Here is a 103,172-nt window from a genome sequence, read left to right as displayed (position 1 = left end):
CCCCCCCCCCCCCCATGGCCATCACCACCGCACTGGTCTCCATCGTAGTCTAACCTACTGTGGCTTCTCATATAGAATACTGCAGCCGGCTCTTCCCTGGTCTCTGCCTCCTCACCCTCCTCCTGTGACTGAATTCATCTGGAGGACTCTTCCTATGACACAGGCTGGTGATTCATTCTTCGCCAGTCCATACTGAATTCCTTTTAGGTTCTGCACATGTCACTCTCTCTCTAGTCTCTGAATCTTTGCCTATGCTGTTCTCTCTGCCTAGAAGAGCTTAATTGTGCACTCCTGTCTCCTCACCTTGCTGAGGACACCTACCTTTCCCTTCAGGCTTTAATAGAGATCTTACTTTATCTGGGAAACCTTCCCAGAAACTCATAATCTGGGACAGGTTTTGTGTGTGTGTGTGTGTGTGTTTTCTTTTTTCTGGGCTGCCAGAGTAAACCAGTAGCATTTACCACACCATTGGGTAATTATCTGTTAACTGGCCTCTATCTCCTTTTAAGTATCTAAGAGGGTAGGGACCCAAGGGCGCCTAGGTGGCTCAGTGGGTTAAGAGTCTGCCTTCAGCTTAGGTCATGATATCAGGGTCCTAAATCAGGCTCCCTGCTCAGCGGGGAGTCTGCTTCTCCTTCTGCCCCTCCTCCTTGCTAATGCTCACTCTGTCTCTCTCAAATAAATAAAATATTATAAAATAAAGAGGGAAGGGATCCTACCTTTCTTATCTAATATTTAATCCCTGGGACCCAGTACAGTGACTGGCACATAGTAGGTGCTCAATAAATATGTGTTGAATGAATGCATAATCGGATGAGTATAAGATATGGAATCCGAAAAGCCTGGCCCTGAATCCCCATGGGAAATTCAGAAAGTCTTTTTTGAGTCTGTACCTCAATTTCCTCACTTGTAATGTGAAAATATACAGTTGATCCTTGAACAAGGCAGGTATTATGGGTATTGACCATCCCCCACAATTGAAAATCCTTATATAACTTTTGACTCCCCCCAAACTGAACTACTAATAGCCTACGGTTGACTGGAAGGCTTACTGATAACATAAACAGTCAATTAACACATATTTTGTATTAAATATGTATTATACACTGTATTCTTACAACAAAGTAAAAGAAAATGTTATTAAGAAAGTCATAAGGGGGGCGCCTGGCTGGCTCAGTCGTTAAGCGTCTGCCTTTGGTTCAGGTCGTGATCCCAGGATCCTGTCTGCCTTCAGTTCAGGTCGTGATCCCAGGATCCTTGGATCGAGCCCCACATTGGGCTCCCTGCTCTGCGGGGAGCCTGCTTCTCTCTCTCCCACTCCCTCTGCTTGTGTTCCCTCTCTCGCTGTGTCTCTCTCTGTCAAATAAATAAAATCTTTAAAAAAAAAGTCATAAGGAAGAGAAAAATACATTTATAGTACTTTACTGTATTTATTGAAAAAAAATTCATGGGTTTGAACAGAGAAGGTCCACTTATAATACTGTAAATGATATTTTCTCTTATGATTTTAATAACATTTTTTTAAGATTTTATTTATTTATTTGACAGAGAGAGACACAGCGAGAGAGGGAACACAAGCAGGGGGAGTGGGAGAGGGAGAAGCAGGCTTCCCGCCAAGCAGGGAGCCTGATGCGGGGCTTGATCCCAGGACCCTGGGATCATGATCTGATCCGAAGGCAGACGCTTAACGACTGAGCCACCCAGGCGCCCCTTAATAACATTTTCTAATAAATCTGGCTTCCTTTAATTGTAAGAATTCATTATATATCCCTTCCCCTAGAATCTGGGCTCTGTGATTTCTTGACTAAAAGATCATGACAGAAGTGATGCTGTGATAATTTGGGGGGTTCAGGTCTTAAGAAACCAGTGACTTCCATTTTGTTTCTCTTGGGATGCTTGCTGGTGGAACCCAGACACTTTGCCATGGGGAAGCTGCTTCTGGAGAGGCCCACATGGAGAAGACTCAGGCCTGCAGGACTGCAGCCCACAGCTAAGGCTGAGCTCCCAGCCAGCAATCATCACCAACTAGCCAGCCTTATGAATGAGCCATCTTGGCAGTGGATCTTCCAGCCCTGTTTGAAAGTCCATCCCCATGCTGGGGAGACCCTTCCTCTCTGAGCCTGGCCTAAGCAGCAGATTCTGGGGCTAAATAATTGAATGTGGTTGTTTTATGATCTAAGTTCAGGGGTGGTTTGCTATGCAACAAGTGATAACCAGAACAGATTCTGCTACCCGCAAGTGGGATGTTGCTGCCACCCTAGCGTGCAGCATTGGCTTTGGCTTTGGGACCTGGCAGCTGGCGGAAGTCAGAAAGGCCTCTGGGAGGGTAAGAGGTTTGTGGGGAGGGCTTAACGGGGCGGGGAAAAATGTTATCGGGAGCTAGAGGAAAGGAGAGTCTAGTTACATAGGGAAGTTTGGCATCTCTGTTACCATTGCCTCCTGTAATGCAGAAAATAGAAAGTATACTTCATGAACTCAGGGACCTAGCTAAGGAGTTTTCTGAGCTGAGTCTCCAAAGTGCTGCCTGGCTTCTAGCTGCGCAGCCAGTTTTTACCACGATACACGTGTACGCTAGTCATGTCGTCAGAGACACTGTGCCCAGGCACCGAGTCACATACACCCTATGGCTTCTCCAGGTCCTCGAAGGGTCAGCCCTGGCACAGTGAGACTGGCTAACTCCTCCTCCTGGCTGCTCCCCCCTCTCGGGGAAGGTGACACACAGAAGGCCGACGATGTCAGCTTTGCCATCTTAGATGACCAGAAGCGGGTCAGAAGACCAGCTCCCTCAAAATCGGCTTTTCTCACTCTTCTGTACTATCACTTCTCCTCGCTCCCATGATTTTCATTACATACATAGTAAAACATGCTTATAATATATGCAAACGTTACGAAGAATAACCTCCCCTCCCCTCCACCATAACCACAATCCTGAAATTTGTTTATCTTTCCCTTGTTTTCCTTTACAGTTTTACTACACGTGTGTGTATCCCTACTGGTATATTTACTTTTGCTTGTTTCTGTAGTAACAGACATAGAATCATAAAGCATGCCATCTCTTCTGTCTTGCTTTATTCTCTCAACATTATGTTCATGGGTTTCACCTACTTAGTTTTTGTCTTGATCTTTGTAACCAAGCTATAAAATAATTGATAACTTACTCTGTTCTGGCACAATGTGTTGTGCATATCGGGTGATCAGTAAAGACTGTGTGATAATGTTTTGTAGGGTGTGTCCACAGAATAGCCAGCAGCTCATTATCATGCAGGTGTCCTTGCCACACTGGTGAAGAGGAATTTCCAGATGAGGTATAAAATTTTCAGGCAAAGGCGAAAACTGGATCACTTGGTATAAATCTTTGCAATGCCTGGATACTCCCCAAGTCCATAAATTCATTATTTAATTTGACAACTTCATTTTCTAAGAAAAGTAATTTTCTTGGTGCCTGGGTGGCTCAGTCATTAAGCGTCTGCCTTCGGCTCAGGTCATGATCCCAGGGTCCTGGGATCGAGCCCCGCATTGGGCTCCTGGCTCAACACGGAGTCTGCTTCTCCCTCTACCCCTCACCCCATTCTCGTGCTCTCTCTCTCTCACTCTCTCTCTCTCAAATAAATAAAGAAATAAATAAAATCTTAAAAAAAAATTTCTAGCAAGAAAAAAACTAATAAAGCTTTTAAAGTCCATCTTTCACATCATCCCTGCCTAGATGTCTTTCATTAATGCAAAGAAGTGAGAGCAAACCATCAGTGAAGGAATGGAGAAAATTCGCCCCACCCACTCCTTTAAGTATTTAGCATAAGTAATATTGATAAATCTTTCCCACAATGCAAAGATGAAAACAAAAATAGTTGTTAATCCTCTGAACATCAGACTAATAGTATTTCTCTAGGGATTAGAGCATTTGTTTCTCCGGCCAGTCACCACTGGTGTTTTAGCTTTTTGGCGCTCATCTTTACTGCCTTTGGCAATCATCTTTTGAACTTTAAAAAATTCTGATGTCTGTGTCCTGGGAGATTCTGACGATCCAGGGTGGTGCCGGGGCCTGGGTTATTTTTAAAAAGCTCCAAAGACTCTTATATGCAGCAGAGTTTGAGAGCCTGTCGTAAGCCACTTTGTCCTCCTCCCACAGTGTCTAGCACGGTGGCCTGGTGGAAAGTGACACTCAGAATGAATAAATAATGTTCTATTTGTCAGGAAGGAGAAGCATAGTTTCTAGTGTCCGAACCACAAGCTCTCTAGGCGCCCTGGGCAAAGACAATGAGGAGGCACGTCCTGCCAAGCAAGTGGGGGAGTGCGATGCCGCCGGCGTCCAGGTCTCTCTCTTGACTAACTAGAAAGTGTCCATCCTGAAGCTCAGGTCCAGCTACGTCCAGAAGGCCTCAGAAATTCACTAAGAAGTTCAGGGGGTGCCAGACTGTTTCCTGTTTCCACAAATGAGGCAGAGGCTGAAAAGGCAGGTGTGGGTACTTTGAACTTCGCCCCCAGTCGAGTCGACTCCAGAGTCAACCCGGGATCCTCTCTCGGCTCCAAACTCTGGTGTGGCAGCGCTTCCCGCGTGGGGAGAAGGGCGCGAGCGGGGGGTGGGCACCACGACGAGCCCGGGTAGGCCCGCTCTGCAGGAACAGCGGTGCAGCCCCGGGCGCTGCGAGAGAGCAGCTGCGCAACCACCCGCGGTTGCACGTGGCGCGGCGGCTGCCGCAGTCCAGGGGCGCGCGGCGGCGGGGGTGGCGGGGGCGGCGGGGGCGCGGACTACAAGTCCCGGCATGCCTCGGGCAGGGGCGGGTCGGCGCCGGAGCCGGGCCCGGAGGCCAGCCAGGCTCAGGCGTGCGCAGTGGTTCTCGGGAGTGGCGGGGCGGGTCCTCCCAGGCTGTCAGCTGTGGCCCGGGGCGCCCGGGCGGCGGTGGTCGCGGCCATTGGCGGAGAGGCGGGAGGGGCGGGGCCCCCGCGAGCCGCTGCGGGTAAAGCCGTGCGCGCGGAGGCCGGCAGGCTGCCGGCTGGGGAGGCACGGGTCGGGCTGCTGCGTTCCATCCTGGCCATGGCAGCGGCGCCACTGAAAGTGTGCATCGTGGGCTCAGGGAACTGGTGAGCGGCGGCGGGCCGGTGGCGCGGGCTCCGCCTCCAGGAAGCCCCTCTCCCGGGCGGGCTAGGGCCGCGCGTCCCCGCCGCAGCGTGGGCACCGGGCACCGCGCGCAGGGAGGCGGGGCGGGCGGCCTCGCGGCGGGGCTGGGCACCGCGCACCCGGGGAGGCCGCGCCGAGACACTGGCCCGGGAGGCCCTGGGCCCGCGTGCCCGCGGAGGGCAGCACGGCGAGAGGGTACTGCGCGTCCGCGGGCACCTGTCTGCGCTCTCGTCACCGCGCGGCGGGCGCACGGAGGCCACCTGCTCGCCACGCCCGGGTGTTTTTGCGCACCAGTCTAAGAGCATTCTCCATTCTCCTGGGCGGATCGCCTGGGTCGAGGAATCGGTGGAGACTCGAGCATTTTGGCCGTAGTTTCGGTATTAGGAACCCGAAGCAGAGAGGGGCTAAAGGGCTCTTGCCACCCAGGTGATGGACGGGACCGGCTCTGCCTTTCCAAGTGCGGGTCTCGCCCACCGCTTCTGATACGTCCAGTATCTTCGGAAGGTTATGTAGATAAGAAAATCCAAGTTCCAACAGGCCCGGCTCCCGGAGTAGTCCAGGGGCGTTGGGAATTCTCTGGAGGGGTATTTGCGAAGCTTCGCATCTCCGCTAGGCTTTATTTGACTTTTAACATTTATACAAGCACTTTGTGACAGGCGCTCTTCTAAGCACTTTGTAAACGTCAGCTCTTTTAGTTCCCTTTATCAAACTTTGCTACTCTGGTGTGTTGGGTGAGTGTAGTGGAAAGTGAGGCCAGGTGGGTGGAAGGAAGCAGAATATAATAGCCTCTGATATTTGCAGTCATTTTTCCATTGTTATGCCCTTTTTTTTCGCACATCAGAGGGACTGGTATAGAATAGTTCAGAGTTGGGTCCTTTTCGGTGCTTGTGTTTTTCTGTGGCCGGACACTCATCACAGTTCAGGCTTCTAGGAGAGCTACAGCATTAGAAGTGGTCCTAATTATTTGTCTTACTCTTTGACTTGGCCCAGAAAGTTCTTGGAGGAAATCTTAGCTGGTTCTCCACTTTTCCATCCCAGCGAGGCCACTGGCCTCTCCCTGTGCCACACCCCTGTCCCCATCAGGCAAGGTAATGATTTATTTCATTATCTGTTTCCTCTCCTCCCTATCCAGTTCTTGAGAACAGCCATCTACCCTAGTGCTGGGCATATGCTAAATAAAAATTTTAAAACTAATTTTAAAAATGTAATTATATTTGATGAGGTAATATATGCACATTCAAAAACCAGAAGGTACAAAAAACCAATGAAATATCTGACACTCACACTTGCCCCCCAGGATATCTCCTGGAAGAACACCAGTAATTAATCAGTTTCTTCTGGCCTTTCTGAAGGATATTCCATCAGATGCCAGCAAATGCTTACATATATTCCTTTCCCTCTCTGCCCTGCAAATACTAGGATATTATGCATTTTACTGTAAACTTCTTTTTTTCGGCCAGCAACAGAATGTTCTGCACACTTAGTGGAGTTGGTACCTATCTGCTGCAAAGCTTCATTTGGACTTCCAGATTGGTTTTGCCAGTTTTGATCCCAAGGTCACTTTGAATGAGATTACAGTGGCCTGTTGGCCATGGGACTGGAAAGGTTCTCCTTTAGCACGTGTTCTTTTAACATTAGTTTCCTCTTCTGTAAGAGGACACAGAACCACAGATGACAGAGCCTTTTCCTAATTTGCAAGGTGCAGAAGGAGCATGGCGTGCCATGCTGGATTTGGGCCTGGAGCGGGAGTAGTGAAGTAAACTCCTACCCCCTCCAGTGGGATTTGGCTGCCTTCCCACGGCTTCACTCTGCTGTACTTGACTCTTTTCTTGGCCCGCTCCAGCCCAAGGAAATGGAGTAGAACTTGGCTAGTGACCTTAGAGCGCAGCAATTGAGAATGTGCCATCTTCATCCTTTGGGCTGGCTGCCCAGCTCCATTAATTATGGGAGCAGACAGGAACATTGTTGCTTGCACTCGAGTCCTAGAGAGAGGATCATGACCTCCCCAGAGAGATTTCAGAAATTTGGGAACTGAAAACAGCATGGAGAGGCTTCCTAGGGCCTGGGGGGTATTCAGCTCTGGTCAGCAGGTATTTCCAGCAACGCAGGCACAATGGTACAGAATCCCTGCCTATAAGGAATTTACCTTCCGGGCTGAGATAAATTGGAAGATAAATTCAGAAGAAATGGAAAGTGGAATGAAATATCTGTCACAAGGTTAGTTAGACATTACATTTTTAAATAGTGTTGCTTAAAAGTGTGATCCGAAGCCCACCTGCATCAGAATGACCACTGAGGCTACACTTGCTGACTCATCTGCCGAGGGTGGGACAGATTTTTCCTTACAGGACTTTGGCCTTCTGCTGATTTTGAAATACTATCTAGAGATGGACCTGCCCTTGCAGATTTGGTCCTTAATTCAAGAATGTGAAGTTGCTTAAGCAATGTTTAAACTTGGGACTTGGAAGTAGCTGAGCGTGGCTGTGTAAATAAAGCTGTTGTCACATCTAAACACATAGCTAAAAGGTGGCTATAGTGCTCACATTTGAGTGCCCTCCCCTATGTAAATGACCATTAATTGCAATACAGATAATGAATCTGGCTGACTTGGCCAGGAGCTTCAGCCTGGAATGACATGGGAGCAAAGTCAAGGGGTTGTGCAAAGCGCCCTTGTCATGTCCTTTGGCACCTCCTTTCCTATAGACAGGTCAGAGAGAGGAGGCCAGAGGGGGCTCTCATGCATCCAGCTGAGCCCCAAGAAGCTGCCCACCACCTGGGGTGCAGGGAGGTGTTTCCTGACCTGCCTGGCTTTTTATGGCCCTGGGAATTCAGAAAACAACAAAAAGAAAAAACAAACAAAAAACAAATGTAAATCTTCGTAAATTCTTCCGAAGATGAAAAAAGTGTCCTTACCAGAACTTTGGGAAAATGACCCAGACACAGGGCAAGATCCCATTCTAGCACTGAAACCTCAGGGCTGTTGTTACAGCCAAACCTCTGTGGTAAAGAGCATATGTCCAAGCCCCCAAACCCCTTTGGAGGCAGGGTAATACAGGAGGGGCTGGGGATTCCCACTCCTTGGGTTTCAATCCTGGTCCCCTATTTGGCAGTTATAAGGCCTTGAGCAAACTACTTCTTCAAGAATCACTGGTTGTGATATTGGTACCTGCTGTCTAGGATTTTGGTTAGGATGAAATGACATGAGCCGGGGAGAGTACAAAGTGACCAGCACTCAGTAGACATCAGCTACTGCTATTGAGTTTATTTGATCAACCTTGACCAGCACCATCATTAAGTCACCAAATGGATCCAGTTGGAGTCTGACCAAGAAGCAGAGGCAGAGAAGGGAGAGAAGGTGAAAGACAAAGAGTGTAACTGATATGCAGCTGGCGGAGTTGGGGGAGTTGTTTCTCTCTCACCCTTGTTTTCACCATCACCCACAGCTGGACTGAAGGGCAGGGGGAGCTTTGGCCTAATTTGCACGGATGACCGGAGCTGGATGTGGGTGACTATCTTTTTTTGGTCTGCTGGAACGATCTGAGTGCAGCATTGCAGCCCTTAGCCCAGCTCTGTCACCGTTTTGTCTGTGCTACTCAGTTTCTGTGGTGATTCTTGCTACAAGCCCACATGGAAGCAGTCTGAGCCGCTGTAAATGAGCTCCTCTGAGGGCAGAAATAATCCCTTCCCTGTCCATAGGTGCCACTGACATACCTCTGCTTTGGGAGCCAGAGGAATAGTTGAATGATGGGATGGGTGGGAGCTGAACTGGGAAAAGATCCAGAGTTCCCTTGTGTGCCAGAGTGAGAGTTTGTACAACTAAAACCCAGAAAAAGCCCTGATGCTTAACTATTACTATCACCTATGTTCCCTGTTCAGTACAGAAGGTCCCCAACTTAACGATGGTTCCACTACACTTTTCCGACTTTATAATGGTGCGAAAGTGATGTGTATGGAGTAGAAACCATACTCTGAATTGTGAATCTGGATCTTCTGCCGGGCTGGGGCTACACAGTGGATCCTCCATCGTGATGCCGGGCAGCAGCTGCAGCACCCGGTCAGCCACCGATCACGAGGGTGAACGAGTGGTACATGGACAGCAGTATTCAATCAATTACCTGAGCTAGTCAACACTTCATTGTGCAATAGGCTTTGTGTCCAATGATTTTGCCCAACTGTAGGCTAATGTAAGTGTTCTGGGCATGTTGCAGTTCAGCTAGGCTAAGCTATGGTGTTCAGGAGGTGAGGGGTACTAAATACATTTAGGATATTTGAAACTTAACGATGAGTCTATTGGGACATAACCCCATTGTAAGCTGAGGAAGATATGTATATAAACCATGGCTGCTTTTGTAGGGGTGAGTCAGGAGCTCACAATTCTCTCTGAGCCTTTCACCACTGTTATTATCATTCTCTTCCACTTCCTCCCTCCCCGGGAGGTCGATTTCCAATTCCAAGTGTCAGATATGTACGTTACTTCATTTAAACCTCATAACAAGCCCAAGCAGTACCATTGTTCTCCCAATTTTAGATGACAAAACGGAGATGGAGAGAGAACATTACAAGGTCAGTGGTTAATAAGGTGGAGTTGAAGCCCAGATCCTTCTACATCTAAGGGCCCTGTTTCTATATATTCTTGTCATTTTCAGTGAGAAGCATACTTTTATCTGAGGACAAATCTCATCGTCACAGAAATATCAAATATCTTATATCTTACCCTCCCAACAAAAGTGTAGTATAACAATATTCCACTTAAGAAAAATCAAATTGAGGGGTGCCTGGCTGGCTCAGTCAGTGGAGCATGCGACTCTTGATCTTGGGGCTGTGAGTTTGAGCCCTATGTTGGGTATAGAGATTACTTAAAAATCTTTAAAAAAAAAAAAAAAGGAAGAGGGAGAGAGAGAAAAAGAAAGAAAGAGAAAGAAAGAAAGGAAAGAAAGAAAGAAAAGAAAAGAAAAGAAGGAAGAAAGAAAGAAAGACCAAATTGAAATGTGGTCTTGAAAATTGTCATTGTTTCCCTCTGGAACAGGCATCCCTCCTCTTGAACACATACCAGATGATCATAGTTTACTATTTTTAAGGCAGCTGATCTTTCTAAAATTAATCTAGCAGAGTAATTGTTAGAAAAACCTTATATCTGAGTGAAAAATCTGTCACTCTAACTTCACTCCTTAATCTCCGAGCACTGTCTGGGTGAGCCCACTCTCTTCTAAGACATCCCATTGGATGGAGAAGTCTCATTCTGCTCGTCTCTGCGGCAAGCCAGGTACTGTCTCCAGGTCTCTCAGTGGTTGCTGGTGGGAAGTTGTTTTGGGGGTCCACACCAGCCAGGTCTCCCGTCTCTCTTTTCCCTTCATCCCTCACCTCCATGCTTGGTGATGTCACAAACTAAGCTCAGCCTGCCCGAAGTCTTCTCAGTTCTCTTAAGATTATACAGTGGCATTTTGCCTCATTCTCCTCTGGGGCTCAGTCCCTTCCACATTTGGGAGTTGGGAACTGAATCAGTTTTCTGTTGCTCCCTAACCATATCCCCCAAAACTTAATGGCCTCAAACAGTAGTCATTTATTAGCCCATGATTCTGGGGATCAACAATCTGAACTAAGCTGGGAGGCTCTTCTGCTGGTCTAGCCTGGGCTCACTCACAAGGCTGAGGTCCGGTGTTGGGCTGGCTGGGACTCTTGGTCCTAGATGACATCCTTTGTGTGTCTGGCAGTGGGCAGGTTCTGCCAGGCCGAGAGGAGTGACCGGTCTGTCTATCTCTCATTCGTCAGCAGGCTAGTTTGGACTTCTCCATTTGGTGGCTGGATTCCAACAATATCAAGAGAGAGCACATATAAGTACCTCATATAAGTGGAATCATACAGTATTTCTCTTTCTTGCAGCTGGCTCACTTAGCATAATGTCCTCAGGGTTCGTGTGATGTAGCATGTGTAAGAATATCCTTCCCTTTTAAGGCTGAATAATATTTGTGTTTATATAGTACATTTTGTTTGTTTATTCATTCATCCTTCAATGGACACTTGGGTTTCTTCCACCTTTTGGCTGTTGTGAATACAGTGGTCCCCCTTGCCTGCGCGGGATACGTTCCAGAACCCCCCAGGGGATGCCTGGAACTGTGGATCGTACAGAACCTTATAAAGACTGTATTTTTTCCTGTGCATACGTACCTGTGATAAAGTTTGATCTATAAATTAGGCACAGTAAGAGATCAACAACAATAACTAATAAAATAGGACAGTTATAACAATATACTGTATTAAAAGTTATGTGAATGTAGGGCGCCTGGGTGGCTCAGTTGGTTAAGCGACTGCCTTCGGCTCAGGTCATGATCCTGGAGTCCCGGGATCGAGTCCCACATCGGGCTCCCTGCTCAGCAGGGGGTCTGCTTCTCCCTCTGCCCTCTTCCCTCTCGTGCTCTCTGTCTCTCATTCTCTCTGTTTCAAATAAATAAATAAAATCTTTAAAAAAAAAAAAAGTTATGTGAATGTAGTTTCATCACTCTCAAAATACCTAATTGTCCTGTACTCCCCTTTCTTGTGATGATGTGAGATGAGATGATCAGCTGCAGACAGGAGGTGAAGTGAGGTGAATGGCACAGGGATTGGGACCTGGCATTTGGGGTTGGGGGTGGTAAGTGAAAGCACAGCAAACAGAAAGGGCAGATGAGGGGGGCCTCTGTCATGCTGCTATGACTGTGGGTGTACACACATCTGAGTTCCTGCTTTCTGTTCTTCAGGGTCCATACCCTGAAGTGGAATCGTCAGATCATATGGTAATTCTATTTTTAGTTTTTTTTTTGACCAACCACTGTATTGCTTCCCATGACAGCTGCGCCACGTTACGTGCCCTCCAGCAGTGCCCAAGGGGTCCGATTTCTGCACACCCTCACTAACGCTCATTATTTTCCGGTTTTGTTTGTTTGTTTGTTTTTTTTTCCTGTCATAACCAATCCTAATGGGTGCGAGGTGGTATATCTTTTGTTAATCGCATGTCATGTGGCATGTACAATTTTGCCTCCTGTTTTTAGTTAAATATAACATTCTATCATAAGCTTTTTCTTCTGCCCTTTGAATTTTGATAGATAGAAAGGCTTTTTTTCATCTTCTCCCCCTCTTTGTGAAGTTGCGCCGTTGATCTTTTTTCCCTCTGGTTTCTTCCTTTGATTTTAAGCTGAGAAAGCTTCCCGATCCAGAGATCAAATAAACATTCGCCGAGTGGAATCTGTATTTAAAATACTTCATTTCTCACATTTGCATCTGTTAGTATGGCATTTGATTGTATTTTAAAGACCCTTTAATGCAAAGAATTACACAAAATGTTAACAGTGGTTCTCCCTGGGTGGTGAGATTATTCATAATTGCCTTTTCATCGTTCATGTATTGCATTTATGAGTAAAAAACGTAGATGTTATTTAAAACAAAATTCCCTTGGTTCCATAGTCTGATCAGCTCTGGAAGAGTCTGGGGCATGGAATGTGGAAAATCTGGCTGAATCCTTGCTAATTCCCCTCACTGGGCCTTAGTTTCCTCTGTAAAAAGGAGGAGGTACTGTAGGGTCCTTTCTGGCCTAGAAAGATTTTGCATTCTGTGGAGGAGGAGCATGGGCCACCGGAATTCTGTCGGGTTCGCTGCTGGCTTGCTAGGTGGCCATTCCTTGGCTGATGCAGCTCATCCCCAGCCTGATGAAAATACTACACCTTTTTAGAGAGGAAAGGGCAAGAAGGCAAGAGAGTGAATGCCAAGGGGGCTGGGGTTGAGGTATGCCATGCTGGAGGTTAGGACTTCCAGCAGGTGGATGTCCATCCAGCTGGGACCCAGGGAGGGAGAGCCCAGAGTTGAAGACAGGGCCTAGGGTGTGACTCTCTGGTCTTCCACTAACCACCTATGTGCTCTCTGGGCTGCAGTTTCTTCACGTAAAAAATGAGTATAATAGAGGTACCTGGGTGAGTCGATTAAATGTTTGACTCTTGATTTCAGCTCAGGTGATGATCTCAGGGCTGTGAGCTTGAGCCCTGCATTGGGCTCCATGCTGGGCGTGGAGCCTGCTTTAAGATTCTCTCTCTCCCTCTCCCTTTACCCCCTCTCCACTCTCTCTCTCTCTCCCTCTTAAAAAAAAAAAATGGGGATAATAGATGGATACTATAATATATGTAATATATATAATATATGTAAATAATGATAATGATAATAATAAAACCTGCCTCAAAGGGTTGCGGAGGCATGAAACAGATAATACGGGTAAGATATTGAAAGCAGTGCTATGGTGGTAATCATACTGCAGTATATAAATGTATCAAATTAACAAGTTGTGCATCTTAAACTTACACAATGTTATATGTCATTTATATTTCAATAAAAACATTAAAAACCAGGGCCTGACACCTGGCAGGCCTACCCCTTTCTGGCCTGGCCCCCACCCCTCCCCTCTTCACTTTCTCTTCCCTCCTGTGCAATCCCATCCTCTTCCTCCCTTTCTCCACCCCCCTCCCTTCTATCCTCCCTCTCTCCTCCCTGTCACTCCCTTTCCTTCCTGTGACCTCTCCCCTCCCGCCTCCCATGCCCTCCTCCTTCCCCCTCCTTCTCCTCTCCCTCCAAGTGTTGGCTCCAGGTAAAAACAGAAGATAATCCCCTGGCCCCACCTGTTCCTGCACCTTTGCTCCAGGGCCTTGAAGTCTCCCCACCCCCTCCCCCAGATGAGGGCCTCTCAGCCTTTGGAGTTCAGAGTTCAGCCCTAGTTGCACTTCCTCCCGGCTCTCCCTGACCTGAGTGTCACCGTGTCATCTGCTTAGCCACTTTGGTCACCACGGCATAGTTACTTTTCTTTGTGAGCTTGCTGGAGCACCCTCAGTCTCCATTTCCCAGTCTCCAGGCTCCATGAGGGTGCGGACTTATGTGCTTTATTCCCTGTATGCCCTGTGCCCAGCAGTGTCTATGCTTGATAGGTGTTCAGCATGCATTTTCAACAAATGATTCTACTCTGTGTGAGGGCAAATATACAAGAGCAGGAAGAGTGGGCTTTGGAAATTATACATCTGTGTGAAGACTCAGGACTGGCCATGAACAGCCCTGAGTCCCTAGCCCGGTTCGGCCACTGCCTGGTTGTGTGACACAAGGTCAGAGTGACTCTGATCTTCGGTGTCTTAATCTGCAAGGTCAAAAGTTTGGACAGGATTAAACCTCCATCTTGCAGGCTCCGTCCATATAGATTTTGGCTCTGCTTCATACTTGTGTTATTATTTGCTTATTAGACTTTGTGTTAAAAGAAAACTTCCTATCACTACTATCAATATCTTATGTTGGAGGTAACAACAACCAGGAGAATGGAAACCAAACAGTGTTAATAGAATTCTTGCCAAATCCTGCAACCTGCCCAGGCTCAGTGTCTGGACACTTAGAGACTTCATGAAGAAGGGAAATGAGCACATGCTGGAGAGATGGTAACAACACAGTAGCACTCAAATGAGACATTCTGCACTCTCTCAGAAGGCCATGGGTGTTGAGAGCGCATGAGTGCATCAGTGTCCTTTAGTGCTGTGTGTGTGGGTAGCCCTTGGCCATTGGGGGTGCCCCTGGCACCCATTCCTCACTTTGGAAAACACTGGACTGGATCTGAGACCTGGAAGGGACCTTAAAGATCACTGTCCCACCTGTCCTTTAGTAGATGAATGAGCTGAGCCGGTGTGGAAACGGCTGCCCACGCCCTTGACCCTGACAGTGAAAGATCCATGCCTGGGTCTGCTTGTGCCGTGGCAGGAAAAACCCCTGAAACGTGGAGAGCTCCAGCAGTGTGACTGGGGACCTTTGCCCCAACCCCGACCAGACCACTTAGAAACTGCCTGCGTGGACGGTAGCCAGGACTTTTATACTAAGCTCAATTCTAATATCTGGGAGTGTTTTTTGGACTTGCTCTCAGCAGGCCAGGCACTTTTTTTTTTCTTTCTTTCTTTCTTTCTTTTTTTTTTTTTTTAAGAACAGGGTATGTCACTTACAATAGCCTCCAGTCCCTTCAGAACACTCAGGCTCCGCCAGAACACTTGGTTTGTGCTGTCTGATCCTCTTCCTTCATGTTGGTCAGAAGTAGTAACAAACGTGTAGTGAGAACAGCAAGTACCATTTCAGAGCCAAAAAGGAGTTTGGGGTGTGGATTATATACTTTGAAAACAAAACAAAACAACAGCTTTTTTGAAGCATAATTGACATAACAGAAACCACTGAACGTATTTAATGTATATAACTTGGTGGGTTTGGAGAAAGGAATATACCCGTGAAACCACTACAAACCAAGGTAATAAAAATCTTGGATAAAAATAAAAAATAAAAAAATTAATAATAAATAAAAACAAGAAAGTAAACATTTATTTCCTAAAATAAAAAGTTTCTGCCTGACCCCCCTCCCACATTTTTGGTGGTAAGAACACCCAGTGTCATGTCAGCTGTGGGCTTGTCATATACGGCCTTTATTATGTTGAGGTGGATTATAATTTTAGAGGTTTAATAACCCAGAAAAAAGGTGGGTAGCAAAGAAAATGTTTTGTTCCACATGGAGATTGTACCAAATAACAACCAAAATGTTTGGTTCGACGTGAAGATTTTACGAGATTGTCAAAGAGTTTAAAACAATAAAATAGAGTGTCTTAAGTCCTGATCCCAAAAAACAAAACAGATTACTGTGTAAGTTATTTAGAGAGCAAGACAAGGCCTCGTAGGCACTAGAATCTTTTCGTTGTCCTTGCTAGATTTGTCCTTGAATTAAAATCCATGCTTCTCGGGGTTCCTGGGCGGCTCAGTTGGTTAAGTATCTACCTTTGAGATGAACCATGAGAGACTATGGACTCTGAGAAACAAACAGGGTTTTGGGGGGGGGGGATTGGTTAGCCGGGTGATGAGTATTAAGGAGGGCACGTACTGCATGGAGCACTGGGTGTTATACAAAAACAATGGATCATGGATCACCACATCAAAAACCAATGATGTATTGTATGGTGACTAACATAACATAATAAAATTAAAAAGAAAAAAAAAAGTATCTGCCTTTGGTTAGGTTGTGTTCCCGGGGTCTTAGGATCAAGCCCCAGGTCCCCAGGTCCCTTGGGCTCCCTGCTCAGCGGGGAGCCTGCTTCTCCCTCTGCCCCTCCCCCTGCTTGTGCTCGCTCGCTCTCAAATAAATAAAATCTTAAAAAAAAAAATTAAATTCCATCCTTCTTCCCTCAATCCCGATCACCTTCCCTTATCTCCTTACAAATGGATAAACTAAGCTAGTGGTCCTCAACTTTGGCTGTAAATTAGATTACTTGGGAACTTTAAAAATCCTGAGTCCCAGGCCACCCCCCAGACCAATGAAATCTGTGCCTCCAGAGTAGGGTCAGGTATGGGTAGTTTCTAAAGCTCCGCAGGGACCGACGTGCAGCCAGCATTGAGAACAGCTGCTCCAGACAACTATGCAGAACGTCTTCGCTGTCCTTTCTCACAAGTAAGAATAGCATAAACTATTGCACATATCAAAGCTCTGTGGCTTTACCTGTGAAATTCTTACTCTCTGCTGGCAGGACAGTTTGTTAGCTAAACACCTATTCATCAGTTCTCCTCCGACACTTTGTAGGAGAGAGGCCAAGAGGGGCACCTGGGTGGCTCAGTCGGTTAAGTGTCTGCCTTCTGCTCAGGTCATGATCTCAGGGTCCTGGGATTGAGCCCCATGTCAGGCTCCAGCCCCATGTCGGGCTCCAGCGCCATGTCGGACTCCCTGCTTGGCTAGGAGTCCGCTGCTCTCTCTTCTCGTCCCTCCCACCTCTCCCCCACCCCCAGCTTGTGCTCTTTCTCTCAAATAAATAAATAAAATCTTAAAAAAAAAAAAAAAAAAAAAGGAGAGGCCAAGATTCTCCCCATGATCACTATCACCTTAATTGTAATCTGAGAAACAGCTGCTTACGGACTCCCAGGAAGGTAACAGCTCAGGCTCACAGTGTTCCTTGGCATTGAGTAACTCACACAAGGTCACAAGCTCTCCAAAGCTTACCACCCACTCAGAGAGGTGAACAAGGTAAGGGCAATTACTTTCCACACCAGGAAAGGTGTATAAGAAACAATCTTTCTTTCTTTCTTTCTTCCTTTCTTCTTTCCCTTCCTTCCCTTCCTTCCTTCCCTCCCTTCCTTCCCTCCCTCCCTTCCTTCCTTCCCTTCCTTCCTTCCTTCCTTCCTTCCTTCCTTCCTTCCTTCCTTCCTTCCTTCTTTCTTTCTTTCTTTCTTTCTTTCTTTCTTTCTTTCTTTCTTTCTTGTCTTTTTTTAAAGATTTTAATATTTGACAGAGAGAGACACAGTGAGAGAGGGAACACAAGCAGGGGAGTGGGAGAGGGAGAAGCAGGCTTCCGCCGAGCGGGGAGCCCGATGCGGGGCTTGATCCCAGGACCCCAGGATCATGACCTGAGCTGAAGGCAGACGCCTAACGACTGAGCCACCCAGGCACCCCGAAACAAACCATTTCTCCATTCAGAGTCACCCAGGCCCAGTCAGCGGCCCGTGGCCCACCGTGCACTCTGCGCATGTTCGTGAGATGGGCGCAGGTGCCGGGGCTGACGAGGAACACCTCTGCTGTGGTGGCCGCCGGCCCCGGACCTACAGCCCTTGTCCAGGGGACTGGCGTTTAACTAGTTGGAATGCCTTCTCTTCCCCTGTAGCAAAGCCTCTGGGACACTGATTAGTAACCAGAATGTGTTTGGTGGACAGAGATGCAGGAGAAAAAGGGAGCTTGTGGGCGCCTAGAGGCCAGCTGGGTGAACCAGGTCTGCTGGGGGCACCAAATACCCAGGCAGCCGAGCCCCGATGCTCTCACTCTGCTCCTTTCCTGGAATTCGCTCAGGTTCTTGTCTTCCCATTATGACTGCAACTCTGTTGCAGTTCACCAGAACACAGTTTATTCTACGGTGGCTACATTTTAATCTCTGTGATGGATTTGAAATACAGCCTGGTTGCCACCGAGGCTTAGAGTACCCACCAAGTATTGTTTTTATGTTTTGTGTCATCTCTTAGGTGGGTTTCTTTTCTGCCTGTGATACTCTCTCCCAAGATAGGTTGATGCTTACTAGTTTCTTTTTTTTTAAAGATTTTATTTATTTATTTATTTGAGAGAGAGAATGAGAGACAGAGAGCACAAGAGGGAAGAGGGCAGAGGGAGAAGCAGACCCCCTGCCGAGCAGGGAGCCCGATGCGGGACTCGATCCCGGGACTCCAGGATCATGACCTGAGCCGAAGGCAGTCGCTTAACCAACTGAGCCACCCAGGTTCCCGATGCTTACTAGTTTCAAGGGGTGGTGTTTTTGACCTTGTACCAAATTCTGGGGCTTTCCTGATCACAGGGGTGGGGGGGGTGTTCTTTCCAGGTGAAAACAACTAAGCTTCAAAGGGCTTGTGGCTGATAGGAACTTCCCATCTGAAGTTATAAGCCCTGTGCTTGAATCAGCACGTATTTTGTCTGAATTACAATCAAATGCTTTTTCTCTTCTGCCCCAGTGAGTTTAATTTTTTTTTTTTCTTCTCCACTGTTTCTTTCGTAGGGGTTCAGCTATTGCAAAAATAATTGGTAATAATGTCAAGAAACTTAAGAAGTTTGCCTCCACAGTTAAGATGTGGGTCTTTGAAGAAACGGTTAATGGGAGAAAACTGACAGACATCATAAATAATGACCATGAAAATGTAAAATATCTCCCTGGACACAAGCTGCCAGAAAATGTGGTAAGACTTTGGGACAGGAAGTACTTTTGGTTAATTCTGAAAGTAACACTTGGCTGAGTTAGCACTTGGGGCTTGGGGAAATGGAAAAGCTACCTCCCTCCTCATTTTTCCCTTTCTACTGCCAACTAATTTGCTTGGTCAGTTTTGGTTTTCCTGATTCTGAAGATGGGCTTTGTGTTAGTTTGCTAGGGCTGCCATAACAAAGTACAATAGAACAGATGGCTTAGACAACAGAGATGTATTTTCTCACAGTTCTGGAAGCTTCAAGTCCCAGATAAGGGTGTTGGCAAGTTTGCTTTCTTCTGAGGCTCTCTCTTTGACTTGTAGGTGGTCGTCTTCTTCCTGTGTCTTCATACTATCTTCGTTCTGTGTGTCCGTGTCCTAATCTATTCTTCTTCTTCTTCCTTTTTTTTTTTTTTTTTTGCTATAGATTTATTCATTTGAGAGAGCGCACACGCAGGAGCTGGGGGGGAGAGGGGCAGAGGGAGAGGGAGAAGCAGGCTCCCAGCTGAGCAGGGAGTCCCATGCGGGGTTTGATCCCAGGACCCGGAAATCATGACCTGAGGTGAATGCAGATGCTTAACTGACTGAGCCACCCAGGTGCCCCGATCTCCTCTCATAAGGATACGAGTCATGTTGAATTAGGGCCCACCCTAATGTCCTCATTTTAATGTAATAATCTCTGTAAAGACCCTGTCTCCAAATACAGTATTCCAAGGTACTAGGGTTAGGATATCAACTTATGGGGCGCCTGGGTGGCTCAGTCGGTTAAGCGTCTGCATTCGGCTCAGGTCATGATCCCAGAGTCCTGGGATCGAGCCCCGTATCGGGCCCCCTGCTCCGCGGGAAGCCTGCTTCTCCCTCTCCCACTCCCCCTGCTTGTGTTCCCTTTCTTGCTGTGTCTCTGTCTGTCAAATGAATAAATACAATCTTAAAAAAAAAAAAAGGATATCAACTTATAAAATTGGGGTAGGGGGCACGGCACACAATTCAGCCCACAGCAGGCTACTTTCTTGGCATTCAAGGTGCTGGTCCCATCAGAGCTGGAACTCACAGCCTTGCCTTCGGCTGCTTGTGACCCCCAGTCCTGATATTCCCTTTCTACACACAAGAACAGCTAATGTACTAGTCTGTAATTAAAATCAGGGTTAAGGCCTAAATTACAGAAGGGGACTGAAGAAAATAGAAGATTGTAAGACTGACAGTTTAAAATTTAAGCTTATTAGGTCTGAGAGGGAAAAATACAGGTAATTGCTTGGCCTCATTCCAGTGACTTGCCAGAGGTGGGAGGGAGAAATGAGCAAGAAGAATAAAAAGAGTGTACCGTGCTGCTTGTGTGAGTGGAATTTGAACTTCTGTTGCCAGATTCACCCCTTGGTGGCTTTCTGTAGTAAGTCTGTTTGAAGACCGGACCATTGTGGTCTGATTCCCTGCCTGATTCCTTGGTTAACCGGACAAACTCATCTTCTTTGTTTATGAAATATTCATCTCTGCATATATTCACTCATCAATCTTTATGAGCATGTACAGTGCATGCAAAGCACAGTGTTCGTTACTGGAGACAAGAAGAGGGGTAAAATGACGTTTCTTCCTTCAAGGAGTCCAGCAGGGGAGACGGATTTGGAAACTGATAAGTGCCAGGAAGTCCGGATTTGCAAAGACCTTGCTCGCTGGAGATTGCTGTTTGGCTTTTGGTTACAGGGTTCATTAGTGTCAAGCGCTGTGCTAAGTAGCTCACATATCTTTTCTCGTGTAATGCTCTCAATAACCGTCTTAGGTTGATACTGCTAGTTTTCCTATTACGAGGATGATTCTGATTTTGTAGGGAAGGATACCAAGGCCCAGAGAAGTTAATGAACTTGCCTGGGGTCCCATAGCTAGAGGCTGGGGTTTGAATTTGATTCCTAGCGAGCTCATCCCGTTGAATCTCTTGTCTTCTGGACAAATGATCACTTTCTCCTCTGTGTCACTGCACTGGGGGTCAGGCAGCATTTCTGCAGTCATTCTCGGCATTGTTGGTGGGGAGAGAAAGGATCCCTATGGTTCTGAGCTTAGAAGTTAAGTTGTCCAAATATCCGAGGGGAGGAACAAAGGGAGCGGCTATTCCCACTGCAGTGGAAGGCTTCTGAGGTCATCTCTGACCCCTGCTTGGAGTAGGAAATTCGTGCGTTCCAACTTCTCATTCTTTTTTTTTTTTTTAAAGATTTTATTTATTTATTTGACAGAGAGAGACACAGCGAGAGAGGGAACACAAGCAGGGGGAGTGGAAGAGGGAGAAGCAGGCTTCCCGCAGAGCAGGGAGCCCGATGTGGGGCTCGATCCCAGGACCCTGGGATCATGACCCGAGCCAAAGGCAGACGCTTAATGACTGAGCCACCCAGGCGCCCCTCAACTTCTCATTCTTGTTGGACTCAATGCTTTGTTAAATACGTTCCTTCCACTCTGCTTTGTGCCAGTCCCTTATGTACCTACCTGTTCAGCCCCACTTGCCCCGAGTGTGTGAACCTGACTTTCTGGTTTTTTGGTCTTCCATGGTTCCTGGCGCAGTACCCAGTGGGGCAGGGGACCTGCCAGCTGGTTCTGTGAAGCTGAAGCTTGTGACGGGAGCAGGGGAGCCAGGAGGGAAGGAGGCAGGGAAAGAATTGACATAGAGGAGCCAACAGCCATTGCCACTCAGAGCCCAGTGCCCACACTGATTCCACCACCTGCTCCATGTCCCTGGGTGTGGACAGAGGGAGGAGAAAAAGGAGGAACTGTCCACTCCCAGGACCCTGTTGATGTCTGAAGCCTTGTAGGTTCACAAAAGTGAACGTATCCATTCTCTGGAATGGACCTTTGCGTGGTTTCCAGCTGTTTGTTGTCATGGACCTTGTTCCCAGGGGGTAGAATCGCAGGGTCACTGGGAACGCACGGCTGAAATGTCACCATGTCACACCACTCGTTTCCAGAGCGGCTGTATCAGTCTACACTCCCCCAGCACGTCTGAGGGTTCACGTTGTTCCACATGCTTACCCGTGCTTGGCAGAGGATACCTGGGGTGCTAGAAAGTTTTATTTCTTAAGCTGGTGGAAGGTACACAGGTGGTTTTTTTCTCTATACTTCTTACAGTTTTGAACTGCACTCAGAAAATGTTGCATAATAAAGATGGTGGTGAAGTGTAGTGGTGGAGGGACTCCCTGGGAGTCAGGGCTTGGTGCTCACTGAGTAAGCATGGTCAGACGGATGGCTATTCTTTTTTTTTTTTTTTATTCTTGTTAATCCCCATACATTACATCATTAGTTCTAGATGAAGTGTTCCATGATTCATTGTTTGTGCATAACACCCAGTGCTCCATGCAGAATGTGCCCTCCTCAATACCCACCACCAGGCCAACCCATCCTCCCACCCCCCTCCCCTCTAGAACCCCCAGTTTGTTTTTCAGAGTCCATCATCTCCCATGGTTCATCTACCCCTCCGATTTCCCCCGCTTCATTCTTCCCCTCCCGCTACCTTCTTCTTCTTCTTTTTTTCTTAACATATATTGCATTATTTGTTTCAGAGGTACAGATCTGAGATTCAACAGTCTTGCACAATTCACAGCGCTTACCAGAGCACATACCCTCCCCAGTGTCTATCACCCAGTCACCCCGCCCCTCCCACCCCACCCCCCACTCCAACAACACTCAGTTTGTTTCCTGCGATTAAGAATTCCTCATATCAGTGAGATCATATGATACATGTCTTTCTCTGTTTGACTTATTTCACTCAACATAATACCCTCCAGTTCCATCCACGTCGTTGCAAATGGCAAGATCTCATTCCTTTTGATGGCTGCATAATATTCCATTGTATATATATACCACCTCTTCTTTATCCATTCATCTGTCGATGGACATCTTGGCTCTTTCCACAGTTTGGCTATTGTGGACATTGCTGCTATAAACATCGGGGTGCACGTACCCCTTCGGATCCCTACTTTTGTCTCTTTGGGGTAAATACCCAGTAGTGCAATTGCTGGATCATATGGTAGCTCTATTTTCAACTTTTTGAAGAACCTCCATACAGTTTTCCAGAGTGGCTGCACCAGCTTGCATTCCCACCAACAGTGTAGGAGGGTTCCCCTTTCTCCGCATCCCCGCCAACATCTGTCATTTCCTGACTTGTTAACGGATTGCTATTCTTAGTGCTTTATTACCCTTAGGCGTTTTGTGAGAAGTAAATGAGGTGATCCATATATATATTTAGTTTCCTGTGAAGTATTTTTTTTTAAGAGCTGGGGATTTGTTTTTGTTGTTGTTTTTTTCTTTAGTTTTATATGTTTATTTCAGTTTTTCGGCTATCTCATTTGGTCCTTTAAAAAATCAACTAGTGTTAGATAAGACCCTTAATCGTCATGAGAGACATGTTGCATTTCCATCCACATAGGATTGCTATTTGTGATGTCTGTCAGTTGGTGTGCTGATGTGAGACTGTGAGTCTTTCTTGCTCGGGGCCCCCACGCTGTTTCCCACTGACCTTCTTCATGCCCATCCTCATCAGGTGACTCCCTCCCCCTTCCCCCAACCTCTTGTAACAGTGATATCACCATGTCATCACCTGTTGACTAAAAGCTGGGACAATCTGGGTTTGCAGTTTTCTCTGAAACCTGAGCGGAAAGAACGCTTCCCTTTTCTTGCCACTGTTGGATGTAAATCATTGATCCTGTTTTGTAGCTGTCTGTCTAGGGTCTCAACCAGGTAGAGCACTCCTGTGCCTTCTCGCTGCAGGTTTAACCAGCCTCAGCGTGGCGCCAGGATTTACGATCACAGCATCTTCTGTGAAATACCATTGTATTGTTTCTCATCTTGCTTTCTAAACCTTACCAACTCTTTTTAAAACAACTTGACTGAGGTCCGATTCACAGATCATACAATTCACCCATTCAAGTGTACAAGTCAGTGGTTTTGAGTATATTCAGAGTTGTGCAAACATTACCACCATCAATTTTAAAATATTTTCATCACCCCAAAAAGAAACCCCACACCATGTAGGAGTCACTTCCTATTTCCTCCTATCCCCTGCCCAAGCCCTAAGCAACTGCTAATCTTTCTGTCTCTATAGACTTGCCTATTCCAGACATTTCATATAAATGGCACCATACAATATATAGTTTTCTGTGTCTGGCTTCTTTGATTTCGCATCGTGTTTCAAGGTTTATCTGTGTTGTAGCATGTGTCAGTACTCCATTCCTTTTTATGGCTGAACAAGATTCTATTTTATGGATGTACCATATTGTTATTTATCCACTTGTCTGTTGATGGACATTTGGGTGGTTTGCACTTTTCAGCTCTTGTGAATAATACAGCTATGAACACTTGTATACAGTGTTTTGTGTGAATGTGTTTTCAGTTCTTTTGAGTGGGTACCTAGGAGTGCAATTGCTGGATCATATGGTAACGTTGAACTCTTTGAGGAACTGCCGGGCTGTTTTCCAAAGTCACTGCACTGTGTAGGGGTTCCAGATGCTCCACATCCTTACAAACACCTTCGTCATTATCTAACTTTTTGATCCTACCCATCCTGGTGGGTATAAGGTGATATTTTATTGTGATTTTGATTTTCACTTGCCTAAAGTCTAACAATGTTGAGCATCTTTCCATGTGCTCATTGGACATTTGTATATCTCCCTTGGAGAAATGTGTATTCGCAATCTTTGTCCATTTAAAAAATTGGGTTGTCTTTTTATTAAGGAGTAGTAAGAATTCTTTTTTTCTTTTTCTTTTTCTTTTTTTTTTAAAGATTTTATTTATTTATTTGACAGAGAGAGACACAGCGAGAGAGGGAACACAAGCAGGGGGAGTGGGAGAGGGAGAAGCAGGCTTCCCGCTGAGCAGAGAGCCCCATGTGGGGCTCGATCCCAGGACTCTGAAAATCCAGGTAGGGCTGGTTTCAGGTGCGTGCGTGCGTGTATGTGTGTGCGTGTGCGTGCGCGTGTGTGGGATGGATGGGGAAGAGGAGAAACAAGAGGTCTAGAGAAGAAAAAAGATTTTAACTAGAATTCAGGCTGTCAGGCTCTGCATGAGAGTTTACAGAGCAGAAATCCCCACCTAAGTAAGGCTAGTTAGTTACCCATGGTGGAGTGAGAGGTCAGAGTTTTTACAAAGGCTGGGAGGGGATTGAGTGGGACCACAGGCAAATACATAAGAGCAGAAAGAACTTTTCCAGTAAAGGACAGAGCAGCTGGGGATTGGCATCAGAAGGCTAATGGAATAGAATAAGAAATTGCTCTTTTGGAGGAGGTAGAATCTCCAAACTCGAGGGAACTAGTAGGCAGGTAGATTTTGGGTGACGCATCCTTGTCACCTGTGGCTATTCAGCCTGGATTACTAATCCAGAGAAGCCCCTCTGAAGAGGAAAACAGCTTCTCCCCTGCTCTGCGGAGTGTGAATAAGAGGAGAAGTGCCAGTAAAGTTTGGGTTATGATTTGCTGTATGGGGAATGACTATGCTGCCATTCAAACCGACTTAAGCTAAGATAGGGGATGATTTGTTTCATATGACTAAAAATCCAGGTAGGGCTGGTTTCAGGCATAGCCTGATAGATTTCCTTGGGGGATTCTTTGAGGGAGGGAGTAACTCTTAGCACATGTATTAGTTAAGAGGATAGACTAAGATAAAAGAAGAGGCATAATAATCATGTGACTTAAAGAACAAAAGGACTTATTTCCCTCTCACATAATAGTGGTCTAGCGGCTTTGCTTCACACTGTTATGCTTGGTCCCATCTTTCTTCCTCATGTGCCATCTCTTAGGTCTGGGTTGCCTTGGGTTTCAACAACAGAAAGTGGGGAAAGAAAGTGTGGAGGAAGCAGCCTGCTGTTTTAGGGGTTCTGGGCCATAAGTGGTATGCACTGCTCCCTCTCATGCTCTGTTGATGAGAACTTGGTCCATGGCCCATGTAACTGCAGGGGCTGCTGGGAAATGTGGTCCCTAGCGAGGTGACTAGTGACTGGCTTCCACTCTGTGATTATGGAAGAAGGTGAGAAGGAATTTTGGTGAGGAGTTGGCAGTTTCCATCACAGTGCCCAAACCAGCTTTCGTAGGAGGCTTAGCCTTCCCGAATGATGTTCCTGTGGCACATAGTAGCACTTGCTCAGAGAAGAATCTTCCTCTAGTCCCTTCATTTTGGGAACCGTGAATGCTTAAAAGGAGCTATCTCCGTTAAGTTCGGTTCAGGTATATATGACAGAAAACCTATCACAGCAGTGACCTAAATGTTTTTTCTTCTCTCCTGTAAAAGACATTTATGGTATTTTTTTTTTAATTTTATTATGTTATGTTAGTCACCATACAATACATCACTGTTTTTGATGTGGTGATCCACGATCCATTGTTTTCATATAACACCCAGTGCTCCATGCAGTACGTGCCCTCCTTAATACCCATCACCGGGCTAACCCATCCCCCCCCCAAAACCCTGTTTGTTTTCTCAGAGCCCGTAATCTCTCATGGTTCATCTCTCCCTCCAATTCCCACCCCCCTCATTTTTCCCTTCCTTCTCCTAGTGTCCTCCATGCTATTCCTCATGTTCCACAAATAAGTGAAACCATATGATAATTGACTTTCTCTGCTTGACTTATTTCACTTAGCATAATCTCCTCCAGTTCCATCCATGTTGATGCAAAAGTTGGGTATTCATCCTTTCTGATGGCTGAGTAATATTCCATTGTATATATGGACCACATCTTCTTTATCCATTCATCTGTTGAAGGGCATCTCGGCTCTTTCCACAGTTTGGCTATTGCGGACATTGCTGCTATGAACGTTGGGGCGCATATGGCCCTTCTTTTCACTACATCTGTGTCTTTGGGGTAAATACCCAGGAGTGCAATTGCTGGGTCATAGGGTAGCTCTATTTTTACATTTTTGAGGCACCTCCACACTGTTTTCCAAAGTGGCTGTACCAACTTGCATTCCCACCAATGGTGTAAGAGGGTTCCCCTTTCTCCACAACCTCTCCAACATTTGTTGTTTCTTTCCCTGTCCATTTTTGCCATTCTAACTGGTGTAAGGTGGTATCTCAATGTGGTTTTGATTTGAATTTCCCTGATGGCTAATGATGATGAACATTTTTTCATGTGTCTGTTAGCCATTTGTATGTCTTCTTCAGCGAAGTGTCTTTTCATATCTTCTGCCCACTTTTTGACTTGATTATTTGTTTTTTGGGTGTTGAGTTTGAGAAGATTTTTTTTTTTTTTTTTTTAAGATTTTATTTATTTGACAGAGAGAGACACAGCGAGAGAGGGAACACAAGCAGGGGGAGTGGCAGAGGGAGAAGCAGGCTTCCCGCAGAGCAGGGAGCCCAATGCGAGGCTCTATCCCAGGACCCTGGGATCATGACCTGGGCCGAAGGCAGACGCTTAACAACTGAGCCACCCAGGTGCCCCTGAGTTTGAGAAGTTCTTTATAGATCTTGGATACCAGCCTTTATCTGTAGTGTCATTTGCAAATATCTTCTCCCATTCTATGGTTTGCCTCTTTGTTTTGTTGACTGTTTCCTTTGCTGTACAGAAGCTTTTTATCTTGATGAAGTCCCAAAAGTTCATTTTTGCTTTTGTTTCACTAGCTTTTGGAGATGTATCTTGAAAGAAGTTGCTGTGGGCGATGTCAAAGAGGTTACTGCCTATGTTCTCCTCTAGGATTTTGATGGATTCCTGTCTCACATTGAGGTCCTTCAACCACTTTGAGTTTATCTTTGTGAATGGTGTTAGAGAATGGTGTTAGAGAATGGTCAAGTTTCATTCTTCTGCATGTGGCTGTCCAATTTTCCCAGCACCATTTATTGCTTTTTTCCATTGCATGTTTTTTCCTGCTTTGCCAAAGATTATTTGACCATAGAGTTGAGGGTCCATATCTGGGCTCTCTATTCTGTTCCATTGGTCTATATGTCTGTTTTTGTGCCAGTACCATGCTATCTTGGTGATCACAGCTTTGTAGTATAGCTTGAAATCGGGCAGCGTGATGCCCCCAGCTTTGTTTTTCTTTTTCAACATTTCCTTGGCGATTTGGGGTCTTTTCTGATTCCATACAAATTTTAGGATTGTTTGTTCCGGCACTTTGAAAAATGTCATTGGAATTTTGATCGGGATGGCATTGAAGGTATAGATTGCTCTGGGTAGCATAGACATTTTAACAATGTTTATTCTTCCGATCCATGAGCATGGAATATTTTTCCATCTTTTTGTGTCTTCTTCAATTTCTTTCATGAGTGTTTTGTAGTTCCTAGAGTATAGATCCTTTACCTCTTTGGTTAGGTTTATTCCGAGGTATCTTATGGTTTTTGGGGCTATTGCAAATGGAATCATTTCTCTAATTTCTCTTTCTACAGTTGTGTTGTTAGTGTATAAGAAAGCAACTGATTTCTGTGCATTGATTTTGTATCCTGCCACATTACTGAATTGCTGTATGAGTTCTAGTAATTTGGGGGTGGAGTCTTTTGGGTTTTCCACATAAAGTATCATGTCGTCTGCAAAAAGAGAGAGTTTGACTTCTTCTTTGCCAATTTGAATACCTTTTATTTCTTTTTGTTGTCTGATTGCTGTTGCTAGGACTTCTAGCACTATGTTGAACAATAGTGGCAAGAGTGGGCATCCTTGACGTGTTCCTGATCTTAAGGAAAAGGCTCTCAGCTTTTCCCCATTGAGGAAGATATTCACTGTGTGTTTTTCATAGATGGATTTTATGAACTTGAGGAATGTTCCCTCTATCCCTATACTCTGAAGAGTTTTAATCAGGAAAGGATGTTGTACTTTGTCAAATGCTTTTTCTGCATCAATTGAGAGGACCATATGGTTCTTCTCCCTCCTCTTATTAATGTGTTCTATCACATTGATTGATTTGCGAATGTTGAACCACCCTTGCATCCCGGGTATAAATCCCACTTGGTCGTGGTAGATGATCCTTTTAATGTATTGTTGGATCCTATTAGCTAGGATTTTGTTGAGGATTTTGGAATCCATATTCATCAGGGATATCGGTCTGAAATTCTCCTTTTTGATGGGGTCTTTGCCTGGTTTGGGGATTAAGGTAATGCTGGCCTCATAGAATGAGTTTGGAAGTTTTCCTTCTGTTTCTATTTTTTGAAACAGCTTCAGTAGAATAGGTATTATTTCTTCTTTGAATGTTTGGTAGAATTCCCCAGGGAATCCATCAGGCCCTGGACTCGTGTTTTTTGGGAGGTTTTGGATCACTGCTTCAATCTCGTTACTGGTTATTGGCCTATTCAGGTTGTCAGTTTCTTCCTGTTTCAGACTTGGCAGCTTATAGGTTTCCAGGAAGGCCTCCATTTCATCCAGATTGCTCAGTTTATTGGCATATAGTTGTTGATAATAATTTCTAATTATTGTTTCTATTTCCTTGGTGTTAGTCGTGATCTCTCCCCTTTCATTCATAATTTTATTAATTTGGGTCCTTTCTCTTTTCTTTTGGATAAGTCTGGCCAGTGGTTTATCGATCTTATTAATTCTTTCAAAGAATCAACTTCTAGTTTCGTTGATCTGATCTACTGTGTTTCTGGTTTCTAATTGATTTCTGCTCTAATTTTAACTATTTCTCTTCTAATGCGTGGCTTAGGCGTCGTTTGTTGCTTTTTCTCTAGTTCTTTAAGGTGTAGAGTTAGTTGGTGAATTCGGGATTTTTCTATTTTTTTGAGTGAGGCTTGGATGGCTATGTATTTCCCCCTTAGGACCGCCTTTGCAGTATCTCATAGGTTTTGGACTGATGTGTTTTTGTTCTCATTGATTTCCATGAATTGTTTAAGTTCTTCTTTGATTTCTTGGTTGACCCAAACAGTCTTGAGCAGAGTGGTCTTTAGCTTCCAAGTGTTTGAATTTCTGCCAAATTTTTTCTTGTGATTGAGTTCCAGTTTTAGAGCATTGTGGTCTGAGAATATTCAGGGAATAATCTCAATCTTTTGGTATCAGTTGAGACCTGATTTGTGACCCAGTATATGGTCTATTCTGGAGAAAGTTCCCTGTGCGCTAGAGAAGAATGAGTATTCTGTTGTTTTAGGGTGGAATGTTCTGTAAATATCTTTGAGGTCCATCTGGTCCAATGTATCATTTAAAGCTCTTGTTTCCTTGTTGATTTTCTGCTTAGATGATCTGTCCATTGCTGAAAGTGGAGTATTGAGGTCTCCTACAATTAACGTATTGTTATCAATATGACTCTTTATTTTGGTTAACAGTTGGCTTATATAGATGGCTGCTCCCATGTTGGGGGCATAGATATTTACAATTGTTAGATCTTCTTGTTGGATAGACCCTTTAAGAATGATATAGTGTCCTTCGGTGTCTCTTATTACAGACTTTAATTTAAAATCTAATTTGTCTGATATAAGAATTGCTACCCCAGCTTTTTTTTGAGGTCCGCTGGCATGGAGGATGGATATTTATCCCTTCACTTTCAGTCTGGATGTATCTTTAGGTTCAAAATGAGTCTCTTGTAGACAGCATATGGATGGGTCTTGTCTTTTTATCCAATCTGCAACCCTCTGCCATTTTATGGGAGCATTTAGGCCATTCACGTTGAGAGTGATTATTGAAAGATATGAATTAATTGTCATCATGTTGCCTGTGAAGACGTTGCTTTTATAGATTGTCCCTGTAAATTTCTGTTGTAGATCATTCTTGGGGTCTTTCTCCTTTTATAGAACCCCCTTAATATTTCTTGCAGGGCCGGCTTAGTGGTCACATATTCTTTCAACTTCTGCCGGTCATGGAAGCTCTGCATCTCTCCATCCATTCTAAATGAAAGCCTTGCCAGATAAAGTATTCTTGGCTGCATGTTCTTCTCATTTAGTACCCTGAATATGGGTCTTGCCAGGCCTTTCTGGCTTGCCAGGTCTCTGTGGATAGGTCTGACGTTATTCTGATGTTCCTCCCTCTGTACATTAGGAATCTCTTCCCCCTAACTGCCCTTAAGATGGTTTCCTTGGTTCTAAGATTTGCAAGTTTTATTATTACGTGCCGGGATGTTGGCCTGTTTTCCTTGATCTTAGGAGGGGTCCTCTCTGCCTCTAGGACTCGAATGTTTGTTTCATTCCCCAGGTTAGGGAAGTTCTCAGCTACGATTTGCTCAAATACCTCTTCTAGTCCTCTCTCTCCACTCCCTCCGGGATTCCAATTATTCTGACATTGGAACGCTTCATGGTGTCACTTATTTCTCTGATTCTATTTTCATGGATTCTGAGTTGTTTTTCCCTGGCCTCCTCTTTTCCCTTTTTATCTATTATATTGTCTTCCAGGTCGCTTATTTGTTCTTCTGCCTCAGTTACCCTAGCTGTTAGATTATCTAGATTGGATTGGATCTCATTGATAGCATTTTTAAGTTCTGCCAATTCAGCTTTCATTTCTGCCCTTAGAGACTCTATGTTGCCATTAATTGATTTCTCCATTCTAGCCATTGTCTTCACAATTGCTAGCCTGAATTCCATCTCTGACATCTTGGTTATATCTGCATCCATTTGTAAATCTGCAGCATAAGTCATAATATCTGATTCTTTTCTATTTTGGGGGCTCCTCCTCCTAGTCATTCTGTTGATGGGTGTTTGAGGGAATGTATAGAGTCCAAATTATTGACCAGAACCCAAGCAAGATGCACCTGTTTTCTTGGGACCTTAGGGTTGCTGGCCTCTTGTTTTCCCAGCCTGTCTTCTGCGGGAGGGGCCTGCCGCGCTGTTACTCAGGCAACCCTGTTTGGGCGGAGTTGCCCTGCCCCCCCATCATGGGGGATGGGCTCAGCGGGAATCCGTTTTTGGGGCTTTTGTTCTCTGGCAGCTTTCCCTGGCGGCTTTCCGCGTCTCTTCCGCAAGTCAGAGCAGAAGAGACCGTTTCCAACCCTCTGCCTCAGAGCAGAGAGACCGCAGTCTGTTCTTCAGTGAGCTCTCCAGGCCACACCGTCTCCGTTTCTGTCCGTGCTGCTATAACCTGCAGCAGCCTGGGTTGTGCACCCCTCCGCAGCGATCCCAGTCCTGCCTCCAGGTCGGGGCATGTCTCTGCCCTTTGTGCTTCTAAAACTGCCAGCCACTCCCAGTTTGTGCTCTCACAGGACCCCGCTGCTCTGGTTTCCATCCGGGGGCTGCAGTTCCCGGGCGTGACCCCAGCGCTCCAGGTTTCTGCCCCAGGGGCTGCAGTTCGCAGGCGCGACCCCGCTGCTCCGGGTTTCCACCCCGGGGGCTGCCCTGAAGTCCTTTCCCGACACTACCGGTCAGCGAGTCTGTGCCTGTCCCCAGCGCGTGAGGCTGTCACTCACTGGCGGTGTAGGATCCCCACAGCCAGGCACCCTCCCGCTGCCGTTTATCCTCTGACATCTGCCCGTGGAATCAGGGCTCCCTGCTTCGTACCTCAAAACCAACCGCCTCTGATATTCTGTTTGTAGAGATCCAGATCTTCTTACATCTCAGGCTGGTTTCGTGGGTGCTCAGGGTGGTCTGGTAGATATCCAGCTCAATTCCGGGGACCAGTTGAAATAGGGTCCCCTACTCCTCCACCATCTTTCTGGATCACCCAACATTTGTGGTATTAATGACATGTTAACGATGTCAGGGACTCTTTTTATCCCACTGTTCTGCCATCTCAGCATTTGGGTTCTTCCTCATAGTCCAAGATAACTGTCTGAACTCCAGCCATCTCTTCACATTCCCTCTGGCAAAAGGAGGAAAGGCCTCCAAGGACATTTCCCAGAGGTCACACACAGCACTTCTATGGACGCCCCGTGGGTCAGAACTGAATCACATGGGGCACCTAGCTGCAAGGGAGGATGAGGAACGTAGCCTTTCTTCTGGGCATTTATGAGCCTAGCACCAAACGGGGCCTTCTCATGCTGAGGAGGAAGGGGAGAATGGACATTGAGCAACAGTGAGCAGTCTCTGCGAGAGACCATGTGCCCCCATGTTCTCACTAGTTGCCCTCACCTCTGCCTCTGAGTGTGTGTGTGTGTGTGTGTGTATTCGTTTCTCTGCCCATGTTAAATTCTTTTTTTTTTTTAAGATTTTATTTATTTAATTGACAGAGACACAGTGAGAGAGGGAACACAAGCAGGGGGAGTGGGAGAGGGAGAAGCAGGCTTCCCGCCGAGCAGGGAGCCCGATGTGGGGCTCGATCCCAGGACCGTGGGATCATGACCTGAGCCGAAGGCAGACGCTTAACGACTGAGCCGCCCAGGCGCCCCTGCCCATGTTAAATTCTAAAACCCATCTTCATATTTATCTGAAGGAAAGAAAGCACCATAAAAGCTGACATGTACTGAGTGCATACCAGGTGTGAAACGTGATCTATATCACTTACTCGTCACGAGAGTGCTCTCCAAGTGCTTTACCTAGGAGAGTTTAGCATGGGACTATTTACAGAGGTGTGGGCAGAGTGGAGAGAACCAAAAGGGCTTCCTTGAGTGTCCAGAGTTTAGCAACAGCAGGAAATCATAACCACCCCTGAAAGGGCAAGGGGACAGACGAGTGTCCGCAAACCAGCCTGACCAGAGCTTTGAGACATAGAAGAGAGGCTGCCTGTCAGGAGGTAGAACTGTAGAATGAAGCCAAGCCAGCATCCCTGTGAGCCTGGGCCATAATGGCCTCAGGAGGCTGATACATACCTGACCTGTCTCTCCTCCCACCTTGGATCTCCTAACAGCATCCCACTTTGGCTGAGGCCAACTGGAAGGCAGAGAGCAAGGGCCCCCAGCGAAAACAGTCCACAGCTCCTTGGGGAACACAGCAAGGCAAAGAAGGGCAGAAAATGGATTGAGAGATTGGGAGAGCAGCAGAGAACAACCCACACAGTATTAGGACTCCTTTTTTCAGGTAGGGAAACTGAGGCATAGAGAAGCTAAGTCACTTGCCCAGCTGGTAAGCAAGAGGCAGGATTCTGCTAGCTTCGGATGTGTCCTGAAGGGGAAGGCCGAGCCCACAGCACATTTGCCTTTCCTGTCTGTCTGCACAGTACTCTGCACACAGTAGGCGTCTGATAAATGGTCAGTGAATGAAATCATTGGGAGAGGCATATTTTGGTGTAGGAGTAACTGTTTCCTCCTCCTTGTCATTGCAGGTTGCTGTCCCAAACCTCAGTGAGGCCGTGCAGGATGCAGACCTGCTGGTGTTTGTCATTCCCCACCAGTTCATTAACAGAATCTGTGACGAGATCACCGGGAGGGTGCCCAAGAAAGCGCTAGGAATCACCCTCATCAAGGTAACTGGCCGGTGACCCCAGGCAGAAAAAGCATCGCTGGGCTGGACGTCAGTTATGGGGGAGATTATTTCCTCTCACTTCCATCTGTTAGAAATAGGAGCGGAAAGGGAGGTTATGGCATTTTTTTGTTTTCTGGTTTTTTTAAAGATGCCTGGAAGGTAATCAGTAACACACATCGCAGGAGCTCAGGAGCTCAGCTGAGCCCCACTTCAGGCGAGGGCTGCTTTCTATCACAGCGGCTTTGAGCAGTGGCAGTGATGTGAGGATGGGCTCCTCCTGACGAGCCTTGCTGTCAGAAAGAACCTGTCTAGGCCATGGGTCTCAGCCTGCGTTCTGGAAATCACCAGTGGTTTGTGTTGCTGGGAATTGCATCCTTGTTAGTTTCTACTCCTGGGTATACTCCCTAAAGGGAGTTTTTAACCACAAGTCCACAAACCACCCCCACAGGTCCCTAGACAGAATTCAGGAGGTTCCTAGACTTAAATGTGGGGAGAAAAATTACATTTTTATTCACTTTAACTTCTAACTGAAATGAGCGTTGCTCTCGTGTATGAATGCCAGCCACAGGCCAGACTTGCCATAACAATCTGTGGCCCTGTTATCAATAGAAATCCCAGGTATTTTCATGCCACTTTATAATGGCTCCAAGTTATCTGAAGGTATCATTTATGCTGATCACGACCTTGAAATTATGGTAATTGTTAAACCTGCCAAATCATCTTTTTCTAATTGCATTAATAAAACAGCACATATATTACTTTGTCATAAATTTGTGTGTTTTTTTAAAACATTTTGATAACTATGTTTCAATGTAATCGGCTTCCTGGGTAATCTCATGCATTTTGCTTTATGCATATGAAATTCTGAGAATGAGTCCATAAAACTTCACGAGACTGCCCTGTGTGAGGGCCACATCATAAAAAAGGTTAAGAACCCCCTCGAGAGACTTTATTCTTTAGAGTGGTTCATAGATGAGTGTTTATGAAAGCAAACTTGAACAACTTACATGTCAGTTATAAGTACAATGGATAAATGAATAGTGGCCTTTTGTTTTGGAATACAACACAGTGGTAAATAGAAACACACCAGAACATTCATGCAGCCACATGGGTGAGTCTCTAAAATGATAGGGTAGCACCGAACAGTACCTCATGGGTGAATGGTACAATTTCACTTACAGGCTTTCAAAAGCAGGCATAATGGCATAACATTTTGTTTAGGGATAGCTTTATGCGGCAAAATGGTCAAGAGCAGAAGGGAGTGGTGCGTACAGCCTACAGGATAGCGGTGTACCCTGGTGGGGGTGTGGACCAGTAGCGAGAAGGAGGACGGACTTGGGGAGGGACATACGGGACTTCAGTGGTATACGTCACGTTCTGGGTGGATGTCATTTTCTTTCCGTTTTATTGTTACGCTTTCAACAGTGCAGACATGGTATGTATGTTACTCTTGTAAGAGCTCTTTTTCAAGTAACAGAGTGACTGTGGCATGCCTCATTCACTTGGTGGTTTGATTTCCCCTAATTTGTTGACATCCTTACAGGGCATAGACGAGGGCCCTGAGGGGCTGAAGCTCATTTCCGACATCATCCGGGAGAAGATGGGCATTGACGTCAGCGTGCTCATGGGAGCCAACATTGCCAGTGAAGTGGCTGCAGAGAAGTTTTGTGAGACCACCATCGGTGAGGCTGGGTGGGGAGCCTTGGGAGCCCGGACATTCAGTGTTTTAAAAGCACATTTGCCATTTCTGGTATCTTCTGTAGTGGACTCTTCCTCAGGTAGATATTCAGTGGGGTGGGGATTTAATGTAAGGAAGTCAACAGCCCCCAGAATCAAAGTAAAGGCAAGGAGACCATTTGGACCTCCCATGAGCCGATAATGAATTATCAAGGTTAAACACAAAAAATGCAAAGTGGCTTATACTGAGAAGCAGGTGATGACATCCATGTAGGGGCTGCCCTGGCCTTAGAAAACCCAGATTTATTATTATTTTTTTTTACTCACAAATGCCAGTATCTGGATCCTCATTGGATTCCAGTGCTATCTAAAAATTGGAATGATAAAAATTGGTGGGAATGATCCCTGTTTTCAGGTGAATAATCCAAAACTCAGTGAATAAGTTACCTGCTCCAAGGTCACATAGCGAATTTAGAACTCAGGCATGAACTTGGCCATCTTGTTTCCTAAATTAGAAAGCTCTTTCTACTCTTACACAACATTGGTATTGTGAAGATTTCCGCTTCTTTTAAAAAGGGCTTTGAAATTCTCATGTGCTCATGTACCATATTAAAATACTGATAGAAAAGTAATATTGCTATCTTTGCACATGCTTTGCAAAAGTTTTAGTTTATTTACCACCTTACTTCCACCCTTGTCAAACATAGCAGCAATGTGCATGATTTCTCCTTGCAGCTTTGTAAAAGGAAGCTCTCAGAGAAGTCAGGCTCTTTTCAGGAAGATAGAATGCATGGGAAAAGGTAGCTCCTGACTTTCCTACACGCCTGCAAGTTAGGACATTTTTACTTCTTTTGCTTATTTCTCTTTTTCTTTTAATTACATAGATATTGTGGAAAATAGGGATGATCAAAAGAAAACCATTTCTTACATTTAATTTCCATTTTTTTCTTTGTGTGCAAACTATTAATGTACGTTTATATAAGTTACATACTGTTTTATAATTGCTTTATTTACTTAATATATAACAACTTTCGAAGTCTGTCAACATCTTCATAGCTGGATAGTATTCCATCAACAATCCCATATATCTGGGCACTTAAAACTTTTTTTTGTTTTGTTTTGAGAAATACTATCTGTGGAGAACAGAGGTATCACAAATAATATAATGAAGAAAACAAAATGGACTATAGTCAACCCAGGTTGATATTTATAAAAATGATACATATAGACACAGGTAAGAAAATTCAAACAGTATGAGAATTAAGATTGTGACTTCTCGACCTTGGGAAGATGGTGGAACAGGAGGACCCTGAGCTCACCCTGTCCCACATGTACAACTAGATACCATCCACATCCAAGTCAGTAAACCGGAGAGGGATCCAAAGATGGGCAGAACAAACTTCACAGCGAAATAGAAGAAGCTGCATCTGACAGGTTAGGAAGGTCAGAAAGGCGGAGGGAGGCTGCCCACAGGAGGGAGGGGCTGTGTGCATGAAGAGGGCAGAGAAATGAGCTGTCGTACCAGGGAGCTCACATGGAAACACTAATCCCCATAACATCTGGCTTCAAGAACCAGAGGGGCTGAATTCCGTAAGTTTGTAAGAACAAGTGAGACTCGATCCTGGCACTTTGGAGGTCAGCTGACTCAGCACTGGGCGAGCCTGGAAGGTGAGTGAGAGCTGGGTTGCTACCCTAAAGAGATAGCAGCCTGAGTGGAGAGGCAACGTAAAAATAGCAGTTTACACAATGCTGGGGGCAGACAGGAGACAGATCTGATCATATTGATTTTGGAGCATGTTGGGGGACTTCTCTGAAAATGAGGGCTCTGACAGGTGCCATTTTTTGCCTCCACCCCCAACATAAACACAGAGCTACAGGTGAAAGGCAGGGCTGCACAGATACTGTAGCCTCTGCCCCAGGGCTCAGGGCAAATTAAAGTGTGTGCGCTGCCCAGCCACCGGGTGCATAGCTGTCTCCTCACGTAGCCCCCAGCCACCACACCGTGCTCAGCTGCATGCCCCCGGATACCATCACATACCATGCCATGTGCCCCCAGCCACCATTACACACTGGGCCCAGCTACACCCAACCATCATCACACGCTTTGCCCAGCCTCACGCCCCCGGCCACCCCTGTGGGCAGCTCCCAGCCACGGTGGCACTTCGGGGGATCTGGCATAGGACTAGAGACGCAAGACAAATTTTGCTAACACCACCACCCCGTTCCCAAGTTCCCCAGTGGGTATGTCCCCTCAGAGCTGGCCTGACTGGGCCCCACTAACACCAGAGAGAGAGAGAGCAAGCACAGCCCACAACAGGCAGAGAATCAGTGCCGACAACTGCACTGAAAGGAAAAGTGACTCAGACATATCAGCAAGACATAAGCAACACACACAGGATGCTCTCCTGAAGTGCCAGGTTCTGGTGAACAGGGGATATGCACTGCAGGGACTCCAGAACCTCCTCTGCATAAAGTCACTGCATGCAATAGAGAAGACACAGCTGACTTTCTTTACGCACAGAGAAAGGCAGACAGAGAGAGGCAGACAAACTGAGGAGACAGAGAAATGAAATGGAAATGAAAGAAGAGGACAAGGCCACGGCCAGAGATTAAGCAAAATAGTACAAGTAACTTGCCTGATAGAGAATTTAGAGCAGTGATCATAAGGATCCTCACTGGACTTGAGAAGAGTGGAAGACATGAATGAGATGCTTAATGCAGTGATAAGGAATAACATAGCAGAGATAAAGGGCTCAATAAATGAAATGGGAAACATGCCTGATGGAATGAGCAGCAGGATGGAAGAAACAGAGGAACGAATTAGTGACCTGGAAATGGAAAGTATTCAAGATGAACAAAAGAAAGAAAAAAGAATTATGCAAAAGGAGAATAGACTTAGAGAACTCAGTGACTCTGTTAAATATAATAACATTCGTATTATAGGAGTCTCAGAAGAAGAGAGAGAAAAGGGGGCAGAAATTTTATTTGAAGAAATAATGGCTAAAAACTTTCCTAATCTAGGGGAAGGAAACAGATATCCAAATCCAGAAGGCACTGAGAACCCCCATCAAAATCAACAAAAGCAGGGGTGCTTGGGTGGCAGTTAAGTGTCTGACTCTTGGTTTTGGCTTAGGTTATGATCTCAGTGTCATGAGATCAAGCCCTGCATCTGGCTCTTTGCTCAGTGCAGAGTTTGTTTGAGATTCTCTCTCTCCTTCTCCCTCTGCCCCTCCCCCCACTCGCTCACTCTCCTCTCTCTCTCTCTAAAACAAATAATCTTTTTAAAAAAATTAACAAAAGCAGATCCACACCAAAACATATTGTGATTAAATTTGCAAAATAAGTGATAAAAAAAATCTTAAAAGCAGCAAGATAAAAGAAGTCAGTAACTTACAAGGGAAAACGCATAAGGCTAACAGAAAATTTTCAACAGAAACTTGGCAAGCCAGAAGGGAGTGGCATGATATATTCAAAGTGCTGAATGGGAAAAATCTGCAGCCAAGAATACTCTATCCAGCAAGGCTGTCACTCAGACTGGAAGGAGAGATAAACAGTTTCCCAGACAAAAAAAACTAAAACTAAAGGAGTTTGTGACCACTAAACCAGCCTTGCAAGAAATATTAAAGGGGACCCTTTGAGTGGAAAAGAGAGACCAAAAGTGACAGTATAAAGGGAGGAAACACAAAAGCAGGAAAAATGAACATTTCTGTAAAAAATCAGTCAAGGAACTCAAGAAAAAAAGGATATAAAATATAGTAACATACCTAAAACATAGGGAGAAGAGGAGAAAAGAATATGTTCAAACTTAAACAACTGTCAACATAATATAGACTGCTGTGTGCAGAAGAGGCTATATACAAGCCTGATGGTAACCATATATCAAAACCACTAATAAATATGGAAAGAATAAAGAGAAAGAAATCCAAATATATCATTGAGGAAAATCAGCAAAACATGAAAGAAAGACAATAAAGGATCAGAGAAAATCTTCAGAAACAACCACAAAACAAGTAATAAAATAGCAATAAATACATATCTGTTATTACTTTGGATGTAAATGGACTAAATGCTCCAATCAAAAGTCATAGGGTATTAGAATGGATTAAAAAAAAAAAGACCCATGTATATGCTGCCTACAAAAGACTCATTTTAGACTTAAAGACACCTGCAGATTGAAAGTGAGGGGATGGAGAATCATGTATCCTGCAAATGGATGTCAAAAGAAAGCTGGAGTAGCAATACTTATATCAGACAAAATAGACTTTAAAACAAAGACTGTAAGAGGAGACAAAGAAGGGCATTATAATCTTAAAGGGGACAATCCAACAAGAAGATATAGCAATTGTAATTATTTAGGCACCTAACATAGGAGCACCCAAATATATAAAACAGTTAATAACAATCACAAAGGAAATAATAATAATACAGTAATAGTAGGGGACTTTAACACCCCTACTTACATCAATGGACAGATCATCTAAACAAAATCAACAAGGAAACAATGGCTTTGAATGACACACTGGAACAGATGGATTTAACAGATATATTCAGAACATCCCATCCTAAGACAGCAAAATACACATTCCTTTCAAGTACACATGGAGCATTCTCTAGAATAGATCACATATTAGCCCATAAAACAGGCCTCAACAAATAGAAGAAGATTAAGTCATACCATGTACCTTTTCTGACCACAACACTATGAAACTAGAAGTCAACCACAAGAAAAAATATGGAAAGACCACAAATACATGGAGGTTAAATAACATGCTACTAAATAATGAATGGGTACACCAGGAAATCAAAGAAGAAATAAAAAGATACATGGATACAAATGAAAATGAAAACAAAATAGTCCAAAACCTTTGGGATGCAGCAAAAACGGTCTTAATAGGGAAATAAATAGCAATACAGGCCCAGCTCAAGAAGCAAGAAAAATCTCAAATAAACAACATAAACTTACACCTAAAGGATCTAGAAAAAGAACAACCAACAAAACCTAAAACCAGCACAAGGAAGGAAATAATAAAGATTAGAGCAGAAATAAATGATGTAGAAACTAAAAAAAAAGAAAAGAAAAAATAGATCAATGAAACCAGAAGCTGGCTCTTTGAAAAAAAAATAATAAAATTGATAAACCTCTAGCCAGACTTACCAAGAAAAAAAGAGAAATGACAAATAAAATCACAAATGAGAGAAAAATAACAACCACAACAACACAGAAATAACAAACAATTAGAAGAGAACATTATGAAAAACTATATGCCAACAACCTGGAAGAAATGGATAAATTTCTAGAAACATAAACTATCAAAACTGTAACAGGAATAAGGAGAAAACTTGGGCAGACCAATAACCAGCAAAGAAATTGAAACAAATAAAAAAATTCACAACAAATAAATGTCTAGGACCAGATGGCTTCACAGGTGAATTCTACCAAACATTTAAAGAAGAGTTGATGCATATTCTTCTCAACCTATATTAAAAAAAAAAAAAAAATACAAGAGGAAGGAAAACTTCCAAATTCATTCTGTGAGGCCAGTATTTCCCTGGTACCAAAACCAAACAAAGATACCACTAAAAAAGAGAACTACAGGCCAATATCCCTGATGAACATAGATGCAAAAATTCTCAACAAAATACTAGCAAACCAAATTCAACAGCAATCTACATATTCAGTGAATCCCTATCAAGATACCAACAACATTTTTCACAGAACTAGAATAAACAATCTTAAAATTTGTATGGAACCACAAAAGACCCCAAACAGCCAAAATAATCTTGAAAAAGTAAAGCAAAACTGGAGGAATCACAATCCTGGACTTAAGTTATATTACAAAGTGGTAGTAATCAAATGAGTATGGTATTAATACAAAAATAGACAAAGATCAATGGAACAGAATAGAAAATCCCAAAATAAACCCACAATTACATGGCCAATTAATCTTTGACAAAGCAGGAAAGAATATCCAATGGGAAAAAGTCTCTTCAACAAACAGTTTTGGGAAAACTTGAGAGCAACATGCAAAAGAATGAAACTGGACCACTTTCTTACATCATACACAAAAATCAATTCAAATGAATTAAAGACCTCTAAATGTGAGACCTGAAACCATAGAAATCCTAGAAGAGAGCACAGGCAGTAACTTCTTTGACATCGGCCATAGCAACTTTTTTCTGGATATGTCTCCTGAGGCAAGGGAAACAAAAGGAAAAATAAACTATTGGGACTACATCAAAATAAAAAGCTTCTACACAGTGAAGGAAACAATCAACTAAGCAAAAAGGCAACCTACAGAACGGGAGAAGATATTTGCAAATGACATATCAGGTAAAGGGTTAGTATCCAAAATATATAAAGAACCTACAGCACTCAACACCCAAAACCAAATAATCCAATTGAAAAAATGAGCAGAAGACTTGAACAGATATTTCTTCAAAGAAGACATCCAGATGGCCAACAGACACATGAAAAGATGTTCAATATCACTTATCATCAGGGAAATTAAAACTACAATGGGATATCACCTCACACCTGTCAGAATGGCTAAAATCAACAACACAAGAAACAACAGTGTTGGCAAGGATGTGGAGAAAGGGGAACCATCTTGCACCATTAGTGGGAATGCAAACTGGTGCAACTACTGTGGAAAATAGTATGAAGGTTCCTCAAAAAGTTCAAAATACGGGGAGCCTGGGTGGCTCAGTCGGTTAAACGTCTGACTTTGTGTTTTGGCTCAGGTTATGATCTCAGGGTTGTGAGATTGAGCCCTGCATCTGGCTCCACGCTGAGCTGGTGGGATCTGCTTGAGATTCTTTCCCACTCTACCCCACCCCTCCCCAATAAAGAAAATCTTAAAAAAAAAAAAAAAAAAAAAAAAAAGTTAAAAATAGAACTGCTCTACAATCCAACAATCACTCCTGGGTATTTACCCTAAAAGTATAAGAACACTAATTCAAAGGTATATATGCACCCCTATGTTTATAGCAGCATTATTTATAATAGGCAAGTTATGGAAGCAGCCCAAGTGTCCACAGATTGATGAATGGACAAAGATGTCACACACACACACACACACACACACACACACAATGGAATATTACTCAGTCATAAAAAAGAATGAACTCTTGCCATTGGCAACAACATGGATGGATGGAGCTAGAAAGTATTATGCTAAGTAAAATAAGTCAGCAGAAGATAAATGCTGTATGATTTCAGTCATGTGGTATTTACAAAACAAACAAAAAACAAGCAAAGGGAAAAAATAAGAGACAAATCAAGAATCAGACTCTTAATTATAGAGAACAAACTGATAGTTACCAGAGGAGTGGTGGGTGGGGGAAATGGGTAAATGGATGATAGAGATTAAGGAGGGCACTTGTGATGAACACCGGGTGATGTATGGAAGTGTTGAATCACTATATTGTACACCCGAAACTAAATATAAAACTGTATGTCAACTAACTAGAATTAAAAACTTTTTAAAAAGTTAAAAACAAAAACCCACAGCAAATCTTAAGGTATCTACTAAGAAAATCGAGATTCGGGGAGTTATAGTGACTTACCCAAGGTTATACAGCTAGTCATTGGTGGAATCAAGATTTGGATCAGGACTATCTGACTTCAAGCTCATGGTCTTTAGATGCCATATAATAGTGTCCTTTTCAGTTGGTTCCTAACTCACCGGTGATTTGGGATCATTCCTGTGAAGGTACAAGGGCTTACCAATTTCTGTGCCCACCTCTGGAGCTCTTCTGCATGGAAAGGGGCTGGGTTCTGTTCACATAGAGATCCATGGGGTTTCCAGAAAATCACAGGCCAGCAGAGCAGGAAGGAACCTCTTGTGTCATCCAGACCATCCCCTGCTTTACAGATGAATGAGTTACTTACACAAGATCACACAGGCAGAGGGAAATAGTCTTAAAACTGCTCTCTACCTAACACTGCCTTAGGAAGAAATTGTGAACTTTGCTGGCAGATCTCATTTATTCATCAAATTGTTTAGCAGATTTGAGCCATTTATATAAAATCATGAGATTAGTCAATTTTAATCAAATACAGTATGAAATAGCCAAGGATAGGTCTGTTGTGTAAACATCGTCCAGCCTCAATTACCAAATGGCCAGCCCCTCACGTTTATCACAAGAAGCATTAAATTTCTTATATAACTTACTTTCTATGCCAGCATTTTGAACAGTAAGAAATAAGGGAAAATGTAATCTGTTGTCACAGAAATTGTTACATGAAAAAGGAAAAACACATCAAATTTCCACATCCATTCTCCAGACTGAAAACATGGTGTTCCTCCATAATAGCAATAGCATCCTTAAAAAAAAAATTGTAATTTCCCTCCCTCTTCCCAAAGGGAATCCCTGTTAGCAGTTTCTAAGTATCCTTCCAGGGGGGAAAAAAAAATTGTCATATACTAGCCTATATATAGGTTTTATTCTTTCACAGTTAATTCTTTTATCCACCTGTGATTTTAATGTAGCCTGTGAAATTATATAATTACTTTTATTAAATTGGCAATCAGTTTTGGCAATCGGTTGGAAATGGCTGGTTGCCCTAATCATTCTGTAAGGCTGATTAGGCCTCCAATCCTTGATTGAAACCAGTGTCTACCTATAGAGTTTTGGCTAGAATTTTTATGTACCTCTAAGCCATGTTCATTGTAGGAAAGCTTCTAGTTGGGCACATTAGGCTCTTTTGTAAAAACAAAGGCACAGAAGTTATGTCTCTTGCCCTCTGGCTTCTGTTATCCAATGTGTCCACTGCCTTCTCTGTGAATTGGATCACGGTTGGCAACAGTGACCAGAATTAAATGAAGTAAAACATTGAAAGGAAGATAAAACCCAAAGGTGATATTTTCTAAATTGTCTTAAATAACCTGAACTTAACCATGAGGAAATAACAGACAAGCCCAAAGTAAAAGACATGTTACAAAACAACTGGCTTGCACTCTTCAAAAATGTCAATGTCATGAAAGACAACGAAAGATTATAGAGTGTCCTGGATTAAAGAAGATTCGAGAGAGACGTGCCTGCCAAATGCAGTAGGATCCTGGGTTGGGGGAGGGAAGGTTACCATGAAAGACAGCATTGCACTAATAGGCGAGATTGGAATGTGAGGTGTATATTAGATAATTTTCCAACGTTAAATTTCCTGCATTTGATAATTGCACGGTGGTTAATCCAGATCTCCTTTTTGATGACATTAGCAACCAAGATTCAGGAGTTTTAGCCCACTGGAATCTTCTGTGGAGGAAGAAGAAAAAACAGCCTTGTTTTCCAGTAGCTTGTAAAAATACTGACATGGTGAACTGTGGTGCCCCCTTGTGGTGAGAGTTCCCTCCATTCTCAGGACTGACTTCAAGAACTGGAGACTTTCACCTCACAAATATTTTTCAAAGCCTATTATGTATCCAGCATCTGCTAGATGTCGAGGATACATAAGCTCCTTGTGGAGCTTCCAAGCACACACACAAATATGGAATCACATACGGAAAAGAGGGTTTGATGGTGTCCTATTACAGAGGTTGATTATCTCTAAAACTTGGCGTGAAACAGAAGGGAGGTGTCCCTGTCTTTGGTTCATATTGAGTTTGGGGCCGCCCTTCCCCATGGCTGTTGGACATTACCCATTCTGGACCAGATGGTCTGGGTCTCTGCTTCCCTCATCACTACTTATGATTGGTAATAATACAGTTAGTGCTTTCCTAGCTGTGACTTAAAATAATAATTTTTTTAAAGTACACCTGAGAAAAAGTGAGATCGCAGTAAATCAAGCCCACCTCTCTGAGGGACACTGTGTATAATTTGTAGCCGCAGAGGACCCGACACACCCCACCTGGATCAGTGGCCAGTGGAGAGTGCCCTTCTCCCTGCCTGTTTTGTCTGTCAGATTGCTTGCTCATAGCGGCGTCTCACTTCGAGCTGTAGACAGCTGGATTAGTGACCTGAGTGAGGGGCTTGTCTGTGGTGCTCACGATTGTCCTTTGTGTTGGAGGCACTGAGCAGTGGCCCATGGTGAGGGACACAGGAGGAAGACAGTAATGAGGTCACGATGTGGAGGTTGGGGGCTAGTTTACCCAACCCAGGTGATGAAACAGTGTTGCACAGACTCACCCACATGGTCTGGTGGACTGTTTGAAAAAGGAAGAGGACAGTTTGCTCAAACGGACACAGTTCTAATATTTGGAGAACTCACCTAAATAATAGATAATAGCAATGCTTGTAGGGCGCCTGGGTGGCTCAGATGGTTAAGCGTCTGCCTTCGGCTCAGGTCGTGATCCCAGGGTCCTGGGATCGAGTCCCGCATCGGGCTCTCTGCTCCTTGGGAGCCTGCTTCTCCCTCTGCCTCTCTCTCTCTCTCTGTCTCTCATGAATAAATAAAGAAAAATCTTTAAAAAAAAAAAAATAGCAATGCTTGTAGAATAGAAAATGTGTTTCTAAGTGTTGGGTGTAGAGATTTTAAACATTTTGTTATGGATAGTGTCTTAAACAAAAGGAGAGGCAGAACAGTGTCATGAGTCCCATGTATCCATCATCCATCTTCTACTCTCCCCTGGATTATTTTGACATTGTATAACTTACGGGTGTAATCGTAATTGTTGACAGTCATCTTTTTTCTCTCTCACTGGAAGAATATAGCTCTGTGATGTTTATTTGGGTTTTGCTGGTTTATCTCGCCACCCCCCCCCCCCCCCCCCCCCCCCCCCCCCCCCCCCCCCGTGAGGAAGCATAGCATAGAGAGTCAGAGCATGGGCCTTGGAACCATAGTACCTGGGTTAGAATTGGGCTCCGCCTTCTGCCATGTGACCCTGGGCAAGTTGGTAAACCTCTCTGGGCCTCCTGTCTGTAAATGGGGAAATACAGTCATAAGTGTGTGTCCGCTCTCCCCATCGTTACTCTATAGGACCTCTGTGTGCACTAATAGGCTGTTTTCACACCTGCTTCTTATTTAACCCCACAACAATCCTGAGGGTGCCGTAGTATTTTACTCAGGAGGAAGCTGAACCTGAAGTAGGTGAAATCAGAGGTTTGCAGACTTGTCTGCGGAGCTTCAAAAGTTAACTGAGGCCTGCTCCACCACGGAGACTGATTTAATTGGCCTGGCACGTGGCCGGGCATCGGTATCGTTAACGATCCCCAGGTGACTGTAAGGTGCAAAGACACGCGTGGGACCACACTTGGGAACCCAGAGACAGGCAGAGCCCCCAGTACTGTAGTCCTGAGTGCGCTTTCTGCCCTTTCTGTGTGCTGATGTTGGCGTGGGAGCCAGGACGTGGCTGGGAAGGTTTATCATCTGGTTTCCAGGGCCTCCCAGAGCCGAGCCCCACCCCAAACCCTCACTGATCAGAGCAGATTTCACACCAGGCATTATGCGGAAAGTTTTGTTTCTGTTTGTCTTAGTTTTAATCCCAAGTCCCTAAACAAAACAAAAGAAGGGAAAGTAAAAACTACAGAGCCTCCGTCCCATTCCAGGGGCTGTCTCAGGGGACAGGATGTAGCAGTAGCAAAAACCAGTATTCTTTGAATGCATTTCCATCTTCCGCTGGTCAATGAAAATAGTTGTTGATGTTTGTATCAGTTCTGTATTGCCATAGTGATGCTAAGTATCGATCACAGAACCTCAGTGGCATACAGAGTAAGCACAGCTAACACCTGTGGGTCCCCTGGGGGTGGGCTGCTCTGGGCCAGAGTTGCTGGGCTGGGTGGCTCTTCCTTACGGGCCCAACGGGCTAGCCAGGGAATGTTCTCTCATTGAAGGCAGAGGTACAAGGAAACCAGCCTTACTTCTGCATGAGTGGGCTGGAAGTATCCCCTGGGTCATGTCTGCTCATGTCCTGTTGACCAAAGCAAATCACATGACTGAGCCCAAAGTTAAGGGGTAGGGAAATATGCCCCATTTGCTTTGAGTCCAAGCACTTCACGTGGTCAAGCCTAACATGAGTGGAAGGGACTGCACTCCTCCAGTGGAAAGGACAGGGTGGGTGGTTTTGAACGGGAATCTGTTACAAATGAAAACCTGGAAGTTGCCTTCGTAAGTGTTTATGGTAGCAGAAAGTTGCAACAGTTTTAGGGATTAAACATAGGAAGATACTTAGATAAAATAGAACACATATACACAGTAAAACACAAAGCAGCTATTTAAAATGATGTAGCAAATATGTCATTGAAAATTATTCATGCCACAAAATGGGGGAAAGCAGATTATGAAATGTTATGTTGCCAATTCTGAGAAGAACTATGTATATTCATATTTCAGTAGGTTAAAGACGCATGCCAAATTGCTAATGATCGTCTGTGGTAGAATTATGGGATACTTTTATTTTCTGTTTCTACTCCTGAATTTTCTACACTTTCTGTGATGAATATACATTACTTATTGCAATAAGAAAAACATTTGCAACTGTTAGATGTGGAAGTTAAGATTAAGCATTCTTTTTCTTTCTAACCTGTCAATAGGCAGCAAGATAATGGAGAATGGCCTTCTCTTCAAAGAGCTTCTGCAGACTCCAAATTTTCGAATTACTGTGGTTGACGACGCAGACACTGTCGAACTTTGTGGTGCTCTTAAGGTAAAGTCGGCCTTGTTACTTCTGCTCAAGGAGAGGAGCTAATATGCCCGGGGCACTGTCCGAATTACCAAATCCAGTCCTGAAGAGTGGGCTCTGTGTTCTGTGCTTGTACTTGAGAGAAGAATACTGAATTGAGAGCCTTGTGTATCACTTCCTGCTTTGCCTCAGCCTGTCCTGGGTGGTTGGACTTCCTCTTCCAGGCCGCTTTGCTTTCATTTGTAAATTGGGGGGGCGGGGGGGGCATGTGGTGTTTTGTTGTTTGGGAAATTGGCAGCATTGATATTTAAAAAGCATGGAGGGTGTCTTGATTGTAGAGTTTCACAGGGGACCAAAGCATTCTTTTTTTTCCCCCCTATGAATTCATGTATTTCTCTTACACATTGTCTTGAGTGGGGAAGGGACTTACTCCCTCTGAATTATGATACTCCTTTGGTTTGATGGCTTGGCTGGTTGTTCTTTTTAAAGGGAAAATAGTCTGCTGCTGACAAAGCCTTTTCTAGGAATAGTTTTATCTTTATCCGTAAAGGGAAATGGTCCAGTGAAAGAAGCTTCTATTAGTCGGTGGCTTGGAAGGGTAGAGGGAAGAGTTTCCACACGGGCTCCTGACCTGTTCCACTCTGCCTGTGGAAGTCTTCTTGGGGGGGGGGGGGCTCTCTAGCCTGATGCTGGGCAACAGCCAGTGGGAAGCTGCGCTGCACTTTCTGATCCTTCCCCCCGCCCTCCCCCCAACTGGAATCAGCTGCCTTCTCAAAAAAAAGCCTCGGTGTGAATGAATGCCCCCCTTTGAGGCATTTTTGAGTCCTTTCTTTTGCAGCAAAAGCCACTTTTCAGGAATTTGAGCACCTCAGGAAGGAAGTCAGGCAATCGGGCTTGGGCTTAGGCTTTGTCAGGTAACAATTGCAAAGACAGAAAGTATGCCGCAAAGACGAGAATCCAAAGAATGCCTTCCCGTTCTTTCTCTCGATTGTACGTCCGTCCCTTTTTCTCGTCAGAGTTTAAAACCACTCTGTAGAATTCCTATCGCATGTGTTTGTGTGGTCACGTGTCCTTGTACAATGAGGATTTTAAGAAGGAAAGCCAGTGAAAGGCTCGGGCTCCCCCGGGGGCAGCACACGACCCCGTTTTTGAGTGTGGGGGGGGCATTCTCCACGTTACGGGCAGGCCCTCTTACACAGTTAAGGCACTGGCTTTGGCTGCCTTGTGTGTTTTTTTGGTTGAGATTTTTATGTGCTTTTACTAGTCCTTCGTTAAACTAATGACCACTTGACAGCAGGGGCGTCATGGACGCCTACTTGCCCAGCACCAGCCTATGATGCTCCAGAACAGTTTTTAAGTGACTGGCTATTTGGGTGGTGGATGGAGAAGCTGTGAGATCCTGCCCAGAACAAAGAGGGCTTGGGGGAGAAGAAAGGTTCTAGCTGGAGGGTTCTGGAAAAGATTCAGCTAATGGGACCTCATGCTGGTTTTGTGTCTGAACTTAAGACTGGCTTTTCGTTTTTGTTGGCAGGAAACCTATAAGTGGATCAGTGCCTGCTACCGGGACAGAGCGTGGCTCGTGGGGGGCAGAGACAGAGGGGGGTGGAGGACCATTTATCTTCCTTCCTCTGGCTATCCTTTGAAACGGGATCATTTACCATCATTCCTGTCGGCTTGCATCAGAGCTGGGATTTTTTAAAACTGTGAAACGGGCATTTTGGGCTGTAACTGAGTCTAACCATTCAGTCATACAGATGAGACAGAGATCCAGAGAGATTAAATCACTCAAATGTAGCAAATATGGACACAGTTGGAGTGTGAACGTGGGCTCCAGGAATCTTAGTCTGGTGTTCTTTGGTTACTATGTACAGCCTGCCTTTTTTGGTTTGTGTCCAGTTGAATAAAAGGAAGCCCTCCTTTGTCAGAGGCTGCCAAGGCAAGGACAATTGGACATCGTTTCTTTTATTACATAACTAATAGTTTCTTGTTTTTTCTGATTATAAAAGTAGTGCACATTCATTGTGCTTCACACAGCAGAAGGGTATAAAGAAAGTGAAAATCACTGATAATCCCTACATCCTCAGATCACCGCTGTTGATGTTTTTTCTAATACCCTTCCAGTCTTTTTAGTGAGTGTATCATATATATGTGGCCCCTTTTAAAAACAAAAACTGGATCTTACTGTTCAAATAGTTTGACATGTTTTACTCTTTCACATTAAATTAATAGTCTTTAGTAATCTCCATTCTAGCAATCAAAGAAATGTACACTCTTTTTTGGTGCTCAAAAACATAAGGGCATTCGAGTACCAAAAAAAAAAAAAAAAAAAGGCGAACAGCTCACTACAAGGATAAAACCAAAAAGAAAATGTAAAGGTTGTAGGCAAAATCATTTTGTAACAGTGCATTTTACTGCCTTCAGAATGTCCTTTACCTCTGACCTGTATTAATCTCCAGTAAGGGAATATCTTTTTAAAATATCCACTTTATTTAAGCCTAATTCATGTACATTAAACTGCATCTATATAAAGTACCTAATACAGTGGGTTTTAACAGTTGTGTGCATATACCCTGAAAATCACCACCATAATACAGAACATTTCCATCATCCCCGTTCTGTGTGTCCCTTTTCAGTCCCTACCCCAGCCAGGCAGCCACAGATCTATCTGCCTTTGTAAACTGCAGTTTGCATTTTCTAGAACTTTCATAATGGAGTTGTACAGTATCTACTCTTCTGCGTGTGGCTTCTTTCACTGAGGGTGTATTTTTGTTTGTTTTAATGTAAATTTTAATTGGCACTCCTTACAGAAAAGCACAAAAATCATAACTGTAAAGCTCAACTTACCATTTTTACCAGATGCTTTATCAGGATTAGGTTTCATTAACAGAGACCCAAGATGGTAGTGGCCGAACACAGTAGAAGTTAATTTCTTTCTTACGTAAAAAATCCTGAATCCATGTGATAGCTCCATTCTACAGAATTCTCAGGGACCCAGGCTCCTTCCTGCTCACAAGGGTAGGCCCTTGTCCTCATGTTCTAAAATGGTGACCAGAGTTCAACCGTCACGTCTGCCTCCCAGGCATTAGGGTGGGAAAAAAGAAAGGATAAACGGCACGTGACAGCTGTCCTTTAAGGCAAGTTCTGGGGAGCCACAATGTAATAATTTGGCCTCATCTCAATGGGCAGTACTTAATTGTGTGACTATACCTAGCTGCAAGAGATGTTGGGAAATGTTTTTTTTTTCTCCCCCCTCGGTCAGCCATATACTTGGGTGAAAGTCAGGGGCTCTTACGACTCTGGAAGGGGAAAGTAGATTGGGGCATAACCCCAGACCCTGTGTCCCAGCCACATGACATTCCCTTGCAGGGCTGTTCTGTAGTGAGGTTAAGCAGCCCTGATGTCTGGGCATATAAGTTTCTTCCCAGAGCTTTGGCTGAGATAAGCCTCGCTGTGAAGCACAGCCTCAGGCCTAGTGTCTAGCCAGGGCCGCTACTGGATCCCGCTAGCCATATGTGGCTGTTTGCGTTTACGTTCGAATTAATTAAAACTTTAAAAAAAAAAAAAATCAAGAGTTCCGTTTCTGAGTCACAGTAGGCCCGTTTCAAAGACTCCGTCGCTACATGAGTCTTCAGGGAGTCTCAGTGGCTAGTGACTCCTCTGTTGCCTGAGCAGACAGAAGACATCTACATCATTGCAGAAGCTTCTACTGGACATCACTGCTCTAGGGTGCCCTGCCTGGTGGGCTCACTGTGGGCTTGTCCCTCAGCCCTCCTGAACCTCAGCCGGGCTGCCTTCTGCAGAGCCTGACCTGCAAGCCGTAACACGGTGCCTTGCCCGGGGTCAGCCTACACTCTGCAATCAGAGTTTTCCCTTAGGCCCAGAGCTCTAGGAGCTGGCCTCGGGCAGAATCAGATGGAGCGCTGCCCGTACAGGAAACAGTGACTGCTGCCTGGGTTTCACTGGTGCCCTGTGTCCTGGGTGGTGAGAGTGTTTGCATAACCCACAGGTAGCCTGGGCCGGGCAGCTTCTCTGCTTTTGCATTCTTCCCACGGGGAGGCTAGGAGTGGAAGGAATGGAGTCCCATCCAACCCACCCCAGTTCAGAATTGCAAAGACGGAGCTTCAGGGCGAATGATTGCCTCTGAGTATTGCCATAACCCAGGAAATGGGGAAGGGCTTAAGCACGTCCATCTTCTGAAAATCATGGTATTTTTAGCCCCAGAATAGTTTAGAGCAGATTTAAATGCACAGTGGATAATGATAACTTTCACAGCTGAGCGATCTCGTAGGACATCTGCTCGGATGCTATTCAAACACAATCTGACTGGCTCAGTGTGTTTATTTTTCTTTTGACAGTGATAAGTGGTAGAGGGAGAGAGTGAGGGTTTCAAGATCCATCATAAGGCGATTAAACTGGATCGGTGCCCAGGGTCCCCTTGGAAGGGAGGAGTTTACCCTGCAGTGGCCTCCTGCTCCTCTCTACCTCCCCACCGCCCCCACCGTGGGGAGGTCAGCCATCTAGGGGAAACTGAGGTAGTCCTCATCTGTGTGCCCTGCGGTGAAGGGGTCACAGAAGGGCCAAGAGAGCGGCTGCAGTCCCAGGCCATGGGCACCCTCATCTGTCTTTTCTCTGAGAGTAGTGACACGAAAGGTCAGAAGCATTGCTCTGGAGCTCAGGGCTCATCCACACAGCTCCTGCTTGGATGCTTCCAGTGACTGAGAGCTCACTCCTTCACCTCCAAGTCCTTTTGGTTGGGTGAGGTCAGCTCTTCTGTGCCTTTCATTCACTGACGTGGAGCAGCATAGTGTGATCTACCCCCCTGGAGAGAACTCTGGGGCCAGGCAGCCTGGTCCTGCAGGTACCCCCCGTGTGACCTTGGGCCGGCTACCCACCCGTGTCGGGGGGAGTTTCCTCACCTCGTCCTGAGCATAATCATGGGGCCCACCTTGTAGGAATGTTGTGAAGATTAAACCAGTTAATAATACTGGAAGCACTTAGAGCAGTTCAAGAAGGTTAGCTGTTATTTTCATTATGTCCCCCCAAAATCTGGTCTCCTAAGCCTACCCTTTTTACCTCCCAAGCCCACATGCAGGCCAGAGAGGCACTCCCCTTTGACGTCTGATTGCAGAGGGTTCAGGAAGGTCTCCGACCCTATGGGGGGCTGGGAGGATGGCCGGGCCAAATTTGCCACACCATGGAAGAGGCAAGGCGCAGGGAACAGGGTGGGCCTGGGAAGCCAGGCCCTGGGACGGCATCCCTCACCAGCGAGAGGTGTTCTCGGTGAGCCGCTGAACCTCTGTGAGCCAGCCAGGAGGCGAGGGACATGCGTGTCAGCGTTGTCATGAGAATTCAGAGGAGACCGTGTGCGTGGTGGGCGCACTGTAGGCCCTTCGTAAGTAATCTCTCTCTCCTCCTCTGTGTCTAGGAGCCCCTTGTTGGAAGGAAGTCATTGTATCTCTCAATCAGTCCGGAGACAGGTACTGAGGTTGGTTCATCAACTAACCTCCAGAATGGGTCACGTTGCGGTGAAGGGGGCACTGGAGACGGTCCAGGCGGCGGCAGATAGCCATTTCAACAGTCATTGTTTGGATCCTAGGCCTTGGCATGTTGCCATGGCAACTTCAATACAACCATTCAGCATGCTCACCCAACAGTTGGCCTCTTGGCCTCTGTGCTCAGTCACCCTGCATGTCCCCAGGTGTCCTTTCGGTGCCACAGGACCGCCCCTGCTTATCTGCAGCCTCGGGGCAGGCCACAGCTGCACCAGGTTTCCTGGAGGAATGTCACCACCAGAAGGGCCTTGAAAGATTTGATCCACGCCCTGAATTTTATCCCCGAGGCCCAGAACGCTCAGAGAGGTGGAGTCATTGTCCCAAGGTTGCACAGCAATGAGGCAGAGAGAGAACCGCAGGCCGGAGGCCATCCGGCTATCAGTGCATGTGCTTCCAGTGTCTCCCCCTGGCTTCCTTCCTCCGGCTGCTCTGCCAGGAGGGGTGTTTGGGTCTGTTTGGACCCAGCCCTTGGGTGTTCGTACCATCCCCGGTTCGCCGTTGCATCGTGCCCCACCTAAAAGGTTAGGGGGTTGTTTCACCCTTCAGCATCTCGGGGCTCCTTCCCCACCGCCTCTCCCCTCTCCTCTTCACATGAGGCTGCCAGAGCCTAAGAGTGTGCCAAGCCAGGAGCTGCCCGCTTCCTGCATCAGTGAGCATGCGCAGCAGGTGCCTGGTGAGGGATGGGTGCTGTCGGGGGCTGATCAAACCCAGAGCTTCCATTACCTGCGTGGGCAGGAAGGGGTTGGGAGGCTTCTGCAGGTACAGACAGAAGTTAGTACCGTAGGAAAACACAGGCTCTCTGCTCGGGCCATGAATGCAGAAGACCCGATTCCTCGTCAGCTCTACCTGCAGCTGTGGGTCGCGGGGTCTACATGGAGTCTGGCCTTTGTAAGGGGGAGAGTGATCCACCTGGAAGCTACTTTGTTGGTCTGTTAGAACAGCCCATAACCTCACTGGGAGACCCTCTAAAGCACAGAAAGAGCGAATTTGTCTAAAATTTGCACGTGCTCATGCCAGCTTTCTGATCATTTTTTAGAGAATTGTTTTACTCTTCCCTTTCCATGTCAATAGCCACGAGAATAGCCAGCAACCAGAGTAAGCCCTGGGATTATTCCCGAGGAAGAGAACAAGATAGATTTCGGGCCCCCTCCACTTCCATCCCCTGTTCTAGGCCTCTTCATTCTGCCCTCGAAGCTTGGAAGAGAGGGTGCTGTTTTATTGGTGTATTGGAAGTAGACAAAAGCTTCAGCTGGGTTCAGTGGTTTTTCATCTGCAATGGCTTTGTGTCTTCGGTCTCCTGGTGAGCGATTGCTGTGTTTAAATGGCCAGCTCTGTTTCTCGGGGTGAGCCTGGCCACATCAGTGCTGCATTTGATGTATTTTATTAGAAATTGCATATCAACCAGAGAAGACATTTTTCCTCCCCGGTTTGTTCTGTTTTTAACCTCATCCGTCAAATTCTATAGGCCTGATGTTTTGAGAGAGAATTCTTTCATTAATAAAAAAACACTTTTTCTTTTTTTTTTTTTGGAGGAAAAGATGTGCTTATTTCATCTCCTATTCGTTACCAATTAGCTTCGTATTTTAAGGTCTCTCCATGCACAAATTCATCAGTAGCCACCAGGTAGTATGGAAAAATGCTAGTGGGGTTAGACAGAGGCAAAATACTTGCATTTTCCCTGGTGTCGAGCGCTCTCGGTGCAGGAGCCGGTCACGTGGGCAGGGCTAGGAGCCTGGGGACTTGCCTGAAGTCCCAAATGAGTGGGTACATGCAGATATTACTTGTCATATGTGGTTGTTTGGTTTTCCACGGGATTTGAGGCCCAGCTCAGACGCCCCTTCCTCGGTGCAGGCTTCCCTGCTCTGAAATGAAGCTTGTGGCCCCTGTCACCCCTCCGCTTGCTCTCATCCTTGATGCGCTTTGTGGTCTGTTAGGCCAACTGTATTGTCAGCTCTTCGGGGACAAGCTCTGTGTCTCATTCTGTCTTGGTAGCTCCTCCCTGGGGGCACCCTCAGCCCCCACGTGCCCCGGCACCACCCTCTGGGCCCTGTGTAGAGGTTCCCACACAGGGCATGCTTAGTACACACAGGTTGAAATGAAAATCAGATTCTCAGTCCCTCCTGCGGGATATCCTTTTCTGCCCAGGCTATAATTATGGGCACCCTTTTATTTTCCTATTAGGCCAGCGGTTGGCAAACTTTTTCTGTAAGGGCCACATAGGAAACGCTGTGGGCTTTGTGGCCCATACGGGCTATGTGGCAAGTACTCAGATCTGCTGTTAACAGCACCAAGGTAACCACAGATGGTACGCAAACGAGCAGGGGGGCCTGGCCTCCAGGTCATTTACAGAAACAGGCAGTTGGCCCTTAGTGTGCTGATCCCTGAACCAGATTGTCAGCTTCTGAAGAGGCAGCTCTCGGTCTTACCTGCCTTGGGTGTAGCAGAGGGCCCTGGGAGAGCGGGGTGGGGGTGGGGGGCCCACGAATGCTTGTATAGGGGTAATTAAGTGAAACAAAAGGCCGAAACTTGAACAGCACATTTGCAGACATACTGACCCAGCAACGCCACTCCCAGGCACACACCCAACAGAAATGCCTGCGTGTAGTCACCCAGGGCCACCCAGCCTGGCCACAGCAGCACCATTTGCAGTGGCCCCAAACTGGGAACTACCCAGTTTGGCAAGAGAATGGCTGAAAAAAAAACATGGTACTGTATTCACCCTGTAGAATGCAAGGAGCGCTGGGTGTTCTATGCAACTGATGAATCCCTGAACTCTACCTCTTTGAAACTAATACTACATGATAAGTTAATTCCATTTATTTATTTATTTATAAAAGATTTTATTTATTTATTTGACAGAGAGAGAGGGAACACAAGCAGGGGGAGTGGGAGAGGGAGAAGCAGGCTCCCCGCTGAGCAGGGATCCCAATGCGGGGCTCGATCCCAGGAATCTGGGATCATGACCCGAGCCGAAGGCAGGTGCTTCACTGACTGAGCCACCCAGGCGTCCCTCCGTTTAAATAAAATAAAATAAAAAAAGAATGCAATGCAGCAATGAAAATAAATGTGCCATATGTAAAAATACAGCTAAAACTCATAAACATGATGTCGAAATGAGACAAGGAGACACCAATGATTGCATTCGATTCTAATATAAAATTTAAAGACAGGTGAAGCAAATCTATGTTGTTAGAAGAGTGGTTACCTTTGTGTGGGGGTGGTGACTGGGAGGGGGTGTGAGGGTGGCTTTCTGGGGCACTGGTTATGTTCTGTTTCTCAACCAGGGTGCTGGTTCCCAGGGTGTGTTCAGTTTGTGAGAATATCACCAAGCCGTATATTTATGACCTGCATACCTTTCCATGTGAATGTTGTCATTCAATCAGGCATTCGATTAAAGAAAAAAAGGAAAGAGGCAGTTTGTCCAAACAGTATCTGACCAGAGCCTACAGTCAGCCATTCTAATTCTCCGGCTGATGCTCCCCAACAGCAGCTTCCTCCTGACCCCGGACCTGGGCTCATGGGTTCCTCTAAACGGGAACGTAGAAGTCTGGCGCCTTCTTTCACTCTGGCAGTCAGGGTGCAAGAGCAGAAGCTGGGGCGGTGCGGGGGCCAGTGGAGCGTTCTGAGCGTGGGCCAGGGGCCCTGCCCCTCCCCCGCTCCCCCCAACCTTCCAGTAGCCTTGTCTGCGGCGGGCGTGTGACGGGCATCCCGGGGCTTCCTTGTCTCCTTCATAGAACATTGTAGCGGTGGGAGCCGGGTTCTGCGACGGCCTCCACAGCGGGGACAACACCAAAGCTGCCGTCATCCGCCTGGGGCTCATGGAAATGATCTCCTTCGCCAAGATCTTCTGCAAGGGCCAGGTGTCCACGGCCACCTTCCTGGAGAGCTGCGGCGTGGCCGACCTCATCACCACCTGCTACGGAGGCCGGAACCGCAGGGTGGCCGAGGCGTTTGCCAGAACCGGGAAGGTAGCCCCTGGCCTGTCCTAACCCTCCCCCACAACCCACCCGCCCGCCCGCCCGCCCGTCCGTCCGTCCGTCCGTCCGTCCGTCCGTCCACCCTCATTGAGAGCCCTGGGCTGGGGCGAGCCCTTGCTGGGCGCATCCCGCTGACACCTGTCTGTTTTCGCTTAAAAGTACTAATGCCCGAGCGCTCTAGCTTGTAGGTCTCTCTTTCCCTGGTTTACAGCCGAGGATGGCAGCTTCCCTCCGCCACTGTCCTCTTGAAATAAGTGATTCTGTGGTCTTTTCTTTTCCCAAAGATTGATTTATTTGAGAGAGAGCACACACATGTGCCCAGTCGGGGAGGGGTGGGAGCAGAGGGAGAGAGAATGTCAAGCAGACTCCGCTCTCAGCACGGAGCCCAACCTGGGGCTCCATCTCACGAGCCTGAGATCCCCACGACCTGAGCCGAAACCAAGAGTCAGACACTTAACTCACTGCGCCAGCCAGGCGTCCCCACTCTAGTCTTTACAATAGTGTTTTCATCCTTGTTTTTAAGACCATCGAAGAATTGGAGAAGGAGATGCTGAATGGACAGAAGCTCCAAGGACCTCAGACGTCCGCTGAAGTGTACCGGATCCTGAAACAGAAGGGGCTAGTCGACAAGTAAGTCCCCCCCACTGTCCCTGTGACCAGAGGGCCACCCCCTGCTTCCCCCATGACCACCAGCCCAGTCAGTGCACATGGGCACAGCTGTGTGCAGAACTCCACTGGAATAGTTCCGCCCTCATGTGATGTGAACATCTGTGGCAGGAAACTTCTGCCTGCCCTGAAAACGAGTGTTGACACAGAACCAAGCTCAGCTTCAGGGGGAACAACTCAATTTTTTTTTTTTTTTTTTGAGAGAGAGAGAGAGAAAGAGAGTGTGCACACACAAGAGAGCAAGCAGGGAGGTTGGCGGGCGGCGGGGCCGGGGAGGGGGGGAAGTAGGCAGGCAGGGCAGAGGGAGAAAGAAAATCTTAAGCGGGCTCCATGCCCAGTGCAGAGCCTGACACAGGGCTCGATCCCACGACCCTGAGATCATGACCTGAGCCGAAACCAAGAGTCGGATGCTTAACCAACTGAGCCTCCCAGGCGCCCCAAGAACTCAATTCTCTAAAGCATGTTACAAAACATGAAGTTTGAGGTCCTGGTTTATCCTGCAGGGTGTCTGGTTAAGAGCTACATGTCATAAGTTTTGAATTAAAAAAAAAAGATTACCGTGTTATTTGTTATAAAAAGATAGTCTTGTTAATAAAAGGTCAGACAATTCGGAAAAGAAGAAGGTACAAGTTACCCCAGAATTCTACCACTAGCAATGACCTGCGTTAAGGTTTGCTGAGCAGCTTTGCAGTCTCTGTGTCCTGTGGATGGATGGGTGCCTCTAGCCTCCACTGCCCTTCCGGGATGGTCAGCTGCTAAAGGTGGGCTGGGGACAGCCTGATTTGCCACCTGATTGAGGGAATAAACCCCATAGCACCACAAAGCTGCCGACCTCTCTGCGGTTGCCAGGTGGCCCTTTATCCCGCTCATTTGCTGAGCCTTCTTCCGTAGCCACGAGGCCAATGACACCATCTAATAACTGCGTACACAGCATATTCTGTGTATCCTTCACTCTTCGGGAGGGAGGGGGGAGGTTTGCTTGCCTGGGAGAGGAGGGGGCTGGGCAGCTGTGGGGACACTGCCAGGTGTGGCCAATCCAGAGCACACACTTCTCCCTGAGCCGGTGATGGTTATAGACGTGTTGGCTGGTTCTCTGGTATGTCTCCTTCCTGCTCTTCGGCTCAGTCCAGATGTCTGCTAGTCCCAACCACCGACCTTTACCTCCCCTTCACCCAGCTCTCCTCCTCTCTGGACCACTACACACTGATCAGCCATAGAGTGCCCCATGGAAAGTTGAAAAGGAGGGAGGACAGGACATTCGTCTTCCTTCTTTAATTTGCATTTTATTTTTCTGAAATGGCTTTCAGAACCAGCTAGGCAGAGATGGAAGTCATAAACAGGCCTCCAGAGGAGGAGAATTACCTTTAAATTGTGGCTAAAAGGAAAACACCTCCAGTGGGCACGGTTTTCCTTACATACTTAAGGGCAAACGGCGATGTGTTTGTGTGGTGGGGCTACTTTAATGACTGTTATCAGGAGTTTTTTGTTTTTTTTTTTAAGATTTTATTTATTTATTTGAGAGAGACAATGAGAGACAGAGAGCACAAGAGGGAAGAGGGTCAGAGGGAGAAGCAGACCCCCCGCTGAGCAGGGAGCCCGATGCGGGACTCGATCCCGGGACTCCAGGATCATGACCTAAGCTGAAGGCAGTCGCTTAACCGACTGAGCCACCCAGGCGCCCGGAGTTTAAGTCTTAAGAAACTACTTGGGTGTTTGTGGATGCTGATGATCTCCTAATCACGGTTTTAAAGTGCCATCTGTCCACTACCATGGGGCATATTTGATAGGATCCTATGAATGGATGAGTCTGTGTTCATCGTGGAACTTGGGGAGCTATGGATTGGAACTGGTGTTCTGGGATCAGTACCTGCGCCTGTTTTTAAAAAAGCAGGTGTAATCAAGCAGGTGAAACTTGGCTCTGAGCAGATGCCTCTCCTCCATCATGTCCCATTTTCCTTCTCCTGATTAGAAATGGAACAGGCTGTGCCTGGGCTTAATGAGGCCACTGCTGGGTTGGAGGGGATACCACGCTTCCATTCTCCCTTGATTTTTTTTCCCTTTGTCATCCCAGCCATCGCTACTCTACTCGGGTCTTCCTCTCTTTCCTTCTTCCCCCCTTCTCTTCTCTATGGTTCTAGAAAGAGCGCTGAGCGGGAGGGCAGCATTTCCAGCCACCTGGTGGCTTACTAGCCATGTGGTCTTGGGCAGGTCATATTTTTATCTGTGCCTCAGTTTTCTTTACCCACCAAATCAAACTGGTGCACCTGATGATTGCCATGGCGCCTTCTGCCTCGAGTATTCTAATGCGCAAGCCTCCTGCTCATCCAGAATGAGTCCTTAGGTTGGCATTTGGGGCAGCGCCACTCCGTTCTGTACCCACGGAACTTTCTAACACCATGTCCTGTGACGCCGTACAACCCCTTCTTCAGTTGAAGCAGACCTCCCTTTGCCCCGAGACCCCTTTCTCAGGGGCTTCTGTGCACCTCTGTCCTGCTGTTTGGCCTGCCTGGACAGCCCTCCTCGATGGCATGTCAGCCCGCCCCGACCACCCTTGAGACGGCCTGGGTCTGTCCTCAGAGCAGCCTTCATCCACCTCCTCCAGACGCAAACAACTTTCCCTACTTTGACCATGCCGTTTACACCAGCGATTGGCAAACTTTTTCTGTAAAGAACCACATAATAAATATTTAGTCTTTGCAGCCCACATACAGCTCTGTTGTATATTCCTTTTTTTTTTTTTTTTTTCCTTTTATGGCCCTTGAATCGTCCTTAGCTTGCAGGCAGTGCAAAACAGACCCCAGGTCAGGTTTGCTTCTCAGGCTGTGGTGTGCTGACCCCAGGTTTAGACAGTCCCGCTGCTCATGTGCCGTGGCTCTTACATAAACACACAATTTTACTTTCATTCTTCTAGATTTTTGCGGGGGTGGGCAACATGCTCCTGGTTAAAAAAAAAAAAAAAAATTCAAATCCTAGAAAGAGGCACCCAGTGAAAAGTGATCCCCACCTTCGACACAGGCAGCTCTCCTGAGTTTTTAGTGTATCCTTCCATTTATGGAATGGACGCTGTGCTCCACGTTCTGCCCTGCTTTTCTTCACTTGAGGGTGATTTGAAGATCTGCACCAATAGATCTGCACCAATAGATCTCATTTAATGGCTGCAGAACATTCCACTGTGTGGGAGAACCACAGTTTATTTAACCAGTCTTCTCCGGATAGACAGTAAAGTTGTCTGGGGTTTTCTGCTGTTACAAATTTTGCTTTATTAAATTTCTTTGTGCATGCATCTTTATGAGCATGTGTGAGTATCAGGTGTTTGTATTCGTTTGCTAGGGCGGCCATAACAAATTACCACAGACTGAGAGGCTTACCCAGCAGAAATTTCCTTCTCATGGTTCTGGAGGCTAGAAGTCTAAGATCAAGGGGTCAGCAGGTGCCTTCACCTGAGGCCTCTCTTCTTGGCTTGTAAATGGCCATCTTCCCCCTGGGTCTTCATGTGGTCTTCCCTCTGTCCATGGATGAGTCCTAATCTCCTTTCCTCATAGGGACACCATATTGGTTTGGGGCCCACACTTTATGAACCCTTTTAATATAATTACCTTCGTAAGGGCCTTATGTCCAAATACAAGTACTGGGGGTTAGGACTTCATTGGATGAGTTTGGGGGCTGAGGGCACAACTTAGTCCAGAACAGTGTTGTAAGCTCCTTGAGGGCTGGGGCCTTATTGATAATACTCCACATCCTGCACATGGTTGAAGATTGACACATCTTAAGTCCTCAGTGCCCATTAGTGGGATGGCTAATTGCTCTAGCTTATGCAGGTATTTTTCAATGAAATACTGTCTTTTGTCCTCCTTTCATCTCTAACCTCATTTAGATAGCTCCCCAAACTGATCTAATTGGCTTTATAGCATTTTATGTTATATAAAATAACATTTAGATGGGCAGTCTAGCCTAGGGGTTGAATCTTGGCTCCAGAGTCAGAAACTATGCCTCAGTTTCCTTATCTATGGAATGGGGATAATGTTATTACCCACCTCATAGGGTGGTTGTGAGGATTAAACAAGTTACTTGTCCATAAAAAATTCCCTCCCCCTCCCCACCCGTACTCCAAATCTCTTGTTAGCATCCCATCTACACAATTTGGAAGTGCTGATTGTGAAAGTCGGGAGCACTTCTGGCTGCAAGAGCAATGCCCAGTTTAAAATGCCTCAAACAATAGGGTTATTTTTCTCATGGAACAAGGATTCTGGAGGTGGACATTATTGGTGTTGGCACAGTGCCTCTAGCTTAGAATCTCTGATCCTGTTGGTCTTCCCTCAAAACCTCAAGATGGCCGCAGCAGCTCCATGCATCACATACACAGCTGCACTTAGTGACATGGAGCAGGTGCAGTCTGGGGGAGCAGAGTTTTCTTCCAGTGCCTCTCAAGGAGAGAGTGTCTTCCCCAGAAGCCCTCAGCAGAAGTGTCGTGTCTTGCTCTCTAGAATTTGCTTCCTTGGCTAATTCTAGGAGAAAGTAAGGCTGGGAAACTGAGCGTTAGGCTATTTGCAACGTTGGTAAAGAGTAAAGGGGTTTGGGAATGGCTTTGGGTGGCCGTTCATCACCTGCCACCCTGCTTTGGGGACGCACAAGTTGTTCTCATCATGGGATCAGGACATCTAAGCCATGGAAAGACGACGGGCTAAAATCTGCAGGCTCTAACTCCCATTCCCAGTAGTTCATTCAACAAATATTCGCTGAGCACCTGCCCTCATATGTGCACTGTGCCAGGCCCCAAGGATGCAGAGGTGAATAAAACATCTGGGGCCTTGTCCTCCAAGAGCTTGCTAGGACCTAGTGGCCATCTTGTGGCGGTGTGTATAAACTGTCACTGCACACCCACCATGTGCCAAGTGTTACACTCTGCAGGTTACATGTAAGTCACTTCATACAACAGGCCTTAACACAAGAGATCCTGCCCCATTTTACAGAGCGGTTATGAAACGCCCAGAGCGGATAGATTGTGGGGTCAGATTTGACTGCCTCCCTGACTCCAAAAAAAATTAAAACATTCTGTACCTTAAAAAACCCACAGTGATAAGACATATGGCCTATCAGGGCTGTTTGCCATTCTTAAATTAAGTTGTCATTATAGGATTCCAACTAGATAATTTTCAAAATGGCCTTTAAGACTTTATTGATCCTGTCAAGCTTACTTTGGGCTCTGTGTGTGTGTGTGTGTGTGTTTAAAAGCCTGATTGAAATTAACTTTGTTATTTCCTTAGTAATACCTACTATTTAAAATACTTGCTGAGCCAGCTGGTCCCTGGGATAATGCTGTCCTTTCTCACGGTGGATTATTAGCTCACACCTTTGTACCCTCAGCCATTTCAAACTTTCACTTATATCTGTGTTCATATCTTGGAAAAAAAGGCAAAATGCGCCCAGCTTTCCACTGGAGATCAGTGCTTTGCTAATTGTGGGCGCCCACGTTGATTCTTGCAGGAATGTTCCAGACCCGAACTATTTATGGTGATGTGTGGGCCGCCTCATCTTTCTCCTTGGATGATCCCTTTTGGAGGAGAGAGAGCAATACCTCCTTGCAATTCAAAATTTATTCTCCAGTCTTTTAAATTATTGACAGAAACTTGGACTCATTCCAGACTTGCCCAAGAGCCTGAGCTACAGCTCTTCATGTAAATAACCACAGATGGCCCTGCAAGGATTACCATGGGACTCGTTTGTAGACTTGTGCACCGCGAACAAGTAGGCAGAGGGTGGTCTAGGTCATACCAGCATCTTACAGCCACAGTGCAGTGGCTCTCTGCCCACCAAATAATAGAGGAATATAGAAGGCAGTCACTTTGTTGTTGTCCAAAGTAGCACATCCATCTGCAATCTGTTAGGCAGGAGAGGAAGACTCATTTGTTCTGTGAGGTAAACCAGATGGCTCAACTTGTCTTTTTTCACATTTCCTCCCAACCAGGTTCCCGTTGTTTACGGCAGTGTATCAGATCTGCTATGAAGGCAGACCCGTTCAAGAGATGTTGTCTTGTCTCCAGAGCCACCCAGAGCACGTATAAAGTGGATGGTGCAGCGTGTCGGGGAACGTGCTGCCTTTCTGATCAGTCTTTTTCATTCAAATGGAAACTGGGACTGGGCAACATGATGTTCGCTTGACCATAATCCTGTCATGGGTGCGGATGCATTTTTACCAATTCATTTCTGAATTGCGAGACACAATTCACTGGCTAAGATGTGGTGGGCAACAAATAGACACGTGTGAATGTGTGAGTCTGTTCATTTCTCATGCTGTGGATGTTTCTATGAACCAAAATTAAAGGTCCTTTTTGAAAATTACTTTTGAAATTTTCCCACCGTGGTAGCTTAGAAGATGGGAATGATCTCAGCTAAATTTTTTACATCGAATCCATATGCATTTGAGTGAACCAGCATTAACATGGTAACGGACGAGTGAGTGTGTTCAAAGATCAACATACTGTAACTTAAACTCTATCTCAAAGCCAGCATAATTAACTACTTTGATTGTGGGTTGATCTTTTTTTTTTAACAATTAGAGATTTTTACTTAGGTGATCCACTTATGTATCTTCCTCTTTGCAGTTTTCTGTATTTTTAGCCTCTTTTCTCTTCATTAGCTGCCAGAGTGTGCTTTCATAAAGGTTCAGCAGTGGTGGAAGACAGAAAATGCATCTGGGATTTTCCTGCTGTGACTGACACATTCTACTGATTAATACACTTGTATGATGCTTTTTGCTGGGTAGTCCTTTTGTGCAAACATTTCCTCTAAGCCTCACAGATCCACTGAGATGGGACTCCTGTTACTCCTCTTTTGAGTTGCAGTCACAGTGCCTGGTCACCTGGCGAGTAGGGGCAGAGCTGGGAGTCAAGTCCAGTCTTCCTCCACCCCACCAAGGTGCCCAGACCTCAGGCATCACTGGGCTGATCCCGGTGATGGTTGGTTGTGACAGATGCCATGCGCAGCCTTTCCTGAGACTAACAGGGCTTCCTGCAGCTGAGGTTTGTGTGGGTCCTGTCTAGGTGGATGCCACTCAGAGTGTGGTCCTCACTCCATCAGCTCCACTTAGAGTCTCTTAGAAATGCCGGCTTCCAGGTCCCACCCCAGACCTCTGAAGTGGGGTAAGGTATCTATACTTTAATATGCCTTCCAGGTGTTTCTGATGCTCACTACAATTTGAGAACCACTACTTTAGAAATTCTACTTGGATTGGCATTTCTCAAACCATGTTCCATAGGACAGGAGTGTCCTGCGATCCCATGGTTATTTGGGGAGTTCTCTGGCAAGGTCAAGTGCATTTGGGAAAAGCTGCCTCTGCACGCCTCTCTTGAAGGCGAAGAATGTATGTTAGTATGTCAGTAGGCCTTATCTAATCCAGCAAGTTCCAAACAGCTTAGACTATGAAGATTTTTTTTGGCAGAGGATCTTGCCGAATTTTCAAGGGATCACTGTTCTAGGCTATGGTGACCTGAGGACAGCTCAAGTATACCCTTTACTCCCTGCAGAAGTTAGGATGAATAACTACCTACCTGTGGTATCGTTAGCTCTGAACTTTTACAGTTCAGGCCTGCAATGAATCTTGGATGAAGCTTTAAGGTGACACTGTCAAGTACAACCAAGTAGATGTCAACCTCGCTGTAACGCACATTATGTCGAATAAGTGCTTTTAATTCTAGAATTAGAATGGGGATTCCTGTATCTTCTTAAATGAGATTGATTTCAGGATAGCATTATAGTTACCTTACATAGCACTTGTTAAGTGTTAAAGAAAGGTCTGAATGTCACTTATATATTCATGGATTTTCAGTCACTTTGTGAGATTTTTTACTTTTGTTTGTTTTTTAATTTTCCAGTTTGGGACTTGTTTTCCTTCTATACCTGAAATGATTGTAGAATAGATTTTTGGGGGGAATTTTAAAAACTCAATCCAAAACATTCTGGAGGGGGTGCATTTTAAATCCTCATACACAGAAGTCTATGAAAGCACACAAAATCTACAAGTGTCATTGATTTTTCATGCCACTGTTAAGTTAATCAATTTTTGCTTGTCTCATGATCTTTTTAAAAATTTGTACATAGATAACAAAGTGTTACTTTTTAAGATACTTAATAAAGGGCTGTAAGCTAGTTGTGGTGTCTGTTAAGTAGGATGATTAGATGTGAGGAATTAGGATTTTGTTTTATGTATATTCTCATCTGCATTCAGCTTCCTCCTCTGGGTTTTGTACTTGTTTTTTCTTTATGAGTGTTCTCTTGCCAATCTGAAGTCCACTGACTGTACCTCTTGAACATAACTTCTGATATCCTGCACATTAATGGAAAAAGGCAAATTTTGTAAGTTTGTGATCTGCTGACTGTAGATATTTATTACTCTACAAGTTATCTATTTTTGTAACCACCTGTGGTCCATCATTTAATTTTAATTCTCATTCCTTACTAATCATGGTAATAGGGAGGGAGACATCTAGAGGAAAAAGCTTAATTTATACTAGTTCAGCCAATCTGTGAATGTAAAAACTTCACTGTTGCCTTGCTATAATCTAGCCTACTATAATGTGGAACAAATATCTGTCTTGAAATCCATCCTAGCAGGTGGAGTCGAGTTAGACTCCTTCTGGTTTTTCATTTAACTGTCAACTAAAACCTGGCCCCATGGCATCAGCCCACGGAGTGATGAGGTGCCCGTGTACGAAGGGATCTTTCATTTTTCCACCACTTCTAATCTAAGAGCCTTTTACTTAACATGTATACTGTATCTGTTTACAGACTATAGGTGGATATAATTTAAAAGCTTGATTTAATAAACATTTAATGCCCCAAACCTGTGCTACTGGCCCTTTTTTCAATAATCAGCTTAGTTAAGAGTTTTATTTATCTGATCCCTGATAGGGTTCCTCCCCAAAAAAAAAAAAAAAAGTTTTATTTATCTGGGTCAGCTCTTTTTTCCCTGAATTGTGTTGCATTAACAATAATAGAAAAGTAATTTTTATTTTTTTATTTTTTATTTTATTTATTTTTTTAAAGATTTTATTTATTTGAGAGAGAGAGAATGAGAGAGAGCCCATGAGAGGGGGGAGGGTCAGAGGGAGAAGCAGACTCCCTGCCGAGCAGGGAGCCCGATGCGGGACTCGATCCCGGGACTCCAGGATCATGACCTGAGCTGAAGGCAGTCACTTAACCAACTGAGCCACCCAGACGCCCCAGAAAGGTAATTTTTTAAAAGAAGAGTTTCCTCTCTAATCCCACTCCTCAGACACACTATTTCCATTTGCATTCCTTCCCGTGGTTTGGTGATATTTTTATACAATCATAATTGTAGGATGGAGGCCTTCCAGTTCCAGCCACACAGTGCAGTAATAAATTTTAATTAACTTTTAAAGATTTTATTTATTTGCTGGAGAGAGATTGAGAGAGAGCACAAGCAGGGGGAGCAGCAGTGGGAGAGGGAGAAGCAGACTCCCCACTGAGCAGGGAGCCCGATGTGGGGCTCGAACCCAGGACCCTGGGATCATGACCTGAGCCGAAGGCAGAAGCTTAACTGACTGAGCCACCCAGGCGCCCCTGGAGTAAGGAATTTGAAATCCACGCCACCACCACCTCAAATACCTAGAAAAGCTAGGAAGATATAACCAGAGTCCCTTTTATATGCAGGGCTGATCTCACAAGAATGTGAGGGAAATCCCAGGAGGCTAAAATAATTGGGGACTGACAGCCAGACAGTAAAGTCGTGGGGTGGCTCTATTGCTTCCAAGAGAGGGAGTGGGAGTACTCTCCATTGTCTGAGGGTTTGGGTTATAAAGCTTAACGCTAGAACTAGAGCCTTCCAAGAGCTACACTGTCAGGGGAAGAAATGGGCTAAGAAAACCCATGGATAGGCACAACCAAGGAAGGGGTTCCAGGTGGAGAGAAAGGTCTCTGCTGAAAACTTGTAATCATGAGTCCAACACCACAAACAGGTTTTGGGTTCGAATTTTGATATCCAGATCACAAGCAAAAAGCAAAAAAAAGGGAACATAGGCTAGTAATGCCAGTAAAGAAGAGGCAGAAGCAAACACAAAATCACTGCAGAAATCCACTCTGGATCCAAGCTGCACAGGCCTCATAAATAAGGTCCCACTGAACATGCCCTTCAAAAATTAGAAAATAATTACAGAATAACAAGGGTTGGCCAGGGTGCAGAGAAAAGGGAATCCTCATGCACTGTTGGTGGGAACGTAAACTGGTATAGTCACTGTGAATGGCTTTTAAGGACTATGGAGTTTGCTCAAAATACTAAAATTAGAGTTACCATATATTCCAGTAATTCCCCTACTGGGTATTCACCCCAAAATGAAAACACTAATCTGAAAAGATAAATGCACCCTTGGGGCGCCTGGGTGGCTCAGCCTGTTGAGTGGCTGACTCTTGATTTCGGCTCAGGTCATGATCTTGGGATCCTGGAGAGTCTGCTTATCTCCCTCTCTCTGCGCCTTCCCCTGCTCATGCTCTCTCTCTCTCTTTCAAATAAATCTTTTTAAAAAAATAAGTGACTTAAGTAACTGAAGCAAGCCCTGTTACCTTGTGGATTTCAAATTCATTACTCCAGGGATGCCTGGGTGGCTCAGTCAGTTAAGCGGCTGCCTTCGGCTCAGGTCATGATCCCAGGGTCCTGGGATGGAGCCCCGCATCAGGCTCCCTGATCAATGGGGAGTCTGCTGCTCCCTCTCCCACTGCTGCTCCCCCTTTGGTTTGGATGGGAGGTATAGTAGTGGGGCAAGTGGGAATGCTATCATGCAGTCTAGCTCACAGGATAACTTGTAAAGGTCAGTGAAAAGCAGGAAATCTCATTAACATTAAAGGAGAAAACCCACATGATCATATTAATAGCTGCTGTGACAGAGACAATTCTACATGTTCACCAAATTAATTTTTTGTGAGATACACAGTTAAATTATATTTCTCAGCAGCCCAACAGTTAGGTGATTGAGTTCTGGCCAATGGCATAGGAAAGAAATGCCATTTGTTTGATTCTTTGTTCTTGGGTATGCTGATTGGATTTCAATTTCCAGGATGACTTGGAAGCTATCTGTTGAACAGAGTAGAGCCTCTTTGAGCCTGGATCCCTACATGACTATGTGGAGAACATCGCCCCACCCTTGGTCCACATTGTATTGTAATAGGTACAAAAATAAAAACTCACTGTTGTGTTACACCCCTGAGACTCAGGAGCTATTGTTAACAGCAGCTGGCATAACTTACCCTAAGATGTTGCTAAAAAGATGTTTGAGGGATTAAGGGCTGGGGCTTGCGGAAATATCAAGAGATTTGGGAGAATTTATCCATTGGTCATTAGAGCATCGTGGTTAGTATCCATTTGGGCATCTTCTGTTTGGACCAAGAGGCCGTGTAGGAACGTGGGTGGGTGAGCCTGTGGCTATGTCTGTCTGTTCCTCTCCTCAGGACTTTGTGTATATAATTGTCCCTCTTTCTCCAGAATTAATACCAGCAAGTTCCAGGATTTATAACATGTGCTTCTTTAACACTAGAGTGTCCTCCTGCTCTTATTTATTTCTAAATATTCTTGAATGGCTATCCTAGTCACTTGTTCAAAAATAAAGTCTATTATCCATTTCCCAACTAGCCACTGTTACTAGTTTCTAATGTACCCTTCTAGAATTTAATTTTATTTATTTATTTTAAAGATTTTATTTTTTTTTAAAGATTTTATTTATTTATTTGAGAGAGAGAGAGAGCACATGAGAGGGGGAGGGCCAGAGGGAGAAGCAGACTCCCCGCTGAGCAGGGAGCCCGACGCGGGACTCGATCCCGGGACTCCAGGATCATGACCTGAGCCGAAGGCAGTCGCTTAACCACCTGAGCCTTCAGGCGCCCTAAAAGATTTTATTTTTAAGTAATCTCTATGCCCAATGTGGGGCTCGAACCCACAACCTCGAGATCAAGAGTGGCACGCTCTCCCAACGGAGCCAGCCAGGTGCCCCTCCAATTTCATTTTACATAAATCTATATTCTTATTCCCTTTTCCATTTTTCTACACAAAATAGCACTTACTAGAGACATTGTTCTGCATCTTGCTTTTTTTCACATAACATTCTGTCTTGACAATCTTTTTTTTTTTAAGATTTTATTTATTTGAGAGAGACAGCGAGAGAGAGCAGGAGTGGGGGGGGTTGGACGGAGGGAGAGGGAGAAGCAGACTCCCCACTGAGCAGAGAGCCCCAGGATCCCGGGACCCTGGGATCATGACCTGAGCTGAAGGCAGATGCTTAACCGACTGAGCCACCCAGGCGCCCCTTGACAGTCTTTCTTATAGGTTGCTTGTTTTAAACTGCATTTTTAAAAACTTTCTTTTTTGAAATAATTATAGGTTCACAGGAGTGAACCTATATTTGTATATATGAATTTATTTAATCCTCAAAATTTATCATCCCCTGATACGGAGGAGGACACTGAGATACAAAGAGGCCAAGGAACCTGGCAAAATCACAGATCATCATTGATAAAGGCAGGATTTGAACTCTGACTTAAGAGTTTGTGTTCCTAATTTATGGGCTACACTACCTCCTTAGAAGAATGGCCGTTTGTAGTTAAGCAAAATCAAACAACTCTTTCTGCCAATTTGCAAACATGTCCTAGGTTCATGCATGTATAAGATTTTAAAATACTGTTCTAAAACTTTCTTTTTTTTTTTTTTTTAAGACTTTATTTTTAAGTGATCTCTTCACCTAATGTGGGGCTTGAACTTACAACCCTAAGATCAGGAGACAGAGGCTCTACCCACCAAGCCAGCCAGACACCCCTAAAACCTTCTTTTACAGGGGCTCCTGAGTGGCTCAGTCGTTAAGCGTCTGCCTTCGGCTCAGGTGATCATCCCAGGGTCCTGGGATCGAGCCCCGCATCGGGCTCCCTGCTCCGCGGGAGGCCTGCTTCTGCCTCTCCCACTCCCCCTGCTTGTGTTCCCTCTCTCGCTGTCTCTCTATCTCTGTCAAATAAATAAAATCTTAAAAAACAAACAGACCTTCTTTTATAGTCTTAATATTGAAGCATATGAATCTCCCATATCCTTTAAATATCTGCATCATATTTTATTTATGACTATTCCATAATTTATTACAGATGAATATTTAAGTTGTTTTCTCCATTTCTCTTATTACAATAATTGCTGCAGTAAATAGCCTTTCACATGGTTCTCTGCTCACTTATGTGAGTAAATCTAAAGGGTAACGTCCTAGAAGTGGAACTGTTGACTCAGAGGTCCGTGTGTTTGATATTTTAACAGACGCTGTCACATTAACCTTCAAAAGGATGACTTCAATTCATGCCTCTGACCTCACTTTCTTTCCTAATTACTACTATAATCTACTATTAGGGATTCCTTTATAAGAGAGACCTGAAGTGAACCAATACATCCAAAAAATGTGCAATTTTGTATTCATCACGACTTTAGAGTCTCTCCTCCCTGTTGCACAGGAAAAAGTAAAATTTTCTTGTTCCAAACAACTTTGTTCAAGTAACCGTCTTAACTAACAGTTGTAATAGCTGATGGTGCCAAGGGCTTATATAGGCACAGAATGGGTCATTCAGTTAGCCAGTTACAAGGAAGGTTGAAACAAGAAACATTAATAAGATTTTTAAACACCACACATTCACTGTTTCAGTCAAACCCCAGAAGGCTCTTGTAAAAAAAAAAACAAACACAAAAACAGCTGAAAGGGTAGCTAAGATGCTCCTTTGAGAAAATTCTGGGTTCCAGTGAACTATGACACTCTTGTCCACTAGAGGTCACTCTTTGGGAAGGCCTTTGCCCTAGGCTATTGGCAGCATGCAAAAAATGGCATCCTCCTTGTTCCTGTGATTCTTGGTCAAGTGTTTAAAGGCCATGCATGTCTTAGGAACTCAGCTGAGTCTGTGCTAGGCAGTGTCCAGTGTCCATGTTTGATTTTGACTTTTTAACTCAAAACCGACCACAAATTTTTATGCACGGCTGTTTTACTTACACCCTAGCCTGTATCCACTCACACATCCGTCCGATTGGATTTTTTTTTTTTTTTTTGCTTCTGGATCTCTTTCCCTTCCATGATGTTGGACACGCACTCATATCTGTCTTTTCATAACTCCTGTCTTCTTCTCCCTCGCGATCTGACACTGACATTCCTACACAAGCAAAAATATCTGCTTCCTGCTTTTTGTTTTCAGGAAAGACCCCAGGAGCATACGGGGGGAAACACTTCTAAAGAACCAATCTTCCATGCTTTAAAGAAGTTTCAGCAAGGAGGGTGGTATATAATGAAAGAAAAAACCTCTGCCTCCTGAGCTTCCCTCTGGTTTGCCTGTCCATTTTCTCTAGAGATGGTATAATTTTCAGTTAGAGACCATTTTTTCAGGAAGCTAATGAAATTCAAGCTTCAAGGACGCTTCCTTGTGCAAGTCCCTTCTTTGGCCCTGTACCTTGGTTTTCTTAAATTTGTGTTCTTTTTCTCAAAGAGAGCTCACCTCCTGCCCCCAAGTTGTGAGAGCTGCAGGCCCCATAAAATGAGTCCACATCTAGTTTCAAGACTTTGGAGTCAGCTGGGGATTCAATTTCTGGACTTGTGTGACTTTGGGCAAGTTACTTCACTTCCCTGGGCTTCAGTTTTCTTATCTATCAATAGTGTCAGGTTTTTTGAGAAGTCAGAAAATATGTATTTTGCTCCTCACAGTTCCCTGAACACACTGAGGAACTTCAAGAGGGAAAGAATCTGCAGAGAAAAAGACAAATCCATATTTGTTTTGAATTGCTTAGGGCCTTCTGGAGAGAGATGTCTGGGGGCGAGAGAACATTCTGGACTACAGATCAAAAAAAAAATGAGGAGCAGAAGTGTTGTCTGGGTGAGGCACTTACAAAGTCAGAGTGGAGTGAAGGAGGACGTATCTGTGAGGTCCGGAGGGAAGGGGAAATCCAGCGCCCAGAGCAGCTATTTTATTTTTTTAATTTTTTAAAAAATATTTTATTTATTTATTTGACAGAGAGAGAGAATGAGCACAAGCAGGGGGAGCGGGAGAGGGAGAAGCAGGCTCCCCACTGAGCAGGGAGCCCAACATGGGGCTCGATTGCAGGACCTTGGGATCATGAGCCCAGCCGTAGGCAGACACTTAACCAACTGAGCCACCCAGGTGCCCCAGCAGCTATTTTAAATAAGATAAAACTAAAGTGTCCAGCGGAAGGCCTGGACAGAAGTTCACATTTCATTTCTTCAAGGAATTTATAAATCTCGCACCCCGTTCCTCAGGATTTACTCATTCAGGGACCCATTCTTGTTTTCTTTCTAGCTTTATTGTGGTATAATTGACAATGACTGTACATATTTAGGGTGCAAACGTGATGATTTTATTTACATATACATTGTGAAATGATTACCACAATCAACCTAGTTAGCTTATTCATTACTTCATACAGTTACCTTTTTACCGCAGTAGGGGTGATGAAAAAACGTAAGATCTACTCTCATAGCAAATTTCAGCCATACAATACAGTATTATTAACTACAGTCCCCCGAACTTAATCATCTTATTACTGAACGTTTGTACCTTTTGACCAACATATCCCCATTTCCCCCTGCCCCCAGTCCCTGACAACCACCACGTTGTCTGCTTCTATGAATTCGACTTTCCCGGATTCCACGTACAAGTGAGATCATATAGTATTTGCCTTTCTGTTTGGCTGATTTCACTTGGCGCAGTGTCCTCCAGGTTCATCCATGTTGTTGCAAACGGCAAGATTTCCTTCTTGTCATGGCTGAGTAATATTCAGTTGTGTGTGTGTGTGTGTGTGTATACACCACATCTTCTTATCCATTCGTCTACTAACAGACATTCAGCTTGTTTCCGTGTCTTCACTATTGTGGATATGCTGCAATGAACATGGGGGTGCAGGAGTCTCTTCAGGATACGGATTACATTTCCTTCAGTATATGCCAAGAAGTGGGACTGCTGGATCCTACGGCAGTTCTATTTTTAATTTTTTGAGGCCCCTCCATGCTGTCTCCCATAGCAGCCCTACCTTCGCAGCAACAGGGCACAAGGGTTCCCTTTCCTTCGCAACCTTGCCAACATTTCTTTTCTCTTGTATAAGAGCCACGCTAGTGCTGGTACGTGAGAGGTGCTATCTCATTATGGTTTTGATTCGCATTTCCCCAGTGATTAGGTACATGGAGCACCTTTTCATGTGCGCCTTGGGTCCTATTCGCATTTGATTCCGCAGCCAGTTAAAGTGTGAAAGCCGTCGGGGGTCCATTTAAAATGAATTGTTGCCAACGCCCAGAGGATTCACTTGAGGGCAGTACTGCACAAGGGTTGTTCAGCCCACATCACTGAATGAGCACATACGTACTGAGGGCACATGATGCCCCAAGGGAGCTTGTCAGTAGGGCATTGGCTGACCCTGGAAAGTCAGGGAAGGCTTTCCTGAGAGGTGACCCTTAAACCATAGGTCAGGATGCAGTAGAATTGAAGAAGGGAGGGAGAAGTGTTCTAAGCAAAGGGAACAGCATGTGCCAAGGTCCTGCGATGGCAGAGGGCCGAGTGAGTAAGGGACAAACAGTATGGTAGGAGCTGAGAGAGTGAGAGCACTGTGGAGGGAGATCAGGGCTGGAGCTAAATTTCTAGATGCTGTTAACATTTATTCAGAAGCTACTATGTGCCAGGCACTTTCTCATAACTTATTTCATTTCAGGGCACGTGGCATTAAATCTGCTTTACAAAGGCAAGAGGCGTGGCTACCACCACCATTTCCTCCAGCCTCCTCTCCTTCCCAGAGCATCCCCTACTCCACTGGCCCCTGAGTCCTACTCTTCCCTCAATGCATAGGTCAACTCTCTCCTTAGGTTGAATGTTACTGATCTTTCTGTGTATGTTTTCTGTCTTCTCAATTAGATAATATCCCCCTGAGCCAGAAGGTTCTGTGGATACTTGAAGTGCATCCGGTATCCAGCCCAGAGCTGATGTCTAGGGGGCGCTCCATTCCCGTTGGTTTCTGTCTGACGATAATGTTGACAGCATAGCACAAGATCATGGTGATGTATAGATTGCCATCATGGCCCCAGGTCTGCACGCCTCCCTGAATCCCTGCCCGTAGCCACGAGGCTCTACAGATGGCATCTATCTCCCCTTCGCTTGAATCAGCACTTGGCCTTGGACTTGCTTTACCAACGCAATGCGGCAGAAGGGTGCCAGGTCCAAGCAATATACTTACTTGTAAAATTGACTTTCTCCTGGACCTTGGCTCCCTTCAGGCTCATTTCTGGGAGATAATAGGAATCATATTTTAAATATTTTTATTACGCAAAATAGCTCAAATTCATTTATTTTTAACTGCGGTCTAATTTTCTGTTATATGAATAAAATCCCACTAGAGTTCTCCATTTCCCTACTAATGGCAGGTGGGTCATTTGGAGTTTTTTCCTAATACAGAAAACAGTGAGAAAATGTTCCTATGCACGCCTCCTGTATACATTGGTGTGACTTTCTCAAATGCATATGCTCATAAGTCATGGGGTATACACACTTCAAATTTGCTGAAATGTGGTTAAATTGGTTTCCGAATATTTTGAACCAATCTATTCTCCAGCCGGCAATCCACGAGAATGCTCACAGCTCCGCATTTAGCATCAGCATTGTCATACTAATGTTTGTAGTTTCTTTGCCAATCTGATGGGTCTGAAATGGTATCTGGTTACTATTTTTATGTGTGTTTCCCTGATTTCCAAAGAGATGGAGCCTCTTTCCGTGTGTATATTGTCCCTTCCGGTTTCCTCTTTTGTGAATGATCTGTACATATCCTCTATTTTCCTGTTGGGTTGTTTGCCTTTTTTTTTTAATAGACTTGCTCCTAAAGTTTTTGTTTTGTTTTTTTTTTAAAGATTTTTTATTTGACAGAGAGAGACACAGCGAGAGAGGGAACACAAGCAGGGGGAGTGGGAGAGGGAGAAGCAGGCTTCCCGCCGAGCAGGGAGCCCGATGCGGGACTCGATCCCGGGACCCTGGGATCATGACCTGAGCCGAAGGCAGACGCTTAACGACTGAGCCACCCAGGCGCCCCGCTCCTAAAGTTTTTATATAATCTTTATATGTTATAAATTCTATACATAATATAGACCTATATAACATTAAGATAGTATATCAAGAATATAATGATATTGTATATATAATATATAAAGAATATCAGATATTCTTTATATGTTTCATTGCTTATATGAACTGCAAAGATTTTATCTCAGTAATTACTTAAGAACTTGACTGAGGGATAGTTCACATACCATACAATTCACGCATCTAAATTGTATAATTCAATGCTTTTTCAGTAGTCAGTTTTGGAACATTTTCGTGACCTCAGAAAGAACCCCGTGCCCTTATTTCCCCATCTCTTCAGCCCTAAGCCACCACTAATCTACTTTCTGTCTCTGTAAAAATGCCAATTCTGGACATTTCCTAGAAATAGAATATATATAATACGTGGTCTTTTATAACCGGCTTCTTTCAGTTAGCATAGTATTTTCAAGATCCATGTTGTAGAATGTATCAGAACTTCATTCCTTTTTATGGCCAAATAATATTCCAAAACACATTTGTTTACTGATTCATCAGTTGAAGTAATGTCTACTGAAAAACGTAACTGAATACGAAAATTGTTCTTCTGATTTCTGCGTATCTGATCTGATTGCTTACCCCCATCCTCCTCCCACACATTACAAGAAAAGTGGTTTTTTGTTTTTTTTATTATTTAAATTCAATTAGCCAACATACAGTGCATCATTAGCTTTTGATATAATGTTCAATGATTCATTAGTTGTGTATAACACCCAGTGCTCATCACACGTGCCCTCCTTAAAGGAAGTTTTTTTGACCAAAATGGCAAAAAAAACTTATCACTGACTTTTTTTTTTTTAAGATTTTATTTATTTATTTGAGAGAGAGAATGAGAGACAGAGAGCACGAGAGAGAAGAGGGCAGAGGGAGAAGCAGACCCCCCGCTGAGCAGGGAGCCCAATGTGGGACTCGATCCCGGGACTCCAGGATCATGACCTGAGCCGAAGGCAGTTGCTTAACCAACTGAGCCACCCAGGCGCCCTTATCACTGACTTTGAATTGCATTTTACTGGTGAGAATCCTTGGTCCAAAACCCATCGAGAGAAGTTCTAGAGACCCTAGTTATCCTAAGTGTGGACCCTGGATGACAGCATCGCTCACCTGAAGCTTAGTAGGAATCCAGCCCTTCCCAGACCTGCCTGAATGAAGCTGAAGTTTAGGGAGATCCCCAGGTGACTCCTTTGCCCACTCAAGTTTGAGAAGAGCTGCTCTACACCACCATGTCTTCCCCTGTGTCCAGAGAGAGTGGATGAAGTGAACGGCTTAGCAGTGAAACCACCTGGGAGGCTTTTAGACCAATGCCAGTGACCTGCCCACTTTTCAGAGGTTCAGATTTCACTGGTGTAGAGTGGGTCCCAACTCCCGGGCTGATTCCACTGAGCAGCCAGGCCTGAGAAGCCCTGACTACATATACCTTTTAGGAGCAATCCCAACTTTTTTCTGTAGATCACTTGAATTTAGGAATATTCATGCTACACGCTTTAAGCCATCAAGATGGCAATTCTGTTTATTTTTTTTTTAAGATTTTATTTATTTATTTGAGAGAGAGAGAGAAAGCATGAACAGTGGGGAGGGGCAGAGGGAGAGGGAGAAGCAGACTCCCCACTGAGCAGGGAGCCTGATGAGGGGCTCGAACCCAGGACCCTGGGATCATGACCTGAGCCAAAGGCAGATGCTTAGCCTGAGCCACACAGGCACCCGGGCAATTCTGTTTAGCAAAACTGACCGGATGGCTCTCCGGGAAGGGTCCCCATGTCCCTCTTCTAAGGAATTGGGGTGTGACGGCCAGCTCCACCTTCTGCCCTCTGACCTCCCTCTCTGAGCGGGTGTTCAGAGCTCTGTTGACAAAGATGGTCTGTGTTTCAAAGAAAACACAGCTGAAGCCCCTGCGAAGGGCACGCTGCCAAGGAAGCACTAGTATTTCTTAGTTCGTTTTCAGTATCCAGTTTACAAACTTGCTCTGCAAGGAACGGCGACTCCTTTAAGCAGCGTTTACCCAATAATGGCGCCTCCCTTGCTCCTGCCAACAGATTAAATCCAGGAAGAACAAACATCTTGGGTAGACACCCGGATTTCTCTCTTTTTAAATAAACCCAGTCCCGATTTTATCTTTGCTAAGGAAGCTGCGGCGGCCACAAGCAACAAGCAGACCCCCCCACCCCGCACCCCCGCTCCTCTCCCTGGGGATTTGCCTCCACGCGCTGGCTGCCTAATGTGTGTCTCTGTCCCTGCCATGTCAGGGGGATCTCATGGCGACAGCCACGACGTGCGTCTCACCGGCAGAGTGAGCGATACAGTCTCCAGCTTGCCCTTCCATGGAAGGTTTCACCACCTCGCTGGGGGGTTTGTTTACCTCCTGGCCATTTACAATCCTGTCCTACCTCTGTCACCTAACGTCATAGCGATGTCCCAGCCCTGTGGCCGAGGCCACTTTTCCCAGTTAAAGGAAACAGGAGGGAGGGGAAGGAAGGTATGTTTGTCCTGTACATCCTGCCATTATCCGAGTCCCAGACACATGTGCAAGGTCCTCTGAATTTTTCCAGACACATGTGCAAGGTCCTCTGAATATATGGTTTTATTATATCGTCAGCCTCCTCAGCGCTACGCCACCTTCACTTACTGAAAGAAGTGCCTGCAGGAATCAAAGGCCCTGAGGTTCCTGAAATCCACACCAAGCAGGGCACCTACAGGTGTCAAATAGCTTCTCGGGTTCTCTACACGGGTAGCTGAACTGCTAAGCCGTTCACTTCATCCACTCTCTCATACCGGGCCAAGGAACCCTGCTTTCTTTTCCAGACGCCAAGTTTTGCATCTGCTGTGCTTGTGATACTTTTCCTAATTCCAACTCCAGCACATTGCCCTATTATTGCAGCAAACTCCTTGGAGGTTTTTTTTTTATTTTTTTATTTTTTTTTGATGCAGTGTTCCCTGATTCATTGTTTTCGTATAACACCCAGTGCTCCGTGCAGTACGTGCCCTCCTTAATACCCATCACCGGGCTAACCCATCCTCCCACTCCCTCCCCTCTGGAACCCTCAGTTTGTTTCTCGGAGTCCATAGTCTCTCATGGTTTGGTTTTTAATCCAGTAGAGAGTTCTCGAACCTAGGCCATTCACGGTATGCGCCTCAGTCTCCGAGAGGACAGACCTTGTCTGACCCAGCATTTCAAAGCTCTTTCCACGGGGCCAGTTCTGGATCCACAGAAGCCAGCAAAACCTGCCCAGTGGTGTGAGACCTGGGGCCTGCCGACGGCAATTACTCGTGTTTTGATCTTTGCTAAAGACTTTTGCTTCATTTGCTGGTACACTGCCTCTCTGATTGCATTACAGGTCTGCACCCGAGAGTGTGTGCGTGCGTGTGTGTGCATCCTTTATAAATAGCAGCCTGTGCTCTTCTTTCTTTCTTTCTTTTTTTTTTTTAAGATTTTATTTATTTATTCATGAGAGACAGAGAGAGAGAGGCAGAGGGAGAAGCAGGCTCCCAAGGAGCAGAGAGCCCGATGTGGGACTCGATCCCAGGACCCTGGGATCATGACCTGAACTGAAGGCAGTCGCTTAACCAACTGAGCCACCCAGGCGCCCTGTGCTCTTCTTTCTGCCAGTCCCTACCTACTCCCCCATCCTGCCCTTCTCATTTAAAAAGAAAAACAAAAAACTGGTTTCATTCTTTTAAATTAGAATGCGAGTAAATAATTCAGTAACCCGAGCCTGATCTTCCTGCTTCCTGGAGGTGGGAGCACGTGCATGATATTTACTGGCGATTTCCACAGAAGGGTATGGAGCAATTTGCAACAAGATTTGTTTTTCCTTCGTAACAACCTACCACAACTTCTGAGAAGTCTCTGATATCCTTTGCACATTCCAGCCTGCGTGCGCTCTACTGACAAGGATTTGATGTGAACACCATTTTTTTTTCTACTTTGGTGCTTGTATCTGCAGAAGAGTCTGTGTTCTTGTCAGTTCAGAGGGCTGACTTAGAGAAGTTGGTTTCTGTTATAGACCTTCTCAAACAACAGCCTGAACAGTGCGTGTGGGTGTGGGTGTGAGAGAGAGAGACAGACAGAGACAGAGATACAGAGAGAACACGAAACAGTGTCCCATGATTTCATTTGTTCATTCTCCCTAAATTTCTAGGTCTTTCTGTCTTTCCCCCTGCCTCCCCTACATGATGCTCTCTCTCTTTCTCCCTCCCGCTTCTTTTCATTTCTAACCACCACATCCAGTCCCACCCACCTTAACTGACCTTAATGCAGAACATTACATATAATTCCAAATTAATTGAACTTAATAAGTTTTAGTGTCCTGTTATTAAATGGCAGGAAAATAGAATAATTTCTTCTTTTCCATTAAAGAAGGGGAAGGGGTGGTAACTAAAATGTTTTCTTTTTTTCCTCAAAATTTTTAATGCCATATATATGGTTTTATTATCAAAATTTCCATTGCCCTATATGATCCCACTTTTCTCATTTTACATTAAATCAAGAACATTTTCCCAGGCCATTAAGTATTCTTAGAAAATGTGTTTAACTATTTGTAAGTTGATGGCATTTTAGTGTTTTTTTTTTTAATTTTAGGATATACAACTTAATTATATCCATTGGTTGAATTGCTAGTACTAGAATTACAGGGTTTCAAGGGTATATTTTAAAAGCTCTCAATAAATATATTTGTCATGCAGTCCTGCAGGTGGGCCCATCTAGCTGGCATTCAGCAATATCTTGAAAAAAGACAATTTTGTCCATTTAATAAGTGAGAACAGTATCTTGATATTTTAGTTTGCATTTCATTGATTACCAGTGAAGTCAAGACTCAGAGATAATGGCATTTAGAAAAGGAAGGAAGTTTACTTGCAAAAAAATGTGAGACACTCAGAAGGACTTGCTCATCAAATAAAAAACACAACGGGTCATTAAAGCCAAACACCACAAAATTACCAATGGGATTGAATTTACAGTTGGTATGTTCATGACCAAAAACCAGCAATTTTCTTACAGGGCTATCATTTCTGCAAAAATTGTGACCAGTCTTCAGACAGCAGCATTGCAAAAGTCAGGGATAAAGTTGTTTGCATTAAGCAGTCAGCAACTTACAGGAAATGCTCAGGCGTGTTCATTTATTTGTGGGCAGGTTGAAATTAGACAGGGTCGAAAGTATTTATTGTCCCTTAACCATAGGACTTAATGGAGGCAACAAGTGTATAAAGGATGTGCAGAAAAAATCATGTGTTCTTTCGTAACTCCATATTTCTGTCTCTTGCCCTATTTAACTTTATTGAAGTTCATTTTTTGCTGATTGGATTTTACTTGCAGTATATTAAAAATCCATTGCTGGATATTGCCAAAAAAATTTCCTGTGTCATTTGACTTTTGATTTGGTTTATGGTATTTTTATCATAGCCAACACATGTTTTTGTGTAGTCAAATCCATCAATTACTTCCTTTATAACTTCTGTTTTGGTATCATGCTTAGGAAGTCTTCCCCAACTCTTTATTTATTTATTTATTTTTTATTTTTTTATTTTTATTTTTTTTTCCCCAACTCTTTTAATATTGCTCATAGACAACCCACAGAATGGGAGAAAATATTTACAAACCATGTATCTGATAAGGGCTAATATTCAGAATTTATAAAGACCACCTACAACTCAATAACAAAAAAACTAAACAACCCGATCAAAAAGTGGCCAAAGGACTTAATAGACATTTCTCCAAAGAAAATATACAAATGGTCAATACGCCCATGAAAAGATGCTCAACATCACTGATCATTAGGGAAATGCAATCAAAACCATAATACCACTTTCTATCCATTAGGATGGCTAGAAAGAAAGAAAGTAAGGAAGAAAGAAAGAAAAAGAAAGAAAGAAAGAAAGAAAGAAAGAAAGAAAGAAAGAAAGAAAGAAAGAAAGAGAAAGAAAGAAAGAAAGAAAGAAAGAAAGAAAGAAAGAAAGAAAGAAGAAAAGAAGAAAAGAAAAGAAAGGAAGGAAGCAAGATAGGAAGAAAGAAAAGAAGAAAGGAAGAAAGAAACGACAACCCATGTTCGTGATGATATGCAGAAATTGGAGGGTTTGTGCATGGCTACTGAGAATGTAAAATGGTGCAACTGCTTTTGAAAACAATACAGTGATTCCTTGGTAAAAACAGAATTACCACAGGATCCAACAATTCCACTTCTTAAACAACTGAAAGCAGGGGATGCCTGGGTGGCTCAGTCGGTTAAGCGTCGAATTCTTGGTTTCAGCTCAGGTCATGATCTCAGGGTCGTGAGATCAAGCCCCATATGGAATTCTGCACTCAGTGTGGAGTCTGCTTGGGATTCTCTCTCCCTCTTCCTCTTCCTCTCCTCTCTCTTTCTCTCTCTCAGATAAAGTGAAAGCAGGAACTCAAACATATTTGCACGGCCATGTTCATAGCAGCATGATTCACAACAGCCAAAAGATGGAAGCAACCCACGTGTCCATCAATGGATGAATGGATAAACAAAAAGTGCTATATACATGCAACGGAATATAATTCAGCCTTAAAAAGTAAGGAAATTATGACACATTCATAACATGGATGAACCTTGAAGACATTGTGCTGTGTGAAATAAGCCACACATAAAAGGGCAAATGCTGTATGTTTTCACTTACATGAGGTACCTAGAGTAGTCAAAGTCAGAGACAAAAAGGAGAATGGTGGTTGCCAGGGGCTGAGGGGGAAAAATGGAGAGTTGTTTAATGGATGTGGGGTTTCAGGGTTATAGGATGAAAAAGTTCTGGAGATGGATGATGGTGGTGATTGTACAACAACAGGAAAGCACATAATAGCACTGAAATGTACACTTAAAAATGGTTAAATTGGTAGGTTTCATGTTATGTATATTTTACCACAATTTAAAGAATACATTGCAGGGTGCCTGGGTGACTCAGTTGGTCTGACTCAGTTTCGGCTCAGGTCATGATCTCAGGGTTGTGAGATTGAGCCCTGTGTCCGGCTCTGTGCTTGGGATTCTCTCTCTCCCTCTCCCTTTGCCAACCCCCTTGCATGTGCTTTCTCTGTCTTATAAAAAAAAACCACATTGCTTATATTTTCTCATATTACTTTTAATAGTGCTGTGGGTTTATAATCGTGCTGTGGGTTTTTAGGAATGATTCTGACTGAAAATCATCAGCAATTCCTATCCACAATTCAAGTTCACCTGTTGGTAGTGGGAGGTTGGTGGCTGGGGGCTTGGGGCCTGATGAAAATTAAATTAAGGTGAGTTAGGAATGGGGACAGACCCTGAGAGATAGAGAGGGGTGGGTTTGTCACGCTCTTTTGATAACAAGGAATACAGATTTTCTTAGGGTACCTGTTCCAAGTACTGGTGCCGTGTGACAAAGTACACCAAACTTTGTTGATTAAGCAACAACCATTTTATTATCTCATGGATTCTGTGAGTCAGCAATGGGGGCAGGTCTCAGGCCGAGCAGTTCTCGTGGTGTTGACTAAGGTCACTCAGTGGTACTCAGCCAGTGGATGGCTTTGTCTGGGTCCAATATGGTGCCTTGGTGGGGGATGACTGGATGGCTAGTTTCAGCTGGGACTGTCGACTGGACAGCCCACACGTGCCCTACTCACATTGGGTCTCAGGGTTGTCAGATTTCTTACATGGCGGCTCAGACCTCCCTGAGTCAAGATCCCAAGAGAACAGGTTGGAAGCTGTATGGCTTTTCTGACCTAGCCCTGAAAGTCACATAGTGTTACTTGCACTGAATTCTTTTATTAATTTTTTAAGATTTATTTATTTATTTTGGGCAGGGCAGCGGGCAAGGGAGAGAGAGAATCCTCAGGCAGACTCCCCACTGAGCCCGGAAACCAACATGGGGCTCCATCCCAGGACCCGGAGATCATACCTGAGTTGCAATGAAGAGTCAGCTGCTTAACCGACTGAGTCACCCAGGGGGCCCAGCTGTGCTGCATTCGTTGGCTCCAGCATAAGGTCAAGGAGAGAGGAGTTACAAGCCATCTCCCAGTGGGGGGAGTGGTGAGGTCACACTGAGGAGAAACTGCGGGATGGAGATATTGTTGTAGCTGTCTACAGACAATACAATATAGCATTGCAATGGACTAGAATTAGGAAAACCCTGGGATGGAAGCAGGGCAGGACTAGCACAGCTGGTCCGCAAACCTTCTGCGTATCTGGCTGGGTCCCTGTCTGGCTCACTGTCTTTTCCTTGGTCTTCCTCAATTTCCTTTGGCCCCTGCTCTTCCCTCAACCTTCCCCAATCCTCCACCTGTGACCTACCATGGCCTCTCCAGCCTTTCTCAAGCTTCCCCCAAAATGTCTTCATTCAAATTCCTGAGAGTGACTCTGGCTCAGCTCATATTCCTCGGCAGCTGGTGATCCAATCATGGGAGAGGCTGGTGCCAGTTGGAAGTAAAGGGAAAGGGGGCTGGGCAGCTGTCAGATCACATTGCCATTGGTTCTCACACGGAGCTGCACACTTGAATCACCTGGGCAGCTTTCAAAAAAAAAAAAATACTCATGGGGGAGCCTGGGTCCTGGGATCGAGCCCCACATCAGGCTCTCGCTCAGTGGGGAGTCTGCTTCTCCCTCTTCCTCTCCCTCTGTGATCTCTCTCACTCTCACTCTCTCTGAAATAAATAAATAAATAAAGTCTTTAAAAAAATACTCATGGCTTGCGTCCCATCCCTAGATGTTCTGATTTAATTATTTGGGGTCAGGGACTGAGTTTAGATACATGGTACCCATGCCTTCTCCCACAACCAGGGGACGCTGCTGCTGGCTGTTACTCTGGGAATGACTAAGGTATGACTGCAGCTTGCCCAGGGAGTATCGTCTACCATACAGGGAAAGAAAAACAGGCTTTTCTTGTTTTTTGTCTTTGAGTATGTGTTTGTTTGTTTGTTTTTCACAAATAAAATCTCAAAGAATCTGTGAGCTAGGAAGCAGCTCAGAGACAACCAAATATGACACATACATTTACAGATATGGAATAGGGTGACCAGTTTACCCTGGTCTGCCTGGGACTGTCCCAGCTTGAGTACGGAAAGTCCTACCACGTCCCCAGGGAAATCTCCCGGTCCCAGGCAAACCGAGAAGGTTGGTCACCCTATATGGAAACTCTATCCCCATTGGCAGTCACTGCCCATTGTCCCCTGCCCTCAACTGCTGGAGGCCACTTATATCTACTCTCTGTCTGTATGGAAATGCCTGTTTAAACATATATATACGTGGCATCCCACAATATGTGGTCTGTTGTGTCTGGCTTATTTCGCTCAGCATAATGTTTGTAAGGATCATTCATGTAGCATGGATCAGTACCCCATTTCTTTTTATGGCTGAATAATATTCCATGGCATAGCTATACCACATTCATCAGTTCGTGGACATGTGGGTCATTTCCACTTTTTAGCTACTATGAAAAATGCTGCTATGAACATACACGTTCAGGTGTTTGTGTGGACATGTGTTTTCAGTTCTCTCGGGTATACTCTGACGACTGGAATTACTGAATCATATGGTAACTTTATATTTTAAACATTTTGAGGAACTGCCATGTTGTTTTCCACAGTGGCAATGTTATTTTGCAATCCCACCAACAGTGCACAAAATGTCCCAAGCTTTCCACATACTTACCAACACCTGTTATTATCCGTCTTTTTAATTACAGCCATCCTAGTGGATATGAGTGGCATCTCATTAAGGTTTTGATTTACATTTTCCTGATGACTAATGATGGTAAACATCTTTTCATGTACTTATTAGCCATTTGTGTATATCTTCTTAGGGATTTGTGTATTCAGATCCTTCGTTCTCGTTTTTTAATTTTTTAGAGAGATGGGGCCCAGAGGGAGAGGGAGAGAAAAAATCTTAAGCAGGCTCCATGCCCAGCATGGAGCCCAATACGGGGCTTGATCCCACAACCCTGATCATGCTCTGAGCTGAAATCAAGAGTCAGATGTTTAGCCTGCTGAGCCACCCAGGCACCCCCCTACTTCACTCATTTTTAAGTTGATTGTGTTTTTAAAATTGAGTTGTAAGAGTTCCTTATATAGTCTAGTTACAAGTCTCTAGTCAAACCCAAGGTTTGCAAATATTTTCTGCCATCCAGTGGATTTTCTTTTCATTTTCATTTTCTTGATTGCATCCTTGCAGCACGAAAATTTTAAATTTTGATTAAGCCCTATTTACCTACTTTTTCTCTTCTTGCTTCTGCTTTTGGTGTCATACCTAACAAACTATTGCCTAATCCAGAGTCATGAAGATTTAAGCCTATGTGTTCTTCTAAGAGTTTTGTAGTTTTCGCTTTTATATTTAGGTTTTTAATCCATTTTGAGCTCAGTTTTGTATATGGCATGAGGTGAGGGCCTACTTCATTTTTTTGCATGTGGTTATCCAGCTGTCCCAGCACAATTAATTAAAGAGACTTCTTGTCCCATTGAATGGTGTTGTCACATTTGTCAAAAACAAACTGACCACAGATAAATGGGTTTCTTTCCAGACTCTCAATTCTTTCTTTTCTTTTCCTTTCTTTTCTTTCCTTCCTTTCTTCTTTTTTTAATTAAAAAAAATTTTTTTTGAGTAGGCTCCACACCAATGGGCTTCAACTTATGACCCTGAAGTCAAAAGTCGCATGCTCTACCGACTGAGCCAGCTAGGCACCCCCTAGACTCTCAATTCTATGTCATTGACCCATGTCTATCCTTATGCCCATACCAACATGGTCCGGATTACTGTAGCTTTAGAGTGTGTTTAGAAATAGAGAAGTGTAAGTCCTCTAGCATAATTCTTCCTTTTTGGTTGTTTTGGTTATTCTGAGTCCCTCGAATATCCATATATGATTCTTGCTCTCAGAATCCAGTGGGAACCCAGCCATGTGCACTCCCAGCCTGCAATTCTTTGCCATCAACTCCTGGGGCCCCTCATCAGGATGGTACCAGCCTGTTCACCACCACACCTCTGAGGTGCCTCTGATCCTTTGGCACCTTCCTTACTTAACGCTTGAGGACTCAGCCAAGGAAACCACCACTCTACTTTTCCCAACAGTTAAAAGGAAGATTCTCAAACAAAAGAGAAAACAAAACAAAACAAAACAGGAGAGCCTGGCCATTCTATGATCATTTCAGCTTCTCTTTCGTTGGGCCAAGGGCTCCTGAGACCCGGTTTTCTGGCCAGGTTCTACGTGATCTGCCGGCTAAATGGTTCCTGGAGAACGTGCATTGGCCTCTTACCTGCTTTATAGGTGTCTTAAAACAAGGTAACCCACTCAGGGCCAGAATAAAATTAGTGGACATTTTGGGCAGGCTCATAATTTGGCATCCCCTCAAAGTGATGCTTTTTAAATATTTGCTTAGCAGGAGTGGGAAGAACTGATTTTCTATCCATACACAGGCCCAAACAGCTCGACTCACGGCGTATCCCTCTGCTGGCCGCAGGAGTCAGCAGACTCAAAACTTGAGGCAAAAGAGATTCCCTCTGCTTCTGATGTCCCTCTTTCTCCAGTTGTTTGTTGGGCTTTTCTGAATCAAATATTTTAACCTCAATTACAAAATTACGTTACTCGTATTAGCTTATCACTCACTATCATCTTCTCTCTGAGGCATGCCTCCCTCTTGTATTCATTTTATTTTATTGGATTCTCTCTATGAGCATATAGTGCAATGTGTAGTCCTTGGTCATGACCCTGCCTTAGAAAAAGTCCAGAGAATTGTGTAATGTGTGTATGCATTCGAAATGCATGTAAATGGTACCCTGGCTTTAGCTTCATCAGAATTACCTGGAGAAATACAAAGATTCCTGGCCCCACCCCAGACATGATTCTGCAGATCGGTGTGGGGCTGAAGAGCCTACATTCATAACAGGTTCCCTGAGGATGCTGAGGCTGCCGGGCCGTGGGCCATACTTGGAATAGCACTAGTTTAAATCTCCCTCTATTTTTAGAGTTTAATCATTCAACCTTTTATTCTCAAGATCTGTCCATATTATTGTGTATGTCTTCAATTCATTCATTCTAGCTGATGCAAGAATTCCATGGTCTGCCTCTCTTCAACAGCTTACTTTTCCACACTCCTAGTGATGGACACCATCACCCTCTCTCACACATAGGGTGCTGCAATGAATGTTCTCACGTGTCCTTGTGGATGTAGGAATGAGTTTCTCTGAGGCTTATACCCAGGAGTGGGGAACTCTGGACTAGCCGTACATATTTGCACACCTAAGTTCTCTAAGCACTTCCAGACTGTTGCTTTCCAAGATGATCAAACCAGACCCACTCCCACCTGTGAAGAGTCCATAAACTTCTTGGAAGGCATAAAGTGTAACTTTTTTTTTTCAAGATTTATTTATTGGAGAGAGAGAGAGTGAGAGAGAGCACGAGAGGGGAGAGGGTCAGAGGGAGAAGCAGACTCCCCACCGAGCAGGGAGCCTGACTTGGGACTCGATCCCGGGACTCCAGGATCATGACCCGAGCCGAAGGCAGGCGCTTAACCAACTGAGCCATCCGGGCGCCCCATAAAGTGTAATTCTGATAATAAAAGAAATCTGTCAGTCCCTGTAAACAACAAGATGAGAAGCAATATTTGGTTTTGGAATTTTACCTGATCGGCACACTGTATGTTCCCAAACCACTGAGCAGAGATGGGTCTATGCCGACAAAGGAGTCCACCTGCGTCCACACACACACGCACACATGCACACACCCACGTGCCTGCATCCAGCCCTGAGGCATGAACTGCATGGGCACAAGCAGAGACTGTTTTTATTTCCCGGTCTTGCCTCAATGTGAGCCCCCCACACAAGCCAGAGAATGACAGATCATCCAGGATCTGCCTCTGATCGAGGCTCTGTGAAGCCCATGGGACCAGAAGTTGCTCCAGGGTTGGGAAGAGACCTGGAACTCTCGGCAGGCTCAGTCAGAAGCTTTGGAGCAGTGGCTGGACAACCCATTGTCTCAATGATCTGATCTCGCTCAGTAGGATTTGCTTTCCTGTTGATACCTGATGTTCTCAACAATAAGCATTTAAAAATAGAACCTTCATGACGAGTCCGTGCCTTTAAAATTACCCACAAAATTCTTTAGCAGATGCCTTTGTTGACCTTAGCTATTCTTTCGAAGCTATCTCTTTTTGATACTTACAAATGAAGTTAAATTGGGCTTTATATCAAATGACCCAATTCTCCTTTCTAAAGGAGCAAGGGGGGAGGGGGTAGTGGAGCTGTGATAATTTGGGCAATCCTCCAGACAACAGATACTTGTGTTGATGTACCGATACTATAGTTCTTTGTAACTCAGTTCTGTCATGAATTATGTTTGAGGTGCCACGACTAGTCTAGCGACATTGAACTGCCAGACTCTCTAGAAAAAACAGTTGATGGGGAAAATAGCAAGCAAAGAGACTTTAGAAAAGGAAGTTTTATCAAATGTCAGAGAAAAGTACATAATCATTCATTCAAGTATATATAAGGGTCTTTGAATTGATGTGGTATTTCATGGGGTACCGTTTATCGCTTTGTCCACATTTTGTAAAATCAACTCTTGATTTAAAAACACAAATCTTAAAAGTCACACTCAGCAACTTTGTCGATGACCCCAAACTGGGAGAAAGGGCAAATTTAAAAATGGCACAATGCATATTTAAATGATTTCAACACATCAGAATGCTGAGCTGAAACCCGCAAGATAAAATGGAAACTGCAGCCGTATGTAAGTATAAACTAAATGGGCTTGTCCCCATCCATGTGCAAAAGAAACCAACTAAGATGACAGAGTTTTAGGAGAAAACTTTTAAGAGAAAAAGGAGTCATGATCCTGAGAAATAGCAGCCCCTGATACTCTCACAGTCCATCTTCTTTGAGACACTAAGCCTGGTGAGGTAGGGATCAGGTCCTCCTTGCCCTTAATCGGATTCCAGAGCCTGGCTGGTAATAGGTGCCCAGTGCATACTTGGTGAAGGAATGAAGATATACTGAACTGAACACAGGCATTCCACTGTCAGAGGGAATATTGAAAATTAAGGCCCATCCTGAGGAAAACCAGGATGGTGAACCCTGGGTAGGATTAACTGGTGACAAAGAGCCAGGATGGATCGTGTGGGATGAACTTGATGGGGATCTTAAAATATCCAGAAGGCAGTTGGGGGAAACAGTAGGACTGTGCGCCTTGGTCCAGAGCCCAGAAGTGCACTCCTGGGTGAGAGAGAGGCAGGTTCAGGTTTAATGTAATAACCTTCTCAGGGTGATAACTGTCTGGCGACCGAAGATGGACAGCCTTGCCCGACAGGATGTTCTTTCCCGTTGAAGAGTTCCAGCAGCGCTTGACAGGTTTGAGAGGAACCTTCTGTTGAGGGAAGAATTTTATTTCCCCCAAAATGGTGCTTATCAGGTTTCCTAAAATACAGAAAAACATGAAGAAGAACACAAAAGTGGCCCATAAGTCACCTCCTTTGGAAACTACCAAAGGTGAAAAAGAAAATGATTGAAAGGCATTTAAAACGTTATTTTAAATTCTACTTGTTACAGTTTAAATTGGTAGTGGAAATGGTGGTCCTTTTTAACTGGAGCCAGACTGTGGAAGGTCTTGAATATCTGGCCCCCAAATATCTAGATTCTATTCAGATGGTCTTAAGTGGCTTCTTGTTTTTCAGGGCCAAAGTTGGCATTCAAAAGCTGAAGTGTTCAACCAAAGAAGTTGTTTTGAGACACATATGTGGGTTGCTTGCAGCCATTAAGGATTATATAGCTTGAGGGGCGCCTGGGTGGCTCAGTCGTTAAGCGTCTGCCTTCAGCCCAGGTCATGATCCCGGGGTCCTGGGATCGAGTCCCACATCGGACTCCCTGCTCCGTGGGAAGCCTGCTTCTCCCTCTCCCACTCCCCTTGCTTGTGTTCCCTCTCTCGCTGTGTCTCTCTGTCAAATAAATAAAATCTTAAAAAAAAAAAAAAAAAGGATTATATAGCTTGAAACTTCATCCCTTCTCAGGGCAGAAACTTCCAGAAAGAAATGAATCCCATTTATTGCTAAGCCGGCTGTGTTTGTTTCTTTAAATATAAATCTCTACAACTGCCACCCAAAGCTGTAGTTATATTCCCAGAATTGGGTCTATAAAGTCCTACAAGTCCTCTCTTACGGTTGTAACCAGGGAGCCCATTTATCAGGGCCCTGGCCGCATGCCTTGTCACTCTGGAAGAGCAGGCTTTATAGCAAGTCCTCCAAGAGAGCAAACCTTAAGGTCAGGACTTCTTGCCTGTGGCGCCCAGCTATAGATCTGTCAGCTCATGATAGCATTCCTCCCCTTTTCTGGCTCTGTGCCTTATCCCTAATCCCATGCTCGCCCCTTAGGCCACAGTGATTGGTAGAGTGGTAGGCCCCTTACTCAAAATAAGCCAAGCCACATTATTCAATCTCTCACCACCATAATTACCACAAAGATCCACCCCAAACTGGGCCAAAGGCAAGAGGGGCTAAAGACTGGGGCCTGAGAATCATGAGTGGTCATGTTGTCCATACCTGGAAGAAACCCACCCCAGGGAATGATTGGCAGATTGTGTTTACAAAATGGCAGATTGTGTTTACAAAAAATGGCCACAGAAATATTTCTCATCCCACATGCTTTTCTAGAACCTAGCTACTCCCTATGACTGACCCCATCCTATGAGACCAGTGGGCCCCTGTGACTGCCACCACTGCTAGAGGAAGGTCGGGAGATACTATCGGACTCTGAGGCCAGCTCACAGAGGCAACACAGCTTCCTCCTGGCTCTCTCTCGGAGGCCTGTCCTTGGCATCTAGCTCCCATGCTCTGAGTAGCCACATGGATAGACCCACATAGAGAGACGTCTGGAGCCCTCGCCCCCGCTGACCTCCCAGGTGACAGCACTAACTTGCCAGCCTGACTGAACTCTCTTAGAAGCAGATCCCCCACCCCTTAGCTGAGGCCTCCAGCTGATACCACAAGAGGCAGAGATGAGCCTTCCCATCCATGGCAAACCCTGTCCAAACTGCAGATTCATGATCATAATAAATGACTGTCATTGTTTCAAGCTCCTAAGGTTTGGGGTGGCTTGTTATATAGCAATACATAACTGGTATACTCGGGAAGATGGAGAGTCACAGTGGCTTTTGAGCACTTAGTTCCATCGTCTGTGGGGCCTACCAACACCTTCTCGAAGTAATGAGAATCTTGCAAAATCACCTTTTGTCTAAAATCATTGGGTTTCTGTCACTTGCTGTCAAAACGATCCTTTTTTTTTTTTTAAGATTTTGTTTATTTATTTGACAGAGAGAGACACAGCAAGAGAGGGAACACAAGCAGGGGGAGTGGGAGAGGGAGAAGCAGGCTTCCTGCTGGGCAGGGAGCCTGATGCGGGGCTCGATCCCAGGACCCTGGGATCATGACCTGAGCCAAAGGCAGACGCTTAACCGACTGAGCCACCCGGGCGCCCCGCTGTCAAAACGATCCTGATTAACACTGGTGGTCATGATTAAGGATGGGTTCTGCTCAAATAAGAAGGTTGCCGGACACCTGCTGGTCCTATACCACCCTCTCCTCCCAAGACACTCAATTATAGACTACTGAATTTTAAGATGAACAAAACTGCCCTGCAACCCCCACCCTGCCTTCAAAAAATCTGTAATGACAAGGTTGCTGACTTTAATTTTGTCACATTGGACCATTTCTTTAAAAATCAACTGCTATCTACTTTTACTGTTATTATCTTATATTAAAAAGGATATTCAAACATTAAAAATGTAGAAAGGACAGAATCTCTCAGAATAAAGAAGAGTCCTTTAAACTGAATACATTGGGTGTCATGCAAAATTTACCATACTGACATTTTTTTCCCCTTTTCACTATGGCATAGTGCAAAGTTTATCATAGCTGGGTATCAGTCCCCGATGCTTGGAGACTGGTAAGTTTGCTAGGGGCCACTGGGAGGGGAAAGCAAAGCTCAATACAACACAGTCTGCCCTCAGAGAACTAACTTTAAAGAACCCCGGCACTGGGATATAGAGGCGGCTGGCTCGGGGTAGCTGGCCGTGCCTAGCCATGTTGTTTCCAGAGCGGCCCTTCTCCAGACATACTTACATGTTAATCGATGACCTTGTTTCATGAAGCAGTATTGAATATTATGGCCAGGTATGCAGACTGGAGAATCAGAAGAAAGCCAGGTTTAGATCTCAGTGTCAACCACTTTATTTATATTTTATCTATTTTCTTTCTATTTATGTATCTATCTACCTACCTACCTACCTATCTATCTATTTATCTATCATCTATTTAGTTATTTATTTAGAGCTTGGATAATTTACCTCTCAATTTCCCGACTGCTAAATAGGAATGTCTTAGTTTGAATTTCCCAGAAACAGACCCCAGAACTAGGATTCACTTGAAAGTGACATATCAGATATTTAAGAAAGAAAAGAGATGAACATATGGGAAGGGGGAAAAGAAAAAAAGGAGAGAGGGAAACAAGCCATAATGACTCTTAACGACAGAGAACAAACAGGGTTGTTGGAGAGAGGTGGGTGGGGCATGGGCTAGATGGGGGATGGGCATTAAGGAGGGCACTTGTGATGAGCCCTGGGTGTTACATGTAAGTGATGAATCACTGAATTCTACGCCAGAAACCAATATTGCACTGTATGTTACCTAACAAAATTTAACTTAAAAAGATAGATAAACTGATATTGATTTACTGGGGGGGGGGGGGGAGAAAAGAAAGTGACACAGCAGGAAGCATTTCCAGGATAGACAAGGGGTAGAGGACAGTGGAACAGACAGCCAAGCCGAAGTGCAATAGCCGGCCACATCCCACTGGGGCTCATTCTGGCTCACTTCCACTGGAGTTAAGGACTTGTTAGGGGAAGGATGCTTGGAAACCGCCAAGCATTTGCAACAAGGCTTCCTGCAGCCTGAGGGCCATTCTAGGACAAAGACACCAGAGACTCAGGTGCTGGCTGGGGAGAAACCCAAGATGGTTGTGCAATACCAACAGCCCCAGCTAGGGGGTCGGGACAGTACTGACTACCTCATTTCGTGGTTGTGCCTCGCTCTGGGTCACTCCGTAGTTCACAAAGAACAAAGAGGAGAAAGAGAAGAGGAAGAAGAAAAGGAGAAATTCTCTGCTGTCCAGTGGGTTGAACCATACCTTCTTCAGTGAGATCTAAACATCTTCCAAGTTTGGTCTTCCTTGGGTATGCTCCCTCAGCATTAGGGTACCATATATTTGCTCTTTTATCTTACAGTTACTCTTTTATTTTAGTGAAATACTCCTTTATGTAAAACGTCCCCTATTCAATCTACTGTATTCTTCTCTCTCCTAGTTCCACCCATACTGCTACACACGTGAAGTGAAGTTCTTTTTTACAAAAGGAAAATATCAAGAAAGCTATCAGGGTACTCAGTTCTGATTAAAGGCCAGAAAAAGTCTAACTGCAATTTTCAAATAATATGAAGCTCTCTTGCCAGCAATTCGTGTTAAGTGCTTTTAGGAGCAAATAGTTGTTTTTTAAAATGATTTATCAGAGGGGCACCTGGGTGGCTCAGTCATTAAGCGTCTGCCTTCGGCTCGGGTCGTGATCCCAGAGTCCTGGGATCGAGCCCCGCATCGGGCTCCCTGCTCAGTGGGAAGCCTGCTTCTCCCTCTCCCACTCCCCCTGCTTGTGTTCCCTCTCTCGCTGTGTCTCTCTCTGTCAAATAAATAAAATCTTTAAAAATAAAATAAAATAAAATGATTTATCAGAGCCTAGATTCATCCTTTCAATCATTGGTCTAAAAATCTAAATTACATCAAAAATAGAATATATCAGGTAAGGATCTGCGTGTTTCATATGACAAAAATCAAAACAAAACAAAACCAACCTCCCCCTTAAAACCTCCAAAACCTCAAGTTGCCTTTACAATAAATGGACTGTGTTGGATCATATAACCAAAATACCCAAAGGCAAGGCTGTCTTTAGGAGCAGTGTGATTCAGGGCTCAAATGATGTCACCGTAGAAAACTCTTTCCTTCTATGTTTTTAGATTTATTCTCATACCAATTGCCCTTCCTCCAGCAGCTTTAGGCCCTCCTCTTGTATGGCAGCAAAATGGCCCCAGCAAACATCTTCTCTCACTAGTTCTGATCGGGTTATATTACTTTTCCTAAGCCAGTCAACATGGTGATTTAAACCAATCAGGGCCCTGTCCTAGAACTGAGGGTAAAATCAATCCCATCTAAACCATGTGTCTGAGAAAAAGAAATGGTTCCCTACAGGAAAACCAGGATAATGTTTTAAAGGGGGAATAGATGCTGAACAGTTTTTATTTAATTTATTTAATTAATTTATTTATTTATATTTAAGATTTTTAAGTAATCTCTAAAACCAACGTGGGGCTTAAACTCACAAACCCAACATCAAGTATATCACTCTACATCCCTGATGCTGAGCAGTTTTTAAAGATGACAAGAGTCATCTATAGACACATGGTGAAAATAAAACAGTAAAGCAAAGAATTTCTGGCTTCAGCTCAACTTCCAGAACTTTGAAGAAACCGATATATCTTAAGGAAGAAAAACTAGTATAGTAATGTACAATAGGAGAAAAACCCTTCAGAATGCCAGCCCTGAAAATCCTAGGAATCTAATATATCAGCATGTTTTAAATACACTGTGAAAAAAAGAAGTCATTCACAAGGCAACCCCAGTTAATTTGGTGCCTCTGTACAAAAAAGGGAACTCCTGATCCAAGGCTTCAATGCCAACTGCCAAAAAATTTATCCAGATCTAAAACGCCTACCATGTAAATGGTGCCTCTCCAGATAAGGACTCCTTTGTGCAGTGCACAACTGGTACAGCAGTACTCAAAATACCTGTCCATTCCAATGGTTCAAAATGCCAAGGGCAGGAATAATATTATCTCCTTCCAGCCCTAATACCTCCCTCTAGGGGCAGTGTTCTCAGAGAATGTGAGCTTCCCAACATGTTTTCTCGTATCACTTCACCTCCTGGGTTTGGAGAATATGGGAAGAGGAAAGAAGTGTCAGAGACAGCTTCACATCAGATAAGCTGGCTTTCTTCCCAGTTGCAGGCAAGCTACACCGCATTCTTCTCCCCGCATATCCAAGGGAATGTGCTTCCAACAGGAACCCTAGGGCACAACTTCTTTTATCTATTTGAAATATTTATGATCACTCATTACCATAATGTTGTTAACATATATCAATATACAGGACATCCTTCTAAACTGCAATGTGAATATCATTCCTCTTTGGTTCTATACATGATGAGATTTCCACACAGAAATTACTACCTGCCCCCAGGATTTTCGGAAATTCTTATCATTACTTTCACCAAGTGTCCACTGGCTTCCAAACTTAACTTTCACATAAGCGACTTGCTCCTTGCCACGCTGCTGCAAAAACGAACTTTCTACAGCGCTGCTATAATTACGTCATTCTCCTGCATAAAATACTTTAATATTTTCCTATTCGTTTCAGGTTAAAATCAATAACTCTCAGCATAATTTTTAAAACTGAAAAATCTAGAAAAATGCTAAAATTTGTTGAATTCATTAGTGAGGAAACCAGTAAGAAAATAAATCTGGTTCAAGAAACATCTGAGGAGGGCACCTGGGTGGCTCAGTCGGTTAAGCATCTGCCTTCGGCCCAGGTCATGATCCCAGGGTCCTGGGACTGAGTCCCGTGTTGGGCTCTCTGTTCAGCGGGGAGTCTGCTTCTCCCTCTGTCCCTCCCCCCAACTCGTGTTCTTTCTCTCTCTCTCAAAAATAAATAAATCTTTCAAAAAAGGAGAAACATCTGTGGAACTGAGGTTTTATATAGACCTTTTCAAAAAAGAGAGTTAGAATAAGTTTGCTAAATGACATACAAAACTGTTTAATGTCCTACAAGGCAATAAACTGCAACCCTTGAGATGAACTTTTCTACCAGACAGAGTTTATTTGCATCTCTGCGAGACACAAATCTACTAATTTTCATGGAACTTCCCCAAGTCTGAGTCCTTAAGTAATAGTATGTGGCCAGATCACACAATGCTACAGTCACCTGGACAACTGCGTGATCTTCGGGTGGGCCTCTTACTCATGGCTTCAGTAGGACATTGGAAGCATGTGCAGTAATCTACTTGGCCTAATTGCTAGGTTTTCTATAATTTTCCCTAATATTCTGCATAAATATGACCCTCATGTACTTTGCCAGGCTCATTTCCTGCCGCTTCAGAGATTCTCCAGGCAAATGAGCTGGAGCGCAGTGCCCCAGAACATGTCCTGCTGACTCATGCCCTTCGTCTTTTGCATAGACTATTCCTTCTTCCTAAACACCTTTCCACTCTTCACCCCATTCCAGTCCTTTCTCCCTTCGGTTGAGCTGGGTAACGTCTGGTTAACTCTTGAAGGACAGCTCCAAAGCTGAGCGGGAGGATCGCCCACAGTGAGGCTTTCTGGGTTATCCCTCTCCCCCAACCCCTTCCCCATCTGCCCTGGATTAGGACCCCTTGTCAGTTCCCCTCCTATGCCTTGCAATAATCATCATGGTGACATTTAGTGAGCTGTCACTATGTGTTCGGCACTGTGCCAAGCTCTCTATCTGCTTGATTTCATTTCATTCTCCCAACAGCCCCATGAGGTGGGTACTATTATAACACCAGTTGTAATATGATCACTCTCATAACTAGGAGATGTAATATTATAACCTCTCTCAGTCATGAAAAATGGAGGCACTGAGAGCTTAAGGAGCTGAGCCAAGGCCACACAGCTGATTGGTGGTGACCTGATTTCAAACCTGGGTCGTCTGACTGGAGAGTCTGGACCTCACTGATCACCTGAACTGTAAACAGTTAACCACTTGTTTCTATCCAGGCCAGACTATGAGATCTGGAGGGAGAGCTTCTCTTCCATCTCTCCACAGGGCTTGGCACCGACTAGGGGTCGTTCACCATTTGCCGACCGAATACAAAAGCTATTGCTGTAGGTAAACCTTATTTCACTGGGGAATTCCACAGTCTTTTCTGAGAGCAACCGTGCTCCTTGGTACCAATGCTCGGAGGTAGAATACCAGGATGAAGGAAGTCCTCATGGACCCGAATGATGCTTCTCACACGCAATGTCCTCTATGACCAAGTTCTTCTCAGGACTATACCAGAAAACTCAATGCAATTAAACTGTGTCCCACTGGAAATGCAATTATTCTATGATTAGGACAGAATGCTCTTTGAAGTGCGTGGTAGGACGGTCAAATGTATTATTTTATTGTACGCTGGAGTCAAACATTTCCTACAGAAAGCATTTCCAAAACTATACCAAACACGCAACTCCATTTTTATCAACTATAAAAACCAGAAACAACTAATCTATGTTGATAGAGGTCAGGAGAGGGGTGGCGCAGGGGCAGGGGTGACTGAAGGGGGGGTCGGGGGCTTTGGGGGTGCTGGAAATGTTTTATTTCATGATTTGAGTGCTGTTACACAGATGCATTTAATTTGTGAACATACATCAAGCTGTACACTATGAAATATGCACTTTTCTGTATGTACATTATCCTTCAGTAAAAAATGTTTAGGGGCACCTGGGTGGCTCAGTCGGTTAAGGTCTGCCTTTGGCTCAGGTCATGATCCTGAGGTCCTGGGATCGAGCCCCACATCGGGCTCCCTGCTCAGGGGGGAGCCTGCTTCTCCCGCTCCCCCTGCTTGCGCTCTCTCTCTCTGAGAAATTTTTAAAAAAATCTTAAAAAAATGTTTAATTATACTAGATATGGATGGGAAACTGGGACAAGTATATACACTTTTCATTCAATTTTCTAAAAAACATATTCAAGGTATTGCCAGGAAGTTAAACCTGAGGTAGCTAAACTAAAACCTAAAAAAGCTAAAAGCTAACTAAAACTAAATAATAAACTAAACTAAAAACTAAAAAAATCAGGGCTGAATGATAAACATATGCAAGTGAGAGGTGGACCCAGGAGGCGGGGGAGGCAAGGGGCAGCCACTACTCAGCTTGCTCAGCGTTGGGAGGTTAGTTTTTTCGGCGTTGGAATGCTCGCCCAGTGCGATCAGCCCTTCCAAGTCATCAATGGCAGCAAGAAATCCACATCTTTATAAGGACTCTCCAACATTTTAAATGTCAGCAGCTAGTCTTTTAAAAATGTTTAAACACTGTACCGGCCACCTGAAACACATCCGTGAGCCAAAGTCCCGCCTGTTGACCACTGGTTCATGGACTCTGTAGTAAACGGATAAAGCAGTACATGGAGTATCTCTTTAACTGCATTTTGCAGTAAACATTGTCTAACTCTGGGAACAATCCTAGTAGCTAAATGCTACGTGCTCGCAATATCTCACAGGGAACTCATTAGCCAGGGAACTCGATATCTCAATGGGCCACACCTAACGAAGTGTGTTAGGCCATGACTCTGATAATATTGAGAACAGCAATGATGTAGTGCAAGCCAATACTGTCCCACCCTTTACCTGGCTAGGGCACCCATGCCCTACGCTACTACTGAGTTTTGGTCACAGCTCCTCACCTTCCCCAGAGGACTCACCTCAGAGCCACTTTGCTCAGAGACTCCAACCCCCTACATGAGAAGGTGGGGGTACCTAAAGCCACTGACAGACTGATGTAGGAGTATATAAGCCCAGTGCTCTTACCCTAGGGTGGGAAACTCCCTCTACAGGGTTCCCTTGAGATCAAGCTTGAGGCTGGACTTTGGCTGAACGCACATCTTCACGTTGCTTCAATCCCGACTCTATCCTGACTCCCTTCATCCTTACGGGATTTTCTGAGATAACAACCTCAACAAATAACTTGCACAGGAGAATCCTTGGCTCAGGCTCTGCTTCTGGGGATCCCAACCAAAGGTAAATGGTCTAGAAGGAAGAGTTGTTGGAAGAACCAAGTCTTAGACTGAGCCCTTACTAGTTAGATAATCCTGGATAATTAATGTTTTTGGGCCCCAGTTTCTCTATGGACTCATTAATTCATTCATTCATTGGAACCAATGGTTATACTTTTTAAAAAATTTTGCATCGGACTCTTGATCTTGGGGTTGTGAGTTTGGCCCTGTGTTGGGTGTAGAAAGAACTTTAAAAAAAATAAAAATCTTGAAAGAAAGAATGGAAGAAAGAAAGAAAGAAAGAAAGAAAGAAGAAAGAAAAAACAACTCTGTCAGTTAAACTAGGAGATAATGACTTATCATTTAGAATTTTTATTTTATTTATTGATAGACTCTTTACATTTATTTAATTTTTATTTTTTCCATCATTTTATTTTGAAAAATTTCAATCATACAAAAAAATAAAACAATTTTATACCCATATAGCCACATAATAAGGCTCCAAATTAATTTTTGTGCATGGTGTGAAGTAGGGGTTGGGGTTTTTTTTTTTTTCTTATAGATATCCATTGTTCCAGCACCATTTGTTGAAAAAATTTCTTTCCCTATTAGATTGCTTTGGCTTTTTATAAACTTATATAGACATAGATTTTTATAATTTATCTCCCTTACATATATGCAGAAGGAAGACATATCTGTTCATACATATATAATATATATTTTTATATAAAATGTGCTATATATATTACACACATGTATAATGTGTGCATATTAATATAATTATAATAAATTCACATTTATAGTCTTATTCTTCTGAATCACTTTTCAACCTAGAGTCTTCATGTAAATGATATTTATACCTGATATTATCCTCTAAGACATTAAGAATGTCATATATTCAGGATCTCTTAAGAGAGTACTCCACTATTATCTCCAGGATTTTTTTCCCAATGTCCTGACTGCATTTTGCAAGTTTTGATGTTGGTGCTTTCTAGATCTTATTAGAAGGGTCAATGGAAGATTTTCAGACAACAGCTAAGACTTACATTCCTTCTTCAAATGCCTCCTAAATGAGTTTTTGTCCAAGCCACTGAAGGGTGGCCATTAATCAGTTTTACACCCAGCAATTATAGCTAAATTCACAAATGTGTAGGCAGTGACGAGTATATCAAAACTGCCATGTGGCCAACAGTGATTTTAAGCCACCTCTCTATTTCTGAGATGTCAAAATGTGAAAAAAAAAATGTCTAAACCATTAGGCACCATTAGCCATTAGTTACCTTTCTATTTCTGAGATGTCAAAATGTGAAAAAAATGTCTAATCCAGCATTATGTACCCAGTGCTCAGGCCTGTGCCTGCCTACCAGGTGATCTTTAGTAAGTATTTCTTGAATAAATAAATAGTTTTTTAAAGATTTTTAAAGATTCCTTTGACCCGCTATTTTCCTCTGTTCAGTAGTTCTGACCTATAAAAATATACCATCATGTTTTCCAAGCCTCAAACCACCTACTTCGTAACTACAAAACTACATTGTGGTCATACCCACATTACCTTATCATTTGTTTTCTTGGATGTTGCTGAATGCAATCTCAAGGGTGAAGGAAATGATGCACTAAATGTAGGTGTTTCCCAAATAAGTTAAAACCCAGAGCTTTTGAGAAACTAATGTTAAGGGCAGCCTTAGAAGCAGGGTTTTATTTTACAGCTAAAACATTGGTGTACTTTAAAGAAAAACTTATTTCCAAAATCATTACTGCTAAGTATGCATGTGTTTGACCCACTGATGTCATTTGTTACTTTCAATTCAGCCTCTTGAAACTAGGATGGCACAGAATTTAAACCAACACATAGTCCACCGAAGCCCATTAAATATTCTGTGTTGACATCTATCCGGCCTGTAACTTGACGTCAGATTACATCTAATAATAAAATTTGTTAATCGGTCCTTCTACCATATAGATACTTTGTGGAATAATTTTATTTGGGCATAAAGAATCCTACGGGCCTCTTGTGTATAAATAGCAGGACTTTCCCAAAATACTTGGATGTTTCAAAAAGAAATGACCTTGTCCGTTTCCTGGCTTAGCTAGCATGCTATAGTGATCAGATGTAACCATTAGGGGGAGCTGCGTGAAGGGCACCTGGGACCTCTCTACTGATTTTGCGACTTCTGAGACTTAGTCAGTTTGGGCTGCTATAACAAAGTCCCATAGACTGGGTGGTTTATAAACAAGAGAAATTATTTCTCACAGTTCTGGAGGCTGGAAGTCCAAGGTCAGAGTGTTGGTATGGTCAGGTTCTGGTGAGAGCCCTCCTCCGGGCTGTATCCTTACATGCTGGGAGGAGAGCAAGCCAGCTTGCTGACCTCTTCTCACAAGGGCGCTAATCCTATTCATGCGGGTTCTATTCTTATGACCTCGCTCGTCTCCAAATACCATCACCTTGGGGATTTGGGCTGCAACTTATGAATTTGGGGGGAGGAGCACAAATACTCAGTCCATAACAAGACTATCAGCATCTCAAAATAAAAAAAATTTTTTTAAATTAAATGATCTTTTGGATCACTAGATCTTAGCATTATGGCTGGAAAGTGATTTATACACCATTAAAAAGTAAAGAGATACTGCCCTCTGGGAAAATAGTACCCTTGCATTGATGTTAGCATATTTATAATTGTAAAGATTTCTTTTTCTTTCTTTCTTACTTTTTCTTTTTCTTTCTTTCTTTCTTTCTTTCTTTCTTTCTTTCTTTCTTTCTTT

General features: G+C 44.6%; 1 protein-coding gene across 1 annotated transcript; it reads left to right on the top strand.

The window, feature by feature from the left end:
* Positions 1-4,851: 4,851 nt before the first annotated feature.
* GPD1L (glycerol-3-phosphate dehydrogenase 1 like) lies at positions 4,852-67,304 on the top strand. Its single transcript, XM_034993247.1, has 8 exons — positions 4,852-5,079; positions 18,661-18,838; positions 33,897-34,037; positions 35,580-35,718; positions 48,182-48,294; positions 57,557-57,790; positions 58,323-58,429; positions 64,431-67,304. Exons 1-8 carry the CDS (start codon positions 5,033-5,035, stop codon positions 64,525-64,527), a joined length of 1,056 nt encoding a protein of 351 aa, XP_034849138.1. The 5' UTR covers positions 4,852-5,032; the 3' UTR covers positions 64,528-67,304.
* Positions 67,305-103,172: the final 35,868 nt, after the last annotated feature.

Source organism: Mirounga leonina, unplaced genomic scaffold, assembly GCF_011800145.1.
Source record: "Mirounga leonina isolate KUSES-001 unplaced genomic scaffold, KU_Mleo_1.0 Mir_115, whole genome shotgun sequence".
NCBI classification, from domain to species: Eukaryota; Metazoa; Chordata; class Mammalia; order Carnivora; family Phocidae; genus Mirounga; species Mirounga leonina.
The sequence above is the reverse complement of the archived record's forward strand: the minus strand, read 5'-3'. Positions and strand labels throughout refer to the sequence as shown.

Excerpts from the sequence above, each read along its gene's own strand:
- GPD1L (XM_034993247.1), top strand. The coding sequence starts at position 5,033 with ATGGCAGCGGCGCCACTGAAAGTGTGCATCGTGGGCTCAGGGAACTG. Across the intron at positions 18,839-33,896 it reads ACAAGCTGCCAGAAAATGTG|GTTGCTGTCCCAAACCTCAG; the intron begins GTAAGACTTTGG and ends TTGTCATTGCAG. Across the intron at positions 48,295-57,556 it reads AACTTTGTGGTGCTCTTAAG|AACATTGTAGCGGTGGGAGC; the intron begins GTAAAGTCGGCC and ends TCTCCTTCATAG.